The sequence below is a fragment of the Haliotis rubra genome, unplaced genomic scaffold, assembly GCF_003918875.1.
Source record: "Haliotis rubra isolate DU_JTF1 unplaced genomic scaffold, ASM391887v1 Scf174, whole genome shotgun sequence".
NCBI classification, from domain to species: Eukaryota; Metazoa; Mollusca; class Gastropoda; order Lepetellida; family Haliotidae; genus Haliotis; species Haliotis rubra.
The window spans coordinates 850,616-972,511 of record NW_025765714.1 but is presented as its reverse complement, the minus strand read 5'-3'; the positions used below and the strand labels follow the sequence as shown (position 1 = coordinate 972,511).

At 42.2% G+C, this 121,896-nt stretch overlaps 3 protein-coding genes, 3 long non-coding RNA genes and 1 pseudogene across 6 annotated transcripts; 2 read left to right on the top strand and 5 right to left on the bottom strand.

Moving 5' to 3' along the window:
• Nucleotides 1–319: 319 nt before the first annotated feature.
• LOC124272873 (isoaspartyl peptidase/L-asparaginase-like) lies at nt 320–12,277 on the bottom strand. The gene is given in 8 exon segments (XM_046708091.1): nt 320–817; nt 1,708–1,735; nt 5,991–6,125; nt 6,289–6,449; nt 7,107–7,145; nt 7,147–7,250; nt 11,458–11,753; nt 12,124–12,277. Coding segments are annotated over 7 exon segments (957 nt in total). The 5' UTR covers nt 11,657–11,753; nt 12,124–12,277; the 3' UTR covers nt 320–526.
• A 2,638-nt stretch (nt 12,278–14,915) lies between these two features.
• Nucleotides 14,916–17,118, bottom strand: LOC124272899. The gene is made up of 3 exons (XR_006897474.1): nt 17,063–17,118; nt 16,558–16,559; nt 14,916–15,613 (listed from the first exon to the last, which is right to left on the bottom strand). It is a non-coding gene; the product is annotated as an uncharacterized LOC124272899 (long non-coding RNA).
• A 4,284-nt stretch (nt 17,119–21,402) lies between these two features.
• On the top strand, nt 21,403–22,323 carry LOC124272868. The gene is made up of 2 exons (XR_006897459.1): nt 21,403–21,668; nt 22,124–22,323. It is a non-coding gene; the product is annotated as an uncharacterized LOC124272868 (long non-coding RNA).
• A 945-nt stretch (nt 22,324–23,268) lies between these two features.
• Nucleotides 23,269–29,238, bottom strand: LOC124272867. The gene is made up of 3 exons (XR_006897457.1): nt 28,821–29,238; nt 26,121–26,128; nt 23,269–23,279 (listed from the first exon to the last, which is right to left on the bottom strand). It is a non-coding gene; the product is annotated as an uncharacterized LOC124272867 (long non-coding RNA).
• Nucleotides 29,239–30,197: 959 nt separating this feature from the next.
• Nucleotides 30,198–31,827, bottom strand: LOC124272872 (annotated as a pseudogene).
• Nucleotides 31,828–47,384: 15,557 nt separating this feature from the next.
• On the top strand, nt 47,385–49,011 carry LOC124272898 (palmitoyltransferase ZDHHC22-like). Its single transcript, XM_046708121.1, has one exon. It carries the CDS (start codon nt 47,501–47,503, stop codon nt 48,422–48,424), a length of 924 nt encoding a protein of 307 aa, XP_046564077.1. The 5' UTR covers nt 47,385–47,500; the 3' UTR covers nt 48,425–49,011.
• Nucleotides 49,012–59,429: 10,418 nt separating this feature from the next.
• On the bottom strand, nt 59,430–77,009 carry LOC124272896 (UBX domain-containing protein 1-like). Its single transcript, XM_046708120.1, has 11 exons — nt 76,893–77,009; nt 75,261–75,314; nt 74,273–74,352; nt 73,989–74,080; nt 72,707–72,838; nt 70,473–70,592; nt 68,674–68,745; nt 67,739–67,790; nt 61,907–62,017; nt 61,551–61,731; nt 59,430–61,326 (listed from the first exon to the last, which is right to left on the bottom strand). The coding sequence occupies exons 3-11, from the start codon at nt 74,339–74,341 to the stop codon at nt 61,283–61,285; spliced, it is 873 nt and encodes a 290-aa protein (XP_046564076.1). The 5' UTR covers nt 74,342–74,352; nt 75,261–75,314; nt 76,893–77,009; the 3' UTR covers nt 59,430–61,282.
• Nucleotides 77,010–121,896: the final 44,887 nt, after the last annotated feature.

The window sequence follows — 121,896 nt, the reverse complement described above, 5'->3', positions numbered from 1 at the left end:
ACAAATTACATAAAATGTACTCAGAGGTCTCAAGAACAACATACATAAAGGAATCCCCTTCAGGAAAATAGTTCTAAGTTGCATAATCCATTATGACCACCAATCATCACTATTCACATATTTCACACATATTTGTTGAAGACAAAAGAGCCATAAAATGTAGCCATACTTTGTTTCCCAAAAATATCCATGGCAACTACTGACATTTAAAACTATTTATGTTAAGGTTCGAGTCGGGAATCTTTCAACTGTAAAACAGAGTGACTCTCTCTCTTTCTTTATAGTATACTCCTTGTAAATAAAGACTAAACTTCCATAATCAGCTTTGTCATGTCTTTACTAGAGTTGAGCACAAGAAGCCTGTGGCCAGTTCATTCAATCTAATGCGTATGCGTATCAATCAACAGTTTATATAACACACCATTGATGAATTATAACAAAATAATTAACATATTTAATATTATACATATATATTTTAGTGTGGGATAAATTGGAAAACACAGGTAAGTACAGCCAAACCAAGTGTCTATAGACTGGCAACTACGTGCTGTCCGGCATCCAAGCCATAGTGTAGCTCCCCTCCCCTTGCCCACGCCCACGCCATCCTGTCTGTGGTGAAGGAGAAGCCGATGTCACCCTGGGAACTGACCACCACCACACCACCAGCGCTGCCCACTCGCTCAGTCATATACTCCAGGCCACGGTCAGCCGCTTCCTGGCAGGGGACGCCTGAAGGGAGAGGGTATATAGGGAGTTGACGTGCGGTTGTGGGTGGAGGGTTGACATCGACGTCAAGCTCGAGTATCAGTGAGGGCACCTACGATAGACACATGTCAACATGTGCACGTGGTACGTCACTACGTAGCTAGACACATACATGTGCATGTGGTACCTCACTAGTCGGCTAGACACATAGATGTCAACGTGGTACGTCACTAGGGGGCTAGACACATACATGTACACGTGGTACGTCACTAGGGGGCTAGACACATACATGTACACGTGGTACGTCACTAGGTAGCTAGACACATACATGTACACGTGGTACGTCACTAGGGGGCTAGACACATACATGTCAACGTGGTACGTCACTAGGTAGCTAGACACATACATGTCCACATGGTACGTCACTAGGTAGCTAGACACATACATGTCAACGTGGTACGTCACTAGGTAGCTAGACACATACATGTCCACATGGTACGTCACTAGGTAGCTAGACACATACATGTCCACGTGGTACGTCACTAGGTAGCTAGACACATACATGTCCACGTGGTACGTCACTAGGTAGCTAGACACATACATGTCCACATGGTACGTCACTAGGTAGCTAGACACATACATGTACACGTGGTATGTCACTAGGTAGCTAGACACATACATGTACACGTGGTACGTCACTAGGTAGCTAGACACATACATGTGCACATGGTACGTCACTAGGTAGCTAGACACATACATGTGCACGTGGTACGTCACTAGGTAGCTAGACACATACATGTCCACATGGTACGTCACTAGGTAGCTAGACACATACATGTACACGTGGTACGTCACTAGGTAGCTAGACACATACATGTCCACATGGTACGTCACTAGGTAGCTAGACACATACATGTGCACGTGGTACGTCACTAGGTAGCTAGACACATACATGTCCACATGGTACGTCACTAGGTAGTCACTAGGTAGCTAGATACATACATGTGCCACATGGTACGTCACTAGGTAGCTAGACACATACATGTCCACATGGTACATGCCACTAGGTAGCTAGACACATACATGTCACTGGTGCGTCACTAGGTAGCTAGACACATACATGTGCACGTGGTACGTCACTAGGTAGCTAGACACATACATGTCCACATGGTACGTCACTAGGTAGCTAGACACATACATGTACACGTGGTACGTCACTAGGTAGCTAGACACATACATGTACACGTGGTACGTCACACTAGGTAGCTAGACACATACATGTACACACTGGTAAGCTGCGTCACTAGGTAGCTAGACACATACATGTCCACATGGTACGTCACTAGGTAGCTAGACACATACATGTCCACGTGGTGCGTCACTAGGTAGCTAGACACATACATGTCCACGTGGTGCCACTCACTAGGTAGCTAGACACATACATGTCCACATGGTGGTACGTCACTAGGTAGCTAGACACATACATGTGCACGTGGTGCGTCACTAGGTAGCTAGACACATATACATGTACACATGGTACGTCACTAGGTAGCTAGACACATACATGTCCACATGGTACGTCACTAGGTAGCTAGACACATACATGTCCACATGGTACGTCACTAGGTAGCTAGACACATACATGTCCACATGGTACGTCACTAGGTAGCTAGACACATACATGTGTCCGTTGGTACGTCACTAGGTAGCTAGACACATACATGTCCACATGGTACGTCACTAGGTAGCTAGACACATACATGTACACATGGTACGTCACTATGTAGCTACGTCACTAGGTAGCTAGACACATACATGTCACATGTACGCGCTAGACACTACATAGACACATGTACATGTCCACACGGTACGTCACTAGGTAGCTAGACACATACATGTCCACATGGTACGCGTCACTAGGTAGCTAGACACATACATGTGCCACATGGTACGTGCGTCACTAGGTAGCTAGACACATACATGTCCACATGGTACGTCACTAGGTAGCTAGACACATACATGTCCACGTGGTACGTCACTAGGTAGCTAGACACATACATGTACCACATGGTACGTCACTAGGTAGCTAGACACATACATGTCCACGTGGTACGTCACTAGGTAGCTAGACACATACATGTCCACATGGTACGTCACTAGGTAGCTAGACACATACATGTACACGTGGTACGTCACTAGGTAGCTAGACACATACATGTCCACATGGTACGTCACTAGGTAGCTAGACACATACATGTCCACGTGGTACGTCACTAGGTAGCTAGACACATACATGTCCACATGGTACGTCACTAGGTAGCTAGACACATACATGTCCACGTGGTACGTCACTAGGTAGCTAGACACATACATGTCCACATGGTACGTCACTAGGTAGCTAGACACATACATGTCCACGTGGTACGTCACTAGGTAGCTAGACACATACATGTGCACGTGGTTCGTCACTAGGTAGCTAGACACATACATGTGCACATGGTACGTCACTGGGTAGCTAGACACATACATACATGTGTACTGGTGGCTAGACACACTACGTAGCTAGACTAGACACATACATGTCCACGTGGTGCGTCACTAGGTAGCTAGACACATACATGTCACGTGGTACGTCACTAGGGGCTAGACACATACATGTCCACGTGGTACGTCACTAGGTAGCTAGACACATACATGTCCATATGGTACGTCACTAGGTAGCTAGACACATACATGTCATGTACGTGTTCCTCACCCTGCCTGGACTCTCTGACCTAACGCCTCACTCATCATCAACGGACGTGTTCCCCACCCTGCCTGGACTCTCTGACCTGACGCCTCACTCATCATCAACAGGTGTGTTCCCCACACTGCCTGGATACTCACTCGCCTACTATAGACGTGTCCCCCACCCTGCCTGGACTCTCACTCACCTACTATAGGCGTGTCCCCCACCCTACCTGGACTCTCACTCACCTACTATAGACATGTCCCCCACACTGCCTGGACTCTCTCACCTACTATAGACGTGTCCCCCACCCTGCCTGGACTCTCACTCACCTACTATAGGCGTGTCCCCCACCCTACCTGGACTCTCACTCACCTACTATAGGCGTGTCCCCCACCCTACCTGGACTCTCACTCACCTACTATAGGCGTGTCCCCCACCCTACCTGGACTCTCACTCACCTACTATAGACGTGTCCCCCACATGTCTGGACTCTCACTCATCTACTATAGACATGTCCCCCACCCTGCCTGGACTCTCACTCACCTACTATAGGCGTGTCCCCCACCCTACCTGGACTCTCACTCACCTACTATAGACGTGTCCCCTAAATGTCTGGACTCTCACTCATCTACTATAGACATGTCCCCCACCCTGCCTGGACTCTCACTCACCTACTATAGAAGTGTCCCCCACATGTCTGGACTCTCACTCACCTACTATAGACGTGTCCCCCACATGTCTGGACTCTCACTCATCTACTATAGACATGTCCCCCACACTGCCTGGACTCTCTCACTTACTATAGAAGTGTCCCCCACATGTCTGGACTCTCACTCGACTACTATAGACATGTCCCACACACTGCCTGGACTCTCTCACCTACTATAGAAGTGTCCCCCACATGTCTGGACTCTCACTCACCTACTATAGACGTGTCCCCCACATGTCTGGACTCTCACTCACCTACTATAGGCGTGTCCCCCACATGTCTGGACTCTCACTCAGCTACTATAGACGTGTCCCCCACATGTCCGGACTCTCACTCACCTACTATAGACGTGTCCCCCACCCTGCCTGGACTCTCACTCACCTACTATAGACGTGTCCCCCACATGTCTGGACTCTCACTCACCTACTATAGACGTGTCCCCCACCCTGCCTGGACTCTCACTCACCTACTATAGACGTGTCCCCCATGTCTGGACTCACTCACTGTCTGGACTCCCCACATGTCCGGACTCTCACTCACCTACTATAGACGTGTCCTCCACATGTCTGGACTCTCACTCACCTACTATAGACGTGTCCCCCACATGTCTGGACTCTCACTCACCTACTATAGACGTGTCCCCCAACCTGCCTGGACTCTCACTCACCTACTATAGACGTGTCCCCCACATGTCTGGACTCTCACTCATCTACTATAGACATGTCCCCCACCCTGCCTGGACTCTCTCACCTACTATAGACATGTCTCCCACATGTCTGGACTCTCACTCACCTACTATAGATATGTCCCCCACCCTGCCTGGACTCTCACTCACCTACTATAGAAGTGTCCCCCACATGTCTGGACTCTCACTCACCTACTATAGACATGTCCCCCACATGTCTGGACTCTCACTCACCTACTATAGACGTGTCCCCCACCCTACCTGGACTCTCACTCACCTACTATAGGCGTGTCCCCCACCCTACCTGGACTCTCACTCACCTACTATAGGCGTGTCCCCCACCCTACCTGGACTCTCACTCACCTACTATAGACGTGTCCCCCACATGTCTGGACTCTCACTCATCTACTATAGAAGTGTCCCCCACACTGCCTGGACTCTCACTCACCTACTATAGAAGTGTCCCCCACATGTCTGGACTCTCACTCACCTACTATAGGCGTGTCCCCTACCCTGCCTGGACTCTCACTCACCTACTATAGGCGTGTCCCCCACATGTCTGGACTCTCACTCACCTACTATAGACGTGTCCCCCACATGTCTGGACTCTCACTCACCTACTATAGACGTGTCCCCCACATGTCTGGACTCTCACTCACCTACTATAGACGTGTCCCCCACATGTCTGGACTCTCACTCACCTACTATAGACGTGTCCCCCACATGTCTGGACTCTCACTCACCTACTATAGACGTGTCCCCACCCTGCCTGGACTCTCACTCACCTACTATAGACGTGTCCCCCACATGTCTGGACTCTCACTCACCTACTATAGACGTGTCCCCCACATGTCTGGACTCTCACTCACCTACTATAGACGTGTCCCCCACATGTCTGGACTCTCACTCACCTACTATAGACGTGTCCCCCACATGTCTGGACTCTCACTCACCTACTATAGACATGTCCCCCACCCTGCCTGGACTCTCACTCACCTACTATAGACGTGTCCCCCACATGTCTGGACTCTCACTCATCTACTATAGACATGTCCCCCACCCTGCCTGGACTCTCTCACCTACTATAGACATGTCCCCCACATGTCTGGACTCTCACTCACCTACTATAGACGTGTCCCCCACCCTGCCTGGACTCTCACTCACCTACTATAGACGTGTCCCCAACTCTACCGGGTCTCTTGGCCGTGATGCCCCCAGTAGAGGTGCAGAACGCTACACAGCCAGTCTTGTCCACTGCCACTGCCCCCACTGTGTCGTGGCCCTGGGGGACGTTTCTGTCACACAAAACACTAGGATGCAATTTAACAGCAATAACGCACACCATTTGTGACACACTCTAAAGTAAATACAAGTATAAGTTCACTTTGACGATTTGAATACGGGAACGTTACCTTACAAGCACTGTCTGACGGAATGAGATATGTGACAATTCCTCACCTATTGTTAAAGAGGACATTGATGGTTGTTTTGTACTTCTTGAAGTGTTCCAGCTCAGCTCTGGCAGTGTCTGTGATCAACGAGTCAGCTTGCACCGTCGGAATGCCGCACTCGTCAGCGAACTTGTTGGCTCCTGGGCCAACCAGCAGAACATGCTCTGTCTGCAGGTGAACACAGAACTGTCAACATGGTCACATGGCACGTGCTCTGCCTTCAGGTGAACACAGAACTGTCAACATTGCCACATGGCACGACAGAAGAACTGTCTTCCGGTAAACACAAAACTGTCAACATTGTCACATGGCACGACAATGCGTGCTCTGTCTCAGGTGAACACAAAACTGTCAACAGAACTGTCAACATGGCCACATGCCACAACAACACGTGCTCTGTGTTAGGTGACCCAGGGAGACTATAGAAATGTTGTAGAGTATCCCTGGGTGACCACAGAACTGTCAACATGGTCACACGGCACAACACAAGATCTGCCTTCAGGTGAACACAGTCTTGGCAGCGTGGTCATATGGGTCGTCATACAGTAATAAATTATGGCGCTATGTTGATGGTTGGCATTAAGGTTTTCTTGAGCTCATTACACTAACACACGTGGAGCCAAATAGTGCAGGCATAAACCCAGCTGGAAGTTAGATGGTTTCATGGCGAAATATTACATTTATCACCATGAAACAAAAGCAGCGACAGCCTGTGTCAGTAAAAACTCCAGTACCCTCGATTATCCAGTGTAGCATATCACAATATATTCATCATGATAGAGATGCACTGGAAAATCGAGTGGTTTAACAACTCAACTAACCGACCTTCTCGAGCACCTCTCTGGCCAGGATGCACGGGTTTTTTGATGTTCTGGACACAGGCGACACCCCCTGCCCTCAGGTTACGCCCTTCCATCACGACAGCATCCATCTCAACCTCGCCGTCCAGCGTCAGCACCGACCCCGTGCCTGTTGGTTCAAGACAGTTAACGAGCAAAGACAACAACAGTAAATAGCGATGCGGGCAATACAAATCTGGACATGAATTGAGACACAGTATAACGTCTCCTCATTTGCACACTTTGGAACTTAAATATGACGTTTTCTTAAGAGGCTGTCTAAATATACTCCTCACAAAAAGTTAAGCAACAAGTATTTTTTTCCACATATTTTCTTCATGGGTATATGAAGTTATTACTTGGCATATAAGCCATGCAGGAGAACCCTTTACGATTGATGAACTTAAAGCATTTCCCATATTGTTTTTCTGATAACATTGTTAGCACCGCCTGAACGCAACCACCCTCAAAACTCACATGCAAAATGCATGGAAAACATGTGCTATACACGTCGCACATGCGTTCTGATTGCGTTAAAACTGCCAGCAACGACAAATTGTTGACAGTAACATTTGAGAAATGGCTAGGCGTCACTTGACACCAATTGAAGTTGCTCAAATTGTTGGAATGGTGCAGGGGTCAGACCCAGAGTGCTGTTGCCAACCATTTCAATGTTCATCGAAGCGTCATCTCCAGAGCGATCACTCGTCACCAACAGACCGGATTGATGACTGAGAGACCACGCTCAGGTCGTCCAAGGGTGACAACTCCCAGAGAGGACCGATACTTGGCCACCCTAGCCCGGCGGAACAGGTTCACCACAGCCAGATCTCTCCAGAATGACCTCCAGAGAGTTGCTGGGAACAGAATCTCCACACAGACAGTGAGGAACAGACTCCATGCTGAAGGTCTCAGGTCCCGAAGACCAGTGCAACGTATCCCACTGCCTGCACACCATCGTCAACAGAGACTGAATTGGGCTAACCAACGACGTAACTGGAGAGTCAATCGCTGGCGTAATGTTCTCTTCACAGATGAGTCAAGATTCTGTCTGGACTTCAATGATGGTAGGGCTCGTGTGTGGAGAAACCGTAACGAACGATACGCCAACTGTACGATTGCTGAACATGATCAGTATGGAGGTGGGAGTTTGATGATCTGGGCAGGAATCCAAGTTGGACGACGAACTGATCTTGTGGTCATCAGACGAGGTACCATGACAGGTGTGAGGTACCGAGACGAAATTGTCACACCTGTGATCATTCCGTGGGCTCAGCAAGCAGGTCCTAACTTCATCTTCATGGATGACAATGCCCGTCCACATCGAGCAAGAGTTGTCACTGATGTTCTTCAGACCACCAACATCACCCATATGGACTGGCCTGCAAGGTCTCCTGACCTGAATCCTATTGAACATGCTTGGGACATCCTCGGAAGGCGTGTGTACGGCCTCCACGTTCGTCCTCAGACTCTGGATCAGCTTGAACAGGCATTGCGGAGAGAATGGCAGAACATTCCACAACAGACTCTAGACAGACTCATCTGGTCAATGCCTAGACGTCTTGAAGCGTGTATTCAGGTCAATGGTGGCCATACACGTTATTAAACTTTGGATCAGTGCTCAAAACTGACAGTAAAAGTGTTTTCAGACATTTTCATACCCTGATGCAACACATTTTGCACGGCTTTTTCAGTGACACTGTTTTTGATGATTTGCAAGTCAGTTATTGTTCAATGAATTTTGATTTCTTTGTTGGAAAAGTGTGTGGATATGCTTTATCTTTGTTATGTTTGATTCAGTTGTAATGATCATGAGTAAAGGCATATGTACTGACCAAAAATACACTTGTTGCTTAATTTTTTGTGAGGAGTATAATTTTAAAGTGAAAAAGTAAACAATTGCCGTTTGGCTAGTTTCAGATATTCGCATAATCCTCCAAAAAGCAAGACAAAACGATGTGAGAGCTATCCTCTTGAAACCAAACCTACTCGAAAAAAGATGTGTTCTTAGTTATGGCTATAAGTGTAAACTATAGAATATATAGGCTCAAACAAATGAATACTTCGTGTATTACTACAGTGAACTGTGTATGAACTCCAGCGTGTATTACTACGGTGTCCAGTGTATGAGCTCGAGCGTGTATTACTACGGTGTCCAGTGTATGAACTCCAGCGTGTATTACTACGATGTCCAGTGTATGAACTCCAGCGTGTATTACTACGGTGTCCAGTGTATGAACTCCAGTGTGTATTGCTACGGTGTCCAGTGTATGATCTCCAGCGTGTATTACTACGGTGTCCTGTGTATGAACTCCAGCGTGTATTACTACGATGTCCAGTGTATGAACTCCAGCGTGTATTACTACGGTGTCCTGTGTATGAGTTCCATATTACTACGGTGTCCAGTGTATGAACCCAGCGTGTATTACTACGGTGTCCTGTGTATGAGTTCCAGCGTGTATTACTACGGTGTCCAGTGTATGAACTCCAGCGTGTATTACTACGGTGTCCAGTGTATGATCTCCAGCGTGTATTGCTACGGTGTCCAGTGTATGAGCTCGAGCGTGTATTACTATGGTGCCATGTGTATGAAATCCAGCGTGTATTACTACGGTGTCCAGTGTATGAGCTCGAGCGTGTATTACTACGGTGTCCAGTGTATGAGCTCGAGCGTGTATTACTACGGTGTCCTGTGTATGAACTCCAGCGTGTATTACTACGGTGTCCTGTGTATGAGCTCGAGCGTGTATTACTACGGCGTCCTGTGTATGAGCTCGGGCGTGTATTACTACGGTGTCCAGTGTATGAGCTCCAGCGTGTATTACTATGGTGCCATGTATGATGAAATTACTACGGCGTCCAGTGTATGAACTCGAGCGTGTATTACTACGGTGTCCAGTGTATGAGCTCGAGCGTGTATTACTACGGTGTCCAGTGTATGAGCTCGAGCGTGTATTACTACGGTGTCCTGTGTATGAACTCCAGCGTGTATTACTACGGTGTCCTGTGTATGAGCTCGAGCGTGTATTACTACGGTGTCCAGTGTATGAGCTCCAGCGTGTATTACTACGGTGTCCTGTGTATGAACTCCAGCGTGTATTACTACGGTGTCCAGTGTATGAGCTCCAGCGTGTATTACTACGGTGTCCTGTGTATGAGAACTCCAGCGTGTATTACTACGGTGTCCAGTGTATGAGCTCGAGCGTGTATTACTACGGTGTCAGTGTATGAGCTCCAGCGTGTATTACTACGGTGTCCAGTGTATGAGCTCGAGCGTGTATTACTACGGTGTCCAGTGTATGAGCTCCAGCGTGTATTACTACGGTGTCCTGTGTATGAACTCCAGCGTGTATTACTACGGTGTCCTGTGTATGAGCTCGAGCGTGTATTACTACGGCGTCCTGTGTATGAGCTCCAGCGTGTATTACTACGGTGTCCAGTGTATGAGCTCGAGCGTGTATTACTACGGTGTCCAGTGTATGAGCTCGAGCGTGTATTACTACGGTGTCCAGTGTATGAGCTCCAGCGTGTATTACTACGGTGTCCTGTGTATGAGCTCGAGCGTGTATTACTACGGTGTCCAGTGTATGAACTCCAGCGTGTATTACTACGGTGTCCAGTGTATGAGCTCCAGCGTGTATTACTACGGTGTCCAGTGTATGAGCTCCAGCGTGTATTACTATGGTGCCCTGTGTATGAAATCCAGCGTGTATTACTACGGTGTCCTGTGTATGAACTCCAGCGTGTATTACTACGGCGTCCTGTGTATGAACTCCAGCGTGTATTACTACGGTGTCCAGTGTATGAGCTCCAGCGTGTATTACTACGGTGTCCAGTGTATGAACTCCAGCGTGTATTACTACGGCGTCCTGTGTATGAACTCCAGCGTGTATTACTACGGTGTCCAGTGTATGATCTCCAGCGTGTATTACTATGGTGCCCTGTGTATGAGCTCCAGCGTGTATTACTACGGTGTCCAGTGTATGAACTCCAGTGTGTATTGCTACGGTGTCCAGTGTATGATCTCCAGCGTGTATTACTATGGTGCCATGTGTATGAGCTCCAGCGTGTATTACTACGGTGTCCTGTGTATGAGCTCCAGCGTGTATTACTACGGTGCCCAGGTGTTTGTATCCATACAGATGACGTAATCCCAGCGTGCCTAACCACTAGGTAACCGACAAGGCAATGGGTACAAACTATACACTAATTTAGCACTGCCGACATACTGGTGTTGAATGAATTATGAAATGAAGCTTGTGTCTTCTAACCTGCGTCATAGCCACGAAGTCTTAGATGCGGCGTTAAGCAATACTTGCTCACTCACTCACTCTAACCTGCGTCAAAGGCCGGGTCATCCTCCATGACGCAGATAGCTGCCACCACGGCGTCCAGGGCGGACCCTCCCTCGGCGAGGACGTCGTGCCCAGCCCGGGCTGCACGCTGCACCCCGTCCACGCTGGGCCCGGCCAGGTTTTCTGGGATACCCCATGCCCCTCCGTGGATAGCTATTGCGGGCAACTTGGCAACGCTCATACTTGGGGGAGCGGAGGTGAGGGTAGGGGTAGCGTCTCGGAGTTGAGGCAGAAGCGTAAATCAGACTGCCACAATACGCCACATGCAGGCGTTATATCTAGAATTTAATGAAAGGTAATTTAACGCAAATGACCCAATGAATAACCCAAGTCATCCGTGGAGATTATGTAACAATATTTAAATTGACATAATTGCAAATACAACAATATGCAAAGCTACAAAACAAGTACGAAATATACAGTACGTTAGGTTAATATCACTGTGAACGGTTGTAAGTATTCTTGTGGGGGAGACTTTTACCCTCTTTGAGAGCTCACTGTCCAAATATTTCGACAATATGCTCGATATTTTTATACAACACGTGGCTCTGGTAATATCGACATACAGACCATCTCTACAGTAGGTCAGTAAGGTAATTCTAGCAGTCTTCCCGAAGTACCATATTCACCACACACCCCTCCACTCACCTGCTGTTAGAGGATACAGTCCAACAATGTCAGGGTTACGCAGGGCTTTCCACTCCAACAATGTCAGGGTTACGCAGGTCTTTTCCTGGGGAATACTGCTGCCGCGTTTGACCTAGTTGTTCAACCTCACAGCAGATAGCCTATGTATTTGGGTGTACTTTGACCCATGTCAGGTTGTCCCAATCTGTTTTCATCGATGTTCACTCTTAATGGCATAGGCCGCATATCACCTTTACAGTCCGTCTCACAGTCCCCAGACTACACTGTTTTCCATTCCGCCACGCCCTGTCTGTAATGGAAAGCTCTATGTGAAGAAGCTCTACTTTTAGTAGATTGTCTTCACTGAATTTCCCAATTCACCGGTGCTCATTTCCAATTTAAATAGTTATTTGTTTCTATCAAAATTTTATGTTTTCAGAGACTAAATGTTACTCCACATATGTCCATGTATATTTGTATCTAGTTATACATGCTCATGAGGTGTAGATCAACCTTGTCAATTCTATATACTCACTATGAAGCTGTGTATATATTCTCCTTGTTTTCAACTCTTTGTATCACTTGCTTGATAACGGTGTTAGTACCTACACCGAAACGTCGTACCAATTGCAATAAAGAACTCGACTATCCATAGAACTTGGGTTTCCTTCACCTATACAACTTGTAAAATGCCTCTCAAAGAAATGCTCATATTTGTTTGTGAATACTCTAGACCCGTAGTTGTACATAGGTGTACAACGTATGAGATGCGTACAACATGCTAGACATGTTCATGGCAGGATGGATCGACTCAGTATTCTTTTTGAAGTGGCGACGGCGTTTTCGATTACGTTTAGACCTCTTGTGAGTCAGTGAGCGAGTCGGGTTTTACGCCGCTTTTAGCAATATTCCAGCAATGTCATAGAAATGGGTATCACACATTGTACCCATGTACGAATTCGAACTCGGGTTTTCAACGTGACGTGCGAAAGCTCTGACAACTAGTCTCAAAACGTTGTATCCGGATATCGTGTAAAGGAGGGGCATCCCCACCGCCACTGTATATATAGCAAACCCGTGGAGATTTGGGTTAGAATTGATCTTCAGTAACCCATGCTTGTCGTGGATCGGGTGGGCAGGCTCGCTGTATTGGCTGACACATGTCATCGTATCCCAATTGCGTAGAACGATGCTCGTGATGTTGAACACTGGATTGTCTGGTCCAGACTCAATTATTTACAGACCGCCGCCATATAGCTGGAATATTGCTGAGTGCGGTGTTAAACAACAACCAAGCCAACCAACTGTAAATATAGTAACAACCACACCACCAAATACACGACAAAGTAATATGTTCCTGACAACTATAAAGACAATGTAACCATGTTCTATTGAATCGTAACATAAATAATGAAATGAAACTACCCATATGACATTGTGTAGTATCATTTACAGCATACGTAATATACATGTAACCAAATTAAAGTGTGTTAACGGGATATATGTTGTCCCAAGAAAAAGCGTACATTTCAGAAAGTAAACTGAGAAAAATTATGACAATTTATATACCACAGCGGTATAATAGGCTGGTAACTTATAGGTAGGTATAATATCTTTAACTGGCTTAAGAATAGAAGGTATGCATACATACAATATTCGCAGACGAATCCTTTATCCATCAGCTACAACAGGCCGATGTTGAAACACACCAATGTCTAAAATGTCTCGTCTACTTGTTAACTGAGGCGCGTTTTGGAATATGTTTAACAGTCAAAGCCAGACTGTGAAAGCCAGTCAATGCCACTCCTTGGTACTACATTAGGTGCATGGAATAATGAAGTATGAACAATGTTTTTGAATTGCAGTACAATCACACAGTTCGCCACGTTACAGTAGTCATTGCACATACCACTTGTCAGTTTGACTCCTGTTCTCTGTTTTATCATTACCCTTTCTTCCCCGCCGTGATATTGGTGGATTATTGCTGAAAGCGGCGTAAAACTAAATTCACTCTCACACTCATTAGCCTTTCTGAAGAGAAATTTCTCCTCTATACCTTATATTCTCTAGAATGTAATTCTTACGTCGTATGTTCATATGATATCATATTAATTTTGTAATCAACCGGAGGAAAGGCTCCCCGTAAACAACTGACCACCAAGGCTGCTCGTAAGAGCGCCCCGGCTACCGGAGGTGTAAAGAAACCTCACAGATACAGGCCCGGTACCGTAGCTCTTCGTGACATCCGTCGTTACCAGAAGAGCACAGTTGAACGCGTTTAAGTAAATTTAATTTTTACGCAGAGGCAGGAATGTCCAGTGAAGCGAGTCAAAGATTTCTGACGTATTTATATATTTGATATTTGCCACCTAACTAACTGTACACATCAGGCTGTTAATGTTAAATAATACCAGTTTAGGTAGCTTATGTTAAGGCTTTCATTTGCATACTTTGATCTCTAATACCGATTAAATAGTTGGCTTGCGATTCCTGTTGAGATGTGGAACACGCCGGATGATCTGATACAAAACTTGGTAATTTCATTTCCTTGGGCCTCTCGTGTGGTCGGTCTCCAAATGGAGTCTCCCTTGCACTGGGAGTGAATGGTCCAACATTCTCTGTTGCACCATATAGTTAGACACAGAAATTAGTTTTAGACTAGTGAAAATTCAGAGGACCTGCTTTATTGCTACCAAATTTTCACTATTTACACAAATCACTAGTCCGAAATTACCTCTGGACTAGTTGCGTTTATTAAAGGTGTTTATCCCTCTGTCATCTTGACATCAAGCAATGAAAACCATAATGCATTATCCATACATAAAGCTCTTCCAAAATGGGTTTATTGTTTTTCAAGGCACGTACATTTTCCAATGGAAAATTCAAATATTCATGTCGACACCACGCACTGAATTACACTAACAGAGTCTATCCTTCTATAATCTCGACATCAAGCATACATGTCCCTTTCACCCCTTGCTTTTGGGGCATCACATTAACAACTGTAAAACATCTCACTAACTCATAAAAGACAAGTTCATCTCAACCCCAAGCTATCATCTGAGTCTTTACAATGTCTGTACTACGCAACACACCACGTTTTAGTGTTCAAGTGAACACTGCCGTTCGAAAACATACACTGACGATAAAGAACTGTGTCGATATTGCGTTCTGGCAAGTTCTCTGGAAGTCCATTAAACATATTCATCCTCCAGGGAGACGCAATAAATTCCTTCCTTGTTGATTACTTCAGACATAGGTTTTGAAAGGATCTCCCAGAAAACACGACGAGCTTCTAGATCTATACAGTATTCTTGCATGAGGGGGATATTGTTGCTGATTGTTTATTCATCTGTCAAGTCACCCAGGTGAACACGTTCGTCTCACACCACACGACACATGAACCTCACTATTACATACAAGAGGGTCCATGGTTTAATCTGGATTATCTGTATCTAACACATGTATCTGTAACCCAGACTGTTGCTGCTGAAACCAGACACTACACCAACTGTTCACTTCCTTGATCGATTTTCTCTTCAGCCCGGACTCGTGAACAGGTTTCGGTTCAGTCTAATGTCGCCTGCAGTTTGTACAACAGCCTGTCCCGTCTATTGTGGAAGTATTGCATACGGACAGTCTTTAGTTTGTATCCAACAAACACACCAGCGGCAAATGCAATGAAGCACAAAATAGTTGCCTGTTGAAGGATCGCCATTTTGAACAGCTTGCATGGTAACTGCGTACATGTGAGTTATCCGCCCTTGGCTGGTGCAAAGCTGATAAATACTGCGTGCAATAGTTTGGATTTCACTGAGGGACCGTTCGTGATTTATGGCGGGGGTGGGGTGGTGTGGTGTATACATGTATACACATGTCACATGTACTGGGGTGTGGGGGTGGGTGTTCAGCAATTTTGTACGTGGATTTATTAAAAAATATGCTTAAAAATTTGGGGGTAACTTTGTGCATAAATTTTAGGGTGTGTGTGTCATTCACATTGTACATGCTTCTTCATAAAAAATCATCACCCCCCACCCTCCCAGCCATAAATTTTGAACGGTCCCTAACAGGCTCTTCTATCTCTCTATCAAACAATGAATGAAAACGATGCATTTACGAAACTATAAAGCCATTCTAGATAATGAACATTTCAAAACGGGTTTATCATATTTAAAGGCAAAAACATTTCCACACGTAAAAATAAAATATTCAAACAGTCTGAACATGGTACCATTAAGTTATCATCGTATACATCGGACCTTACAGATCCAGCACTATTTTTGTATCGTATATTGGAAATTATACCATGACTTTGGCGACAGTGTAAACATAAGGCGTGCAGTTAATGCAGCAGGGGTTAAAATACATTCAATCAAGTTCTTCTCCCGACATACATATCTACCATAATTTGTAAACAGGTTATTCATCTAAACAGTCCGGTCTCAGTGTCACAACTTGCAGGAATAGGCATATATTGTGTCAAAATATCCATATTACTTAATGTTACATATATCCTCGTTTTATGAGTTTTCGGATGCCTAATGCACCACTCACACGGGTCCGCTGTGGGTGTGACATACATGTCCCTTTCAACCTTCACTTTGAACCCAAATATAATTCAGCATATTGTCGCACAACCTTCACTTCCCTGGCCTTGTGACGCAACACGCCATGTTGCGGAAATAAATATAATTCATCCTCCAGGGATTATTTGTTGAATTTTTCAGACAGGTTTTGAGAGTATCTCCAAGAAAACATGACAGGCCTCTAGATCTATATTCTTAATTTAGGGAATGTTGTTGCTTAATTTATAAATTCATCTGTCAAGTCACATAGGTGAACACGCACCACAGGACACATGAACGTACAATAGGGTCCAAGATTTTATTTGGATTATCTGTATCTAACACCTGTATCTGCTAGACTGTTGTTGCTGAAAACAGACACCACACATAACAATATATGGTCTCTGTTGAAACTGAACTGGGTTGTACACTTCGTTTGTCGATCACTGACTTCAGTCCTTTCGTGAACAGCTCAGGACGAGGTTGCCGCTCTCAGTTCACTCTGTGTCGCCTGCAGTTTGTTAAGCAGCCTGTCCCTTTTATTCTGTAAGTATTTCACACGAACAGTCTTTAGTTTGTATCCCACAAACACACCTGTGGCAAATGCAATGAGGCACAAAACACTTGTTTGGTGAGGGATCGCCATTTTGAACAGCTTGCATGGTATCTCTGTGGGAGTTATCCGCCCTTGGCTGGTTGTTCATTGCTGTGTGCTGACTGAGGGAAGGCGGGGGGATTAAACCAGAAATAAATCATGTTGCGATGCTTCGCAAGAAAGTTCTGTGAATATTGAACTATCGAACGCTTAACCTGTAAATCAATAAAATAAAAATGACATCAAAGTAGACATGGTAAATCAGTCTATATATCCCAATAAAACTGAGTTCGAAGGATGGTTTGTAACGAAAACGTACCGTCAGGATTCCCATGCCAATCACCAGAGCGACTTCAAGAGGACTGGTTGGTTACCATGTTTGGCCTGGCTGGTTGTCTGTCGTCATACCCCATCGGTGAGAATGGGTTATGAGACTCGATTGTTTAAACACCACTAAGATGCGGCTTTCGTTTGTGGACACATAAGGACCAGTTACTCACTTCTTACCGACAGTTTCCATGACAAATGTATATACCTGGAGTGAGTGAGTGAGTTTAGTTTTACGCGGCCCTCAGCAATGTTTCAGCTATATGGCGGCGGTCTGTAAATAATAGCGTCTGGACCAGACAATCAAGTGATTAACAGCATGAACATCGATCCACACCTAAAGTAATTATCTCAACAAGTCAATGTTTATGTAACAGATACATATTTAGGACATGAAACTCCGCCTCAGTGTAGATTACCCGTACACTATACGTATTGTAAAATAACGGCGACTAACAATGAGGAGTCCCGATTGTTTGGCTGACTGTGGATCAGAGTGATCCTATAACGTGGGGCGTTCACCATGCCACGCCCACCTTGCTGGAATATTGACGAATAAATAAACGCGCCAAGTTTAACGTCTTGAAATTCATCTCTATGAATCTGACAGTCTAGGAACACACAACCTAGTCCACCCTGGCGTTGTCGTCCAATAACAGTTCCTGTCACGATGACACGATGATTAGGATTGTGAGATTTAACGTGCGCTTTCCGACATGATGTGTATTTCGCACACGGGCCCGCCAGACCATGTAGTGTTTGATCGAAGGATATGGTACAATGAGAGGACATTAAGGTTACATACGTACATTTTGTGAATGAATTTTGAATTTGGAAATTTGAAAGAAGCGGAAGAATGTGTTGGTTTGACTTTTCAGATTGATATTGTTGGGTTATAGTGGGTTATAAAAGGCTTTGAAGATTTGGCTGTTATTCAGTGGACTTGTGAGTGTATGTAGTTTTAGGTGTTTGTTAGTGTCAAGTGAACTCAGGACCACACCATTTCGTGTTGTGGTAGAGTATGCAGTGTAGTAGGACATGTGCTGGTGTTTCTGTTTTGTTGCTCTGTGTGTAATGCCCGTTTGGCGTTTACTGATTTTATGTAGGTGGGAATTTGATTTTGTGTGACCAGTTTGTAATTTTATTATCCCTGTCTATATTTTTAGATATATGGCATATTTTTAGTTTTTACGTATTTTGGGGAGTATGATTTTTAATTTGCAATTTGAATTTTGAAAGTTACCTTGCCACATTTTGAAGATTTTTTGTTTTGATATTAGATAAGGGTATGTTTAAGTTAACTTCTGGGAGTATAAGTGCCGCTTTTGCTGCTTGGTCCGCATGTTCGTTGCCAGTACACTAACATGGGCAGGGATCCATGTGAACTCTTCCTTTTTGCCTATAAGGCGTGAAATGGTTTTTAATATTTCGTTTATTTGTTTATTTTTTTTCTGTTTTTGTTATTTGTTGCTTGGAACCTGATGAGTGTGTCTGTTAGAATGACTGTAAACGTACTTATTTTCGCGTGGTGCAATTTTCGCGGAATTGACAGTTTAGACTACATCGCGCGGTCAATTATTCGCGCAATCAGTAATTGCCGGAACTGCCAGCTGTCTCTTTGGCCACCACTAATAGCAGTGAAAACAAACAGAGTGGCTTAACCTGTCAGGCGGCGTTTATTGCTTACTCAAAGGAAATCCCTATCTGTGCGATATACTAGTACACAGTAATCCGTTGACTCACGGAAGAGATGAAAAACACATCAGTCTTATGTTCCAAATTCTGACGATCTGACGAATTAACTTCTACTGTATATGAAGCTCTTTGTGATTTCCAACAAGCCGGGTTGTTGTGACTATTCGCTTCATGATATTATATTGTTTGTTTGGAGTAGTCTTGTGGTTAAAGCGTTCGCTCGTTACGCCGAAGATCTGGGATCGATTCCCCACATATGTACATGTGTGAAGCTAATTCCTGGTGTCCCCCGCCGTGATATTGCTGAAGTAATGCTAAAAGCGGCGTAAAACTAAACTCACTCGCCCACTCATTGTGTTTTGTGACTAGCGGATCTTGGAGGGCTGTTACTATGCCCATTAATGCTGCCGTGAATATTGATTGCTTGTTATAAAATCGGTATGATTTAGTGATGTGAAACTCGTCCACCCGGGTCCACAGAGGCTTGTAAAGCAAAAGAAAAAAAAAATCAAAAAGAAAACCCCCACAACAATTGGGATGGAGGTTACGTTACAAGCCTTTTTATATAGCTATAGTGCTAAGACCCCGTCAGTGGCAAATCTTCCCTTTAAGCCAGGCGTATATGATCGTTCGGATATTAATTGGTATATTTTGTTACTGACGGGGTCTTAGCAATATATGAAAGGACCTGTTTGTTTGGATTGCTTTTGCGTTTCAAATCACTATATGGACCTTACACAAGCAGTCGGAATATCGGACTATCTTGGAGTATAGATGAACACACACACACACGCACGCACGCACCTCTGTGTGTGATGATGATGATGATGATTTGGTGATATAACGGGCGTATTCCGACATAATGCGACCCGCCAGGGCACACACGCGCGCGCACACACACACGCGCGCGCGCACACACACACACACACACACACACACCCCTCTCTCTCTCAAGACGAAGAGACAGTGGCTGGATATATTGATGTGATGCGGCGGTCACGAACTTCTTAAGCCCCTTCTTAACACATTGGCTACGATCAAAGTTAAGAATTCTTATGGCTACGAACGTTTCGAGAATAAGGGCCCAGGTCCGACCAAGATTCATATTGACTTGAGTTACTATGACGTCAAGCTATGATGTCATTCTATTGTTTACGTCACAGTATTGTTGACATAACGGTATTGGTTTTTATAGCTAAAACACATGGAATTATCATGAAACGGCCCTCCCATTATCAGAAATTTGCGGGCCGCTGCAAATGATATTGGACCGCTCAACCTTAACGACGGGCCACTATCAGTTCTGTTGTCAAGTGACGTCATAGTGGGTCGTGGACTTACGGTTCATTCGACATTGGCTTTGGACTGGCAGATATTCTGGGTCAAACAATTCAAAGGAACCCTAATTCCCGCTTTAAATAGCTGTAATATTGGCTTTCTTGCTGGTGCTAACCTTAACAATTGCACTATTAACGTTGTTGTTGGACCAAAACCGAACACTGACATAGTTTGACATGTTGCAGGCTATGGTCTTGTCAAAGGACAAGGTCGAATATCGTCACTTTCTGTTGTGACGTCACTTGAATTGTTCGATGACGTAATTGCATTCGGGCAGTCAACCCCGTCAGAAGTTGGTTTTGAGTAAACTTACAGTCAAATTCCTTCATTGTTTCCTTTTTCTTTTTAACACAAATTCCATGAATTTTAGCAGTAATAACGGTAATGCTATTTTTGAGGGCATTATCATTTGCAGAAGCCCTCGGTCCTTCGTCGGGCAGTTAATGGAAGACCTTCGGGCTTCTGCAAATGATAATGCCCTCAAAAATAGCATTACCCTTATAGTAATTAATGAAAGTGACAGAAGCATGGGTTGGCTGGCAATGATACAAGAACAACAATGAATTGATGTGTGTAGTTTTTTTCATACGTGTGATCTTTGTTTACAGCAACATTTTCAAACTTTCCAAATGTATAAACGTTCTGTATATGTTGATAAAGACATTTAAAAATGTGGGCGTCACGTATTAAAAGATCGTAGGTAGCTGTACCCGTGAAACATCAGATGTTACGAAACATGCATCACGTGTTGGTATAATGAGATTATCAGTCACTAGATATCAGTCGGACAATAACGCTGTATCACCTGGTATCGGGGGGCAGGGTACACCGTACACCGGCAGTGGCGGTACATTGTGTTGTGAACTGCAGGGGAAAAACACATCAGCTTCAAGATGAGAGAGTTTGTGAAAATGAACGCTGCCTTTTCTGGGTCGAGTGTGCTGGTCGTCGCCGCGGTGTCGTTGCTGGTCGGGGCATATCTCGGCTACAGAATCCGTGACAAGATGGACAAGAAACAGGGAAAGGACTGTCACTGATATCAGGTGATACTTGACATAGTACACTGAAATATGTCTCCACTCACTAAAGTAGGCGCATTCATGTCGCACTCAGTCATGTCATTTCTGATTCGAGATATCGTGATTTGGTTAAACAAAACGCTGAATTCTTTTGTAAATTAAAACTATATAATTCTTTTTCCCCCCTTTAAAATCTCTTATCAACAAAACATGTCATCTACCACAAATGAAGTAATTAAATCGTTTGCTGACATCCCCAGTAATTTGTTTAATACGTTAGATATTTGTCAGTAATTATAACATCCTCGCACCAGTAGCCAGCTGCAAATGTATACTGATGTTATGCTTGTTTGTGGAGGTGCGGTCAGTATTATCAGGGCCTTCTTTTAGCATTGTTGTCAGAGTTACCCGTACTCAGGTCCTAGGTCTGTTGACTGGTTCTTCCAGTCACGGTAGAGTAACTGATTGTTGTGTTGCAGGGTACACATGGAGTAGGCGTGGACGGTGTATAGAGCAGTGCACGTCGTCGTAAGCCAGTGAGGACATGGACCTGCTATTGAGTATTCAGTATGTTCAGTACCTTCACGTGGGGGATCGGTTCAACGTCACTGAACAATAAACACAACACCGTGATTCGAAATCTCCACTTTACGTTGAATAAATGATTTTCCCACTTTTATAAATGCGTCCTTATACTGACTGAAGGCATACTTAGTGGATGTCAGCAATTCACACAGTATTGGAATTGCAACTTGAAGTGAAGTATATTTATGTCATTAATTGTGTATTGTTATATAGCAGTATAACATACACTGCAGCGTAATCCCCAGAAGGTCAAAGATTACCTATTCATTTCGTAAAATGTTATTTTGGGATTTCAAAACTAAACTATTTTCAAGTTAAGCTGTCTATATTTTGAGTTACAATCCGCACAATGTCAGTGTCTGGCAACTCCTGAAGTCAGCTTGGAAATGTACTTACCAGACTCATTGACCTCTGAAATGCTCATTATCTATAGAAATAATTCAAAAACAAATTGAAAAAATGCTCATTATCTATAGAAATAGATCACATACAACTTGTAGTGCTTCAGTGGTTTTAATTCACTCACAAAACAATCAGTAAATGCAGAAAAAGCGATAGGATGAGGGAGGTAGTCAGCACTCACTCACTCGAACATGAATAGAAAAAAAAATCGAACTCCAAGGTTTATAAACGAATAACGCCTCAATTCTTAATGACTATTTGTGTCCATCCAAGAATAGTGTTTGTTCCTATTTCGGATAAAAATAGACACTGTGGTAAAACAATCGTCCATATATGTCAATATTGTAACTCAGAAAAATGTAACGTACATATTTTAAATCAAGTTGCTTTCCCCGTTACTTGGTTTTCGCCAAGAAAATACTACAATGATAGCAATGAGGGGGCAACAAAGGCTTTAAACCAACAGACAATTGTAACTTCTAACTTTAAAACGATAAAGCAATGAGAACTAAATACACTAGGTTTTCAGGTGGTAATGGGCATTTCACTTAGAAGTTTCAATCTTCTCTGCAACCAGGTTTGGGTCTCTATGACTCAGTTTGAACATACGCTGCCATATGGTACTGGTTCGTGAAGCGTGCACAAAACCTGTGTGCAGCAGCACCAGATGACATCTGGGCGTGACGGCCATTGCAGAAGCTGCTTCCTAGACTGCATACAGGAGATGTTGACGGTGTCATCGCTGCTGTCGGTGTGGTGAGGCTTTAGGATCAACACGGGGCTGTTCAGGCGAGGGACTCACAAAGCCCGCCATTCAGACATTCACGGCAGTAACAGCCAACCTTTCTCATTGCTACAGTTGAATTCCCCAGACCAACTTCAGCGTGAACCTTAATGGTTCCTTTAACTGTTTCGATTTTTGTTATTTAAACATATTTCATTCATTGAAGAAAAGGATTGGGCACAAGTCATCCAACTTTATGACGCCCTCTCCCAATATTTACAACAATTATATTTACATGAGAAACAGAGAACATATACATGAGAGACAGGGAACATATACATGGGAAACAGGGAACATATATATGGGAGACGGGGAACATATACATGGGAGACAGGGAACATATACATGAGAGACGGGGAACATATACATGGGAGACAGGGAACATATACATGGGAGACAGGGAACATATACATGGAGAGACAGGGAACATATACATGGGAGACAGGGAACATATACATGAGAGACAGGGAACATATACATGGGAGACAGGGAACATATACATGGGAGACAGGGAACATATACATGGGAGACAGGGAACATATACATGAGAGACAGGGAACATATACATGGGAGACAGGGAACATATACATGGGAGACAGGGAACATATACATGGGAGACAGGGAACATATACATGGGAGACAGGGAACATATACATGGGAGACAGGGAACATATACATGGGAGACAGGGAACATATACATGGGAGACAGGGAACATATACATGAGAGACAGGGAACAGGACAGGGATATACATGAGGAGACAGGAACATATACATGGGAGACAGGGAACATATACATGGGAGACAGGGAACATATACATGGGAGACAGGGAACATATACATGGGAGACAGGGAACATATACATGGGAAACATAGAAGATATACATGGGAGACAGGGAACATATACATGAGAAACATAGAAGATATACATGGGAGACAGGGAACATATACATGGGAGACAGGGAACATATACATGGGAGACAGGGAACATATACATGGGAGACAGGGAACATATACATGAGAAACAGAAGATATACATGGGAGACAGGGAACATATACATGGGAGACAGGGAACATATACATGGGAGACAGGGAACATATACATGGGAGACAGGGAACATATACATGAGAGACAGAGAACATGGAGACAGGAACATATACATGGGAGACAGGGAACATATACATGGGAACATATACATGGGAGACAGGGAACATACACATGGGAGACAGGGAACATATACATGGGAGACAGGGAACATATACATGGGAGACAGGGAACATATACATGGGAGACAGGGAACATATACATGGGAGACAGGGAACATATACATGGGAGACAGGGAACATATACATGGGAGACAGGGAACATATACATGAGAGACAGGAACATATACATGGGAGACAGGGAACATATACATGACAGACACATGGAGACAGGGAACACATACATGAGACAGAGAACATATACATGGGAGACAGGGAACATATACATGGGAGACAGGAACATACATGGGAGACAGGAACATATATGGGACAGGGAACATATACATGGGAGACAGGGAACATATACATGGGAGACAGGGAACATATACATGGGAGACAGGGAACATATACATATGGAGACAGGAACATATACATGGGAGACAGGGAACATATACATGGGAGAGAACATATACATGGGAACATATACATGGGAGACAGGGGAACATGGGAGACAGGGAACATACATGGAGACAGGGAACATATACATGGGGAGACAGGAACATATACATGGGAGACAGGGAACATACATGGGAGACAGAGGGAACATATACATGGGAGACAGGAACATATACATGGGAGACAGGGAACATATACATGGGAGACAGGAACATATACATGGGAGACAGGGAACACATACATGGGAGACAGGGAGACAGAACATACATGGAAGACAGGGAACATATACATGGAGAGACAGGAACATATACATGGGAGACAGGGAACATATACATGGGAGACAGGGAAGATATACATGGGAGACAGGGAACATATACATGAGAAACAGAGAAGATATACATGGGAGTGAACATATACATGGGAGAGAGGGAACATATACATGGGAGACAGGGAACATATACATGAGAGACAGGGAACATACACATGGGAGACAGGGAACATATACATGGGAGACAGGGAACATATACATGGGAGACAGGGAACATATACATGGGAGACAGGGAACATATACATGGGAGACAGGGAACATATACATGGAAGACAGGGAACATACACATGGGAGGGGAAACAGGGAACATATACATGGGAGACAGGGAACATATACATGGGAGACAGGGAACATATACATGAGAGATCTTGAGTTTGAGAATATAACAGATTCGGATGAACAGAGGAATCGTTTAGTTTGATTGATGTAGTGATGGACATGTTTGAAGATATTCAGATTTTCTTCAGTTGAGAGGTTTGCATTGCCATATAAAATAAGACATATATCTGGTAAATATTTAATTTGTAAAATATCACTTATGTTAGCTAACAAAGTTTCTCTATGTAATTTATAACGGGGACAATCCAAGAAATAATGATATACATTTTCCCAAAGACATCCACAAGAGCATGATGGATCGGTTATAATGTTGATTCTATACAAGCCATAATAACCAATCCTTTAACTGTGACCCAGTGGCTATCAAATCTTATTTATAACAATATATACTCTAGTGAGTGAGTCAGTCAGTCAGTTGAGTTTTACGCCGCACTCAACAATATTCCAGCTATATGACGGCGGTCTGTAAATAATCTAATCTGGACTAGACAATCCAGTGATCAACAGCATGAGCGTCGACCTGCGCAAGTGGGAACCGATGACATGTGTCAACCAAGTCAGCGAGCCTGACCACCCGATCCCGTTAGTCGCCTCTTACGGTAAGCATGGGATACTGAAGATCAAGATTCTAACCCATACCTTTACGGGTATATATACTGTAGAGATAGGTTGTATATAAGGATACGATACAAATATCCTGAAAACATTATGTTTAAATATTCTGATGTATAGATCACAAAAAAGAAGCATCACTGGATACCAGGTGCTTACCATTAGGTTACATCATTAAATACTATTCCAAAACACGTACATTATTGAATGGGAAATGCATCAAAATTGGGTCGTTTCTACCTTGTAAATACATTTCTGACAGACATTGTAAGTGTTAACACAAAACTAGGAGTTGTATTTCTAAATTGAATATAGCAATAAACACCTGTACCAACGGTAACGTACATTTCACTTAAGTTTGCAACTGAACATTTGCCTGAAATTGAACCCATTTGGTTTATCCATCAATTCCAGACATTTCTGAATGAAATAGACCCAGAATCATTACTTGCTCGCTACAAAAACAATAGTTTTCAGGAACCATGTCAACTCACCGAAGATGGAAGATGCTATGCCGATGTTACTGGATCTCCTGTAAGCTGGGGGCGGTGGGGTAGCCTAGTGGTTAAAGCGTTGGCTCGTCACGCCGAAGACCCGGGTTCGAATCCCCACATGGGTACAATGTGTGAAGCCCATTTCTGGTGTCCCCTGCCGTGATGTTGCTGGAATATTGCTAAAAGCGGCGTAAAACCAAACTCAGTCAGTCAGTCCTGTAAGCTTGCCTGGGGGTTAGTTCACTACTCTAGCGAAATGGCAGACGTCAGAAAACACGTGTGAAAACTCAAACTGAGCTATTTTTACTTTCTTCAATTAGTACATTTCGGTCATGTACATTTCACATTGGATCTATTGAATCATTATCTCACCAGCTAAAATCTACTTCGAATCGAAACTTGTGATTCAGGTAGTCCATGTAAGTTACATAAATATGATTAGCCTTACAATCATTGTTAAATTATTCTTGAGAAAAAACGTACATTTCATTGTTAAAATTACTCTCGGGTTTTGATTTTTTGTAAACTGTGTAACTGTACTGTATATATAGCAGTTTGGATGTCAAAGCTTTATTTCAGAATGACTGTTTTGGTACAATTTAAGTTGCATAGATCAAACCCATTATTTACCACACACAACACCATGCAATATAATTTTTTTTGTTATGGCAGTGAGACATCATTTGGACCTGCTTATAGGGTTTCCGTGAAAACAAGCACCTCAGAACTGTACTCGCGAGCACCTGTCGAGTCGGGGCATGTGAGCGTGACATGTCAGGGAGCAACCATTATTTTTTGTTTATGTCTCACTTAAAACATTCTTACTGTCGAAAGACAGGCTGGCTGTACAACTGTTGGGTATATGTCCAGTAACAGTGTCCACACTGAGACAAACAATGAAACCCAATAAACAGGTCCATTTGCATGTGGGAAAACTTGAAAAAATAAATCCTCTGAAGTTCAAAGATTGCCTATTCATTTCGTAAAATGTTATTTTGGGATTACAAAACTAAACTATTTTCATCCACCATTCATCTCATCCCCGTTAGAATGGGTCAACAGCAAACAGTGGTTGAGGAAAAGAGATGACAGAATGTATTGTTTGTAAGACCTGGTGACTCGGTTGGTCATTGAACATCATGTCATGAAGGCGAGGAGCTGCTCGTTGTCTCAGCTGCCGCACAGATTGTCAATCCCATAGTCTACTTTTATACAGATGTGATCACTGGATTGTCTGGTCTAGACTCGATTATTTAAAGACCGTCGCCATATAGCTGGAATATTGCTGAGTGCGGCGTAAAACTAAACTCACTCACTCGCTTATAAACAGGCCGCTGTTGTTGTGAAGATGTGATTTTGCCGAAGACAAACAATTCAGCACCATTACCACACTCAAGTATGGACCGATCATAATATTTACTAGGCTGATTTCAACAGAATCACTTTGGTTCCGTGTTTGAAATAAAGATTGCAAGACGGTAAAATAGTGTGACAACGGTTTTTTAAGAATCTGTTATCTGTCCGTTTTCCCCGACCAGTCTTTATTGCAGCCTTGAATTAAGCAAATCTAGATTTTCCTACGGTTTTTCACCCTTCTAAGTTGGGCTACTTCAATCCAAATAGTTTGATTCCAAAGTTGAAAGTAATGTAACGTGTGTGATGTAATTAACAAATTAACTAAGTTAACAAATCAATAGAAAGATAATATCAGAACACAATACAGTTACAGTACGTATTCAAAGGTAATACAATACAAGAGCAGTGAAACACCAGAAATGGCCTTCACACATTGCACCCATGTTGACAATCAAACCCGGGCGTGACGAGCGAATGTTTCAACCACTAGACTACCCCACCGACTCCATGTTTGAAAATGAATGGGATCCTACTGTGACATACATGGAAACATATATTCCAAATCATTATGTTAAAAATCCCACTGTGTAAAGATTTATAGAACTCTTTAACTGTAAACACATGCGCAAGTATCCCGGGCTGTTTGGAGGGATAACTGTGTCTTCAATGACAGAAGTCCACCAGTGGGTCCACAACACTTTTATTCGTGATTCAATGTGTATAACTACATGATGTTACAACAATGACTAGGCGGCATATCGGAGGCGATGGTCAGCCAAACTGCCTAGTCGCTGTCTCAGGGCCAAGTCTCGACTAACCCAAAGCATTCTCAATTTATCCCTAAGGGTCTGATCAGACTGTCACGTGTCGCATTTACGACAGATGTGTGGTCAGCCTGCAGTATCCCGCACCTCATCCACAATGTCATGCTTCAGTGGCCAACCGGCCTTTGTCTAACTTTGATTATAGGCAGCTAATGACTCTATGGTGGTGGCCATACTGACAATGGTCATGTTGTGTTGATTCATTTCCATTGACAGCATGGTCATTACTTAGAGAGATATTCAATTTACATAACTCAAAATTATAAACACTAGTCAGATATTAGTCCAGGTCTATAGATATCCTGATAAACACTGTTCAAACGTGCCTTTATCATAACAATATTAAGAAGTGGTGTATACAGGTTAATGAAAATATTGTTCGTGTATCATGATCATGTATGTATATTTGTACACATATGAGGCCCAAATGAGCTTGCAATGTGTTCAGTGATAATACAAGTACAATATCCCTATCACAGCGATTGGCAGGGATTTATATTAGGCTAAACATGTGAAGAAACTTACATATTACCCTTTCAGACACCGCAAGAAGCACGAGTACAGAGCTCCGAAGAAATTTTCCGATTAATGTGTGGTAATGTGCCAAAACTCGCAACCCACCTACTGTAGACATTTAAACCACTAACATAGACACTATATTCATTCGATTCGGAATGTGATATAGACAATAATATCTACACACAAGTAAAATGATGTCGGCTACCGAATTCGCGATCGTCGACAGTGTAATGGCGTTGCCAGGCCCGGCCCGAGTTGAACCTACGCAGTCGGACAATTATGAAACTATCGACAGGAAAAGACGTTTCCCTATGGACTCTGATAAATGAAACTCCAATCCAACCAAAGTGTTGACTGCAAACAAGAAATTAAAAAACTCAGGGCCACAGACAGATACAGACAGTGCTATACTAAGTGCAGTCACTGAACTATCAAAGGAATTAGGCTTTGCTGTCTCTTCATTAAGGAAATTCATGGCTGACTTGGAAAATAGCCTAGAATCAAAACTCACAACAATAGAACATGAAGTAGGGAAAGTAAAGTAAAGAAAATGTCAATGACCTTGAACAATCTTATGCAGAAGTTGTGAAAAATACTGAAAACAAAACAATTTGTAACGCATGACACTATAATAAAATAAACTATAATTAATCTACAACTATGTTCAATGACGGTGGATCTCAGGTCAAGCCTTGTTCATCCGTTGTTGAAAGTCAAAAGGCATTCCATAGAAACATCTTGGGACAGCGAGCTTATCAATTAATCAAATTTACTTTTGCTTCCTTTTCGACATCTGCAACATCTGCGACACATCCAGATACCAAACCATATTACACAAATCATTATTGCCAAAAGAGCCAACCAAACATCAGCATAAACATAACTAATGAAATTAAAGTCTACGGATGGGGGCCGCAGGTGATCGCCGCCATATTTGATCACGTGTTCCAGAGCAGACGCGCCTCGTTGCGCTGGAGTTTCCGGTCTGTCTCGTAGTATACTTGAGATCTTCTTCATATTGAAAGAAATGCTTTCATTTCCGAGGACGTTATTTATCTTCTCAACAATTTCATCAACGGTGTCGTCGTAGATGTTGATGGATGAGCCGATACCATACTTTCTCACTTTCACAGCGGTGGTGGGGGTTTCTGCGTGGATTGGCATACAGATGATAGGAACTCCATGATACACACCCTCCCAAAATCCGTTCTTCCCACAGTGAGAAATAAACACTTTGGTGTTGGGATGACCTAATGTTCCCGCGGATTTCCTCTTTATCCTGTTTGAACAATACCTGGTACTTCAGTCGACCAAAGGCAGCCATTAATTTTTCAATCAGTGACGACGGAAATCCTTTCAACATACTTCCAAAGGTAACAAGAACAACACCATTAGTTCGATCATCTAAGAATTTCTTCAGGTCTCCTGGAAGGGGATCTGAAAAACTTGCAGTGAGACCCCCAACCTGGACAAAATTTGGAAAGATAGCTTTTGGGTAGTCAATAATGTAGTCTGAGTTTTCGAGAAAAAGAATCGAATCCTTCATCAGATCTCTTGACTCGAGGCCTCGTAGCGTTTCATTGTACCGAGACAAATCAATGCTAGGAATCATGAAATATCTCATGACAGGGTTTAAGAAGAAGGCAATGGTGTTTGTAAATCTTTGGAGGAAAGTCATATCGTTGGAAAATTCCGAGTACAAACTCGGAAACGTGTTTGTCTGAAGAGGCATCCGACTGTCCTGTGGATCAATGAAAGATCCTTGGGCGGCAGCGGGTATCCCAAGGGCTAAGGGAAAAGCAAAGAGACATCCAGTGACCAAAACGCCATCAACTATGGCAATGTCATACCCGTCTCTCTGCAACTCCTGAAACGCGGTCTTGTCGTAAAATGCGGCATCACATACGTTGTGCATAATGGGACTTGCCAAATGGAGCAGGAACCACACCAGATTTGTCCTGTTATATATATATTCAAACATAGTTGCCATTACATCGTCGTTCCTCTTCTGGAATGACGGGTCAAGATTAGGAATAACAATCTTAAAGTTTGGTTTGAATAAATCTGCTTTCATTCTCGAAATGCAGTTCTTTGGGTCGTACAGTAGAACGTACAATGTCACATGGTGGCCTCTCTCAAGGAGTTCCCTACCTATAGACATCATCTCCAGACAATGACTTGTGGATAACGATGGAATCAGTAAAACCTTGGCTCCATCAATACTGTAGAACACTCCAAGAAGCGCAATCACACGGGTAATCGACATTCCCACTTCAATGTCAAATGCTGGTTCCTGCAAAATAGTTACAAATGAGCACATTTTGATTCACATACATATTAAGGTACCGTTTTACACATTCATTTACAGTTTACTGCCATCGGTCAGTCAAAGCTTTTTTTGGGGTATTTCTAGAACACATTGTATGAAAAACAAAAAGGAATTCATTGAAACTCACTATACAATTTCTATTTCAAATTTTAGAAACAAAAATGAATATGTTATAAGATTCAAGATGAACGGCCCATTACACACATGCATATGACATTAAGCACCATACAAGTGACGGAATGGATACGGAGATGCGAATGTATACAGATATGTATACACGAGGTGAGAATGATGCAACATACTCCATACGTTTTTTTCATAGCTAGGAATATATATTTAGTAAGGTTGTTTATAACAATATCATTTTGAGAAGTAAACATCATGTCTAACTTGTTTTCAGAGGGATATACATAATAAAAACGCTTTAGACAAATCATTAACGTATACAGAAATTAATAGTGACAATTTGCACCCTTGCCTAACATAAAAGTTCATGTTAAAATGCTTCGTGACACAGATGATAACTCCAACTGCACAGTTAACATATACATACTGTATTGCAGTTAACATACACCAGTAGTACATAATTTGTACCACTATAACAGCCTCTATTGACAGTAACAAATGTATTTAAGGTCGACACATGCAACCAAAGTACACAGTTTGATTATTTTTCTATTTTGTACTGACGATGTTAATACATATAAATGATCGAAGCAGACTGACTTTGTTAATCTGCTAATTCGTTCTTTCCCAGCCACTCTGTCAGCATCTTTATTTCAGTACTTAATAAGGCCACAGGCCTATAGTACATTACAATACAAAATATACAATCAGACATAGTATAAAAATATAAAATTAGAATTATAATTGTAAAAGCTGACCCAGCTAAATTTCAGACTCTCATTTTGCATTTATGTCAAATCTGTACATGGAGGCATGATAAATGAACATAGCTAAATCTTGCAGAACGTTACCATATGTTTTTTGATAAAAATAAATAAAATGTAGTTAAATTTGGGTATGTAAAGTAATAGGGTTGCAGATATCTTTCTCTAAGTTGTAAGTAAACAGGACATACAAGCAGAAAGTGATACTCATCTTCAACTGAATTTAAGTTACAAACATTGCAAATTCTTTGGTCCCGACTAATGTTTATATAACGTCCCGTTTCAATAGAAAGACCACGAGAGGAACATCTAAAACGTGAAAGAACTGTTCGGAACTTTTTAACAGTAATCTTATAAAGGTAATCTTCCTGAATTATTTGGGATTTAAATAGCTTGTACTAAAAACACTTATTTGATAAAGCCAGTGAAGCAGCCCATGTCTGTATTTAAATATCTTTTAGCCTTTGTGTTAATGACAATACAAAATGTAACTTCCTTTTTTCAGGAGAGCTAGTGATTGCTGCAACCAAGCGCAAGGTCACGACTGGTATATATATAATGTAATATTTCAAGATATGAAATACATTTAGAAAATGTAGCCAACCGAATCTTAACCATATATTTTAACAAATCAACATATTTTAACAAGAAGATAATCGACTAAGAAACATATGTGTTTCTCTATATCTACACATTGAACCATGTGAAACTTAAATTTAGTTATTTTTTCAGACCCTCTTCCATGTCTTCAAAGTCAAAAGTCGGTAACACCAACTTGGGTTGTCAGTCCAGATTTGAAGAGGTCATCATGTGACGATGCCGTATTGCCCACAGCCGATATACAGATCAATCAGATTTACCAAATGCTTGGCTGGTTGGTTGCGCCAGACTATTGCTAAAAGGGCGTGCTTATAGTTCCCTGATGTGCAGATAACATGGTAGATATGTCGTGATGGTAGTACGTCCACAACAGAGAACAACTATTACGAAATGGACGTGCTGAAACTAAATAATCTTGTTTGAAAAAAAATAACAATTCATATATCAACACAGTCACAAATCAGTGATACACATGAAGAACATGATATACATTAGCATGTTGGAAAAAAGAGGATTTTACAAGTGTCTTTAGCGTTTGAAGATGACTATGTGATTCCATGTATCAGGGCGTGTAATGAAAGATACCTCTTGAGTGAATGTGTGAGTTTAGTTATACGCTGCTTTTAACAACATCCCGACGGGGGACAACAGAAATGGGCTTCACACATTGTACCCATGTGGTGAATTGAACCCTGGTCTTCGGCGTGACGAGCAAAACCTTTAACCACTAGGTTATGCCACCACCCCGATACTTCTTGAGGTGTCTGTCAGCAGTATGTGCTATCGATGATTCGTCCCAATTACGATAATGACCAGGAGTAAGGCATTTCCTTTTATTGACAAACAAAGGCAACTAGCAGTATTGAGTTACTCATATTTCTGATAGAATATCAATTTTCTCTTCACCTAATCACGTTTATTGCTAATTGCTTCCGTCCAGGAATATATTTCTGAGTTGAGTTAGTGCTAAAAGAATCGACTTATTAAAGGTTAGCTACGCCTTGAAAAATATGAAACCATGCTGGATGACCTAGATTGTGGTCAAAGAAACATCCAAAAACCTGTAAAAGCCTGAACTGTATTTCTAACATTTCTCCTTTAACGGATCAGTACTCACTACGTAATAACTGCCTTCCATTCTTAAATACAAGAACTTTTGTTCTATTTCAGTTAACTGTTAATTTCCATTCGTGACAGTAAGTTTCAAGTTCCTTGATTTGTCGCTGTAAATCTTCGACTGTGGATGAAAACAGAATAATATCATCTGCAAACAACAGTATGAATAGCTGGGATATATATGGATGAAGCTGGAAACTATCATTGCAGTTCTCATTAATGAGAATAGCTAATTCATTTATTAAAAAGGTAAATAGAAACGGACTTAATGTGCGCCCTTGTCTAACTCCTAGTTGGCTGATAAACGTTTTTGAAATATCATTACTGATACGTACACACACCTTTAAATTCTCATAAGGACCGCCTCCGTGGTGTAGTGGTTAGAGTGTCCGTCCGGAGAGCGGAAGGTCGCGGGTTCGATCCCCTAGACTGTTAAGTTCTTACCAAATTGACCACTTTTCACTATTCCTTGTGCAAGCTTTCTGACAACTGTAAGCTGTCTGACAACTGGGAAGTTACATTGTCACCCAGTCACAGTAACTTATCACAACATATCGCATCGCTGGGTCGTACTTACACTGAAACCCAATAAGTAGGCCCATTTGCATGTGAGAAAACTTGAAGAAATAATTCCCCAGAAGTTCAAAGATTACCTATTCATTTCGTAAAATGTTATTTTGGGATTTTCAAACTAAACTATTTTCAAGTTAAGCTGTCTATATTTTGAGCTACGATCCGTACAATGTCAGTGTCTGGCAACTCGTGAAGTACCAGACTCTCTGACCTTTGAAAATGCTCATTATCTATTGAAATAAATCACAAACAAATTCTAAAAATGCTTATTATCTATAGAAATAAATCACAAACAAATTGTAAAAATGCTTATTATCTATTGAAATAAATCACAAAAACAAATTGTAAAATGCTTATTACCTAAAGAAATAAATCACAAACAAATTGTAAAAATGCTTATTATCTATAGAAATAAATCACAAACAAATTGTAAAAATGCTTATTACCTAAAGAAATAAATCACAAACAAATTGTAAAAATGCTTATTATCTATAGAAATAAATCACAAACAAATTGTAAAAATGCTCATTATCTATAGAAATAAATCACAAACAAATTGCAGTGCTTCAGTAGTTTTAATCCACTCACCCAAAAAATCAATAAATGCAGAAAAAGCGATAGGATGAGGGAGGTAGTCAGCCCTCACTCACTCGAACATGAACAGAAAAAAATTCAACGACTTGATCATTCGAACTCCAAGGTTTAAAAATGAATAACGTCTCCATACTGTCAACGCGTGGATACGGTCGACTGCGGAACTTGCTCATAATTAAGACGAAGTGTATATTGACGAAGAAGAAGGAATACGTTGAGTAGGTATTTACTACTTTGGACAGATGCAATAAATATTTCAGAAAAGGGATCTTGAAATCTGGAGTCTGGCTTTGTGGTAAGACTCAGTACCAAATAATGATAATAATCAGCGTCATAAATTAGTACACATTAAACATCTCAGCAAATTTCAATATTTCGCATAAAGCAAATTGAAACCAGGAGTCAAACTTGATCGCGCGACTCAGACTGTACTTGTGGGTACTGTTGTCCTTTTACGTACAATGGGTGCTATTCCTGTGTCTTTGACAGAGCTTGCCCAAATAGTGTGGGTGCTATGCCCAGTCATATATAGTAGTAATCCTACAATGGGGGCTATTCCTGTGTCGTTGACAGAGTTTGTCCATATATTGTGGGAGCTATGTCCAATAAAAAATAGTCCTGTTCTGACTTCAAAATTCTAAAATGCTGAATATTGCTTCGCTGTTAATGTCTTAATACTGACACGTAATACTGACTGACTGACTGAGTTTGGTTTTACGCCGCTTTAAGCAATATTCCAGCTACATCACGGCGGGGGACACCAGAAATGGGCTTCACACATTGTACCCATGTGGGGATTCGAACCCGGGTCTGACACGTAATATACATATACATGTGTTTGTGGGTGGATGGGCCCAAGAATATCCCTATTCTGACTTTATTCTACAGAGGTAATTTGGAGCACATTGTTCACATGCAAAAATACATTATGGTATAGACATAAGAAGGTAATAATGTACTGGCCTGTGATCAAACATACCTGGTTGCACTTATCAACAATAACACATGGTATATCCTGAACTGAGTCCATTTAAGAACACACAGATAAATAAGTCCTGATGAGCTCTGTTGTACACAATGTCCGTCTTGAAGATGTCTTTGAGGTATTTTCTGTATGAATACAGGATCTCCATATAGATGGCTGTGATCAGATCTCTGTGGGAGGGACGCATGTACTTGCTTGGTCCGTGGTATCTGGGTGTTTCATCCTTAACTTGTAGGTTGTCCATTACGTGGTTGCTGTATGATGCTCCGTTCAGGATGGCGGCGCTGAGGATCCGTGTTGATCAAGATGCTTGCAGTCTGGATAGACGTAGAACCTTTGGGATTCATGCTTCATACAATAATGTCGGCGTTAGGCAAAAAGAGAGGTTTCCAAGATCGGGAGTAAGCTAAAAAGTTACTCCAGCCGGATTCTAACACCAGTTGTCAACGCGTGGATACGGTCGACTGGGGAACTTGCTCATAATTAAGACGAAGTGTACATTGACGAAGAAGAAGGAACACGTTGAGTTCAAACTTCTTTAGTTGGTTACACAAGACGTGGCAAACAAGTATACAAGACAGAAATGATCAGGGTTGCCGGCTCAGACATACATGAGGCGAGCGGAGTTCCTGCTCAACCCCAGGGCGTTTCCTAAGAGCGGCAATTTCCTGCTCGCGGTCGTCCCTACACAGACAGTCGGAATATCGAACTCCTTGACAATATAGATGTAAGCATATATATATACAGATCTTGACAACAATGGACAGGCGAAGACTCAACAATGGGCAGAGAGAGAACCAATAGCACTTCCTTGACAACATAGATGTATATATATACAGCTTTTCACAACAATGGACAGGCGAAGACTCAACAATGGGCAGAGAGAGAAACAATAGCACTTCCTTGACCAGTTGAAGTGATGGCAGACACGGCCCAGGAGGATGACCAATTAAGGCTATAAATGTCACATACAGTAATTAATGAGAGTGACAGAGTGGTCTAGGGTGGCTGACAAGACAATGTACACTGTGGTGGTGATAAAAATTAAGACTACAGATTAGCGTCATATCAATAATTACAATTAAGTATCACATGGCTTGGCTACACATAATTTCAGGCCTTTGGAAACATTTTAACGATGACTGTCCTGAATCAGTCGCTATGACAATACTTAAAGGCTGTTCGTTTCCTTCCAAGAATAGTGTTTGTTCCTATTTCGGATAAAAATAGACACTGTGGTAAAACAATCGTCCATATATGTCAATATTGTAACTCAGAAAAAATGTAACGTACATTTCAAATCAAGTTGCTTTCCCCGCTACTTGGTTTTCGCCAAGTAAATACTACAATGGTAGCAATGAGGGGACAACAAAGGCTTTAAACCAACAGACAATTGTAACTTCTAACTTTAAAACGATAAAGCAATGAGAACTAATATGGCTTCTTACCAAATACACTAGGTTTTCAGGTGGTAATGGGCATTTCACTTGGAATTTTCAATCTTCTCTGCAACCAGGTTTAGGTCTCAATGACTCAGTTTGAACATACGCTGCCATATGGTACTGGTTCGTGAAGCGTGCACAAAACCTGTGTGCAGCAGCACTAGATGACATCTGGGCGTGACGGCCATTGCAGAAGCTGCTTCCTAGACTGCATACAGGAGATGTTGACGGTGTCATCGCTGCTGTCGGCGTGGTGAGGCTTTAGGATCAACACGGGGCTTTTCAGCAAACGCGAGGGACTCAGTTCTCTAGAACCCACAAAGCCCGCCATTCAGACATTCACGGCAGTAACAGCCAACCTCTTGACGGCGGCTACAACTGAATTCCCCAAACCAACTACAGCGTGAACCTTCATGGTTCCTTTAACTGTGACCCAGTGGCTATCGTATTTATAACAATATATACTCTAGTGAGTGAGTGAGTGAGTCAGTTGAGTTTTACGCCGCACTCAACAATATTCCAGCTGTATGACGGCGGTCTGTAAATAATCTCATCTGGACTAGACAATCCAGTGATCAACAGCATGAGCATCGATCTGCGCAAGTGGGAACCGATGACATGTGTCAACCAAGTCAGCGAGCCTGACCACCCGATCCCGTTAGTCGCGTCTTACGGCAAGCATGGGATACTGAAGATCAAGATTCTAACCCATACCTTTACGGGTATATATACTGTAGAGATAGGGTGTATATAAGGATACGATACAAATATCCTGAAAACATTATGTTTAAATAATCTGATGTATAGATCACAAAAAAGAAGCATCACTGGATACCAGGTGCTTACCATTAGGTTACATCATTAAATACTATTCCAAACACGTACATTATTAAATGGGAAATGCATCAAAATTGGGTCGTTTCTACCTTGTAAATACATTTCTGACAGACTATGTAAGTGTTAACACAAAACTAGGAGTTGTATTTCTAAATTGAATATAGCAATAAACACCTGTACCAACGGTAACGTACATTTCACTTAAGTTTGCAAATGAACATTTGCCTGAAATTGAACTCATTTGGTTTATCCATCAATTCCAGACATTTCTGAATGAAATAGACCCAGAATCATTACTTGCTCGCTACAAAAACAATAGTTTTCAGGAACCATGTCAACTCACCGAAGATGGAAGATGCTATGCCGATGTTACTGGATCTCCTGTAAGCTTGCCTGGGGGTTAGTTCACTACTCTAGCGAAATGGCAGACGTCAGTAAACACATGTGAAAACTCAAACTGAGCTATTTTCACTTTCTTCATTTTGTTTTGTACAAACTGGTAACGTACATTTCTGTCACGTACATTTCACAGCTGGGATATATCAGGATGAAGCTGGAAACTATCATTGCAGTTCTCATTAATGAGAATAGCTAATTCATTTATTAAAAAAGGTAAATAGAAACGGACTTAATGTGCGCCCTTGTCTAACTCCTAGCTGGCTGATAAACGTTTTTGAAATATCATTACTGATACGTACACACACCTTAACATTCTCATAAGGACCGCCTCCGTGGTGTAGTGGTTACAGTATCCGCCCGGAGAGCGGAAAGTCGCGGGTTCGATCCCCGACCGCGTCATACCAAAAGACGTTAAAATATGGTACTTGTTGGTCCCTGCCTGGCGCTCGGCATTAATGGGTACAACAAGGACTGGTCGGCTCGGAGTCAGTATCATGTGTCTGAGTGGGGTATTCTGGGCTAGTACAAGCAGCCGCACATACACATACACACGCATGCACGTCGTCATATGAGCGAAATATTCAATTTCACCTCACCTCACCTCACAATCTCATAAACACTACATAAAAGTTTATTCATTTTGATACTTAGACCATGAGTTTTTTAACAGATTCCATAGCTTATGCCTCTGCACTGACTCAAATGCCTTGGCAAAGTAAAATTTCCGTCCTTTGATACTAAGGTATTTGATGAAAACATTATCAATTGTTGAATAACCTTCTCTAATACCTGCTTGTTTTCGTGTATTTTACGGAGAGTATTTGCCCAGAAAACTAACCTTTTGTTGATTATATAGGTAAATATTTTGCCAGATATACTAAGTAGGGTAATGCCTCTATAATTGTTTATGTTATTCAGGTTTCCTTGTTTATGTGTTGGAACAATTATTCCTACTGACCATGATTCTGGAAATGTTCCATTTTCTAGCAAGACACTGAATATAAGCTCAAGATAAGGCACACTAATATCTGATGAGTGTTAAACTCTTAAATAGTCTGGTCTAAACCTGGTCATTTCCTATTTCTAAGATGGTGAATACTCTCCAGAATCTCCTCTCTACTAATAGGGGAATCAAGTACAATGTACATCATTTACTGAGTATCATGATGTGGTTGAGTGTCACCTTTCGTCTCTTGAGTCTGATTACCACAGGGCAATTCAGTATCAGTGAATGAAAACAAATCTTTAAAATGATGGTACCAGTCTGTTTATATGATTCACCTTCTGATTGACCACTTATCACTAGTCCTGGTGCAAGCTTTCTGACAACTGTAAGCTGTCTGACAACTGGGAAGTTACATTGTCACCCAGTCACAGTAACTTATCACAACATATCGCATCGCTGGGTCGTACTTACACTGAAACCCAATAAGTAGTTCCATTTGCATGTGAGAAAACTTGAAAAAATAAATCCCCGGAAGTTCAAAGATTACCTATTCATTTCGTAAAATGGTATTTTGGGATTTTAAAACTAACCTATTTTCAAGTTAAGCTGTCTATATTTTGAGCTACGATCCGTACAATGTCAGTGTCTGGCAACTCGTGAAGTACCAGACTCTCTGACCTTTGAAAATGCTCATTATCTATAGAAATAAATCACAAACAAATTGCAAAAATGCTTATTATCTATAGAAATAAATCACAAACAAATTGTAAAAATGCTTATTATCTATAGAAATAAATCACAAACAAATTGTAAAAATGCTAATTATCTACTGAAATAAATCACAAAAACAAATTGTAAAATGCTCATTACCTATAGAAATAAATCACAAACAAATTGTAAAAATGCTTATTATGTATAGAAATAGATCACAAACAAATTGTAAAAATGCTCATTATCTATAGAAATAAATCACAAACAAATTGCAGTGCTTCAGTAGTTTTAATCCACTCACCCAAAAAATCAATAAATGCAGAAAAAGCGATAGGATGAGGGAGGTAGTCAGCCCTCACTCACTCGAACATGAACAGAAAAAAATTCAACGACTTGATCATTCGAACTCCAAGGTTTAAAAACGAATAACGTCTCCATACTGTCAACGCGTGGATACGGTCGACTGCGGAACTTGCTCATAATTAAGACGAAGTGTATATTGACGAAGAAGAAGGAATACGTTGAGTAGGTATTTACTACTTTGGACAGATGCAATAAATATTTCAGAAAAGGGATCTTGAAATCTGGTGTCTAGCTTTGTGGTAAGACTCAGTACCAAATAATGATAATAATCAGCGTCATAAAATAGTACACATTAAACATCTCAGCAAATTTCAATATTTCGCATAAAGCAAATTGAAACCAGGAGTCAAACTTGATCGCGCGACTCAGACTGTACTTGTGGGTACTGTTGTCCTTTTACGTACAATGGGTGCTATTCCTGTGTCTTTGACAGAGCTTGCCCAAATAGTGTGGGTGCTATGCCCAGTCATATATAGTAGTAATCCTACAATGGGGGCTATTCCTGTGTCGTTGACAGAGTTTGTCCATATATTGTGGGAGCTATGTCCAATAAAAAATAGTCCTGTTCTGACTTCAAAATTCTAAAATGCTGAATATTGCTTCGCTGTTAATGTCTTAATACTGACACGTCATATACATATACATGTGTTTGTGGGTGGCTTGGCCCAAGAATATCCCTATTCTGACTTTATTCTACAGAGGTAATTTGGAGCACATTGTTCACATGCTAAAATACATTATGGTATAGACATAAGAAGGTAATAATGTACTGGCCTGTGATCAAACATACCTGGTTGCACTTATCAACAATAACACATGGTATATCCTGAACTGAGTCCATTTAAGAACACACAGATAAATAAGTCCTGATGAGCTCTGTTGTACACAATGTCCGTCTTGAAGATGTCTTTGAGGTATTTTCTGTATGAATACAGGATCTCCATATAGATGGCTGTGATCAGATCTCTGTGGGAGGGACGCATGTACTTGCTTGGTCCGTGGTATCTGGGTGTTTCATCCTTAACTTGTAGGTTGTCCATTACGTGGTTGCTGTATGATGCTCCGTTCATGATGGCGGCGCTGAGGATCCGTGTTGATCAAGATGCTTGCAGTCTGGATAGACGTAGAACCTTTGGGATTCATGCTTCATACAATAATGTCGGCGTTAGGCAAAAAGAGAGGTTTCAAAGATCGGGAGTAAGCTAAAAAGTTACTCCAGCCGGATTCTAACACCAGTTGTCAACGCGTGGATACGGTCGAGTGGGGAACTTGCTCATACTTAAGACAAAGTGTACATTGACGAAGAAGAAGAAACACGTTGAGTTCAAACTTCTTTAGTTGGTTACACAAGAGTGGCAAACAAGTATACAAGACAGAAATGATCTGGGTTGCCGGCTCAGACATACATGAGGCGAGCGGAGTTCCTGCTCAACCCCAGGGCGTTTCCTAAGAGCGGCAATTTCCTGCTCGCGGTCGTCCCTACACAGACAGTCGGAATACCGAACTCCTTGACAATATAGATGTGGGCATATATATAAACTCTGTCAAAAAAGAAACGCAACCCCTGTCCTCAGATATGAAAAATTCGTTTGAATGAAGTTATTGCTTCCAAACTAAATGTTATTCGAATGTATTGAAATTATACACGTAATTAATGAAGATTACCATCCAAACAACTGCATTTGTACGCATAAGTGTATTTTATTGCTTATTCCGTCACAACGCATGAAATGACCCTCATGGTGACTTCGCACAAAAAAAACACATGCAAATCATGAAAATGGCAGTTAATGTAGGGGTGTATAAAAGCCCATGTGCTTTCGTATTATATTCATTCATTTGTCGCCGAAAAGCTGTGTGAAAAATGCCACGATTGAGTGCTGCCGACCGAAATATCGCCATTGGTCGTGTTCAAGCCGGAGAAAGTTTTGGAACTGTTGCACGGCACCTAAATGTTCACAAAACAACGATATCCCGACTTTGGAGCCGCTACAACAACTTCAATTTGACCAACGATCGCCCGAGAAGTGGAAGGCCAAGAATCACGACCCCCCTTCAAGATCGGTACATCCGGGTCCATCACCTGCGTAATCGGCATGCCCTACCAACCGTGACTGCCACACAAATACCAGGTTTGAGGAGAGTGTCAGCTCAAACGATTAGGAACCGTCTGAAAGAAGCGGGTTTACGTGCCTGTAGACCAGTTGTTGGACCTGTACTACGCCCCTACATCTCCGCCGACGACTCAGGTGGTGCAACAACGTAAGGATATGGACTTTACAAAACTGGAGGCGCATCTGGTTTTCTGATGAATCCGTTTTCTTTTGCAACATCACGACGGAAGAAACGTGTGTATAGGGAGACGTCATGAACGTTTTGCGCCCATCTGCGTCCGACAGGGGACAGATTTGGCGGAGAAAGCGTTATGGTTTGGGGATCCATCTCATACAACCAGAAATCAGACTTGGTGATCGTTGAAGGGAACCTGACAGCCCAACGTTACATCAACCACGTATTACAGCCTCACCTTCTCCCGATTATTGACCAACAGACACAGATTTTTCAACCAGACAACGCCCGGCCTCATACTGCACGTGCAACAATGAACTTTCTGCAGAATTCCAACGTCAATGTCTTGCCATAGCCCTCTAAATCACCAGACCTCAACCCTATTGAACACCTGTGGGATACTCTGGGTCGACGCGTACGTCAACGTCAGCCGCCGCCACAGACGCTGCAACAGCTCGGCGTTGCACTGCAGGAGGAGTGGAGAGCCATTCCCCAGGAAAGAATCCGGCGTCTTATCCGTTCTTGTCAAGGAGATGCCGTGCAGTGATTGCAGCTCGTGGTGCTCATACGAGATACTGAGAAAGACGCCCCTGGTGACAAACTGGTGTCTGTGAGATGACTTTTGAAATGACAATTTTAAACATGCCCATCTTGGTTATTATTCTGCCAAATTTCAGACTTCTGTCTTAAATAATAACAATGCTGTGTCGTCTTAAAACTTCAGATCAAAATCTCTAAAATACAGGGGTTGCGTTTCTTTTTTGACAGAGTTTATATAAACAGAGTGGTACAGGGCGGCTGACAAGACAATGTACACTGCGGTAGTGATAAGGATTAAGACTGCAGATTAGCGTCATATAAATAATTACAATTAAGTATCACATGGCTTGGCTACACATAATTTCAGGCCTTTGGAAATATTTTAACGATGACTGTCCTGAATCAGTCGCTATGACAATACTTAAAGGCTGTTCGTTTCCTTCCAAGAATAGTGTTTGTTCCTATTTCGGATAAAACTAGACACTGTGGATAAAACAATCGCCCATATATGTCAATATTGTAACTCAGAAAAAATGTAACGTACATTTCAAATCAAGTTGCTTTCCCCGTTACTTGGTTTTTCGCCAAGTAAATACTACAATGGTAGCAATGAGGGGACAACAAAGGCTTTAAACCAACAGACAATTGTAACTTCTAACTTTAAAACGATAAAGCAATGAGAACTAATATGGCTTCTTACCAAATACACTAGGTTTTCAGGTGGTAATGGGCATTTCACTTGGAATTTTCAATCTTCTCTGCAACCAGGTTTAGGTCTCAATGACTCAGTTTGAACATACGCTGCCATAAGGTACTGGTTCGTGAAGCGTGCACAAAACCTGTGCAGCAGCACTGAATGACATCTGGGCGTGACGGCCATTGCAGAAGCTGCTTTCTAGACTGCATACAGGAGATGTTGACGGTGTCATCGCTGCTGTCGGCGTGGTGAGGCTTTAGGATCAACATGGGGCTTTTCAGCAAACGCGAGGGACTCAGTTCTCCAGAACTCACAAAGCCCGCCATTCAGACATTCACGGCAGTAACAGCCAACCTCTTGAGGACGGCTACAACTGAATTCCCCAGACCAACTACAGCGTGAACCTTCATGGTTCCTTTAACTGTGACCCAGTGGTTATCTTATTTATAACAATATATACTCTAGTGAGTGAGTGAGTCAGTCAGTTGAGTTTTACGCCGCACTCAACAATATTCCAGCTGTATGACGGCGGTCTGTAAATAATCTCATCTGGACTAGACAATCCAGTGATCAACAGCATGAGCATCGATCTGCGCAAGTGGGAACCGATGACATGTGTCAACCAAGTCAGCGAGCCTGACCACCCGATCCCGTTAGTCGCCTCTTACGGCAAGCATGGGAGACTGAAGATCAAGATTCTAACCCATACCTTTACGGGTATATATACTGTAGAGATAGGTTGTATATAAGGATACGATACAAATATCCTGAAAACATTATGTTTAAATATTCTGATGTATAGATCACAAAAAAGAAGCATCACTGGATACCAGGTGCTTACCATTAGGTTACATCATTAAATACTATTCCAAACACGTACATTATTGAATGGGAAATGCATCAAAATTGGGTCGTTTCTACCTTGTAAATACATTTCTGACAGACTATGTAAGTGTTAACACAAAACTAGGAGTTGTATTTCTAAATTGAATATAGCAATAAACACCTGTACCAACGGTAACGTACATTTCACTTAAGTTTGCAACTGAACATTTGCCTGAAATTGAATCCATTTGGTTTATCCATCAATTCCAGACATTTCTGAATGAAATAGACCCAGAATCATTACTTGCTCGCTACAAAAACAATAGTTTTCAAGAACCATGTCAACTCACCGAAGATGGAAGATGCTATGCCGATGTTAATAGATCTCCTGTAAGCTTGCCTGGGGGTTAGTTCACTACTCTAGCGAAATGGCAGACGACAGAAAACACATGTGAAAACTCAAACTGAGCTATTTTTACTTTCTTCAATTTCGGTCACGTACATTTCACATGGGATCTATTGAATCATTATCTCACCAGCTAAAATCTACTTCGAATCGAAACTTGTGATTCAGGTAGTCCATGTACGTTACATAAATATGATTAGCCTTACAAACATTGTTAAATTATTATTGAGAAAAAAAGTGGTAAGTAACGTACATTTCATTGTTAAAATTACCCTCGGGTTTGAATTTTTGTAAACTGTGTAACTGTACTGTATATATAGCAGTTTGGAAATGATGTGAATGTGTGAATATGCTAAACGAAATGACTGCTATTTTATATTTAACAGAAAGATGAGTCTGACGGATCACTAATTTGTCTGTAAAGGAATCGTAATGTGTGTGTAACGTACATTTCTGGAAAGGTTATGACATAGAAGAACTGAAGTCCAACTTCGGAAGAAATTCATAAAGATTTAAAACCGTTGCTTGCATGTGAAGTGCGCATGATGTTAAGAAAGGAAAACAGCGCAATGGACTTTGAATGTAGCTGCAATAAGAGTGAGTGAGTGAGTGAGTTTAGTTTTACGCCGCTCTCAGGAATATTCCAGCTATATGGCGGCGGTCTGTAAATAATCGAGTCTGGACCAGACAATCCAGTGAGCAACAGTATGAGCATCGATCTGCGCAATAGGGAACCGATGCTATACAATAAGACCAGGCTATAGTGAACTTGGTGTACTTTCAGGTTGGGGCAGTAACGTACATTTCATTTTCACATACTCAAAGCCTTATTAAGTTATTTCAGAATGGCTATTGTTGGCCTACTTAAGAAGCTGTATGTTTTGGTACAATTTGCAAAAGTTGCATAGATCAAACCCTTTATTTACCACACTCAACATCAAGCAAAATAATGTTATGTTTTTTCACATTTGACAGTGAGACATCATTTGGACCTGCTTATAGGGTTTCAGTGAAAACAAGCATGTCCGAACTGCGTTCGCGAGCACATGTCGAGTCGTGGCATGCGAGCGTGACATGTGAGGGAGCAACCATTATTCAGTACTATGGACCGCCAGTATTTTTGGACAAATACATGATATGTTATTATCTGTATGATACAAACATTATTTGTCATATGTTCCTCTACCAACAGTATATAATCAAACTCACAATTACTGTGCACTCACACAAAAGACATAATGGAATCTCGGAGGTACAAAACAATGATTTCCCCCGCAGTTTGTTTACATCGCCTTGGCTACACTGGGATTCCCCCTCTGTTGAAAGCTATCGCGTGGCCTATTCCAACCGATAAAGAATTTCAACATTTGAGGCATTTCAACGTGGGGAATAAGGCTAAAACTCGCTAATAAATATGGAGAGCGGGGAAATGAGGCAAAGGATGTCTTTGAAAGAAAAGTTCAAGGATCATTACAGAACAAATCCGCCGAAATTTTCACCGGAACCGAAGGAAGCCAATAAGGTCGGCGTTACTTACTTCACGTGTATGTTGCTGAGTTTGACGATAGAAGGAGTATTCATCCTGATTCCCTCGAATTTCAGAGGAGAGTTCTATTCGATAATAATCTTTGAAGTTCTTGGAATTTTCATTTTCGTGCAGACCTGTGCAAACTGGTATCGTACGTGGTACGATGTTGCAAATTACGTGCGAAGTACCACAAAGGAGAAATACTTCTCGTGTGAAGACACTCCCGAGGGGTGGAAACACTGCTTCACCTGTCAGCTGGACGCCCCTCCCCGCTCACACCACTGCGTTCTGTGTAACAAGTGCATGCTGAAGAGAGACCACCATTGTTACTTCACAGCTTCATGCATAGGATTCCAAAATCAAAAATACTTCATAATGTTTTGTTTCTACACAGTGTGTGGGTGTGCCCTGGCTCTGTATCTCCAACTGACTTACTTCAGTGAAATATTCCCTCTCAGTACAAGTGCTGCGATCCACTACATTCCAGTCATGCCTGTGTGGGACTGGATGACTGGAGTCATATCCTTCCCTGTGCTTCTCCTGATGATCCACATGTATATGACTCTTACCTGTTTAGTGGCCACAGGAATGTTCGGCACCTGGCAGATGCTGATGATCATCTGTGGCAAGACTAGCTACGAAGCCAAGAGAAACCTCTCAACATACAACCTGGGAACATTAGACAACCTCAGATGTGTGTTTGGCCCCATTAAGTTCTGTGTGCTTCTGCTACTAGCTCCCCTTACTTTGCCACAACTTGGGGATGGAATACAGTGGGAGATTAACCCTAGATGTCAAAAGAGGTCCTGATCAGACACTGCAGACTGTCTCATGTGTATGCCTGTTTCACGAGTGTGCTTTTACATTTCATCACTTTGAACTGATCTCATCTGTCAAATGCTACTGCTGAACTTATTTTCTCAGGCCATTCCTTGTTATGGAGTCTGGGATAGCTTGTCACATACTCAACCACTTACCGTTTATCCACCAGTATGCGTGTGCATTGGAGTGGATGGAACTCATTTGAAACTCTCAATCTTACAATTAGTGAGTGAGTGTGGTTTTACGCCGCTTTTAGCAATATTCCAGCAATATCATGGCAGGTCTTACAATTAGTGAATGAGTGAGCAAGTGAGTGAGTCTAGATTTACACTGCTTTTAGCAATATCATGGCTGGGGATGCCATAATGGGCTTCACACATTGCACCCATGTGGGCAACTGAACCCAGGTATTGCTCGTGATGGGCTGAACGCTTTAACCACTAGACTACCCCACAGCCAATTAGTGAATGAGTGAGTATAGTGTTACATAACTGTAACCCAGCAATCTGGAGCATTACAATAAAAGGGCTTTTGGGTGAGGTAACCCATGGACATTACATAACAAGGTTTTGGATAGGAGGGATGGTCATGCATAAAGTTACAGACATGGTGGGGTATCCTAGTGGTTCAAGTGTTGGACAGACATCATCGATTTGATTTACCAAATGCATCAATACAATATTTAGAGCACGATTAGATTATAGAATTAGAGCTACAGACACAAGACTATTCAATATGTCTTCACTGTGAAGATAATGTTACCTTCAAGAGAATCAAATCATAATTACTGATGGTGAAGCTATCCTGTTGTAAAGTGATGATAATTGCTGTGGGAAGCACAAATCTGTTCTGTTTAATTATTGTACTAAAGTTCACTAATTTGTGACGCATGTTCTATTAGCAGAAAACCCTCAAACAGCGAATGATTTGCAATAAAACATTTTTCTGTCAGAACCTGGCTTTTCATTTTTCAGCTTAATTGTCCAATTTAGACATTCATTAGCCATATTTATTAGTCCTACCTAATAAGTAAGAACAATTTTGTGTTGGTCCTCCAAATGCCTTTGTGGAATATTGCCAACATTCATTCTGAAATATTGTGTAAATGAGTTGGATTGTTGTTTAATGCCCACTCAGCAGTGTTCTAGCTATATCATAGTATATGGCGGCAGTCTGTATATAATTGAGTCTGACCAGACAATCCAGTGATCCCACCTCTTACGACAAGCATGGGTTGCATCTAACCAGCATCTTCACAGGTATGTGTAAATTAGAATATGTGGAACAAAGTATTCAGTCATGATACCAGTGTTTACCTTATCATGACTGCCTGGCGCTTGGCATTAATGGGTACAACAAGGACTGGTCGGCTCAGAGTCAGTATAATGTGTCTGAGTGGGGTATTCATGCTTCACTGCGGCATGGTATCTCAGTGGGCTAGCACTATAAAACCAGCTTCAGTCTGGGCTAGTACAAGCAGCCGCACATATACATACACACGCATGCATGTCGTCATATGAGCGAAATATTCTCAAGCACGACGTAAACCCAATTTCACCTCACCTCACCTTATCATGCTTACAGCAATGGCAGATGTTCCTGGCAGCAACACTTCACCTGTAAAGCTGTGCTGAATACTAGAGACACCACTGACAGACTGAGTGAACACTGCTGTCAGCAACTGTCCAGCTGTATCACAACAGGATGTCATTGTTAAGTCTGGAGCAGTAGGCAACAAGTGACAGAGCAAGGGATCCATGGGTGTAGTTAATAGCTAAGTGACAAGCAGACAAAGTATGCAGCATGTTATCATTCATTCCACAGACTGCCTTTTCACAGTGAAAGCACATTGACAAAATGTTATTTTCAGTGTTGGCTATAGCTTCTGTATGATAAATGGACAACTGCCTGAAGTATTATTGGCCAAATGGTGATAACTGACAACATAGCACACAGACGAGCACACAATTGACAACACACCACACTGCAGCAGATGGAAGGGCAACCAACTGACAACACACACTGCAGCAGATGGAAGGGCAACCAACTGACAACACAACACAACACACTGCAGCAGTTGGAAGGGCAGACAACTGACAACACACCACATCATAGCAGATGGAAGGGCAGACAACTTACAACACAACACACTGCAGCAGATGGAAGGGCAGACAGCTTAATTGACCAATTTAGACATTCATTAGCCATATTTATTAGTCCTACCTAATAAGTAAGAACAATTTTGTGTTGGTCCTCCAAATGCCTTTGTGGAATATTGCCAACATTCATTCTGAAATATTGTGTAAATGAGTTGGATTGTTGTTTAATGCCCCACTCAGCAGTGTTCTAGCTATATCATAGTATATGGCGGCAGTCTGTATATAATTGAGTCTGACCAGACAATCCAGTGATCCCACCTCTTACGACAAGCATGGGTTGCATCTAACCAGCATCTTCACAGGTATGTGTAAATTAGAATATGTGAAACAAAGTATTCAGTCATGATACCATGGGTGTAGTTAATAGCTAAGTGACAAGCAGACAAAGTATGCAGCATGTTATCATTCATTCCACAGACTGCCTTTTCACAGTGAAAGCACATTGACAAAATGTTATTTTCAGTGTTGGCTATAGCTTCTGTATGATAAATGGACAACTGCCTGAAGTATTATTGGCCAAATGGTGATTACTGACAACATAGCACACAGACGAGCACACAATTAACAACATACCACACTGCAGCAGATGGAAGGGCAGACAACTGACAACACACCACACTGCAGCAGACGGAAGGGCAGGCAACTGACAACACACCACACTATAGCAGACGGAAGGGCAGACAACTGACAACACACCACACTATAGCAGATGGAAGGGCAGGCAACTGACAACATACCATACTATAGCAGACGGAAGGGCAGACAACTGACAACACACCATACTATAGCAGACGGAAGGGCTGATAGCTGACAACACACCACACTATAGCAGACGGAAGGGCTGATAGCTGACAACACACCATACTATAGCAGACGGAAGGGCTGACAACTGACAACACACCATACTATAGCAGACGGAAGGGCAGACAACTGACAACACACCACATCATAGCAGACGGAAGGGCAGAAAACTGACAACACACCATACTATAGCAGATGGAAGGGCAGACAACTGACAACACACCACACTCATAGCAGACGGAAGGGCAGACAACTGACAACACACCACACTATAGCAGATGGAAGGGCAGACAACTGACAACACACCACACTATAGCAGGCGGAAGGGCAGACAACTGACAACACACACACACCTACTATAGCAGATGGAAAACGCACAATACTATAGCAGGCGGAAGGACAGACAACTGACAACACACCACATCATAGCAGATGGAAGGTCAGACAACTGACAACACACCACACTGCAGCAGACGGAAGGGCAGGCAACTGACAACACACCACACTATAGCAGAAAGAAGGGCAGGCAACTAACAACAGACCACACTGCAGCAGATGGAAGGGCAGACAACTGACAACAAATCACATCATAGCAGACGGAAGGGCAGACAACTGACAACACACCACACTATAGCAGGCGGAGCAGACAACTGAAACACAACACATCACACTATAGCAGACAAAGGGCTGACAACACACCACCACTGCAGCAGACCGGAAGGGCAGGCAACTGACAACACACAACACACTATAGCAGACGGAAGGGCAGGCAACTGACAACACACCATACTATAGCAGACGGAAGGGCAGACAACTGACAACACACCACATCATAGCAGACGGAAGGGCAGACAACTGACAACACACCACATTGCAGCAGACGGCAGGGCAGGCAACTGACAACACACCACACTATAGCAGACGGAAGGGCAGACAGCTGACAACACACCATACTATAGCAGACGGAAGGGCAGACAACTGACAACACACCATACTATAGCAGACGGAAGGGCTGATAGCTGACAACACACCACACTATAGCAGACGGAAGGGCAGACAACTGACAACACACCATACTATAGCAGACGGAAGGGCTGATAGCTGACAACACACCATACTATAGCAGACGGAAGGGCTGATAGCTGACAACACACCATACTATAGCAGACGGAAGGGCTGATAGCTGACAACACACCATACTACTAGCAGACGGAAGGTCAGACAACTGACAACACACCATACTATAGCAGACGGAAGGGCTGATAGCTGACAACACACCACACTATAGCAGACGGAAGGGCAGACAACTGACAACACACCATACTATAGCAGACGGAAGGGCAGACAACTGACAACACACCACACTATAGCAGACGGAAGGGCAGACAGCTGACAACACACCAACTATAGCAGACGGAAGGGCAGGCAACTGACAACACACCATACTATAGCAGACGGAAGGGCAGGCAACTGACAACACACCACACTATAGCAGACGGAAGGGCAGGCAACTGACAACATACCATACTATAGCAGACGGAAAGGCAGGCAACTGACAACACACCATACTATAGCAGACGGAAGGGCTGATAGCTGACAACACACCACACTATAGCAGACGGAAGGGCTGATAGCTGACAACACACCATACTATAGCAGACGGAAGGGCTGATAGCTGACAACACACCATACTATAGCAGACGGAAGGGCTGATAGCTGACAACACACCATACTATAGCAGACCAAAGGGCAGACAACTGACAACACACCACACTATAGCAGACGGAAGGTCAGACAACTGACAACACACCACACTATAGCAGACGGAAGGGCAGACAACTGACAACACACCACACTATAGCAGACGGAAGGGCAGACAGCTGACAACACACCACACTATAGCAGACGGAAGGGCAGGCAACTGACTGACTGACTGAGTTTGGTTTTACGCCGCTTTTAGCAATATTCCAGCAACATCACGGCGGGGGACACCAGAAATGGGCTTCACACATTGTACCCATGTGGGGATTCGAACCCGGGTCTTCGGCGTGACGAGCCAATGCTTTAACCACTAGGCTACCCCACCGCCCGCAGGCAACTGACAACACACCATACTATAGCAGATGGAAGGGCAGGCAACTGACAACACACCACATCATAGCAGACGGAAGGGCAGACAACTGACAACACACCATACTATAGCAGACGGAAGGGACAACCAACTGACAACACAACACACTATAGCAGACGGAAGGGCAGACAACTGACAACACACCACACTATAGCAGACGGAAGGGCAGACAACTGACAACACACCACACTATAGCAGACGGAAGGGCAGACAACTGACAACACACCATACTATAGCCAACGGAAAGGGCAGGCAACTGACAACACACCACACTATAGCAGACGGAAGGGCAGACAACTGACAACACACCACACTATAGCAGACGGAAGGGCAGACAACTGACAACACACCACACTATAGCAGACGGAAGGGCAGACAACTGACAACACACCACACTATAGCAGACGGAAGGGCAGACAACTGACAACACACCACACTATATAGCAGACGGAAGGGCAGGCAACTGACTGACTGACTGACAACACCACCATCACTGGGCTTCACACATTGTACCCATGCAGACGGTCTTCGGGCTTTAACCACTAGGCTACCCCACCGCCCAGCAGGCAACTGACAACACACCATACTATAGCAGATGGAAGGGCAGATAACTGACAACACACCATCATAGCAGACGGAAGCAGACAACTGGAAGCAGGACGGAAGGGCAACTGACAACACACCACACTATAGCAGACCAGGAAGGACAACACACACCACACTATAGCAGGCGGAAGGGAAGGGCAGACAACTGACACCACACCACACTATAGCAGACGGAAGGGCAGACAACTGACAACACACCACACTACACCATAGCAGACGGAAGGGCAGGCAACTGACAACACACCATACTATAGCAGACGGAAGGGCAGACAACTGACAACACACCACACTATAGCAGACGGAAGGGCAGACAACTGACAACACACCACACTATAGCAGACGGAAGGGCAGGCAACTGACAACACACCACACTATAGCAGGCAAGGGCAGACAACTGACAACACACCACACTATAGCAGACGGAAGGGCAGACAACTGACAACACACCACACTACTGATAGCAGACAACACACCATACTATAGCAGAAGGGCTGATACTGACAACACACCACACTATAGCAGACGGAAGGGCTGATAACTGACAACACACCACACTATAGCAGACGGAAGGGCTGATAGCTGACAACACACCATACTATAGCAGACGGAAGGGCTGATAGCTGACAACACACCATACTATAGCAGACGGAAGGGCTGATAGCTGACAACACACCACACTATAGCAGACGGAAGGGCAGACAACTGACAACACACCACACTATAGCAGACGGATAGGACGGAAGGCAGACAACTGACAACACACCATACTATAGCAGACGGAAGGGCTGATAGCAGACGGAGCTGACAACACACCCACACTATAGCAGACGGAAGGGCAGATAACTGACAACACACCATACTATAGCAGACGGAAGGGCTGATAGCTGACAACACACCATACTATAGCAGACGGAAGGGCTGATAGCTGACAACACACCATACTATAGCAGACGGAAGGGCTGACAACTGACCACACACACCACACTATAGCAGGCGGAAGGTCAGACAACTGACAACACACCACACTATAGCAGACGGAAGGGCAGACAACTGACAACACACCACACTGCAGACGGAAGGGCAGACACTGACACACTATATAGCAGACGGAAGGGCAGGCAACTGACAACACTGACTGAGTTTGGTTTCACGCGGCTTTTAGCAATATTCCAGCAACATCACGGTGGGGACACCAGAAATGGGCTTCACACATTGTACCCATGTGGGATTGAACCCGGTCAACAACATACGCTTTAACTATAGCTACCCACAACAAGGCAGGCAACTGACAACACACCATACTATAGCAGACGGAAGGGCTGATAACTGACAACACACCACACTATAGCAGACGGAAGGGCTGATAGCTGACAACACACCATACTATAGCAGACGGAAGGGCTGATAGCTGACAACACACCATACTATAGCAGACGGAAGGGCTGATAGCTGACAACACACCATACTATAGCAGACCAAAGGGCAGACAACTGACAACACACCACACTATAGCAGACGGAAGGTCAGACAACTGACAACACACCACACTATAGCAGACGGAAGGGCAGACAACTGACAACACACCACACTATAGCAGACGGAAGGGCAGACAGCTGACAACACACCACACTATAGCAGACGGAAGGGCAGGCAACTGACAACACACCATACTATAGCAGACGGAAGGGCAGGCAACTGACAACACACCACACTATAGCAGACGGAAGGGCAGGCAACTGACAACACACCATACTATAGCAGACGGAAGGGCTGATAGCTGACAACACACCACACTATAGCAGACGGAAGGGCTGATACTATACTATAGCAGAGACGGAAGGGCTGATAGCTGACAACACACCACACTATAGCAGACGGAAGGGCTGATAGCTGACAACACACCATACTATAGCAGACGGAAGGGCAGATGCTGACAACACACCACACTATAGCAGACGGAAGGTCAGACAACTGACAACACACCACACTATAGCAGACGGAAGGGCAGACAACTGACAACACACCACACTATAGCAGACGGAAGGGCAGACAGCTGACAACACACCACACTATAGCAGACGGAAGGGCAGGCAACTGACTGACTGACTGAGTTTGGTTTTACGCTGCTTTTAGCAATATTCCAGCAACATCACGGCGGGGGACACCAGAAATGGGCTTCACATTGTACCCATGTGGGGATTCAACACACCATCTATAGCAGGTCTTCGGCATGACGAGCCAACGCTTTAACCACTAGGCTACCCCACCGCCCGCAGGCAACTGACAACACACCATACTATAGCAGATGGAAGGGCAGGCAACTGACAACACACCACACATCATAGCAGACGGAAGGGCAGACAACTGACAACACACCATACTATAGCAGACGGAAGGGCAGGCAACTGACAACACACCACACTATAGCAGACGGAAGGGCAGGCAACTGACAACAGACAACTGACAACACACCACACTATAGCAGACGGAAGGTCAGACAACTGACAACACACCACACTAAAGCAGACGGAAGGGCAGGCAACTGACAACACATCACACTATAGCAGACGGAAGGGCAGACAACTGACAACACACCACACTATAGCAGACGGAAGGGCAGACAACTGACAACACACCACACTATAGCAGACGGAAGGGCAGGCAACTGACAACACACCACACTATAGCAGACGGAAGGGCAGACAACTGACAACACACCACACTATGCTCTGAGACCACACTATAGCAGACGGAAGGGCAGACAACTGACAACACACCATGAATCCAGTTAGAAATGAAAGACACAATGAACAAATTAGAAAATATTTACTTTGATATTTCACTGCTGTTACAAAAATGGAACAGAACATCAGCATAATAAAGGGTGATGGATTGTAACAGCTTCACATTGTCTTGTCTTCATGCTGACTCCAATACACAGCAGTACAGTCTGACACACATTGTGTTGATGTGTTGACTTGTCTTCACACTGACTCTAGTACACAGCAGTACAGTCTGACGCACATTGATGTTGATGTGTTGACTTGTCTTGTCTTCACACTGACTCCAGTACACAGCAGTACAGTCTGACACACATTGTGTTGATGTGTTGACTTGTCTTCACACTGACTCCAGTACACAGCAGTACAGTCTGACACACATTGTGTTGATATGTTGACTTGACTTCACACTGACTCCAGTAATGTAGTCTGTACACAGGCAATCGACTCTGAAAGGTTTCAGTTGCCTGGCATTCTTGCTGGCTCAGGTATTGAACAGTACAGACACAAGGTGACAGACATTAACAGGTTCATCAGCTTTTCAATGAAATGGAAAGATTTAAGATCACCCACCTATTTCCACAATATCCCCGTCTAGTAGCATTGCAAAACACAAGAGCAAAAAGCTTCCTTCAAGGTAAGTAACTATAAAAGACAGGTGTTCACCAACTTCAAAACCGCTGTGTCACTGACAAACATAACTTGCATGATGTCATTCAAACCAAATTTGTGAAGCGGTCTAGCTGATTCTTACCAACTATTTATTACTGCCGTCAGTAACCTACACAATTAGTGTGCACCCCAGTATAAGAACCAGGTCGGGTAAGATATAGTGCTTAGAGTGGACAGTGTTCTGATACATATTTGCTGTGTATTTTCAACCAGAAAACACATATAATCACATATTCAGTTCTAGATGCTAAATACAGTGATTAAAGTATTTGTCATGTAAACGAGAGAAACATGAGGGCAATCTAAAAGCAACCTGGCACATCTGTTTTTATAGAATATTCGGTGTCTATTTTACAAATACACATAGTATATCAATACACTACTATGGTAACTGGTTACCATGGTTACTATGGTAACATGAAATAGTGTTGTATCATTTTGATTTGTCCGTGTCTTGGAAGACGTGCACATTCTACACTGTGTAATACTGGGGAGGAAGTACTCATAAGGCACAGCCAAAAAACAAAGAATATTGATACAGCACATCTCTGGTGGGTGTCTTCTTACTGCTCTCTACAAGTAAAACACAAATAAACAATCCATTTTTGACCAAGATTTGTGTAATTCATAAAAATGTATTTGGATTTCACTGACAGGTTTTCACAGACCTGGTATATTTCATAAAAATCTGTCCCAACTCGGGTTGCACTTTCTAGATTTGCTTCTTTGATTGACCAGAGGGGCTTCATTAATAATTGGCCTCATGGCCTAAACTGATCTCAACAAACTCTGGTATATCTGCATTAAACACATCCAATGTTTCCCTAAAACAATATTTACATTCATATCTGCCATATATGTTCAGTTAAACTTACACATGTGACATGATAGAAAATGTACACCATCTGTACAATGTGTAACACAAAAACAAGATCGATGTTATTTTAACAGTATGTTCTTTAATTTGTTTTTTAATTTCATGATAATTTTTGTTGTCTTAATTTGGATTTAGATGTAAGAATATTGACATAAACAAGATCACACATTTTGATCATCATAACTATGGTGGTTTCTGAGGAGATCATGAAATCAACATAAAAACAAATTACCATTATGAGCTGAGACATTCGCACCATAACATCACAATGACAGTCTCAATACAGAATAAGAGTGAGTGAGTTTAGTTTTACGCCGTACTCAGCAATATTCCAGCTATATGGCGGTGGTCTGTAAATAATCAAGTCTGGACCAGACAATCAAGTGATCAACAGCAGGAGCATCAACCTGCGCAATTGGGAACCGATGACATGTGTCAACCAAGCCAGCGTGCCTGACCACCCGATCCCATTAGTCGCCTCTTACGACAAGCATGGGTTACTGAAGATTCATTCTAACCCAGACCTTCACGGGTCACAGAATAAGAAGTATGAGCCAGAATTTAGGAAGAGTTACCACTCACTACTGTCAATGATGTAGTCCTAAAGATCGCCAGAGCTATCAATTTTCCAGTGACTATGGATAATTTTGACAACAATCATGACTGTGAACAAGGCCTCCAACTTGTACCTGTAATGTGACCTGTGAGCGAAATAGCCACTCGCCCGCTGGCCCGTGGCTAGTAAAACTCCAGTTAGGCCAGTAAATCTCCACAGTCACTGGCCCGGCTGGCTAGTGAATTTTCATGGGGTCATTTTGTAAATATATCACTCTCTCTGACTTGCTAAGTTAATACACATTTAAATCATGCAAGATTATGCCCTGATAACAATGTTCATCATATTAGCAGCTTAAGATGAAACTCATGTCATGCCGACAATATCTTATTCTCATCTATTTTTGTAGTCTTTTGCTTAGTTTCTACATTCAAATAGCGGGCTAGTGAATTATTTTGAGGTCTAGTAACATTCAGGCTTAGCAAGCCCGACTGGCTAGCAAACTTTGGAAGCCATTTCGCACATGAATGTGACAGGTAACAATGCAGACTAACCATAGATTACAGCATTAACAGACACCAGGAACCAATTCCGACTAGCCTGCAAGTTAATTTCTCACAAGTTGCATATCAAGTTACTACATTTTAGAGAAATCTACTTGACCTCATAATCTGTACAGTGCAAATCTGGAGCATGTTGATGAGAATAAAAGACAAAGATAAGATTATTGTTGTGAAATGTAGCACTCTGCAACAGTCAAGTCTGGACCAGTGACTCATATCATGAGCAATAATCTATGCTGTCAGGTCATGATGACCCTCAATAATCTATGCTGTCAGGTCATGATAACCCTCAATAATCTATGCTGTCAGGTCATGATGACCCTCAATAATCTATGCTGTCAGGTCATGATGACCCTCAATAATCTATGCTGTCAGGTCATGATGACCCTCAATAATCTATGCTGTCAGGTCATGATGACCCTCAATAATCTACGCTGTCAGGTCATGATGACCCTCAATAAACCCCAGTCACTAAATTCATTAAATGAGATTGGTTTTAATCTGCTTTGAACTGTGAATCAATGAGATGATGATGAATCAGTTTGATGTTAGAGGAAGGCAACCCATTCACTGACACAACAAGCACAGGTTGACGATTTCCAAAATGTAATCCGACAGGAAGCAAAATTAAGAACAATTTGACAAACACTGGACAGGCTCTACTTATTTAACACATAGATGATGAAAAACACATCATCAGAACTCCACAGGTTATTGACCATTCAATCTGTTAAGACTTATGTTATGGACATGAAATAATGCAAACAAACACAAATATTCAGCGAACACCCATTTCATTTTCTTTGGTTACTGACTGGGTATTCCTCCAGAGAATATTCTCAGTATTTCTTGATGCAGGAGCCTACACTGGCTCATAGAGGATCATGTGGTCACCATGACGACATTCTCTTCTCTGTACCGTGGCAGCATGGGTTGTTGATCACACCATCTACTGTCTGTTTGGTGGTATCAGGGTTGACTATTACAGGTCACCATGACGACATTCTCTTCTCTGTACCGTGGCAGCATGGGTTGTTGATCACACCATCTACTGTCTATTTGGTGGTATCAGGGTTGACTATTATAGGCCTCCATCATACAGATGGAATATTACTGACCATGACACAAAGCAACATTCACTTCCTTGTGAGTTATCAAGTCTGCAGAGAAATGCCAGACTGATTTGTTTCCACTTTCATAAAAACAAACTGGTGGTGTATCTGTGATCAAAGTAATAATTACAGTGTTGTTTTACAAAATAACAATATTATGAACATGATTTGTAAGAATAACAACTATCCTTTCTACTTTTGTATTTGCCTCACATAACTGATCAATAATCATCTTGACAAAGATGGACACACAAACCTTCATAAGTTACTTCTATGACAACAATTGTGTCAAACTCATTAACTTCTAAATATCATAGAATGTATAATACTACACTGTAAGATGTACCATTCCATTATTGAACAGCTTCAGTAAGACAGCTGTGGAAATCAGCTGGGTGACTATATTCCGCCTCCTGTGTTGCAGTTCACCAAGCAGTCTCCCCTGAGAAACACAAGTCAGTTCTTGAGCACACACTTTGCATCCTGCCTCAAGGCTGGAACTTGACAATGTTGTTCAAAAGATGCCTTAATAACATATACCACTAAAACCAATGCTTCTGCTCCACATGATTGCTTGTGGACAGTCTTATCACTGTGTCTTTGTGACCATCAAAACAGCTGATGGCACCAAACCTGAAAAATAAAACAAAATATGAGACATGCCATCACGGAAATCCACACTCGCATTGAAGTGAAAAAGTAGAGCCACAAGGCACCAGAAATTTTACAGAAATATTAACTTGGATCAGAATGGTCATAATAGGGTAAAGAAATAATAGAACACGTTACACTGAAGATATTGTCAGGTATGTTCATTCAGCCACACAATGAAAGATACGTTGTTACCATGAACCCACCTAATGTATCTAGCGGCTTCTCCATGTCGTCACTAGAGAAGACCTTGCGGGGGAATGATGTCATGAGGGAGAAGGGTCCAGCGCCGTCGGACCGGTTCATCTCGATGTACAGACGCACTGCAGCAAGAGGTTCCTTGGCCTTGAAGGTTTGGGTCAGTGCCTGGCCATTGGTCAGGCGGATCTGTCAACACAAGTAGCAACAGTGTAAAAGAAAACTTGATTGCAGACGAAACAGGTATAGAATGCATATGACTAAATCCTAGGGTCAAGCTTGGTTTACCAAGTGATAAGCTAGCAATGTGACATTAGCAGATGCTAAATGCTGGTGGTGAAAGTTCTCTCACTGTGGAACGTACCTGTAGCCTGCAGGTGTCATACTCCTTGGGGGCTGCTGCTGCGGTGGTTGTCTGTGTGGCAGCAGGGGGTGACGCTGCTGCTGGTGTAGATTCCTGGCTGGTCTTGCCAAACTACAATCAGTCCATAGTGTACAAGCATCACAATCCCTCTCAACACACAATCTTGCGTTAATACAGTCAGTGTATAGTGTACAAGCATCACAATCCCTCTCAACACACAATCTCACGATAATACAGTCAGTGTATAGTGTACAAGCATCACAATCCCTCTCAACACACAATCTCACGATAATACAGTCAGTGTATAGTGTACAAGCATCACAATCCCTCTCAACACACAATCTCACGATAATACAGTCAGTGTATAGTGTACAAGCATCACAATCCCTCTCAACACACAATCTCACGATAATACAGTCAGTGTATAGTGTACAAGCATCACCTCTCAATCACTCTCATACACACAATCTCATCACAATAATACAGTCAGTGTATAGTGTACAAGCATCACAATCCCTCTCAACACACAATCTCACGATAATACAGTCAGTGTATAGTGTACAAGCATCACAATCCCTCTCAACACACAATCTCACGATAATACAGTCAGTGTATAGTGTACAAGCATCACAATCCCTCTCAACACACAATCTCTCAACGATAATACAGTCAGTGTATAGTGTACAAGCATCACAATCCCTCTCAACACACAATCTCATAATAATACAGTCGGTGTATAGTGTACAAGCATCACAATCCCTCTCAACACACAATCTCACGATAATACAGTCAGTGTATAGTGTACAAGCATCACAATCCTCTCAACACACAATCTCACGATAATACAGTCAGTGTATAGTGTACAAGCATCACAATCCTCTCAACACACAATCTCACGATAATACAGTCAGTGTATAGTGTACAAGCATCACAATCCTCTCTCAACACAATCTCACGATAATACAGTCAGTGTATAGTGTACAAGCATCACAATCCCTCTCAACACACAATCTCACAATAATACAGTCAGTGTATAGTGTACAAGCATCACAATCCCTCTCAACACACAATCTCACGATAATACAGTCAGTGTATAGTGTACAAGCATCACAATCCCTCTCAACACACAATCTCAATAATACAGTCAGTGTATAGTGTACAAGCATCAACAATCCTCTCAATAGTGTACAAAGCACACAATCTCACGATATTACAATCTCACGTAATACAATCAGTATAGTGTACAAGCATCACAATCCCTCTCAACACACAATCTCCTCTCAATAATACAGTCAGTGTATAGTGTACAAGCATCACAATCCCTCTCAACACAATCTCACGATAATACAGTCAGTGTATAGTGTACAAGCATCACAATCCTCTCAACACACAATCTCACGATAATACAGTCAGTCATGTATAGTGTACAAGCATCACAATCCTCTCTCAACACACAATCTCACGATAATACAGTCAGTGTATAGTGTACAAGCATCACAATCCTCTCAACACACAATCTCACGATAATACAGTCAGTGTATAGTGTACAAGCATCACAATCCCTCTCAACACACAATCTCACGATAATACAGTCAGGTGTATAGTGTACAAGCATCACAATCCCTCTCAACACACAATCTCCGATGATATACAGTCAGTGTAGTGTACAAGCATCACAATCCCTCTCAACACACAATCTCTCACGATAATACAGTCAGTGTATAGTGTACAAGCATCACAATCCTCTCAACACAATCAATCTCTATTAATCAGGTGTATAGTGTACAAGCATCACAATCCTCTCAACACACAATCTCAATAATACAGTCGGTGTATAGTGTACAAGCATCACAATCCCTCTCAACACACAATCTCGCGATAATACAGTCAGTGTATAGGTGTACAAGCATCACAATCCTCTCAACACACAATCTCACGATAATACAGTCGGTGTATAGTGTACAAGCATCACAATCCTCTCTCTCTCTCAATACAATCACACACAATCTCTCACGATAATACAGTCAGTGTATAGTGTACAAGCATCACAATCCTCTCAACACACAATCTAATACAGTTCAAGTGTATGATCACAATCCTCTCAACACACAATCAGTCAGTATAGTGTACAAGCATCACAATCCTCTCAACACACAATCTCACGTCGGTGTTATACAGTCAGTGTATAGTGTACAAGCATCACAATCCTCTCAACACACAATCTCACGATAATACAGTCAGTGTATAGTGTACAAGCATCACAATCCTCTCAACACACAATCTTAACGATAATACAGTCAGTGTATAGTGTACAATCCTCTCAACACAATCACAATCCTCTCAACACACATCTCTCAACGATAATACAGTCAGTGTATATGGTGTACAAGCATCACAATCCTCTCAACACACAATCTCACGATAAATACAGTCAGTGTATAGTGTACAAGCATCACAATCCTCTCAACACACAATCTCGCAATAATACAGTCAGTGTATAGTGTACAAGCATCACAATCCTCTCAATCAATCTCTCCGATAATACAGTCAGGTGTATAGTGTACAAGCATCACAATCCTCTCAACACACAATCTCACGATAATACAGTCAGTGTATAGTGTACAAGCATCACAATCCTCTCAACACACAATCTCACGATAATACAGTCAGTGTATAGTGTACAAGCATCACAATCCCTCTCAACACACAATCTCACGATAATACAGTCAGTGTATAGTGTACAAGCATCACAATCCCTCTCAACACACAATCTCACGATAATACAGTCAGTGTATAGTGTACAAGCATCACAATCCTCTCAACACACAATCTCACGATAATACAGTCAGTGTATAGTGTACAAGCATCACAATCCCTCTCAACACACAATCAGTCATCACAATCCCTCTCAACACACAATCTCAGATAATACAGTCAGGTGTATAGTGTACAAGCATCACAATCCCTCTCAACACACAATCTCACGATAATACAGTCAGTGTATAGTGTACAAGCATCACAATCCTCTCAACACACAATCTCAATCGAATAATACAGTCAGTGTATAGTGTACAAGCATCACAATCCCTCTCAACACACAATCTCACGATAATACAGTCAGTGTATAGTGTACAAGCATCACAATCCCTCTCAACACACAATCTCACGATAATACAGTCAGTGTATAGTGTACAAGCATCACAATCCTCTCAACACACAATCTCACGATAATACAGTCAGTGTATAGTGTACAAGCATCACAATCCCTCTCAACACACAATCTCACGATAATACAGTCAGTGTATAGTGTACAAGCATCACAATCCCTCTCAACACACAATCTCACGATAATACAGTCAGTGTATAGTGTACAAGCATCACAATCCTCTCAACACACAATCTCACGATAATACAGTCAGTGTATAGTGTACAAGCATCACAATCCCTCTCAACACACAATCTCACGATAATACAGTCAGTGTATAGTGTACAAGCATCACAATCCCTCTCAACACACAATCTCACGATAATACAGTCAGTGTATAGTGTACAAGCATCACAATCCCTCTCAACACACAATCTCACGATAATACAGTCAGTGTATAGTGTACAAGCATCACAATCCCTCTCAACACACAATCTCACGATAATACAGTCAGTGTATAGTGTACAAGCATCACAATCCCTCTCAACACACAATCTCACGATAATACAGTCAGTGTATAGTGTACAAGCATCACAATCCCTCTCAACACACAATCTCGCGATAATACAGTCAGTGTATAGTGTACAAGCATCACAATCCCTCTCAACACACAATCTCGCAATAATACAGTCAGTGTATAGTGTACAAGCATCACAATCCCTCTCAACACACAATCTCACGATAATACAGTCAGTGTATAGTGTACAAGCATCACAATCCCTCTCAACACACAATCTCACGATAATACAGTCAGTGTATAGTGTACAAGCATCACAATCCCTCTCAACACACAATCTCACGATAATACAGTCAGTCAGTGTATAGTGTACAAGCATCACAATCCCTCTCAACACACAATCTCTCAACATCAATAATACAGTCAGTGTATAGTGTACAAGCATCACAATCCCTCTCAACACACAATCTCACGATAATACAGTCAGTGTATAGTGTACAAGCATCACAATCCCTCTCAACACACAATCTCACGATAATACAGTCAGTGTATAGTGTACAAGCATCACAATCCCTCTCAACACACAATCTCACGATAATACAATCAGTGTATAGTGTACAAGCATCACAATCCCTCTCAACACACAATCTCACGATAATACAGTCAGTGTATAGTGTACAAGCATCACAATCCCTCTCAACACACAATCTCACGATAATACAGTCAGTGTATAGTGTACAAGCATCACAATCCCTCTCAACACACAATCTCACGATAATACAGTCAGTGTATAGTGTACAAGCATCACAATCCCTCTCAACACACAATCTCACGATAATACAGTCAGTGTATAGTGTACAAGCATCACAATCCCTCTCAACACACAATCTTCAATAATACAGTCAGTGTATAGTGTACAAGCATCACAATCCCTCTCAACACACAATCTCACGATAATACAGTCAGTGTATAGTGTACAAGCATCACAATCCCTCTCAACACACAATCTCGCAATAATACAGTCAGTGTATAGTGTACAAGCATCACAATCCCTCTCAACACACAATCTCGCATTAATAGAATCAGTCCATAGTGTACAAGCATCACAGCAACACTGAACACACGGTCTCGCGGCTATATAATCACACTAATCTTTCATTAATATTTCACATCGGCACATCAGCAATAATTCCTACAGAAACATAGGGCCACAATTGTCTGCAGCTCACTTCAGTTATGGAGAAATATATGTACCCATGTTTGAAGTTGTACAAGACATCTTCAAGTTCTTTTTAGACATGTTAGAAATACGGTAACTAGGACCATGATACAAAGTTTCACCATCACAGGATTTGCAGTTTCAGAGGACACTAGATAAATGTTGTGTGAAGTTCAAAGGTTTTAGTTCAATGAAAGCATGCCAAATATTGTCTTGTAAGTTATTAGGTATACAACATACATGTTACACACAGCAATAGTTGTTTAAATAACAAAGTGTCATCTCCATAGGCTTTTCAGAAAATGTATAAAAATATAAACATTAATGATTGACGGACACCTGGAGGACAGACAACACCAGGACACAAACTCACTTGACTTCTTAATACGGTTATCTAGAAAGCTATTAAATTCAGGGTAAGATAACTGAACAAATTAATTGACCATCCACTACAGGATCTAAGGAATTTCAATTTGTGAACAGTACACAAATATATCAGAGGAGTATCTAGGATTTGACACCAAGAGCACCTGGCAAGGACATTGAAAGAGGCGGTCCAAAATTGTGAAATTTCTTAAAAGTTCTTATTTCCTTAGACTGAGAGATATTTTAACAATGCATCTAATGCAATGACTTAACACCACCAGTAACTGTGAAAGTATTTCCCTTGTATTAAAAAGAACTACCCTTGTATTGACCAGAAGTAAAGTGATACTTTTATAGTCATGGTAATTATTATATTAACATGAAATTTCAAATGTTTAACCACAATTTGGAAACTACAACAATAATTTGATTCAGCCTGGGTCTGATAACCTCCTCTGAAAATGCTTATGTACCGGTATATATCCCTGGAAATAACTAAGTAAGCACACTGTCATAGGTGGGTTTGTGGAGGAGCCAGCAGGTTAACACATGGAGAGGGAGATGGCATACATATGTCAGGCTTACCTTGGCAGCCCTGTCAGCTTTGTCCTTGGCTATCTGCTGTCTCACACGCTCTCTGAAACAAAACGAAAACAGTACAAGGGAGGCAACTCACAAGTACAGACACACTGTCAGAATTTTGTATATTCATTACTAGACTGAAACAACAGCACTACCCTGAGCTTAAATGGACACCAAGTTCTTGATAACTCCTCAGGCCAAAACTGTTTGAGTCTGCTTGCACAAATTTCATATCAGCATCATTTTCAGTCTTGGGTGAGTGAGTGAGTGTAGTTTTATGCAGCACTCAGCAATATTCCAGCTATATGGCGGTGGTCTGTACATAATTGAGTCAGACAATCCAGTGGCCAATAGCATGAGCATCAATCTACGCAATTGGGATACGATAACATGTGTTAATCAGGTCAGCAAGCCTGACCACCCAATCCTGTTAGTCTCCACTTACGACAAGCATGGGTTACTGAAGATTCAATTCTAACCCAGATGTTCATGCTGATTTTACTATACCATAACACATTTTATTACACTAGTGGATAGAGTTTAAGACAGCAAACTGCCTGACCTAGAATGTCTGTCATCTACAATACACAACAGTGAACTATGTTTGTTGAGAAGTTGCTACAATCTTGTATGACAGTGTCTAAGTTTCACATATGGCAGTAACTCCAAGTTCTCGAGCGGGTAGAACAAGACTGTAACGTAGTTTTATATCCTTTAGCATACTGACTTTATTAATCATGTGACCATGCACAATATTCCAGACTTTATACACAGCAAAATATACAAGAGTATGTAGCCATTTGAGGCAATGTTTCAAATGAACACATCATGCAGCTTAAGTTAACTAATTGTTTTTGGTTAGCATTTTGATTTAAGAGGAAGAAAAATCATTGTTATTGGTGAAGGGAAGCAACTGTGTGGGCATGTCTTCTGCTCACCTGGCCTGCTTCTCTTCCATTTTCTCTCGCCTTCTTTGTTCTGCTATCTTCTTTATCTCCTCTTCCTCAATCCTGTCAGCATAATTAAAACACAGGATACTTGTTATTGATTGTCAATGGAATACGAACATGATCATGTATAAGATCACATAAGTTTACTTACGTAATCACAAGACATTTTGAATAAAATGCAAAGCTTGCAACATTTAGGATAATATCCATGTAACACATGTTATATTTGGGATTACACTTTCTCAGCATAGGATGGCTGTGACCTTCACCTGTCTATTCACATGTACCCTGACCTACAGTTGTGACCTACACATAGACGAGGAAAACCCCAGTTGTAAGCTGTGGCCTACATGTATCTATTCACATAAACCCATGTAACATCTGTAACCTACATGTACCTATTCACATAAACCCAGGTGTAACCTGTGGCCTACATATATCTATTCACATAAACCCAGGTTACATCTGTAACCTACATGTACCTATTCACATAAACCCAGGTGTAACCTGTGGCCTACATGTATCTATTCACATAAACCCAGGTTACATCTGTAACCTACATGTACCTATTCACATAAACCCAGGTGTAACCTGTGGCCTACATGTATCTATTCACATAAACCCAGGTTACATCTGTAACCTACATGTACCTATTCACATAAACCCAGGTGTAACCTGTGGCCTACATGTATCTATTCACATAAACCCAGGTTACATCTGTAACCTACATGTACCTATTCACATAAACCCAGGTGTAACCTGTGGCCTACATGTACCTATTCACATAAACCCAGGTTACATCCGTAACCTACATGTACCTATTCACATAAACCCAGGTGTTAGCTGTGGCCTATATGTATCTATTCACATAAAACCAAGTGTACAGCTGTAACCGGTACCCTGTAACCTACATGCATCTATTCACATAAACCTAGGTTACATCTGTAACCTACATGTATCTGAAACATTCTGACAATCTGCATGTTATGTTTTTGTTTTCATTGTAACCAAGGGAAAAGTTAGAAATGAGGAGAAGCACCATCATCGTTGTGTGTGAGTTGGCTTCACGCATGGCATCACACTTAGGGTAACTATAAAACATTGTGTTGAATGTAGGAAATCATTTGAACACACCCATTTTTATTTCACTAGTTTTTGTTTCGATACTCTTCCCATGCATGTTCTGACACTTATGGGCAAGTGTATGCAAGGAGTAGATGAACAGATCTCTCACAGTGGGAGAACAAGATACACAGTGTCAAATCTGAGCTTGGCTTTGTTTACATTTCAAACAAGTGGTCCTTTCCCAGCGCGATATTCATTTTCAGACCTGATATATTTCGCTAGATTTTTCTGAGATGTTGGTGACAAAGTCCTTTTGTCATTATATTTAGAACTGTATGAGGAATTCAGGAATTTGTGTGAGGAAGCTGGTTTTGAATTATAGTTGTGATGTAGCAGGCGAAACATAACCAACATACATGTGATGTGATTTTACAAATATGGCCTTAAGTTCACTTCAATGTTCCTGTTTGTGTATATTTCCATATTCCATAACATTCTTAGTGATTCTCAGTTCATTGCCGATGTTTCAGAATTGACATTGGAGATTTGATCAAACAACAACAAAAACAACATTCAAATTCAGACATACACTAAATTACGCAAAATGCAGTGAATGGCGATTTAGTCATGTTTAAAAAACATGAGTTATTAACACATCAAGCTGACATGTTCAAGTCCTGCCCAGAGGCATATGGCATTGGTAGCTGACAAGATGCTCGTACTTCTGCTTGGCCAGACCCAGTTCCTTGTTTGTGGTGCGACGAGCCTTCTCCCTGGCGATCTGTTCCTTCTTTTCTTCCTCCTCCTTTGCCAGACGTCGCTGCTTCAATCTGTCCTGTAGACTGACAACAACATCATTCACTCATTAGTACACTGCCTTACAGACTGACAACATCACTTACTAGAACACTGGCCTACAGACTGACATCACTTACTAGAACACTGTCCTGTAGACTGACAACAACAGCATTCACTCATTAGTACACTGTCCTACAGACTGACATCACTTACTAGAACACTGGCCTACAGACTGACATCACTTACTAGAACACTGGCCTACAGACTGACATCACTTACTAGAACACTGGCCTACAGACTGACATCACTCACTTAAACACTGGCCTACAGACTGACAACATCACTTACTAGAACACTGGCCTACAGACTGACAACATCAATTACTAGAACACTGTCCTACAGACCGACAACATCACTTACTAGAACACTGGCCTACAGACTGACAACATCACTTACTAGAACACTGTCCTACAGACCGACAACATCACTTACTACAACACTGTCCGACAGACCGACAACATCACTTACTAGAACACTGTTCGACAGACTGACATCACTTACTAGAACACTGGCCTACAGACTGACATCACTTACTAGAACACTGTCCTACAGACTGACTATATCACTTACTAGAACACTGTCCTACAGACTGACATCATCACCTACTAGAACCCTGTCCTACAGATCAACAACATCACTTACTAGAACCCTGTCCGACAGACTGACAACATCACTTACTAGAACACTGGCCTACAGACTGACAACATCACTTACTAGAACACTGGCCTACAGACTGACAACATCACTCACTAGAACACTGGCCTACAGACTGACAACATCACTTACTAGAACACTGGCCTACAGACTGACAACATCACTTACTAGAACACTGTCCTGCAGACTGACAACATCACTTACTAAAAGACTGTCCTACAGACCGACAACATCACTTACTAGAACACCGTCCTACATACTGACATCACTTACTAGAACACTGGCCTACAGACCGACAACATCACTTACTACAACACTGTCCGACAGACCGACAACATCACTTACTAGAACACTGTTCCTACAGACTGACAACATCACTTACTACAACACTGGCCTACAGACTGACATCACTTACTAGAACACTGGCCTACAGACTGACAACATCACTTACTAGAACACTGGCCTACAGACTGACAACATCACTTACTAGAACACTGGCCTACAGACTGACAACATCACTTACTAGAACACTGGCCTACAGACTGACAACATCACTTACTACAACACTGGCCTACAGACTGACATCGCTTACTAGAACACTGGCCTACAGACTGACAACATCACTTACTACAACACTGGCCTACAGACTGACAACATCACTTACTAGAACACTGTCCTACATACTGACAACATCACTTACTAGAATACTGTCCTACAGACTGACATCACTTACTAGAACACTGGCCTACAGACTGACAACATCACTTACTAGAACACTGGCCTACAGACTGACAACATCACTTACTAGAACACTGTCCTACAGACCGACAACATCACTTACTAGAACACTGTCCTACATACCGACAACATCACTTACTAGAACACTGTCCTACAGACAGACATCACTTACTAGAACACTGTCCTGTAGAATGACATCACTTACTAGAACGCTGTCCTACAGGCTGACATCACTTACTAGAACACTGTCCTACAGGCTGACATCTCTTACTACAACACTGTCCTGTAGAATGACATCACTTACTAGAACACTGTCCTACCTGCTGACATCACTTACTAGAACACTGTCCTACCTGCTGACATCACTTACTAGAACACTGTCCTACCTGCTGACATCACTTACTAGAACACTGTCCTGTAGACTGACATCACTTACTAGAACACTGTCCTACAGACTGACATCACTCACTAGAACACTGTCCTACAGACTGACAACATCACTTACTAGTATTTAGATGTCAACCAACTATGAAGTTTAATAAGTATAATGGTTATCTGATAAAGTAATTCCCAGTATGTAATACATCTGACAGGAAGTTAAACTGAACATTGAGTTCATCAGTAAAGAGAGGACAAGTTTCAGAAAGCAGCTCTTGTTGGGTTAGGTTGTTAGTACAACCCACTGCAGACACTTTTGTCAACTCACTCCTGTAGCTTTTGTTTTTTCTCCTCCTCTGTGAGTGGTTTGATCTCCTCTGTGCTTTCAGAAAAGCTGGCATGCTGTGTGCGAGCTGCATGGGCCTGGGCGTCCAAACCTGACTTCAGCAACTTGCCACATCTGCAGTCAACATAAGGTGAACAATTCTTTGTTCAATCGAAGATATTAGGGATGCTTCATCTCGAATGCTTAAAACTTTGAAAAACATGTATTGTATGCTACTTATTTAAACTACCATTTGAATGAAATCTTGCATAAATTGTAGCGGAAGATTGTGGTCATTATATAATGTCATGTTGATGTATTTGATGACTGTTGTCATAACGATAACCGTGGAGACAAGGGTTAGAATTGGTCATCAGTAACCCATAAGAGGCGACTAACAGGATTGGGTGGTCAGACAATTGCATAGATGTGCTGTTGATCACTGGATTCTCTAGCCCAGACTCAATTATTTACAGACTGCCACCATATAGCTGGAATATTGCTGAGTGCGGCATAAAACGAAAGTCACTCACCCACTCATAACGAGGATGGGTATTAAGAAGCTTTCACGGTGGGCAATAAAACATCAATCACCATATGTGAGGCTTCTAGCATGTACAGTGAACATGTTATGGTATGACGTAACCCACTAGTCTTCCATGTTTAAATAGTTCAATAAGTATAATGTGGCAGCATAATTCATTGTTGAAAGTTGCTGTAACTGTATATAACAATGTAGTATAATATGTTTACACCTAATATACTCAGATACTCAGACAAATTGTATGCAAAGTGCAGACATTATTACCCCAGTTAACCCAAGTGGTCTGCAAGTAGCTAGAACGTTAACAGTCATTTCCCAACCAAAGTATCCATTCACTGCTGGGTGAACAGCAGACAATTTTGAAAAATAAATGGCTATGGTGAGGCCACATGTGCCACGAGTGTTTCTATTTAAGGTTCAGGAGAACACTGCGTTTAAACAATACTTAGTGGTCAGGAATATATTACTTTCTGGTGCAAGTAGTGAGTGAGTGAGTTTAGTTTTATGCCGCTTTTAGCAATATTCCAGCAACATCAAGGCAGGGGACACCAGAAATGGGCTTCACACATTGTACCCATGTGGGGAATCGAACCCGGGTCTTTGGCGTGATGAGCGAACCCTTTAACCACTAGGATACCCCACAGCTCCTGTGTAAGTAGCAGTGTGGTAGTAACTACATGTGTGTGCTTTTGGTGTCAAGGGTAACCAGGAATCTTCTAGATCTTGAACCTGAGTACTCACTCATCACACTTGAGTGACTTGGCCTCCATAGTTTCTCCATCTTGGGGTTGCGGACCCTCTCCCCCTGCAGTTGTGGGAGGGGCAGGGGGGCTCTGAAACCAACATCACATACTTACATACTGGTGCACAAACAAGACTGTTTCATGCATGGCATGACATTGAGGTTAAAACACTTATGTATTATGATGAGTTCTGTAATACTGTTTCCCTAGCATCGTAACAACCAGGGTCTTCAACAGGACAAGACCTCTGCTCACTGTATTGCTGAAAACTATTGTCCTTACCTTCTGTTTGACCAAGAATATTTCCCTTGGGAGCTTCGAAAGGTTCATCAATGTCTGCATCTCCTTCATGGGCAAACAACCTTCATAAGAAATGTATAGGAGTCAGTGACCGTACAGACATGTATCTAACTGGAATTTATTATGAAGTACTGGTATAGTTTAAATATTAATCTAAGGAATACGTGAAATAACTAATTTTTAAATTTAAGAAAACTATATATAATCTTTCTGTTTTGTATCAGTTCTTTATATGACTTTATGCTCTAAATGCCAATATCCCAAACTCAACAATGTTGGACAGGATCAATGCTTAGTCATCATTCTGGGCATATACACATTCCTCCTTGTGAGTGAGTAAATTTGGTTTTACACCACTTTTAGCAATATTCCAGCAATATCACGGCTGGGGACTCCAAAAATGGGTTTTACACAATGTACCCATGTGGGTGATCGAACCGGGTCTACTGCATGACGAGCGAACACTTTAACCACTAGGCTACCCTACCGCCCTCATCCCTGTGACTTGATGGTTGCATGGTATGATTGATATAAGTCATCCTTTCAGGTTATCTCACCAAGTCACTGAGTCTCATCACCCGGGTTGTTTGGTCACATCTTGCAATCGGTATTGGTTGCTAGACTAATTCTAATCTGGAATTCCTGAAACGTCATGCCATCATAGGTGAGTGAGTAAGTTTAGTTTTACGCCGCACTCATCAATATTCCAGCTATATGACGGCGGTCTGTAAATAATCGAGTCTGGACTAGACAATCCAGTGATCAACAGCATGAACATCGATCTACGCAATTGGGAACCGATGACATGTGTCAACCCACTCAGCGAGCCCGACCACCCAATCCCGTTAGTCGCCTCTTATGACAAGCATGGATTGCTGAATATCACTTCTAACCCGGACCTTCACGGGTCGCCATCATAGGTACTTGTGTCAATCACAATATATAGCATACAGCAAACAGTTTTACTTACCAATCCATAGCTAACTGAACTCCCTTATAATTGGTTTTAGCTAAGGCCCTTTGCCTGAAAATAACAAGAAGTTTATCAACTATTGTCAGACTCAGTTTGTTGAAAAGAAAGTAGTAACAATGCAATATTCAGCAGAGAGTGATATTATTTTTGGTTTTTTGGGGTGGTGGTTCATCACTGAAACTCATAAATATTCCCCTTACAGGACAGAAGTATGACCACCTGTAGTATTTGGTTGTCTCAACCAATCATGCTGTGTCCCTACTCTAACCTGGAATCTCCAAGCAGTACTGACATTGATGGTGGTCTACTGACCCAAATAATGATACCACATTAGTGAACATGGTGAAATGTGGATAAGCAGATACCAAATTTCAAAATTGTGGAAGCAGTATCATAAATTAAGATTCAGACCTCTTAAAAAAAAAAATAGATTCAGACCTCTTGGACAAATTGGAACCTTAGCATTTTAAGGAGTGATTACATACAGTTTCTGCTGATCAGTGAAATGGTTTCTTAACAGATTATATTTACAGTGTGTGGAAATACATTTCAGAGATGTTAAAAGCAGGGTCAAAGTGCAAACATCAAATATGGCTTCTTTGCAAATTTAACATCTTTACATGTGTAGGTTTGTAACTGTGTTATTTTCGTAACATTGACAGAGGTTGGGGACAGTCACACAGTAAATAAATACTAATTCAAAAATAAGTCTTAACAGTACATATGCTTTCCAAGTCTTTATATTTTGGAGAGCAATAATCATGACCACTGTTTGTATTTTATAGGTTTGATGTTATTTTACCTAGTCTAGACTTTGCTACAGATAAATAAGAGGTAGACATTCTTGAAGATTTTCAAGATCTTATCTATTTCTGACAGTCTACACTTTGGTAAACCTAACAACTGGCTGAAATTGCAAATACATTGATGTATTGATGATATTTCAAGTACGAAAATGAATGTGCAAAGGACACCTTAAAGTCAACAGCTATGTTATAAATTTGTCCTTTAAGTGACTGAATGGCTGATCTGATATGCCTTACTTCTCTTGGACTAATGTTGTGAACATTTTTCATTGTTTCTCACAGCGACGTTCTACTGGGATCAGCTGTAATTGTGTGGGAAACAATTTGATCATGCACGTTTTCATACATATGCTTTCCAAGTGTTTATCTTCCACAGAGCAATAACAAGACGTAACATTAACCGGTAAAATGCACAGGTTGATGGGAAATAAACTGTTATTGAGTTGTTTAATGGTTGATTTCATTCACCCAAATATGACGAGTTCGCATAGTTTGGACGATTTCAATCAAATTAAGGGTCTGCTGAAACTAGTCTCAGGCACTGATTTAAATCATATCATTAAATGGTGTCATCATTTAGTAATAACTATAACTATAGGGAACAATTAACATATAAAAACTGTAGAGACATTGTCAAAAGTTGAGTTATTTCTTTGTAACTAATTGTAGTTAAGTAATGTAACAGCATTGTTCGTGGCTAAAAAACATATAACGTGCCCTTTCAACTTCGCATGGTTCATAACTTCGAATCAGACACCGAGGATTCAGAAAATCTATCAAGTTAATTGTCACAGTATTTATTTATAATGGCCTCAAATCATACGCTTTGTTCCTCGAAAATCCCATTTCCATGAGTGTATCGACATCTGACGACATATTTGATTTAGCTGGATTATCACAAACGTTCCAAGTTTGGTATTAACTTTCCGGCAACAAGAGTTATCTCCCATGTATTATACTATTTCTACCTCCAAGCACTAAAGATTTCGATTGGGGAGATAATAACAAAAGTGACAGACCGTTCCTCTCTATTTGGTGTCAGCTGAACGTCCTCCTGATCTTGTATTGCTGTCTGCTCCTCTCTGTTACCTCACAGTCAGCCTCTCACCAGTGGCAGCGGATAGAGTAGCATTCCTTCAAGATGACACAATGGCCCCATGGATGTTACAGTTTGCATTTGGAGATCTTGTATGACAGTGCGGAAGTCGCATTTTCCCCTTTTTGTCAGAATATACATACCTGGTCACTTTAATGCCCGCAGAAGTATGCCTGATTATGTATCTGATAATGCAGCAAGTGAGCACGGGAAGTATTGTACTCAAAACACTAAACTTTCATTGGAGTACTTCAAACTCTTCTTAGTCTCAGAGCAGTCTCTGGTCCTATATGAGCCCACAGGGGCTTGTAACGTTACAAGCCCCTGTGTATGAGCCCTTTGCTTGTCAGTTGTGTGAATACTGACCAAAGGTATATAAATTAAATTTATTCACTGTTTCTGTGGTTGACCTTTGGTTGTTTTTCCAGTGGCCGGCAGTCAAGTCCACATTAGAAAAGGAATTGGAAGCTGTAAATTAAATAACAGTTTATCACGTGTATCCTACACAAGGCAGTGCAAATACAACTTTGTGCCCAGAGTGTATAATGACATTAGGGCTGGGACGGGTGGGTTATGAATTAGACCCGGGTACCCCATTATCATCATGTGACTAATAGAATAAACAATGTAATATGTTATTCTTTCCTGATTAAAAGGATGTATTGTCTTTGAAGATTTAGACATAATTTACTTCTTTTGAATGTAATACATGCTTAAGATATTGAAAAACTCAAAAATTTTATCCTCCGAGCTGAAGAATATATTCCCATTTCTTGCAAATTTGATGTCAGGAATTAACATAACGGGTATCAGGGTAGGGTAGGGTAATAGGGGGTGGGGTACACGGGTAGAAACTTTGTACCCGTCCCAGCTCTAAATGATATTCAACGCTTGGGTAGTCCTTTTACTGGCGTCAGCTTTTCATTGCTGAGTGGTCTAAGGGAGATAACTCGTGCATGCCTCTTAAACACTCTCCCAATACGTTGCAAATAAGATGACATTCTCTTCTCAAAGGGAAGAAATTCTTCTGGTTTAAAAAAAAAGATACACACAGTTCTCGCCATTTACTACCTTACTAGAGTAGCGGGCAACGGGACAAACTGCAACTTTCGGACAAAGGTATCCTAAAATGTCTCAGGCGGTGTTAGAAAACAATATGTCCAAGTGGATTGCGATGTAGATTGCTTTCCGTTACCAATACATTCCTGACACAGGCCTGTAGGTCCACGAAGGGCCATAATTAGACTGTTTGTTTGTCTTTATGGCAGGCGCCATGAGATTCGATGTACGCAATTGAGATAAAATGTCACGCATCAACCAAGTCGGAGTGACTGACCAACTGATCCCGTTAGTCGCCTTTTATGACAAACCCGAGTCACAGAAGACCAATTCTAACCCAGATCTACATGGGGTGAAGTGGACAGAAAACATATGACAGCAGACCGAGCGGAAAGGTCGTGGAAACGGCTGACTGTTGTCATACCTGGGAAGAGAGTCGTCTACTGTGTGCTGGTGGATTGTTTTTGTGATTGTTACCTGTGTTCTAGTCAATTTTATTATTAAGGACCGAGTGATCAAATCTTGATTATCACCTCACAGACAGCTATTTATTACTATCCCAACTAAAACAGGCCCGTCTCTGAGGCTGGGGTCAGTAAACCAGTGGTTGATACAATGAACACCGTTAAAAGCCCGATCAAAGGTCGCGAAGTACTTAAACATATATGTTTGTTGCTGCTGCCAGTTATGTTGCACATGTACGGTACAATCAATTAAATCAAACCTGGGTTAGATATAACCATTAGTGATATATAAGTAACATATGTAACACCGCGGCAAGATCCCACATAATCAACAAGATGAATTCGTTATCCAACTGATTCTCATTATAATGATATGGAAGCGTATTAGTGCCACAGTCTGAAACAAATAGCATGTAGGTAGAAGATTCTTTCTTCTCCGAAGACGATACTTTAAACTCCGCAGAAGCTACTCACGTCAACGTAGAAGATACTGTCATCAACGTAGAAGATACTGTCATCAACGTAGTAGATATTTTCATCTCCGTAGAAGATACTGTCATCAACGTAGAAGATACTGTCATCAACGCAGAAGATACTTTCATCTTCGTAGTAGATACTTTCGTCTACGTAGAAGATACTTTCATCAACGTAAAAGATACTTTCATCTACGGAGACGATACTTTCATCTACGTAGAAGATACTGTCATATCCGTAGTAGATACTGTCATCAACGTAGAAGATACTGTCATCAACGTAGTAGATACTGCCATCAACGTAGAAGATACTTTCATCGATGTGGTAAATACTGTCATCAACGTAGAAGATACTTTCATCAACGTAGTAGATACTGTCATCAACGTAGAAGATACTTTCATCTCCGTAGTAGATACTGTCATCAACGTAGAAGATACTTTCATCTCCGTAGAAGATACTTTCATCAAGAAAGAAGATATTTTCATATACGTAGTAGATACTTTCATCAACGTAGTAGATACTGTCATCAACGTAGTAGATACTGTCATCAACTTAGTAGATACTGTCATCTACGTGGAAGATACTTTCATCTCCGTAGTAGATACTTTCATCTCTGTAGTAGATACTTTCTTCCCCGTAGAAGATACTGTCATCAACGTAGAAGATACTTTCATCTCTGTAGTAGATACTTTCATCTCCGTAGAAGATACTGTCATCAACGTAGAAGATACTTTCATCAACGTAGAAGATACTTTCATCTCCGTAGACGATACTTTCATCAACGTAGAAGATACTGTCATCAACGTAGAAGATACTTTCATCTCCGTAGAAGATACTTTCATCAACATAGTACATACTGTCATCTCCGTAGAAGATACTGTCATCTCCGTAGAAGATACTGTCATCTCCGTAGTAGATACTTTCGTCTCCGTAGAAGATACTGTCATCTCCGTAGTAGATACTTTCATCTTCGTAGAAGATACTTTCATCTCCGTAGTAGATACTTTCATCAACATAGAAGATACTGTCATCAACGTAGAAGATACTGTCATCTCTGTAGTAGATACTTTCATCTCCATAGTAGATACTTTCATCTCCGTAGAAGATACTTTCATCAACGTAGAAGATACTGTCATCAACGAAGAATATACTTTCATCCCCGGAGTAGATACTTTCATCAACGTAGTACATACTGTCATCAACGTAGAAGATACGTTCATCTCCGTAGTAGATACTGTCATCAACGTAGAAGATACTTTCATCTCCGTAGTAGATACTGTCATCAACGTAGTAGATTCTTTCATCTCCGTAGTAGATACTGTCATCAACGTAGAAGATACTTTCATCTCCGTAGTAGATACTGTCATCAATTTAGAAGATACTTTCATCTTTGTAGTAGATACTTTCATCAACGTAGAAAATACTTTCATCTCCGTAGTAGATACTGTAATCTCCGTAGAAGATACTTTCATCTCCGTAGTAGATACTGTCATCAACGTAGAAGATACTTTCATCTCCGTAGAAGATACTTCATCTTCAGAGACGATACTTTCATCTACATGGACGATACTGTCATCACCGTAGACAATTATGTTCATCTACGTAGAAGATACTTTCATCTTCGTATGAGATATTTTCATCCCCACAGAAGATACTCTTAGCTACGGTGACGATACTTTCATCTCCGTAGTAGATACTGTCATCAACGTAAAAGATACTTTCATCTCCGTAGTAGATATTGTCATCAACGTAGAAGATACTTTCATATCCGTAGTAGATACTTTCATCAACGTAGAAAATACTTTCATCTCCGTAGTAGATACTTTCATCTCCGTAGAAGATACTTTCATCTCCGTAGTAGATACTGTCATCAACGTAGAAGATACTTTCATCTCCGTAGAAGATACTGTCATCTCCGTAGAAGATACTTCATCTACATGGACGATACTGTCATCACCGTAGACAATTATGTTCATCTACGTAGAAGATACTTTCATCTTCGTATGAGATATTTTCATCCCCACAGAAGATACTCTTAGCTACGGTGACGATACTTTCATCTCCGTAGTAGATACTGTCATCAACATAGAAGATACTTTCATCTCCGTAGTAGATATTGTCATCAACGTAGAAGATACTTTCATATCCGTAGTAGATACTTTCATCAACGTAGAAGATACTTTCATCTCCGTAGTAGATACTTTCATCTCCGTAGAAGATACTTTCATCTCCGTAGTAGATACTGTCATCAACGTAGAAGATACTTTCATCTCCGTAGAAGATACTGTCATCTCCGTAGAAACTGATGTTGTTATACTGTGCCACTAATACACTCTCATGTAACACATCCTCAGTGGGAGATACCTGTTCTTTCTGTCAGAATACCGCAGCAATGACAGAACGTGAACGGTGTTTCCACCGATGCTAAAGCTCCTTTACACAAGTCTCATTATTTGACATACAAAATAACAAAGACATTACTGTAGAAGCAAACGTATGCTTGGCCACGAAGGGCCACATAAATTTGCAGCACCGCGCTTCATCTGGACACTCGTGATCGACATGATAATTTCTCGTTCATAATGGTAATACGTTTTGTTCGTTAATACTGTACAAATGTTCTCAGCTATACCAAAGGAGAGGAAATTCGCAATGGAACCGACAGAATAAAAATACATGTCTGAAGTTTGGAAGAACATCCAACACGAAAGATGTTTAACAAAATTTGACGCCTAAATATATGTGAAAAGGGCAGATGTTTTGTCACATTCATGATTTGTTTCCTGACACACGTGCTTTGTTTGGCATTAAAAATCTTGGAAGACATTAATGTGTAACATGCCGAGACAGCTCGTAAGGAATAACAGGCGTGTGACAAATGGGAGGTAACTCTATACGCCCTCTTTGGATTAAATAGGGTTACTTCCCTTAGAACATACAAGCAGCTTGCAGACTCGCTGTATTCAAAACGGCGTTCGCGATTGAATGGTTGTATTATTGAGCATGACGCTAATATTCACCATCAAAGGAATCTGTGTCAGCAATAACGACAAGTAAAGTCAAATTTGATATATTTCAACACTAAACATAGTATAGTAGGCTGCAGACAACAATAATTTCATTACTGAAGATCATGTATATGTTGACATGTTTACTATAAGTGATTCAGGTTTCATTATCACTTGGGTTCGTAGCCTATCCTAACCTGGGATTTAATTAGGAATAAAATTTCCATTTATGAATATGAAAGACATAATAAATGTGTCTCAATTATTCACAGGATATAGAACGGATTGTCATAGCAACATTCGAACAATCGTAACTTGTTCTCGTCTATACCGCTGAAATACTACCTATGCGAAGTCACTCACTCACTCAGTCACTTACTCACTCACACACTCGTTGATGGAGGACTGTATCATGACTAGCCCTAGGCCTTTACTGTTAGTTCTTAGTCTTAAGCAACATATATATATATATATATACGCTTTTTTATTTGGAAAAGCTAAACGAGCTTATCATACTTGAATTATTCTGTATTATTTTTTCAATTCAAATTATATATAGTATAAATGAATTGTACGAATGGTTATCTTACTCTATAATGGGGTTTCGCCCAAGTTATTAACATAGACACCTGGCAGCACACCTGGCCGCATGCCGCCAGACAGTAATCACGGTCTATGGTAAAAAGTCCTGCATTATAAGTTTGTGGAAAGACAATCGCCGGGGAAACTGTTCAGTATCTTTTGGCAAGAAGTGCGCTTTTTATCGGGCGATGACGTATGCAGCCAGCTTGACGTCAGGGACAGGTGACAGACACGGTAGTAACGGGGGGTCTAACTGCGGTGTGAATGCTTACTAGTAGATTTGATGAAATTATTATAAACTAAGCACGAACAGTTCGTCCATAACGAACAACGCGTTGGTTTAACGCCCCCCTTCCGTATTATAACAGCAGACGTTGTTTCACCTATAATGGTTTGTGTGTGTGTGTGTGAGAGAGAGAGAGAGAGTCTGTGTCTGTGTCTGTGTCTGTGTGTGACTGTGACTGTGACTGCGTTTGTAATGACTTTTGTTATGACGGTCGATCCCATGTCTTTAGTTTTCCGTCACAGCCAGTAGAAATACATTCATAAAATAAAAGTATGCAAGTGATGTGTAATCGGAATAATTCGACGGAGCCAAGTTGATTTAACAAGCAGTTTGAAAGTATAACATTTGGACATGGAATTAATTCAATCAAATTCGCCTAGATATGGGTTTGCAATGCGCCCTTAATGAACGCGATCACACATATCGTTATCATATTAATGTAGTTCTTTATTATTTATACAAAGAAAAACTATTTTCAATAATGGTGATTCCATGCATACATAAACAGTGTGTTTTGTGATTCGAACAAAACCCATACGGTGTATGTGAAAGAAGATTATCCTTGTTGCTTATCTGCCCTGCTGTGATTTTCCGGTCCATTCTCTCAGATTCCTATAAGCCTTTTAGTCTACCGTAGATGTATTGTACAAGGTACTTCAGGTCGTATCCACGTGTCCTGGGAGAGCGTAGAACGTAGGAGAGTGTAGAATGTAGGAGAGCGTAGAATGTAGGAGAGTGTAGAATGTAGGAGAGTGTAGAAAGAGGAGAGTGTAGAAAGTAGGAGAGTGTAGAAAGTAGGAGAGTGTAGAAAGTAGGAGAGCGTAGAAAGTAGGAGAGTGTAGAAAATAAGAGAGGGTCGAAAGTAGGAGAGTGTAAAGAGAAAGTAGGTGGGAGGCGTAGAAAGTAAGAGAGCGTCGAAAGTAGGGAGAGCGTATAAAGTAAGAGAGGCGTAGACAGTAGGAGAGCGTAGAAAGTAGGAGAGTGTAGAAAGTAGGAGAGCGTAGGCGTGGGAGAGTGTAGAGAGTGGGAGGCGTAGAAAGTGGGAGAGCGTAGAAAATAGGAGAGTGTAGAGAAGTGGAGAGGCGTAAAATGTAGGAGAGTGTAGAAAGTAGGAGGTGTAGAAGAGAGGTGTAGAAAATAGGAGGCGTAGGAAAGTAGGAGAGCGTAAAAATGGGAGAGTGTAGAAAGTGGGAGGTGTAGAAAATAGGAGGCGTAGAATGTGGGAGGTGTAGAAAGTGGGAGAGTGTAGAAAGTGGGAGGCGTAGAGAATGTAGGAGGCGTAGAAAATGTAGGAGAGTGTAGAAAGTGGGAGAGGGTAGAAAAAGGGAGGCGTAGAGAAGTAGGGAGGCGTAGAAAGTAGGAGGGGTGTAGAGAGTGGGAGGCGTAGAATGTGGGAGGCGTAGAAAATAGGAGAGGGTAGAAAGTAGGAAGGGTAAAAAAATTAGGAGAGTGTAGAAAGTGGGAGGTGTAGAGAGCGTAGAAAGTAGGAGGTGTAGAAAATAGGAGGTGTAGAGAAGTGGGAGGCGTAAAATGTAGGAGGTGTAGAAAGTATGAGAGCGTGGAAAATAGGAGAGTGTAGAAAGTAGGAGAGCGTAGAAAGTAGGAGAGTGTAGAAAGTAGGAGAGCGTAGAATGTAGGAGAGCGTAGAAAATAGGAGAGGGTAGAAAGTAGGAAAGGGTAAAAATTAGGAGAGTGTAGAAAGTAGGAGGTGTAGAGAGTAATCAGAGAGGCGTAGAAAATGGGAGGCGTAGAGATGTGGGGAGAGCGTAGAAAATAGGAGAGGGTAGAAAGTAGGAAAGGGGTAAAAAGAATGGGAGGTGTAAAAGTAGGAGGGAGTGTAGAAAGTAGGAGGTGTAAAAAATAGGAGATGTAGAAAGTAGGAGGCGTAGAAAGTGGGAGAGTGTAGAAAGTAGGAGGCGTAGAAAATGGGAGGCGTGGGAGAATGTAGAATGTGGAGAGGCGTGAAAATAGGAGAGAATAGGAGAAAGTAGGGAAAGGGGTAAAAATTGGGAGGTGTAGAAAGTAGGAGGTGTAGAAGAGTAGGAGAACGTAGAAAATATGAGGTGTAGAAAGTAGGAGAGCGTAGAATGTAGGAGAGCGTAGAAAATAGGAGAGGGTAGAAAGTAGGAAAGGGTAAAAATTAGGAGAGTGTAGAAAGTAGGAGAGTGTAGAAAGTAGGAGAGCGTAGAAAGTAGGAGAGTGTAGAAAGTAGGAGAGCGTAGAAAATAGGAGAGTGTAGAAAGTAGTTGTTTAAAGCCAGAACCAGATGGAGAAGTGAAAGCTGTATTTTTGTGTTTTGTGAACTGCTTGAGGTTCAGTATACGGAGAAAAACTAAACCGCGATAAAATAATGATTGCACATCTAGTAGTGTCGAAGATGGCGGTTTTGTTAGGTACTTGCAGTGGGTCAGATTATCGCTCAATAGGCGGAAGTGTCAACATAAGTGCCGCCAGGTGTCAGATAATTTAATAGGTCGGTCACAGGATGAAGAACAAAACAATTTTATTAAAATAACGAATTTAAAATGTTAAGTCATTCGAACAGAACGTATTTTTCAAGGCGTTTTATGATTCATTTATACATTTGCAGACATGGTGGGAGACCCTTTGTCGAAAGGGTTCATCAAAAATATGTAGACCGGAAAATATATTTTCTCACGAATAAGGCAAAAAGTCAAACTATTTGAACGCTATCTATGATACGAAACGTGCACGATAATTGTAAGAATGTCCTTTATAGGTGATTATTGTAGGCCTAATATACAAGTTTCGTAGACGATCGATTAAATTAACACTATAAAAATATTATGCATTTTCATGCGAATTATATAATGGGAATATAAACAAATTATGCGCACACTTCAACAATGTTACACAACTGTTTAAGAGTAAAATGAACAAGCTTTATGGGTGGAAGGAAAAGTTTAATTTCATTTTAAAGAATGGGTGTATTCAGGAATGTAGTACATTAAATTCTTTTAGGTGCGTCTGTGGATTATAGTTGCATAACATGTTATTGTATTCAGCCAGAGATATTCGGTAGTGATGTCTTAAAACCACAAATGTGTTCAGCAATTCTCTGCCGACGCTCATAACACATTATATCCTGACGTGTAATTACACTATTCAAACCCATGTTCATCTGTTGACAAAAAACCTGAGAAAGTCCATGCTAGTGACGGCTGTTGGTTCTCCTCGCCGTGTACTGAAACCACCGAAGCGTCGTTTTGTAAAATTGTTATGTCTTTCATTGCATATACATTTTCCCAAAGAAGATGGGGTATTTATGTGATGGTTTAGCCCGTCATTTGACCAGAGAAGATGGGATATTTAAGTGGTGGTTTAGCCCGTCATTTGACCAGAGAAGATGGGATATTTAAGTGATGGTATAGCCCGTCATTTGACCGGAGAAGATGGGATATTTAAGTGGTGGTTTAGCCCGTCATTTGACCAGAGAAGATGGGATATTTCAGTGATGGTATAGCCGTCATTTGACCAGAGAAGATGGGATATGTAAGTGAGGGTTTAGCCCGTCATTTGACCGGAGTAGATGGGATATTTAAGTGATGGTTTAGCCTGTCATTTGACCAGAGAGAAGATGGTTTAGCCCGTCATATGGGATAAAGTGTGGGTTTTGCCCGTCGTTTGACCAGAGAAGATGGGATATTTAAGTGAGGGTTTTGCCCGTCGTTTGACCAGAGAAGATGGGATATTTAAGTGAGGGTTTAGCCCGTCATTTGACCGGAGAAGATGGGATATTTAAGTGTGGGTTTTGCCCGTCGTTTGACCAGAGAAGATGGGATATTTAAGTGAGGGTTTAGCCGTCATTTGACCAGAGAAGATGGGATATGTAAGTGAGGGTTTAGCCCGTCATTTGACTTGAGAAGATGGGATATTTAAGTGAAGGTTGTGCCCGTCGTTTGACCAGAGAAGATGGGATATTTAAGTGAGGGTTTAGCCCGTCATTTGACCGGAGAAGATGGGATATTTAAGTGAGGGTTTAGCCCGTCGTTTGACCAGAGAAGATGGGATATTTAAGTTCTGGTTTAGTCCGTCATTTGACCAGAAAAGATGGGATTTACAGTGATATCCCAATAGCAGGAGTACATCAGATGACAGTCTAAAGGCTCCTCTTGTAGACATGTTTCTCATAAACAAAACGACACAAGCAAAAAACAATTTAATTATCAGTATAACATTTTTCAACCTGGTTAAATCCTATCCCCGACTTTGTCAACCAACACTACACGTTTTGTGTCTCTACTAGGTTAAAAACAAGCAAAATGGACTATTTCCAGATTTGAAAAGCACAATTTTGAAGGCCCGAGCGACAAAACGACATTCCTGATTATCATTACAATGAAAAAACAATCAGAATATGTATAGCGCCTTTCTTGAAGAGAATACAGTAGTATTGTTTACGTCTGGCGGAGGAGATCAACATTTTTAACAACAACGCTTTTGTTCCGAAACAGGATTAAAATTCCGTCTCTGCACCATAAAACAAAACCGCGGTAAAAACTAAACATATTTCCCCCAATCAGGAACAGCTAATTCTTTCAAGCATATTTAATAGATCCACAGAAACACTAGCCAGATCGGGTTACTGGGATAGTTTTTTCCTTTTAACCTAATAATTCTTGTGAAGTTTCTTAATACCTAAAACCGAGCATTCTGTGGCAAGAAGGTTCAACAAAAACGTGCATGGATGGTTTCAACACACTATGCCGACCACGTACCGAGACACATGAAGCTGTGGTAGCTGAACGTCGTAGAAGTAGACGCTTTTGACTTGAGCACTGGATAGATCGAACACCGCGACAACAGCAAAAATGTAAGATCTAGAAATAACGAATACTACAGTTCGGGACATCGGCAGTTCGACATTTGATGTTCGAATTATGATTGTAGGTTGTCGTCTTTTCCAAAGCACTGAGTGAGTTATAAGCTATAGGTTTTATTTACATGCTTTTATTCTTTATAAATTTGTAAACTAAATTTCATCCAGATACTGGTTATTGGGTGCATGGGGTTGTGGATAAAGTGACACGTCAACGGTCCGTGTTCGATCCCAGGTTAGGTACACATGAGGACAACTTATTCTGTGTCAGTGTTTTGGTAAAACATCATGATTGAAAACGTTTCGTTTTTATAAAATTGTGACGCATTGATGATATCCAAACGTTTGGTACAAGGATTAGGCAATTGATGAACCGAACGATTCGCCGACGTTTAATGAACATTTGTTCCTCCAGAAGTAAGGTGGTCCTGGACCATGTTGTTTACAACATTATTTGTAGCGTGACTTTGTTTTGTTTGAATTGTTTTGAACACACAATATGTCACCACTTGAGAATGGTCTGGCGGAGAGATGACAGTGGACGAATGTAAAAGGCATTTGTTTGAACCTGTCAGAGTATGCATCAGATATGTTGACAATGTACTTTCACACGATCAATTACTTCAGTTACACCATGTCAACTATTTCCATGCAGGTCACGTACGATTGTCATAATACACTACAGTCGTCAGGCGATGTCGAAAATATGAAACTGACCCAAGTGGAATGCGATTACCAGTATTACGAAAAAATCCCCTAATTTCAATACTTTGAAGTTTGATCCGATATATTCCTGTTTCATCAGTTTCCGAGATGCTCCTGTTCGTTATCAGTTTGTCTAGACGAGCTCAATTATTAATTCAGATGCAGTTATGTTAATATTACCATCACAAGTACGAGTGTTCCTATGCACATATCCAATCACAAAGAGGGTCATATATAGCCCCAATAGAGACTCAGGTGTCTGCACATGTTGAAGGAGTTTTGAAGTGATTAGGTTCTAATCCATCACAGAGTCAAAGTTTATATAAATGACTGTTTATTGTTATCCTATACTCTCAGTCATTTCAGAGGCCGGATAAGTGGGGGTGAGTATTAGGAAGGGGGTGCACCGCATGTATGTGTGTGTGTATGTGTCTCCCTCGTCTGCATTTACACCACGTATTCGATGTGTCTGTGTTTAAGTAGTGCAACATATTTACAACGGGCCCATGGTGTATTGTTCGTGCATATGTATATCTAAAAATTTACATACAGAAAATAATTAAAATGAAGGAATTCTCAAATAAATGTCTAGCTAAACAAAATATGAACAAACATATCTCAACACACAGCGAAATTTAAATGTTTTGTAATATACAGATTCCTGTATGTGCACCAGGGAATGAATACGAATGTTTTGAGTTGATCAGTCAGATCATGCATTACATCTCCCAGCAAGCTGACGTGCAGGTGATTGTGACAGGCCTAAAGCTCTCACTTCGTGACCCTGCTGACTACATACTTCAGTCAGTTACTCAGCCTTCACACGACAATCGATACACGAATATACTCATCACGCAAACGAACGGCCGCTTAAAACAGGTGGATGCTAAAAACTGCCTAAGCATTTCCTGGAAAATCTTTCATATTACGGTGCAGCGTATGAGAGTTGTGCAATTAATTTGTACAGGCACGGCAACACCGACTCCTCTACGGGCACAACCTTTACAACCTTTACTTTGTTTGGTGTATTAAGGCATCGCAGAATCGGACAGGTTCCACCATTCTGGGTGAGGTTGTGCATCCAAGAGGAATGCACGGGGAGAGACTAACGCTTAGTCTCTGAATATATATAATTTTGATTGCAACAAATATAACCATTTAATTTGAAAAGGGAGACCAGAGATTCAGAACCTGGGAAATCTGGACTTGCTTCATTTAGGGCTTTAGCATTGCAGGGAGGGTTATGCAGTAGAGAAAATAATATGGTTCAGGCACTGTGAGACAGACTGGCACGGTGACTGAAAGTCCATCAACTATGCTGTACTTGAAATTCTGAATCATCATGATTCTGAAGACTGACAGAATTAAGTTTTAGGCCGTTGTATGCAATATTCCGGCTATATATAGGCGAGGTAACCAGCAATGGTCCCCATACGTCGTTGGGTGCTAAGTATGGTATTGAACGAGATGGTATATACATAATAAAGCATCAATTTGGTTGCGAGTAGAACTATCTATATATATATCACCCCTGTCTCTATTGACTGCAACAATGCCATTGTGATGTTATTTCACTCAGTCACATCAGCCCAATCAACATAGAAAAGTATTTGTACAAACACTAAATAGTTTCCTAATTCTATGAATACACAGGTGAATCTATGAAACGTGTTTTCAACTATCACTGTTTCGTTAACAGTCTCACTGAAGAATGGTAAAAGATGGTGCTTGTCTGTATCTGGTAGCGTGGCTGCAGTGATGTTTTTCAGCTAAAGGTTGTTAACTACACAAAGTGCCGCCGCCCCCATTCTCCCTGCTGCCAGGACGAGCATATTAACATTCTGTTGTGGTGAGCTACACGGCGGCACTGATACCACAATTAACTGCATTAAGACTTTACTTTATCTCCTTCACCGACACAGATACAGATTTGCAACTAAATTAATACAAGACAACAGGCTGCTTGGCACTGGCGTCTGCGCATACCAACACGATTACCAGTCATATATAGCGTGCTATGCTACGTCTATTAATGATATGCGTTTGTTGTTTGTTAGTTTCTATAGGTTATTACAACAGTCAGGTGATAAAAACCCCACATCAATTAGTTGCACAATGGGTAAATGAGTTGAAGTGAAGATAACAGACCAGGTCGAGTAGTTGTGTCCGATGGTGTATCTATCGACTGGGTCTGGCGTGGCCCGATACAGTTAGTTGTAGCCAGGACAGACACAGAACAGTATACGAATATAGTCCCTCCTGGAACAGAGAGTTCTCCTTACAAACACAGCTTACATTTTCGTGTCATAGACCTACTTTAAGTTTTGACTAAGTGCTGGATGTAGGAATCAATTCCCTCCCTCGTCTACAATAACTCGAGACAACATCTGATCAGTGTCGGGATGAAGTGTGTAACCCAAGTGAACACGGCTTATCTATGGCAGGTTTATTCCACCTTAAGATAAGCTGCAAGTTGTAGAGCGTTTTTCATAGTCACTGAATATGTAGAGCTTAAATACCAATCCAAATACATTTCCGTCAGGAAATTCTGTCTCGGACAAAAACGGAGTGCATAATTGTTCAGGTGAGACAAGGAGGGCAGCTGAATGTTAGAAACACACTGGCATAATGACACGGAAATGGACGAGCAGTTTGAAAATGAGTTGTCTCACGCCATCTTTCAACATCTCGACGCTGGGGTGGAACATCTTGACGCTGGGTGGAACACCTTGACGCTGGGTGGAACAACTTGACGCTGGGATGGAACACCTTGATGCTGGGATGGATGTCCTCGACGCTGGGGTGGAACATCTTGACGTGGGCGTGGAACACCTCGACGCTGGATGGAACACCCCGACGCTGGGATGGAACATCTTGATGCTGGGTGGAACACCCCAACCCTGGGATGGAACATCTTGATGCTGGGTGGAACACCCCGACGCTGGGATGGAACATCTTGATGCTGGGTGGAACACCCCGACGCTGGGATGGAACATCTTGATGCTGGGTGGAACACCCCAACCCTGGGATGGAACATCTTGATGCTGGGTGGAACACCCCAACCCTGGGATGGAACATCTTGATGCTGGGTGGAACACCCCAACGCTGGGATGGAACATCTTGATGCTGGGTGGAACACCCCAACGCTGGGATGGAACATCTTGATGCTGGGTGGAACACCCCAACGCTGGGATGGAACATCTTGATGCTGGGTGGAACACCCCAACGCTGGGATGGAACACCTTGATGCGGGCGTGGAACACCCCGACGCTGGTCTGGAACATCTTGATGCTGGGTGGAACACCCCAACGCTGGGATGGAACATCTTGATGCTGGATGGAACACCCCAACGCTGGGATGGAACACCTTGACGCGGGCGTGGAACGCCCTGACGCTGGTCTGGAACGTCTTGATGCTGGATGGAACACCCTGACGCTGGGATGGAACACACCTTGACGCGGGCGTGGAACACACCGACGCTGGGTGGAACACTTTGACGCTGGGATGGATGTCCTCGACGCTGGGATGGATGTCTCGACGCTGGTCTGGAACATCTTGACGCTGGGTGGAACACTTTGACCCTGGGATGGATGTCCTCGACGCTGGGATGGATGTCCTCGACGCTAGTCTGGAACATCTTGACGCTGGATGGAACATCTTGACTCTGGGATGGAACACTTTGACGCTGGGGTGGAACATCTTGACGGGGGCGTGGAACACCCCGACGGGGGGGCTACACATATCGACGCTTGGTGAAACATCTTGCCGCTGGGGTGGAACATCCTAACGCTTGGTGAAACATCTTGATGCTGGGTGGAACAACCTGATGCTGGGGTGGAACATCTTGACGCTTGGTGAAACATCTTGATGCTGGGTGGAACAACCTGATGCTTGGAACATCTTGACGCTTGGTGAAACATCTTGATGCTGGGTGGAACATCTTGCTTGGTGAAACATCTTGCCGCTGGGGTGGAACATCCTAACGCTTGGTGAAACATCTTGATGCTGGGTGGAACAACCTGATGCTGGGGTGGAACATCTTGACGCTTGGTGAAACATCTTGATGCTGGGTGGAACAACCTGATGCTGGGGTGGAACATCTTGACGCTTGGTGAAACATCTTGATGCTGGGTGGAACAACCTGATGCTGGGGTGGAACATCTTGACGCTTGGTGAAACATCTTGATGCTGGGTGGAACATCTTGACGCTTGGTGAAACATCTTGCCGCTGGGGTGCTCCTAACGCTTGGTGAAACATCTTGATGCTGGGTGGAACAACCTGATGCTGGGGTGGAACATCTTGACGCTTGGTGAAACATCTTGATGCTTGGTGGAACATCTTGACGCTTGGTGAAACATCTTGATGAAACATCTTGATGCTTGGTGGAACAACCTGATGCTGGGGTGGAACATCTTGACGCTTGGTGAAACATCTTGATGCTGGGTGGAACATCTTGACGCTTGGTGAAACATCTTGCCGCTGGGGTGGAACATCCTAACGCTTGGTGAAACATCTTGATGCTGGGTGGAACAACCTGATGCTGGGGTGGAACATCTTGACGCTTGGTGAAACATCTTGATGCTGGGTGGAACAACCTGATGCTGGGGTGGAACATCTTGACGCTTGGTGAAACATCTTGATGCTGGGTGGAACATCTTGACGCTTGGTGAAACATCTTGCCGCTGGGGTGGAACATCCTAACGCTTGGTGAAACATCTTGATGCTGGGTGGAACAACCTGATGCTGGGGTGGAACATCTTGACGCTTGGTGAAACATCTTGATGCTGGGTGGAACATCTTGACGCTTGGTGAAACATCTTGCCGCTGGGGTGGAACATCCTAACGCTTGGTGAAACATCTTGATGCTGGGTGGAACAACCTGATGCTGGGGTGGAACATCTTGACGCTTGGTGAAACATCTTGATGCTGGGTGGAACATCTTGACGCTTGGTGAAACATCTTGACGCTTGGTGAAACATCTTGATGCTTGGTGGAACAACCTGATGCTGGGGTGGAACATCTTGACGCTTGGTGAAACATCTTGATGCTGGGTGGAACATCTTGACGCTTGGTGAAACATCTTGCCGCTGGGGTGGAACATCCTAACGCTTGGTGAAACATCTTGATGCTGGGTGGAACAACCTGATGCTGGGGTGGAACATCTTGACGCTTGGTGAAACATCTTGATGCTGGGTGGAACAACCTGATGCTGGGGTGGAACATCTTGACGCTTGGTGAAACATCTTGATGCTGGGTGGAACATCTTGACGCTTGGTGAAACATCTTGCCGCTGGGGTGGAACATCCTAACGCTTGGTGAAACATCTTGATGCTGGGTGGAACAACCTGATGCTGGGGTGGAACATCTTGACGCTTGGTGAAACATCTTGATGCTGGGTGGAACATCTTGACGCTTGGTGAAACATCTTGACGCTTGGTGAAACATCTTGATGCTTGGTGGAACAACCTGATGCTGGGGTGGAACATCTTGACGCTTGGTGAAACATCTTGATGCTGGGTGGAACAACTTGATGCTGGGGTGGAACATCTTGACGATGTAAGTCATTATTTTGACTCTGGGGATGGAACATCTTAAAGCTTGGATGGAGCGACCTGGCGATGAACATTACGGTACATATTGACGCTGAGTGAACAGTTGTATTCTGGAGACGATCATACCGATGCTGTGACGGAACGTCTTCGCGGCAAAGTATGCCAAGTGATATTGGTGGGGATTAGTCAGCACTGTTTCTTGAATGACCTCCAAATATGCTGATATGCTTAAAATTGCAAAGTTTCCAGACATCTCTATCGGTGAAAACGTTTGTGGTGAGCAACCCTTGCACTTTAGCCGATCAGTATAGTAAAGCGAGTCAACTCTCAACCGAGAGAGCCGCTAACAGAAAAGGTTAATTCACTCCCCACTTTAAGGATTTACTAATCATACGATTAAATATATTAAATATTTTAGATAAATATTCCAAGGGTATCGTTTCTTACTCTGTGATAATGTAAGGAATTCCAGACATCGCTATTTTCAATCATATCATTTCCCTGTTTTCAAGAGATATCAAGGGCGGGTAACTCTAATCGGACTTCGATGGTATGCGTTTATGTGTAACGGACAATGCGTGATATAAAGAAAACAATGAGTTTGTAGAAATTATATCTACATCTTGAGCGCAGCGTAGTAGTTCTACTGGGTAAGTCTTTTGCAGTTTATAAATTTCATAAATAGTAGGCATTAATCGAAATTCAAATATTTCTTGCATATAATTTATATACGTGAGACTTAACAAACACAATATGATGTTATCAAACAAACGAGGTGAAGTTAAGATTTTAGTGGACAAGACATGTCACAGAGCCAAAAATGTTTTTTGACAGAATTCAAGACCATTCTTGAAACAAGGTGAAAGTTTAACACATTGCGAATTTTTGGTAGCAGTTTCTGTTATAAATACGATCCGAGATGCATGGACAAATTTAGGTGTCATCTCTTTGGTAGAACGTGTTTGTCAATTTTCACATTCATCGGGTCAGTAGTTTAAAAAAGATACCTTCGGTGAACGTAGTACGTTGTTTTGTGCTTTGCAATATGGTTTCTAACCATTGTTTAGTCGTTGGTTTCTTAGGCTAATCATGTGTAACCTGCTCTGCTACCTTCAAGCTGCAAGTCTGATGTCTTGAACAAATATGAACCCCCATACAGTAACATCCTTGCATACACAACTATAGGTAAGTTAACTACAGTTAGCCCTCCGTACAAACTATAAGCACCTTTATGTACAATTCTTACACTGTTTTCATCTCATTCCGGTATGTGTCATCGTTCTCTTGCATCCATGGATAGATATAGCGACCTGCCAGGTTACCCGCTGTTGGGCACGGAGAGTAGGTGGATGGATGGCACCCAGCCTTCAGCTGGCAGATGTTAGCGCGTCGTTCCTGCCCCACGCTGAAGCACATATAACATGTACATGCACTGTGTTCTCCGGTATGGTTGTTTGGAACATGATAGCATGGAAAACAGGACAATAATGTAGTACAAATTTCCACCTCCTCCCTCTTTTTCGCCGTGATAAAACTGGTATGTTACAGGAGTACTGCAACATTAAATCTGTCTCACTGACTGTCTCACTCCTGGTTCGGTGGTGTGGCGTTGGGGGGATGGAGTTGGAATTGTCGTCGAGTTCCTGTTGTAGCTGCTACCATTTGACCTGATTCTTGTGTACTCTTTATGGACTCAAAGTTCCATTATCGTGGTAGAATATTCTGCTGGTGATGCTGTCTATCGAACAATAACGGCAATTGTTGGTGCAACCAGCGTCCGGCGCCTGGGTGCGTGCTACATACAAATCCCCCAACCTTCTACTGAATTTATTTAACTTTTCCTGTGCGAATGGAGACAATTCAGTCGTATTTTGAGATGCTAGCCAAACTATTACGTCTTCTTCCATACCCCTCCAACTTTTCACGGACTGACTGGAACTGTGTATCACCGGCAGACATTTTCTCTGAAAGGTGGGACCGAACAGTCCAGGCTACACTTCTGACTCAAGGAAAAATGTTATCTTTGGCAATAATTTCTGGAACAATTTTTTCCTTAATTAGACCCCACGGTTTGTAAGGGGAATTGACGGTGTGAGATGATGTTCAGCATCTCGCAATTTGTAAGTTTGGCCACACATTTCGCCAGAGTTGCCATGTACAGCTCCAAGTGAACTCACTTCGGTTAATATCAGTTTGGCTACATACAGAGCTGAGTGAGATTAGTTTGGCTACATACAGAGCCGAGTGAGATCAGTTTGGCTACATACAGAGCCGAGTGAGATCAGTTTGGCTACATAGAGCCGAGTGAGATCAGTTTGGCTACATACAGAGCCGAGAGTTTGAGAGAGCCGAGTGAGATCAGTTTGGCTACATACAGAGCCGAGTTTGGCTACATACAGAGTCGAGTGAGATCAGTTTGGCTAGATCAGTTTGGCTACATACAGAGCCGAGTGAGAGCTGAGTCAGTTTGGCTACATACAGAGCCGAGTTGAAATCAGTTTGGCTACATACAGAGCCGAGTGAGATCAGTTTGGCTACATACAGAGCCGAGAAGACAGTTTGGCTACATACAGAGCCGAGTGAGATCAGTTTGGCTACATACAGAGCCGAGCTGAGTGAGATCAGTTTGGCTACATACAGAGCTGAGTGACAGAGGCTACATGCAGAGCCAGAGTGAGATCAGTTTGGCTACATACAGAGCTGAGTGAGATCAGTTTGGCTACATACAGAGCTGAGTGAGATCAGTTTGGCTACATACAGAGCAGAGAGCCGAGTGAGATCAGTTTGGCTACATACAGAGCTGAGTAGATCAGTTTGGCATATACAGAGCTGAGAGCCGAGAATCAGTTTGGCTACATACAGAGCCGAGTGAGATCAGTGTTTGGCTACATACAGCCGAGCCGAGTGAGATCAGTTTGGCTACATACAGAGCCGAGTGAGATCAGTTTGGCTACATACAGAGCTGAGTGAGATCAGTCAGTTGGCTACATACAGAGCCGAGGAAGATCAGTTTGGCTACATACAGAGCAGTTGAGCCGAGTGAGATCAGTTTGGCTACATACACATACAGAGCCGAGTGAGATCAGTTTGGCTACATACAGAGCCGAGTGAGATCAGTTTTGGCTACATACAGAGCCGAGTGAGAGTCAGTTTGGCTACATACAGAGCTGAGTGAGATCAGTCAGTTTGGAGCTACATACAGAGCCGAGTGAGATCAGTTTGGCTACATACAGAGCTGAGTGAAGATCAGTTTGGCTACATACAGAGCCGAGTGAGATCAGTTTGGCTACATACAGAGCTGAGTGAAGATCAGTTTGGCTACATACAGAGCCGAAGTGAGATCAGTTTGGCTACATACAGAGCTGAGTGAGAGTCAGTTTGGCTACATACAGAGCCGAGTGAGATGAAGAGCCGAGTGAGATCAGTTTGGCTACATACAGAGCCGAGTGAGATCAGTTTGGCTACATACAGAGCCGAGTGAGATCAGTTTGGCTACATACAGAGCTGAGTGAGATCAGTTTGGCTACATACAGAGCTACATGAGCTGAGTGAGATCAGTTTGGCTACATACAGAGCTGAGTGAGAGCCGAGTCAGTTTGGCTACATACAGAGCCGAGTGAGATCAGTTTGGCTACATACAGAGCCGAGTGAGTGAGATCAGTTTGGCTACATACAGAGCCGAGTGAGATCAGTTTGGCTACATACAGAGCCGAGTGAGATCAGTTTGGCTACATACAGAGCTACGAGCCGAGTGAGATCAGTTTGGCTACATACAGAGCCGAGTGAGATTTGGCTACATACAGTTTTTGGCTACACACAGAGCCGAGTGAGATCAGTTTGGCTACACACACAGAGCTGAGTGAGATTAGTTTGGCTACATACAGAGCCGAGTGAGATCAGTTTGGCTACATACAGAGTGAGATCAGTTTGGCTTGAGATCTTCGGTTTTTGGCTACATACAGAGCTGAGTGAGATCAGTTTGGCTACATACAGAGCCGAGTGAGATCAGTTTGGCTACATACAGAGCCGAGTGAGATCAGTTTGGCTACATACAGAGCCGAGTGAGATCAGTTTGGCTACATACAGAGCCGAGTGAGATCAGTTTGGCTACATACAGAGCCGAGTGAGATTAGTTTGGCTACATACAGAGCTGAGTGAGATCAGTTTGGCTACATACAGAGCCGAGTGAGATCAGTTTGGCTACATACAGAGCCGAGTGAGATCAGTTTGGCTACATACAGAGCCGAGTGAGATCAGTTTGGCTACATACAGAGCTGAGTGAGATCAGTTTGGCTACATACAGAGCAGAGTGAGATCAGTTTGGCTACATACAGAGCCGAGTGAGATCAGTTTGGCTACACACAGAGCTGAGTGAGATCAGTTTGGCTACATACAGAGCTGAGTGAGATCAGTTTGGCTACATACAGAGCTGAGTGAGATCAGTTTGGCTACACACAGAGCCGAGTGAGATCAGTTTGGCTACACACAGAGCTGAGTGAGATTAGTTTGGCTACATACAGAGCTGAGTGAAGTCAGTTTGGCTACATACAGAGCCGAATGAAGTCAGTTTGGCTACATACAGAGCTGAGTGAGATCAGTTTGGCTACATACAGAGCTGAGTGAAGTCAGTTTGGCTACATACAGAGCTGAGTGAAGTCAGTTTGGCTACATACAGAGCTGAGTGAAGTCAGTTTGGCTACATACAGAGCCGAGTGAAGTCAGTTTGGCTACATACAGAGCCGAGATCAGTGACATACAGAGCCGAGTGAAGTCAGTTTGGCTACATACAGAGCCGAGTGAAGTCAGTTTGGCTACATACAGAGCCGAATGAAGTCTGTTTGGCTACATACAGAGCTGAGTGAGATCAGTTTGGCTACATACAGAGCTGAGTGAGATCAGTTTGGCTACATACAGAGCTGAGTGAAGTCAGTTTGGCTACATACAGAGCCGAGTGAAGTCAGTTTGGCTACATACAGAGCCGAGTGAGATCAATTTGGCTACATACAGAGCTGAGTGAGATCAGTTTGGCTACATACAGAGCTGAGTGAGATCAGTTTGGCTACATACAGAGCCGAGTGAAGTCAGTTTGGCTACATACAGAGCCGAGTGAAGTCAGTTTGGCTACATACAGAGCCGAGTGAGATTAGTTTGGCTACATAGAGAACTGAGTGAGATCAGTTTGGCTACATACAGAGCTGAGTGAGATCAGTTTGACTACATACAGAGCCGAGTGAGATCAGTTTGGCTACATACAGAGCCGAGTGAGATCAGTGTGGTGAACTGCACAAGCTGATGGCAGTTCAACCAGAACAGCACCAACTGAAGACAGTTCGATGAACAACTCCAACTGAAGAGTATACCCGGTTTGGTGTAGTGTCAGCGTCCATGGCGGCTGTGTTATCGGGTTATATGTGGATATCTAAATGGATACATGGGAAATACGTAATCAAGTCTAAGTGGTATTCCTTTCCCTGTCACTTGATCAGTAAACACAAATAAAACACAATGCCCATATCAAATCCCCATGAAGCAGCTCTACAGAGAGAAAATACTGTTTCACGTAATAGATGTTATATCAGAAACCGGCAACATACTCCAGGTCATGTAACAGAGTGACCACACGACCCCATGTTATTCGAAGCTACTTTGCGTGAAACTCCGCCATAGATATGTAGAATGTGACAGTGAAACTCCGCCATAGATATGTAGAATGTGACAGTGAAACTCCGCCATAGATATGTAGAATGTGACAGTGAAACTCCGCCAGAGATATGTAGAATGTGACAGTGAAACTCCGCCATAGATATGTAGAATGTGACAGTGAAACTCCGCCATAGATATGTAGAATGTGACAGTGAAACTCCGCCATAGATATGTAGAATGTGAAAGTGGGCTGATGGTTGATAGTATGAGCATCGATCCATCAAGACGGTCTTCTATGCCACACAATGCCAGGAGCATCGATCCATCAAGACGGTCTTCTATGCCACACAATGCCAGGAGCATCGATCCATCAAGACGGTCTTCTATGCCACACAATGCCAGGAGCATCGATCCATCAAGACGGTCTTCTATGCCACACAATGCCAGGAGCATCGATCCATCAAGACGGTCTTCTATGCCACACAATGCCAGGAGCATCGATCCATCAAGACGGTCTTCTATGCCACACAATGCCAGGAGCATCGATCCATCAAGACGGTCTTCTATGCCACACAATGCCAGGAGCATCGATCCATCAAGACGGTCTTCTATGCCACACAATGCCAGGAGCATCGATCCATCAAGACGGTCTTCTATGCCACACAATGCCAGGAGCATCGATCCATCAAGACGGTCTTCTATGCCACACAATGCCAGGAGCATCGATCCATCAAGACGGTCTTCTATGCCACACAATGCCAGGAGCATCGATCCATCAAGACGGTCTTCTATGCCACACAATGCCAGGAAGGCTACATCCAAACGCTTCCAGTAAAGCACCCGCACTGCAAGTGTTTTGTCCACCGATTCCAATATTAGATATGAGACGGAAACATGAAGCAAGAACCTCACTGTCTCTATATGTGTGTGCATCTCTGAATATCTAGAGCAGAATAGAATGCTCCGATAATGAATGCTTTTATGATCCATTTACATCGTAACGATGAATTTATCCTGATAATGAAATCTTCCAAGGTTCTTACCCTACACTTAATGCCGCATGAGTTTAATACATGAAACTGTGGAGGCGTCTTCTGATATTGAGGTCAGTCATCCCAGTAGATTGGCGTGGCATCATCTGGTGATTAGTTCGGGGAAATATATAGCGCATGTAGAGAGGACTTTTAGAACAAACTACGGAGGAAATGATTATACTGCTGTTAACTTGAACAGGTTCAGGAAAGGCATCTCGACATCACGTCCACAGTGATGTATTCTATCCTGGTCATCACGACAACGGTGTCATGATACAAGTAGGTATCTGGTGACGTCACATCGAAGACGGTTGTCGCTTGAGTGGTCTTGGATACACAGCTCAGATGGCACTACATTGTGAGTGAGTGAGTGAGGTTCAACGCAACTTTGAACATTAAGTTCGATGTGAAAACGTGATGCGGGGAAGAAGTGAAAACCCACGAGATGGGGAGAGTCTCGAGAAAGTCTTCCGACTCTTGATATTGTGAACCTCGTCTCAAATTCAGTTACCTTCTTTGGACATGACACTCACAGAGGTAAATAGAGAAAAGTTAGCATGGAAATCACAGACGGCCATGGACGGCAGTTGTCATTGAAATGACTAAAGGCTATGGAGTTTAATGGGCATGGATGTCCAGATCGGGCAATGGGCATGGAATTCATGGAAGGCCGTGGCGATCAAGGGGCATGTAAATAACGGAAGGCCATAGAGGTCGATGGCATGGAATTCAGTGAAAGCCATAGAGATTCAAAGTCATGGACATGACGGCCGGTGACAGATGTCAGTTGGTATTCAGTATCGGTACCCGCCACATATGACGGTCGGTGATAGATGTCAATTGGTATTCAGTAGTTCGTACCCGCCTCATATGACGGCCGGTGACAGATGTCAGTTGGTATTCAGTATCGGTACCCGCCACATATGACGGCCGGTGATAGATGTCAATTGGTATTCAGTAGTTCGTACCCGCCACATATGACGGCCGGTGATAGATGTCAACTGGTATTCAGTATCGGTACCCGCCTCATATGACGGTCGGCGATAGATGTCAGTTGGTATTGAGTTTCGGTACCCGCCTCATATGACGGGCGGTGATAGATGTCAACTGGTATTCAGTAGTCGGTACCCGCCTCATATGACGGCCGGTGATAGATGTCAACTGGTATTCAGTAGTTAGTACCCACCTCATATGACGGGTGGTGATAGATGTCAGTTGGTATTCAGTATCGGTACCCGCCTCATATGACGGGCGGTGATAGATGTCAACTGGTATTCAGTATCGGTACTCGCCTCATATGACGGTCGGTGATAGATGTCAACTGGTATTAAGTAGTCAGTACCCACCTCATATGACGGGCGGTGATAGACGTCAATTGGTATTCTTTAGTCGGTACCCGCCACATATGACGGTCGGTGATTGATGTCAATTGGTATTCAGTAGTCGGTACCCGCCACATATGACGGTCGGTGATAGATGTCAACTGGTATTCAGTATCGGTACCCCCCACATATGACGGTCGGTGATAGATGTCAACTGGTATTGAGTATCGGTACCCGCCTCATATGACGGGCGGTGACAGATGTCAACTGGTATTGAGTATCGGTACCCGCCTCATATGACGGTCGGTGATAGATGTCAATTGGTATTCAGTAGTCCGTACCCGCCTCATATGACGGGCAGTGATAGATGTCAGTTGGTATTCAGTAGTCGGTACCCGCCTCATATGACGGTCTGTGATAGATGTCAACTGGTATTCAGTAGTCGGTATCCGCCTCATATGACGGGCAGTGATAGATGTCAACTGGTATTCAGTAGTCTGTACCTGCCTCATATGACGGGCAGTGATAGATGTCAGTTGGTATTCAGTAGTCGGTACCCGCCTCATATGACGGTCGGTGATAGATGTCAACTGGTATTCAGTATCGGTACCCGCCTCATATGACGGTTGGTGATAGATGTCAATTGGTATTCAGTAGTCCGTACCCGCCTCATATGACGGGCAGTGATAGATGTCAGTTGGTATTCAGTAGTCGGTACCCGCCTCATATGACGGTCTGTGATAGATGTCAACTGGTATTCAGTAGTCGGTACCCGCCTCATATGACGGGCAGTGATAGATGTCAACTGGTATTCAGTAGTCTGTACCTGCCTCATATGACGGGCAGTGATAGATGTCAGTTGGTATTCAGTAGTCGGTACCCGCCTCATATGACGGTCGGTGATAGATGTCAACTGGTATTGAGTAGTTGGTACCCACCTCATATGACGGTCGGTCATAGATGTCAACTGGTATTAAGTAGTCGGTACCTGCCTCATATGACGGGCGGTGATGGATGTCAGTTGGTATTCAGTAGTCGGTACCCGCCTCATATGACGGGCGGTGATAGATGTCAACTGGTATTGAGTAGTCGGTACCCACCTCATATGACGGGCGGTGATAGATGTCAGTTGGTATTCAGTAGTCGGTACCCGCCTCATATGACGGTCGGTGATAGACGTCAACTGGTATTCAGTAGTCGGTACCCGCCTCATATGACGGTCTGTGATAGATGTCAATTGGTATTAAGTAGTCGGTACCCGCCTTATATGACGGTCGGTGATAGATGTCAACTGGTATTCAGTAGTCGGTACCCGCCTCATATGACGGTCGGTGATAGATGTCAACTGGTATTCAGTAGTCGGTACCCGCCTCATATGACGGTCTGTGATAGATGTCAACTGGTATTAAGTAGTCGGTACCCGCCTTATATGACAGTCGGTGATAGGTGCCAGTTGGTATTCAGTATCGGTACCCGCCTCATATGACGGGCGGAATAGAAGGACGGGTGTTGTTTCAGTTTAATGAACGGAACAAGTGATCAATGCTTTACTAAGCCAGTGGGTATTTTTCACATTGCACGTAGATTTGCTGATCAGATTATCGCTGTTTATAAAACATATTCCTTTCTTGTTTACGAGTCTCTTGAACAGGCGGTGATGAGTAAATGAAAAACCCATCCAACTTTATTGAAAACAACTTCTGGTTTCTTGAATACAGCAATGGTTCGATGTAAATCCTTACACCATTAACCAGCTTCGAAATGTTGCTCAATGCTATAAAGCAGAAGTTACTATCCAAATAGCTGTACCATTTTTATCGTGTGTCGTGAATGACAATATCCAAAACTGCAAGAACGTGTATTATGGGAGAATTTCTTTACTTGCCTACCACGTTGATCCACAACAACTATATAACATCGATCCTACATGCGCACCTGTACCACGATAGCAGTAACAAAACAATTTCCAGGCGATTTAATGGTGGTCAAATACTGTTTTACGCTGTTTAGTATCCCACAAAGCAGATGGAAGAATGTCTTCAATGCGAGGGGTATCGCTGTGGTACAATCATCTCACGGATAATACTTAAAACAGACATAAAGGCGCCCAGTTACATTCACAAACACTTTCCCAAGCTTTGCTGCCCTTTCGAAACACTGGAAAATTGCTCTCTTTCTTGTAACGATCAAGGTTGAATTTAAGTACCCGTCTCAGCGATTTGTGGTTAGGTATATAAGGGGAGTTAACTACTGCTTCTCGCCTCACTACACATCTCAAGTCACCAGAAGACCAACATTGTGGGTGATGATGAGACCCTGCCTAGAACCTTGTTGTAAGCTGGATGGCTGTTGCAGAGAGGGGACTATAAACACTGGTGTCTTTATTGCTATATGCCACGCATTTTGAGTTGCCATAGGGATACCTTCGTATCGATATTTGTATTAGAACAGAATTGTTGATTACATTACATAGACTTGCTTGCTGGTTTCACAGCTAGTTCTTTTAAACGTAGGGACCATCATGTAACAGTGTGATGCATACTTGTGTATGTGTGATGTGTACGAGTGATGTACTTATGTATGTGTGATGTGTACGAGTGATGTACATTTGTACGTGTGATGTGTACGAGTGATGTACTTTTGTATGTGTGATGTGTACGAGTGATGTACATTTCTACGTGTGATGTGCGATGTGTACGAGTGATGTACTTGTGTATGTGGGATGCATACGAGTGATGTACTTATGTATGTGGGATGTGTACGAGTGATGTACTTATGTACGTGGGATGCATACGAGTGATGTACTTATGTATGTGGGATGCATACGAGTGATGTACTTATGTATGTGTGATGTGTACGAGTGATGTACTTATGTATGTGTGATGTGTACGAGTGATGTACTTATGTATGTGTGATGTGTACGAGTGATGTACATTTGTACGTGTGATGTGTACGAGTGATGTACTTATGTATGTGTGATGTGTACGAGTGATGTACATTTGTACGTGTGATGTGTACGAGTGATGTACTTTTGTATGTGTGATGTGTACGAGTGATGTACATTTCTACGTGTGATGTGTACGAGTGATGTACTTTTGTACGTGTGATGTGTACGAGTGATGTACTTTTGTACGTGTGATGTGTACGAGTGATGTACTTTTGTATGTGTGATGTGTACGAGTGATGTACTTTTGTACGTGTGATGTGTACGAGTGATGTACTTTTGTACGTATGATGTATACGAGTGATGTACTTTTGTGTGTGTGATGTGTACGAGTGATGTACTTATGTATGTGTGATGTGTACGAGTGATGTACTTGTGTATGTGTGATGTATACGAGTGATGTACTTGTGTTAGGGTGTTGTATACGAGTAATTCATACGTGTGATCTGCACGAGTGCCTGTGTGATGCATGCGTGTGCATGTGAGATGTGTTCATCAGCACCTTGTGCTTGTCAGAGAGTCAGTACCTTGTGCTTGTCAGATAGTCAGTACCTTGTGCTTGTCAGATAGTCAGTACCTTGTGCTTGTCAGATAGTAAGCACCTTGTGCTTGTCAGATAGTCAGTACCTTGTGCTTGTCAGAGAGTCAGCACCTTGTGCTTGTCAGAGAGTCAGTACCTTGTGCTTGTCAGATAGTCAGTACCTTGTGCTTGTCAGATAGTAAGCACCTTGTGCTTGTCAGATAGTCAGTACCTTGTGCTTGTCAGAGAGTCAGCACCTTGTGCTTGTCAGATAGTCAGCACCTTGTGCTTGTCAGATAGTCAGCACCTTGTGCTTGTCAGATAGTCAGTACCTTGTGCTTGTCAGATAGTCAGTACCTTGTGCTTGTCAGATAGTCAGTACCTTGTGCATGTCAGATAGTCAGTACCTTGTGCTTGTCAGATAGTCAGCACCTTGTGCTTGTCAGATAGTCAGCAACTTGTGCTTGTCAGATAGTCAGTACCTTGTGCTTGTCAGATAGTCAGTACCTTGTGCTTGCCAGATAGTCAGTAGCCTTGTGCTTGTCAGATAGTCAGCACCTTGTCAAGGTCTTTCTCCTGCTTAAACTTTTGAACGGAGGTGACTAGTACTTTGCATAGTTTATTGGAAATACTGCCAGACCATCTCGGCTATCTATTAAACATTCCTGAATGTTCAGATATGTTTCAGTTTTCAAATAAGAATCGAGAACTAAACCTGGGCTGGAATGACAGTCGCCAGTTTGAGAGTAATTTGAAGAAATAGAAAGCTCTTTCCTGGTTGGCTTATGTCGACATCTTTTGGTGACTTCAATGGTCGGTCAAAGTTGGCCAAAGGTTGTTCTGGCTTGACCTGTGCTGGAATGTCATCAGATATTTGTGTAGCAGAACCTTGAATCATAATCTGAAAATATTGAGATTGGCATGCTTGCAGGCTTCATGTGAACCAAATAGGAACCAATTATACAATCAGGCAGCACATTTTCCAGCTATTTAAAATGACCATAATGTCTGTTGATGAAAATGGAAGAATTGGTTACAACGCTGACATCATGTACCTTCAGCCTAACTGAGTAAGAACAAGGGCCACCCATGATGTAAACTAGGAAAGGACACTGCGTCCATGTCTGTTAACATGTGGCACAAGTCAACAGTAGAGGAGATAAACTTGAAAATGATCCTTGAACACTTAGGCCTTGAATTGGGGACAATGTTGATAAAATACATGATATGGACGATTGCCACTCAGCCAATACAGTAGGCATTTCTCATGAGGGTGAACACCATGACAAAATAACCAGGTCTCGAGGTTTCTGGCTCTAGATCAGAAATGCCCATGGTTCCACTTCCAGAATTCGAAGAAGGAACTGTTCGTTAAGCATTATGAAGATGATTATGACGTCATTTCCGGCTAGGCGGACTTCCAGCAGGAGGAACCGTCCTAAAACTAGTGATAATTATTAACTTCGATATGAATTATTTTTAACATTAATTAGAGTCAGACATGTTCGGAAATCTCTAGTGCCACTTCACAACATCCTAAACAAGGTATCCTTTGTTATCGCTGTGCCCAGTTTAGGGTAACTATGTGTCAATACACTGAACACGTTGGAAATACAACGTAAAATGTTAGACAGATGGTATATACAATGTAGCATTGTAGATGACAATATGCATATATACTCTCCCAAAAAAGAAACGCATCATGAAAATAGCAAGTTCATGTAGCAATGAATTAAAACGTGATTCATTTTACAAAAGGTTTTGCTCTGTTTATGAGTCCTATGGTGTTTATGTTTTGAAACATCACAACAAAACGCACCATCCGTAAAATACCCGTATTTAACAGCATGATTTTCAATTTCGGCGTGTAGTGTCACAGAATACACAATTCACATGCAATGCACGTGAAAGTTGGGGATCAGATAGTCTCAATCATGGGTATAAAAGGTTGATCGCTGTCTATCGATTATTCACTGTATTTGGAATATTGTTGACGAACGCAAAATGCCACGTCTAAGTGAAGCCAACCGTCATATCGCCATTGGTTTGCTTGAAGCTGGCCAGTCTCAACGTGCAGTTCCCCGACGCATGAATGTTCACCAAAGCACCATTTCACGGCTCTGGGAGAGATTCGGTAGCAGATGCCCCTCGTAGTGGGCGACCTCGAGCGACCACTGCGGCGCAGGATCGCTACATCCGGGTACATCACCTGCGTCATCGAACAGCTACGGCGACCAGTACCGCTCGACAAATACCCGGATTGAGGAGGCTTTCTGCACAGGAACAGGTTGAGAGAGGCTGGTTTACGTGCCAGGAGACCTTATTTTGGCCAGGAACCTACCGAATTGGCGTAGAATCTGGTTCAGTGATGAATCACGATTTCTATCGGAACGACGCGATGGAAGAATGCGGGTGTTCAGACGTCGATGTGAATGTTTCGCTGACGCTTGCGTTCCCCAGGTGGACAGATTCGGCCGGGACAGTGTTATGATGTGGGGAGCGATCACCTGCCGTAGGAGAAGTGATTTGGTGATGATCCAGGGCAACCTGACCGCTCAACGGTACTGTGACGAAATCCTACGCCCACACCTCCTTCCAATCATTGATCGCCAGAGGGAGTTGTTTCAACAGGACAATGCCAGGCCCCACACAGCACGTCACACTAGAGACTTCCTCCAGAACCACAACATCAATGTGCTCCCCTGGCCCTCAAGATTTAAACCCGATCGAACATCTGTGGGATGCCCTGGACAGACGGGTGCGACGCCGTAACCCTCAGCCCCAGACACTTCAGCAACTCGCACAGGCACTACAGGCAGAGTGGGCTGCGATTGGGCAACACGAGATTCTGAGACTTATTCGTTCGATGCCGAGGCGATGCCGTGCAGTTCTGGATGCCCACGGTGGTCACACGAGGTATTGACTTCAGCGCCACCACACGTCTCCATGTGACACTCAAACTGACTTTCCTCGAGTTGGTGCCAAAGACGGATAAGTCTGCATTCCCAGTGTGCAATTTCGCTATATTTCATTGACTCATAAAGCCTACAAGATGTTTCAAAATAAGCATAAAAATACAGTTGAAATTCCTTTATGCGTTTCTTTTTGGGGAGAGTATACATGTAAAATTCTAGATAGCAATATACGCACTTGCCATCTAGTGAGTGAGTGAATGAGTTCGGTTTGTTCTCTGTAGATGGCATTATGTATATAAATGAAATGTGGTAGACAATTTATGTACACAATGCAATATCGTAGACTGCAATACGTACTTACCATGTAGTGAGTGAGTCAGTTTTTTTGTTTTACTCCGCGTTTTAGCAATATTCCAGCAATATCACGTCGGGGGACACCAGAAATGGGCTTCACAAAATGCGCCCATGTGACTTACCATGAAACATTGTAGACGGCACTACGTATATACAATGTAAGGAGTCAATTACAAGTAACGACTGCCAGTCAATTCACACAGGTTAACGATGTATGTAGAAATGAACCAATGAAAATTAACAAGGGCGACAGAAATGAATTCACTGTTTCATATGGTTGACAGTAATACTTTATACACTGTGACAAGGGCTAGTAATTAGCTTCCAGAATTTAAAAGGTATATGTTCTTCTGTATGACTCATTTTTCCAGATACGTTTGTCTCGAATTACCCTGCTGTTGCTGCTTCTATAAATCGTTGGTCATCGGGTGCTGTGTCCCCATACTAAACTGTAGACTGCAGATCATGCGCTAGACGGATATGCAACCAGAGTGCAGATTACAGTATGTGTGAGGTCATTGCAGTAACTTGATTTTCGCCAAGTCCCGAATGAAAATTAGATTTTGTCAAATTTCATTTGAGCTTTGAGGTCAACTCCCGTGCGAATATTTGCATTCTTCGAAATTCTTTGACTGACATAAAACTATTCCCGTGACATCAACTAATCCAAACAATGTCCCATTTTGTCGAAGAAAAAGTATGGATGGCTACATTTATTCGACCCGAAGTTCTTTTGCTGTCTCCGACTGTTGGAGATATTGCTAGTTCCCCTGTCGAATAATTATCCCTGTTCTTTATTTTAAAAATGTCAAGTAAGGCTTTCAGTAATGTGGTTTGGAGGACGATTATTACTTGTGTTGTAATGGCGGCTGGGATGTAGTTGACGGTTCGCTGGGCTGAATGTAGACTGTGATTAAACTACGTTAGTTGGCCAGGGATGCGCTAACTCGAGCTGGACATCCTCCTGGCGGACCGCGGACAACTAATACCTTTGAAAGGTCACATCACAATCCATTCCCTCAGTTCGTTTGTGAGCAGCTTCAAAGAAAGACGCTTGTATGTGTCCATCATTCCGAATAAACATCTTGAGCAAGTCGAGGTGAGATGTCCTAACAAGACTATTTAGACGACATTGGGATCTGCAAATATGTTTTATAACAACCCTGTTTATTTTGGATTAATGCAAGTTCATATGATACATCCATGTTTAGTCTACATTAGTGTGACACTGGATCACCATTATGAAAGCGCTCATTAGTGTTATGAAAGTGATATTTCCTATTTAAATGACATGACATGTATTTCTCTTCAGATGTAATGTTTATAGGTTGTATTATATACAGTATATTTACAGAGCAGGATTGCATGATATTATGTATGTTTAAATGAATATTAAAACATTCAGAAATTACGATGACTTTGTTTTCAGATGACGGTTGGCTGCAAAGTTCATAGCCTAAATATGGAGGATCTAAGGCACACGCTCGTGAGTGAGGAAATATATTGAGGAAAATAGTTTCCATGCTTACAGGCTGCCTTTAAATAATCAAATACAGTAACAGGTAGTTTATGTTTATGATAAAAATGGACAAAATTAGCTACCTCGTTGTCATCAAGTTACTCCACCTGGAAGGGCAGACTACAGCAGCTATCCATGTGGACAATGTGGACACTTTAGAATAGGATGCTCCTTCCTTCCTTCCCACTGTTAAGAAATAGTCAGCGGCTAGGAGTGAGTGAGTGAGTGAGTTTAGTTTTACGTCGCACTCACCAATATTCCGGCTATATGGCGGCGGTCCTTAAATAATCGAGTCTGGACCAGGCTAGGAGATAATCAAATATGAGGAACAGCTCCACCGATGAAGTCAAAGTCTGTTCCATCAACTGGAAAGGTCGTGATGTCTACAGGTTTCTGCGATTCCAGAGAAATACTACTGGCGGTCTACTTTCCGAAAGGTCTGACGATTAGTAGCCGATATCATTCATCTGTGTGAAATGCGTGTGAATGTCAAGGTTGAACGTGAAACATCACAAACCTGTTCACAAATCTGTTGACGCAATGGCTGCAATTCATGACTCTGGATTTGAATTCATTCAACAGTACTTCTTCAAGTTTGGCCATAGGTGGAACTTTGACAGTACCAAATCTGATGAATATGGAATACGGGAAAATGGCAAGCATTATATAAATGATGATGACGCCAATTCAGCTGTAGGGGGACATTTTAAACAAGCGTAGGAGGCCGTCTACATCAGTGGGATCCAGGCTCTAGAGCACGGAAGAATACACAATTAGAAACCAACCAGTCAAAGCAGTCCATCATACCAGTTATTAAGCCTTTCTAGTGTGCCATATTGACCCTGAAACAAATATATCCAAGAAAGCCCATGCAAGTTTAGAATCTGTGGCAAGTCTAGATTTCCACAGTTCTGAAAATGAAGAAAGTCTCAGGTCTCCTTTTCCAATATATTTTATTTTTTTATTATGAACTGTTTTTTTCTGTAAAAAAATGTTCATTTCAGAGACTAGCTGTTAGTCTACAACTTTTCAGCATCCCCTCGTATATAGGTCTGTATCTGGAAGTGTCAGTATAGTATAAAAAAATATGACAACAAGCGTTCAGACTGAAATATCACGAGATGGATGTATACACATATACTATAAAATGGCTATTTTTTCAGAAACCATTACCTGGTTATGTATTCAGATATTTTGGCATTGCTATATGTTCACATATTATAACATGTGTGTATGTCAGACATTATGTAATTACTTTATATGTACATTGTACAACAGGGCTGTCTGTTTGGATTGTATAACATGATTGTACATTTAAATATTATAACATGGCTGTATATTTGGGTATAACGAAATGACCAGTGTCATACAGATGTATGTAACTACCATGCAGGTAATATGAAATATAGAAATTGTAGAGTCAGCTATGATGAGGCCCATGTACTGTCTACCATTATAATATTAGGCTGTTTGTTTTAATGTTATGACATAGATGGATGTTCAAATATTTTTTCTAAACTGTACATGCATCAATAAATTATAATTTGCTCCATTTTAAATAGTAGGAAATAGGCATAGCATTTAATATGTCGGCGGTGTCAATCGTGATGAAGATGGCAATGACGATGACGACGACGACGACGACGATGATGCGTACATTTATAATGCGTGCCCCTACTCCATACCCTAAAGCATTCTCAAAGTGTCAAATTATCTTTCTTTGGGTGTGTATACGTATTTGGATATTAAAGCGTTGAATGTTTTTATGTTTCATCATTTTAATCCTGTGTAATCAACACGTGGCTGCTTATTAGAGTATTGTTTATTCCGATACCGTAACGTTATTCCGGTATAACAGACTGAATGTTTGTCTCAACTAATGTTTATACATAACTAATGTCCGATATTATATGGTGTAGTGAATGTTCCGAACTCCTCACGAGAGTGTATATTCAGGTGCAACTACATGAGACGGTTGTAGGTTTAGCAAGTACAATGGCTATATGCTTTTGTGGGTGTATATCAGACATTCTAGAGACATTATTTATTCAGATATCACAGACAGACAATATTGATATCATGTAAGCTGACTATCCCCATACAGTGACGAGAGGGATCATGCTCTATCAGGTTCCTGTTCCTGTCTTGGTAACTATGACAACTATCAGTCGCAGTTATTAGAGATTGCCTTGCTGGATTTTACGACGTAACTGTTTTTTGATAAATAATACCAAGAGTATATAGATTTTTCATAAACTTTCATGTTTCATTCGATGACTCAGCTAGTGTATACACAAATTAGGACCGGTAACACTATTTGTAACGCTGAAACCGTACAACCACATAACCCAGATAATGATAATCATTATATAATGATATTATATTTATAATAACGACGAACAACTGTTTTATTCATGTTTCCTAATTATCAATATATTTTACAATCATAGAGAATCAAAGTTGCTGTGAATCAAATTTGACGTGAGAAAATATAGTTAGTTAAGTGACTGTTCATAATTGATGGCACTGGTGTGAGTGAGGAGGATTTTAGGGGGTCACCCATTTTATTCTGGGGAGGTAGGGGGTGTCATCAATTTTGTACACATGTACTGGGGGTCGTCGTCATTGATTGTGTAATGACATGTAGGGGTGTCACATACTTCGTACATAAATTTTAGGGGGGTGTCATTCACATTGTACATGCTTCTCCATAAGAATCATTAAAAAAACCCACCCCACTCACACGGGCGCGCGTACGCACACACACACACACACACACACACAATTATTAACGGTCTCTAATATAATCTAACCTCCAGTAATACCGACGAGTATTTCACGCGGTTATAGGGGACCCCGGACACAATTTGCTTGAAAGCTGGGAATAGAGCTGTAGAGTTTTTCCTTGTGCGTCTGGTACTGTCAGTCCTTCCCCACCTTGCTTTATCCCCCACCCCAAAACCTGGTATTGATCCCTGTCGTTTACGCGACTTCATTGCCTGCAGGGTTTAGCGCCGGATTAGGGTGCCGATAATCCACTATTGTGTAAGCCTGTGTATGGGCCCAGATTAGCTGTTTGTCGCCTAGTCGATTTGTCTCCGAGCTCCGCCAGATAACCCGAAACGACCTTATTAAAACCTGGCTGTAACACATTAAAAGGGTTGAGTCTCTTTTTACACACAGGTCTTATCATTCCACAATTTGGAGGATTTGGGAAATGCACCCCGCGGTCTTTGATCGATTATCGATTAAAAACGATCGATATGTATTGATTGACAGGTGGTATAATTTTTGCAGTGCGTGGAGGTGGTGTGAAACGTCAGCGCAGTTCAGAAATGTTCTGTATGTAGCCTGGCCGTCCACGGACCTGTTGCCGTCCGGTGCCGTCCACGGGAACACTGCTCTGTGATTAGACGTGTTGTATCATACCAGTAGTCGTCGTAAACACGGGGGACATCATGGCGTTGTGGACAACGACCGTCGTAGTTAGGACTATGGGGGGTGACCACGGTTTGATTCCAGACACCTGACCAGAACAAAACTGTAACAGCACATACATGACCTGATTTCAAAATTCGACATTAATAACATTATCATAATTTCTTTTGGTCTTAATAAGCAAATTTCCTACCAAATGTATCGCAGCCGTGAATCCAGCATTGGATGTTGTTGGTACGTCAATTTACTTTTAATAGTAATAAAAACGTTCGTGATGGTTTAAGTTAATAACCTTGAACCACACGTGTGTGTAATAATTTCATAATCGATTTTGAGCATTATTATTAAGTTTGAATAATTCATATCTGATTTTACTGTGAATGTCATTATCCGTTGCTGAAATATATCGCTCTATGATAACGTTCAACTTTTTGCTGAAACGTTGTGGGCATCTCGTGTGGGGGGCATCAGCCCTCATGAAAAGAATTTCTGATTTATGTGCAATTTTACAATTTAATTTGAAATCATGCAATAAAATCAAATAATAAATCCAAGAACTGAAGTTGATTTTATTACATCCAATTCCTCACATATTCAAGTCGACCGCTGAACACACCCAAACACACCACAAACTTCGGGGCAAGAAATGAATGACAACATTGAGCCACGGCGGCAACAAAAGAACAAAGAAATTCTTACAATACCTCGCAGCGTTATTTTAACATTAATGTAATAGAATTTTAATTTGTAATTCACGTGGAGAATAGATAATGACTACTGATTGCCATCGCGAAATAAAATCGTTAGAAGGACACTTCCCTCGCTGGTCTTGGTAACGTTTACGCTTCACAACACTGACGATGAACGTGTAAAACATGCTTTGTCTTCAACACAGACGGATTAGCGCTAAATGCTTATCTGGGGAAACGGGCAGCCTTCCGTGACCTCCCTAAGGCTGCAAAGACGTGATCAACAACGTCAGCTACACCTTAACTACTGCAAGGGCGTAACTTTCACCTTGTTTCTTGTGAATATGTCCAAATTACATCGATTTCTGATCCTGCGTGGAACCAGCGTTCACGGCCCTTTCATGTCAGAGAATGGTAAAGTATGCCATTCTTTGACGAATAGCGTTTTCACGGCCGTCGACGTCAGAGGGTTCAGTGCAATTAGCTCGGTCCTCACCCTCGTAAATTCTGTCTAAAAAGACCACATCAGACCTTTGACATGCCTTCTCGCACCCGCCTCACAGAATGGTACTTTAGTTACACATACTCCGTCTCAGGTTGATGACAACAGTTAAGTAGCGACCATAGGTGCTGTCTACATTCTTGATAAGACATTCATTACATCACGTCTAAATGCATGGCCACCTCCACTAACCACTAATGTCGGCTTGCAGCAGAAATGTCGTTATGTGAAGGAGTCCCCGTGATCCCTGCCAAGCTATTTACCCAAATAAACAATACCTGTTGGAAGCGGAGAGAAGACTACCTGTATCCCATGTACACTTTACAATGGCTAAAAGATAATGATTGTCAGCTGATCGGACTGCGGAACAAACTAAGTCACAGCAGAGATGTACACGTACTGCATCAGTGTGGCTACAAGATTGGGTAGTTCTTTGGGAATAAACGAGATAGTATTGGCGGTATGCACCTGTTTCGCCAAGACGTTTTGTAAACGTATTTGCTGATATTCTTCGGAGCTCCTTCTCAGATGCCAGTGTCACGGTTTTTCACCTGTTTCAGGGATGACAAACATCCTATTTATAGTATATCTTGTCTGTGTCAACTTAACTTGTACATTGTCGCACTTTCTTCCTGCATAAGTCAGTTGTAAGCAACTCACCACATTGACTTAGGCCATTATGGGAGTGCATTCAACTGTTATAAGGTAGTCATTATTTGGTATTGTGTGCGGACGTTGACGTCATTATTTGACATTGTGTGTGGACGTTGACGTCATTATCTGGTATTTGTGTGCGGACGTTGGGTGAGGTCATATCAAAAGAATTCTGAAAACATCATCATTTTTTTGTTTTGTACATACTAGTATTCGCATGGAAGATCTAGGGTTTTTCCCATTTTAAAAGAAACTCTTCAAGAAAACCTGGTTGTAGTTGCCAAATCAAAATGACTGTACTGTTCTTACTTTAACCTGCAAGAACCTTTAATACGCTCTGTGTACATTTTACCCAGGCAAATAATTCAAAGCCAAGCATATAGTTAACATAGTGAACCTTTACCGAGGGCTTTGACCATACAGTGACAACACTCGTGCTCATAGCATCTGTAGATTCATAACACTAGACAATTTTGAAATGATTTGAAATTGGGTCAGCTGCCGGTTTGATTTGATACAAGCCGTTTGAAATCCTAAAAGTTATCTTAGATATTAACACCTTTCTGTACGGCAGCCTAGTCTGCCACAAACTATAAATGAAAATATTTTTAGTCAAGTCCATAAATTCATTGTTCGTAGTAAGCATTTCAATTAATGTGTAATATGTTTGGCCTCTGTTCATTGTCCATTATATGTACGTTTAGAGGGCGGGCTTTGATAAGTTGAATAACTTGTACCAAATCCCTCTCAATACTGAATAAAATATGATCAAACAAACAAACAAACAAACACTAGACATGACCCCGTACCCAGCATTTCGCTAATCCGGAGATTGTTAAATATGGACGGCAACAGCAGTGTATGTTGTTTCTGCAATGATCTAAATGAGAGCGTTTGTCATGTGTACTGGGAATGTCAGGAGACACCAACTTTTGGGAAAAACCTACAAATTTGGCTAAACACTTTATACCCTCATCCATCGCTATTATCAAAATATATGGTTTGGTTTGGTGCTCTACATCAAAGTATATTACTAAATCACATCATCATTGCAGCAAAAAGACACATTTACGTATATATTTTATTGCATATACTCCAACTTAGAATGATAGTGACCCCCTTTGAGTTCGTGTAAGGTGGCTATTATTGAAAGATTTTCACGCCAGAAGTTTAGTCAAAAAGCAGAATATCAGGTAGCCTATACAATTACTTGGAGAGCTACAGTTTATTGAGGTGATGAAGATTGCCGTACGTCCTGCTGCAGCTGCTGCCCTTCACACGTTAACTCGTCACCGAGTCTACTTCCGGATGTACACGTCTTGCCGAGACTTTCGGAACCCATGTATAAATAGCGCTTCATTTTGACTTGGATGTCCACGGGATATATGACCTGATACTTGGGGGATTTCATGGAATACAATTGCTAGGTTGGTTTTTATTTCATTCAAAACACCATAAAGGAATTCACAATTTAATACAAAATCGGTTGGAGGAACATTTGGCTGCCTGAGTTGCGACTGTTTACACCGTTGTCTATCTGACACTTAGATGTATGAAGTAGGAATGACATAGAAGAAAGGACATACACCCATATGTTAAACGCTGATATGTGGAAATATGTTTCAAGAGGCTATTGTATCAAAAACAGCCGTCTCACAGTACACCACCTTACATGAGTAAACAGTCGTCTCACAGTACACCACCTTACACGAGTAAACAGCTGTGGAAAACAGACGTCTCAAAGTACACCTTACACGAGTAAACAGTTGTGGAAAACAGCCATCTCACAGTACACCTTACACGAGTAAACAGTTGTGGAAAACAGCCGTCTCACAGTATACCTTACACGAGTAAACAGTTGTGTAAAACAGCCGTCTCACACTACACCTTACACGAGTAAACAGTTGTGGAAAACAGCCATCTCACAGTATACCTTATACGAGTAAACAGTTGTGGAAAACAGCCGTCTAACACTACACCTTATACGAGTAAACAGTTGTGGAAAACAGCCGTCTAACACTACACCTTACACGAGTAAACAGATGTGGAAAACAGCCGTCTCACACTACATCTTACACGAGTAAACAGTTGTGGAAAACAGACGTCTTACACTACACCTTATACGAGTAAACAGTTGTGGAAAACAGACGTCTAACACTACACCTTACACGAGTAAACAGTTGTGGAAAACAGCCATCTCACACTACACCTTATACGAGTAAACAATTGTGGAAAACAGCCGTCTCACAGTATACCTTACACGAGTAAACAATTGTGGAAAACAGCCGTCTTACACTACACCTTATACGAGTAAACAATTGTGGAAAACAGCCATCTCACACTACACCTTATACGAGTAAACAATTGTGGAAAACAGCCGTCTCACAGTATATCTTATACGAGTAAACAATTGTGGAAAACAGCCGTCTCACAGTATATCTTATACGAGTAAACAATTGTGGAAAACAGCCGTCTCACACTACACCTTATACGAGTAAACAGTTGTGGAAAACAGCCGTCTCACACTACACCTTACACGAGTAAACAGTTGTGGAAACAGCCGTCTCACACTACACCTTACACGAGTAAACAATTGTGGAAACAGCCGTCTCACAGTATACCTTATACGAGTAAACAGTTGTGGAAAACAGCCGTCTTACACTACACCTTATACGAGTAAACAGTTGTGGAAAAAAACAGCCGTCTAACACTACACCTTACACGAGTAAACAGTTGTGGAAAACAGCCGTCTCACAGTATATCTTATACCAGTAAACAATTGTGGAAAACAGCCGTCTCACAGTATATCTTATACGAGTAAACAATTGTGGAAAACAGCCGTCTCACACTACACCTTATACGAGTAAACAGTTGTGGAAAACAGCCGTCTCACACTACACTTATACACTCTCACACTACACCTTACACGAGTAAACAGTTGTGGAAAACAGCCGTCTCACACTACACCTTACACGTCTCACAGTAAAACCTACGGTTGTGGAAAACAGCCGTCTTACACTACACCTTATACGAGTAAACAGTTGTAGAAAAAAACAGCCGTCTAACACTACACCTTACACGAGTAAACAGTTGTGGAAAACAGCCGTCTTACACTACACCTTATACGAGTAAACAGTTGTAGAAAACAGCCGTCTAACACTACACCTTACACGAGTAAACAGTTGTAACACTACACCTTACACGGTTTGTGGAAAAACAGCGTCTTACACTACACCTTATACGTTGTGGAAAACAGCCGTCTAACAACACACGAGTAAACAGTAAAACACACTACACCTTACACGAGTAAACAGTTGTGGAAAACAGCCGTCTTACACTACACCTTACACGAGTAAACAGTTGTGGAAAAAAACAGCCGTCTAACACTACACCTTACACGAGTAAACAGTTGTGGAAAACAGCCGTCTTACACTACACCTTATACGAGTAAACGGTTGTGGAAAAACAGCCGTAACACTTACACGAGTAAACAATTGTGGAAAACAGACGTAAACACCTTATACGTTGTTGTGGAAACAGCCGTCTTACACTACACCTTACACGAGTAAACAGTTGTGGAAAACAGCCGTCTAACACTACACCTTACACGAGTAAACAGTTGTGGAAAACAGCCGTCTCACAACTTATACGAGTAAACAGTTGTGGAAAACAGCCGTCTCACAGTATATCTTAGTAAACAGTTGTGGAAAACAGCCATCTCACACTATTGTAAACAGGTGGAAAACAGCCGTCTCACACTACATCTTACACGAGTAAACAATTGTGGAAAACAGCCGTCTCACAGTATACCTTATACGAGTAAACAATTGTGGAAAACAGCAGCCGTCTCACACCTACGAGTAAACTTATGGAAAACAGCCGTCTCACACTAAAACAATTGTGGAAAACAGCCGTCTCACAGTATATCTTATAAACAGTTGTGGAAAACAGCCATTACGAGTGTGGAAAACAGCCGTCTCACACTACAACAGCCGTCTCACACTACACCTTAAACGAGTAAACAATTGTGGAAAACCGCCGTGTTAAACTAGCACAGTCCACAGGTGTCCATGGCGGCGCTTCACAGTACCATAGTAAACCGATACCTATAGCATACACCATGCACCAGGCGTCAGACCAGAGACCCCAGCCACGCGTGTCCTACCGTACTATCTGCGTGTAATCCCTTTATCCCGTGACGACATTCCCTACATGTGTGATGCCGCTCTAATCCGCCCGATCCTTCTAATCACCAGCAAATGATCGTTGTCTGCATAATATACATACTATTGATTAAAATAGCGATATAATGGGCTATAATGATTGAACGCGCAACCCCAGGGAGCCTCGGGGATCTTTATGTCCATAGTACCGCCTCGCCTCACTGAGCACAGATACACACGTGTAGTTTATTAAACATAACAGCCATTAACTAAATATTTTCATGCTGACATATCGAACGGAAAGCACGCCTGGTGAATTACAAATAGATATTAAATTCAATTCATAATCCTGTATTCGATTCATAGGGTAGATTTGATAGATTTTCTCTGCACCGCAATCGTTTCTGCTTGAATGTATAGCCTTTTCGTAGTATACGAAACGCAGAGATTCGCCGAGGTAGGGATTTCCGATATAGTGCCAACTCAGTTATATTTGCCCAGAGTTGTATTTAGAGCTATGGAATTAACAGTTCCGACTGCTGTTTCTGACCATCGACTTGTCTCGGTAAACACAGCTGTATCTCTGTTCTAAATCAAATCAATGGGGTTGTAACATGGGACGCAAATGCCCGATTCCATCATATAGAGAAATATATGCATCCATGCTTTGCTTTGGCACACATACAATTATCAACGCAAACAAACGTCAAATGAAATTGGCGCCACACACGATATTTCATGCATTGTTCGGAAAAAAGTGTAATAACGCTGAAGATTGATATTTCATCTTTTTTACAAAGTAGCATGTCTTATATCCACATGATATACGTCATTTGTCACGATAGTCACGATAGTGATGAAGATGATTTATACGACCCTGTAAACTGTTTCCCCTGAGAACCCGTGTTGGGTACATTAGGAATATTTAGTTTAATGTCCAGTGACAAGACTCCAGCCTTTAGTCTGTACAAGTTGTCTTGTGCCAAGTAATTATTTCTTGTCTGTACAGGTTGATCATTAACAAGACATCAGTGAAAAGTCTGTACAGGTGGCCGGTGACATGTCAATAGCATTTAATGTGTACAGGTGACCGGTGACATGTCAATATCGTTTAATGTGTACAGTTGACCGGTGACATGTCAATATCATTTAATGTGTACAAGTGACCAGTGACATGTCAATATCATTTAATGTGTACAGGTGACCGGTATCATGTCAATAGCATTTAATGTGTACAGGTGACCGGTGACATGTCAATATCGTTTAATGTGTACAGTTGACCGGTGACATGTCAATATCATTTAATGTGTACAAGTGACCAGTGACATGTCAATATTATTTAATGTGTACAGGTGACCGGTATCATGTCAATAGCATTCAGTGCGTACAGGTGACCAGCGTAATGTCAGTATCATTTAATGTGTACAGGTGACCTGTGACATGTCAGTATCATTTAATGTGTACAGGTGACCAGTGACATGTCAATATCATTTAATGTGTACAGGTGACCGGTAACATGTCAATATCATTTAATGTGTACAGGTGACCGGTATCATGTCAATAGCATTCAGTGGGTACAGGTGACCAGTGACATGTCAATAGCATTCACTGTGTACAGGTGATCAGTGACATGTCGATATCATTTAATGTGTACAGGTGACCGATATCATGTAAATAGCATTCAGTGCGTACAGGTGACCAGTGACATGTCAATATCATTTAATGTGTACAGGTGACCAGTTACATGTCAGTATCATTTAATGTGTACAAGTGACCAGTGACATGTCAATATCATTTAATGTGTACAGGTGACCGGTATCATGTCAATAGCATTCAGTGCATACAGGTGACCAGTGACATGTCAATAACATTCAGTGTGTACAGGTGATCAGTGACATGTCCATTAGCATTCAGTGTGTACAGATGACCAGTGACATGTCAATAGCATTCAGTGTGTACAGGTGACCAGTGACATGTCAATATCATTTAATGTGTACAGGTGACCGGTATAATGTCAATAGCATTCAGTGCGTACAGGTGACCAGTGTAATGTAAGTATCATT

Coding starts and splice junctions, on each gene's coding strand:
- LOC124272898 (XM_046708121.1), top strand. CDS start 47,501: ATGGAGAGCGGGGAAATGAGGCAAAGGATGTCTTTGAAAGAAAAGTTC.
- LOC124272896 (XM_046708120.1), bottom strand. CDS start 74,341: ATGAAGGAGATGCAGACATTGATGAACCTTTCGAAGCTCCCAAGGGAA. Junction 72,839..73,988: donor AAGTCACTCAAGTGTGATGA/GTGAGTACTCAG, acceptor TGTTGACTGCAG/ATGTGGCAAGTTGCTGAAGT. Junction 68,746..70,472: donor CTGGGTCTGGCCAAGCAGAA/GTACGAGCATCT, acceptor TTATGCTGACAG/GATTGAGGAAGAGGAGATAA.